Genomic DNA, 111,598 nt, shown 5'->3' on the forward strand with positions numbered 1-111,598 from the left:
ATAAAGCAGCTAGTTCTTAAAATACAAATTATTAACTATGTTTATTGAAGTAGTGCCTAAGGACCAACCAAGAATGAGGCTCCATTGCACTAGGCACTGTACAAACAGTAGTAGTAAACAATAGTTGCCCCAAAAGGGTTTATAAACTAGGTTAAAAATATACTTCCTCATTTGGTTAGTCACTTTTGAAAATGTAAAGTCTACTGTTTTTGAGTGCCCAACTTAACATCTTGAAAAGGTCTACATTATAAAGAGCGGGTGCTCAGTACTTTCTGAAATCAGGCGCCTTTGTATCTCAAATTGGGATCCCAAAATCAGTAAATTTTTTTTAAAAATGTAGTCCCTAATACCTGATTTAAAATTCTTTCCACTGCATTAAATAGGGGCTGTATTGGATACAAGATTGTATACTGCATTGGCACAAACTAGTTAAAGCACTGACTTGTTCAAAGTCATGACTGTCTTGAAAGTTTTTCTTATTCCCCAAATCTGCTATTGTCCAACATTAAGGATCTTGTCCTGTGTCAACTCCCACTGAAGTAAACGGGAATGAAATACTGAGCTCTTTATGAATTAAAAAGAGGATTAGTACTAACAATACTTTAAAAAAATCTTTAAAAATTAAATTTGCCTGAGGGTTTTTTCCCTCCCAGAGACTGCTCTGTCTGATTTTATGATATGTATTACTGGGTTTTAATTTTAAACAATGAGGGAGAGTGGCCTTTTATGCTGCTACAGAATATTATATTTTTAAAAAATAGTTAATACATATCCTGGTGCTTTTAAAATGAGCCTGAATTGGTGACAGAAAGCACTTATTTTGTATCATTAATGATTAATCCATGGAAACAATATACCTTCCTGGATCCATTTTAAAAAAAAATCAAAATATGTCCCTTTTGGAAAATATTAAAGTCTTGACCCTACATATGGCACACCAGAATATTTTTAGATTTTCCAGTTTGATTCAAAACACACAAAAAAAGAAGAGATCCACCAAATTACCATTTACCAATGAACTGTGGGAAAAATCCAGAAATCATTCTTACTGCAATGGTGCTAGCATGAACTGAAATTATTCATAAGTCTTGGGGAAAAAAGATGTTTTCAGGAAGAGATTTTATAAAGGGGATTATGAGTTACTGCTTCACAAATACAGAGGATTTGCATTGTGGCTCTGATGAGGAGCGCGCCTGGAAAGAACCAATAAAAATCCTTTTGCAATTTATTAGGCGGGAGAAATCATGGTGGGAAAAGAGTATGTGTAACAACTGACAATAGTTGTTTGTACAATTACAGCAAACTCGTGGCAAAGCAGAGTTTTAAAATGCTCGAATTTGCTGTAGTTTATCTAGGAAGCTTTTCTTCACTCCATTACGTTAGCATTAGTAGTAGAGAGTGAGCTGAAGATACAGACCAAAGACATGACATGACAGAGATGATGAAAAATTCAATCTTTTGTAAACGTGTGAACCAGACCTGCTGAAGTACAGTGGTGATAAACTTCAGAATCTCTTTCTTAGAATGGATTTTTTATTAATATGGGGGATTTGAGTGTTAAGCTAGCTGGGTTATTATGCCCCACAAGCAGAAAGAAGCAGGAGTGAAAAAAGAGCTAGTAATTAACTTGCACATCAGTAGTCTTAAGACATCCCAACTCTGAACTGGAAAGTTCAATTGCACATTTATGCAAAGGACCTTTCAGGCTCCTAAATGCCAATTCCAGGGCCCCCAAAACAGCATGTCCCTGTTTCTCTTAAATCCCTACTGCCAAGGATTTTTCCATGTACAGTTCACTTAACATCTTACACTTCTCTTGCCAGCTCCAGTCTACCTTTCTCAGGGCAGCCAAAATGCAGTTGCCAAGCTAGCTGGATTGACTGAACCAGTGGTGTCCAACATGCTAGCCACAAGTGGCTCTTTGGCCCATTAAGGCTATGTCTGCAATTACCGGGAACGTCGACTGCTGCGACGCAATTTTAGGTATGCCAACTGTGTACCTAAAATCGATTTTGCAGCAGTGAACTTTGCTCCCTGTGCTCACTGCAGAATGTCGATGGGAATGCTGCTTCTGTGGACCTTCCTTAATCCTTGTAGCTTGCAAGGAGTTCTGGGGTCAACACTTACCCTGGAACATGCCATCAATGGCGCCCCAGATTGATCTTCTGTGTCCAATCTTCGGTGGCCAGTATAGACCTGGCCTGAGTGTGGCTGTTTGGTGTGAACAATAGATACATTATTCAGAAGAATCTGTCTAGTTCGCTTCAGAGCTGGTTGGACGCCAGGGCTATGTGAGGCTACTCTGGTACCCTGCAATAGCGACTCCATGTCTGTGAAACATGCCTTGTTATTTTGAAATATTTTGGCACCCCTGCACTCCTTGTTGCAGTAGCAAGGGATGGTTTGAAATGATGCACTATTTCAACAGCTGGTGCTGTTTAGAGAGTGCCAAATGCTGAAATAGCCTATTTTGAATTACACTTGGGAAAAAACAAACCAGCAGTAATGTGGCACTTTCTTTAGTTTTGTTAGACTACAGACTAAGGCGACTACCTTTCTGCTACTATGTGCCAGATAACCTATGTCGTTTACATAGTGTATTTCGAGCTTTGGCTGCTGTGTGGACATAACCCAGGGGACTATGCCAAGTGAGGCGCAGGCTCCTAGTCTGGCATTTCTTGGCCCGTGATTGTAGATGAGCAGGAGGAATGGAGAGCTTGTCACGCTGCCTGTCAGCCACAGGCAGAGCACCGCCCGGGACCCAGCCATCCCGGCTGCCCCACGCGAATGGTCCAGCCCGCACCTCTCCCCCGAATGGTTTGTCCCTCGCCGGCCCAGGGAGACTCTAACAAGCGCGGCAGCAAGGGAGTCCCCCACCCTTCGCCTTTCCTTGCCTCACGCGAGACTAGCCCAGCTTCTCCCTTAGTGCAGCAAGCCGCTGCTGGAGATCTCGCGAGTTTTGGGCAGGTTCCCACGCCGGCCGCCGCTGTTGTGTCTGAAGGGAGAACCCGGGAATGAGGGGGCGGCGCACTCCCCCCACTCTCTCCCCTCCGCGACCGCGTGTATATTTCACGGGCCCGCGCACGCGCGCCCTCGGCCCGGGCCGGAGGAGGTAGTTCTCGCGAGAGTAGGAGTTTTGGCGAGAGTTTGTGGAAGATGGCGCCTGTTGTGACAGGGTAAGTGCGGGGGGTTCGCAGCACCGGGCCGGGAGCGCTTCCTTTTCCTGAGCATTGGGGCTCATCCTCTGTTATTCGCCGGTTCTGCTGCTTCCCAGCCCTCTCCTTTCTGGGGAAGCGGGAGCTGTTAGCCGGGCGGTCTGGGGAGGTCTCGCGATAGACCCCGGGGGGCTGGGACCCCCTAGGTGCCTGCAGTAGAGAAGGCTCCCGGGCTATAGGCCGGATCCCCAGCTGGATAGTCTGAGGGCGGGTCTCGAGAGGGCCGAAATTCCCAATCCCTTTGAGGGGGGAACAAGGGGGGAATCAGTGCCGGACACCCCCAGTTCTGAGGTGAGTGTGTCCGTGGGGCTTCCCCTCCCGGGCGGGGGCACCTCTAGCCTTTGGGGCGGGCGAGTGAGTACTAGACAAAGGCTCCTGTCACGTTGTGAGGAAGCTGAGTGGTGCTTCCCCTTCTTGTAGTTGAAGGGGCAGAGCACCATCTTCATCAGGCTAGGCTGAGTTCATCGGGCTCTAGGGAGGGATAGCTCAGTGGTTAGAGCATTGGCCTTGTAAACCTAGGGTGTGAGTTCCGTCCTTGCGGGGGCTTTCAGGTGTCTGGGGAAGGTCAGATTTAAAAAAAAAATCTGTCAGAGATGGACCCTGCTGTGAGTGTAGTGGACTGGACTCAATGACCTCTTGAGGCCCCTTCCAGTTCTGTGATATGATATATAGCTATGATATGATATCATATAAGGAGCAGCCTTTTCCCAAGCAGACTTCCTGCTCTCTTTCAGTCTTGGGTGGAAATTCCCCTTTCCCTCTGCCTGTTCATCATTCTTTGGGTTACAAGTGAATATCCTCCTAGCCGTCCTCTGCCTAGAGTAGAATGCTAGCCTTCCCCCTCCATCTGCTCTGCACTGAGTCACAGTGAAGACTAGCTGCATTCTTATCAGCACCACTGGACCATATTGAATAATGGCCTTCCACTTGTAAACTGTGTCATGGTAATCAGTGGCTTATTCCTAATCACTTTTGTTAAGTAATAATGGTAGAATAGCCATAGTCATAAAGAATTCTGATCAGCAGCCATTTTGCACACCTTTGCCACATCTTGAGTTACATGGTACACAGCAAGCATCATACCCCCAGTCTTGGGTCGCACGGAGTAATTGCATCCCCTCCTCTGAATACACAGTGGCTCTTGAGGGGTGTACGATAGCAGGTCTTGTCTGCTCACCACCTGATGGTTCAGAACGAAATGCTGGGCGCTAAGAATATTGCTGGGCACTTTTACATGGGGGACTTACAAGGCATTGTGGTTTGAAACACTAACAGCCTTTTTGGGGATGGAAGCAGTAGTTGTTGCTTTTGTTTTTTTGGCATAAGTGGCATAGTGTTTTTCTTGGCCTCAGTAATTTTTCCATTTTTGTCTCTTGATGGTTGAAAATGAGACCTAAACTGCTCTCTTGATGCTGCCTGGTTTCTTTTACATTCAAATGGAGCTTGCTGCTGCTGGCTTTTTTTTTTTTTTTTGGGTTACACATTCTTTAAGGCAGCAGGTGTTTGTACAGTTTCTGACTAGCACTATTTATAGTTAAAAGGTTGGAGGAACAAGAGAAAAATGTTTTAAAATGTCTGCTTTTAGTAAATTGGGATGGTGTTCTGGATTAATTTTATTTGTTTGTTTCATTTAGTTATCTGACAGTTATTTCTTTTTGTTGTTTGTTGTTGCTTGTTGATTACCAAAACACTGTCAATAATGTTCTTAGTATGTGTCATCCTGTCTCTTAATAGAAGATATGTGATACATTTAGGACTCATTCATTGTTCTAGAAAAATGCTTATGAATTATAAAATCATGGTAACAGAAGAAGTGAAGAAAATATGTTGTGCTGTACCATGGGAGGAGAAAAGACTGTATGCTTGAGGATTCTAAAATTGGTTGTATTCATCAAAAATCTGCATAAGTTTAGTACTTCCTATTAAAGGAGAGAATTCATTGTTACTCTCTGAGATCTTGAATCAGAGTATTTGCTAAAGGTGGGAGAGTTCACTTATTACTACCCAAAACCCAGTATCAATTACTATGGATACTCATTTCATTCTGTCACATAGGTAAACTTTAAGAGACACATTAAAATGTCTTAGCAGGTGTGGCTTTATTGTGTTGAGGACTGAGTGCTGGGTCTCAGGACCTGCCATTTGATAGGTAGAACCTTGTTAAATGTAGATGACTAAATTTTGCCAAGTGTAATTTGCCAGTATTATAAAGTGGAAAGAACCAGTTGTGATTTTATGGGAATTATCAGGTTTGTGGAGTTAGCAGTATTAAACTTCAGGTTTGGATTAATAATATTATACATTTCCACTGTAGATTTTATAAATCTGATGTGAGTAGTAATTTTTTCCACAAAATAGTGTAGAAATTAATAATTCTCCAGTCATCCTAGTCTGTCTCATCTGTCCGTCTCACCTGTTTGAGAGAGAGGTGAAGACAACATTTTGAAGTTCAAAATCTATAGAATTAATAATTTAAGAATAGAGTTTACTAGATTTTGCACCCGTTTTCTGTGGTGGTTTGAAAGTTGTATTCACACTGATATTGCTAGACAAAGCAAGTAAGTGATTGTTTTCTAGTCAACATAAGTTGAATGTCTTTATAAAAACAGTCCTCCTGTGAAAACTGTGACTGCTGAAAGTTAAATTACAGTAAATAGATCTGCCTGCTACACTTGTGCCACTAACCTGCTCATAAAATAGTAAGATTAGCACTACACCACAGAAGTTGTTTTTCCGGTATGACCAAAACAGAACTGGTTTCTTATCTGCATGAAGTTACATAGTATGCCCATTTTATTCCAAATAAGTTCTATGGGAATAGCGATGTAAGCCTGCATTACTATGATTGAACCTAAATTACTCAAATATGAATGATAGAGATAATGAAAATTTGTTAAATAGCAGCGAAGTATCTTTCAAAAATATTTTACTAATGGCACTGGATGATTTATAGACAGACTATTGTAAGCTTTTCTTCATGTGAATGATTGGGAAAGCTTTAATCACTTCAAGGTTGTGAAGTATTAGTGAAAATATCAGCTACTAGATATGCATAGAGCAGTAAGAAATCTTCATTCTAAATGCTTTTTTTAATGGAGGTACATAGAGGCGCCAGTTAGATAAGGGACCTATTGTAGAAACCTTTCTACAAATTTATTAGATAGTGAAAGACCGTTCCTGCACCAAAGATATTACAGTTTTGTTTAAAACAGGATGAAGGGATGATATACACTAACAGAGATGGGTGGGATAACGGTAATATTTGCTTGGGGTTTTTCATAGACTTAGCTGTGTAAATAATGTATGGTGGTGCAGTTTACTACTTGTAAAATTATCAGATATATTATTTATGTTACTGTAGTACTTAAGAGGCCTAATTACGTACGAAGACTCCATTGTATGGGCGCTGTACAAACACAGAACAAAGAGATGATCTCTGCTTCAAAGATCTTACAGTTTAAGACAAGATGGCTATAAACAGACAGGTGGGGGAATACAAGGAAATGAGACAACATTGGTAAGCATAATAGATAGTGGTATTAAACCAGCAGCATTTTTATTGTTGAGATTTTTGTAGCCATCACAAAAAGCGTGTGTGTGTTTGTATCACTATGGCTACGTCTGATCTGCTGATAGGAAAAAGGGGATTTCAAAGTTCCCATGGTCTGTTAGAAAAGGACCCCCGTCTGCACAAGCCGTGTGGCAGCGAAACGTGGCAATTTCGAAGAGCTGTGGCCAGTGGCTTGCTAATGAGGTGCTGAATATGCATTTCAGCGCCTCATTAGTAATCTTTGAAATGGTCATTTGCATGGGCATTTCAAAGATTTGTGCTAGTGTAGACATGGCCTATGTGGGCAGTTGGAAATCTAGTGGCTAGGAGCTTCAGCAGGGGAACCAATTGGTGCTTGGCAGCAGGTGGTGCTGTGGTTGGGTGCTGGGGGTCTGGCAGTGTTTTTTAGGTTGGGGGACTGGCAGTGGCTGGGGAGCCCTGGCTGGGAGATGAGCAGGCAGAAGCCCTGCTGGGCCAGAGCAAGCCCAGTGGCCAGGGCTGACAGCTGGGAGCAGGCTGATGGTCTGGAGGGGATCTTGGGAGTGGGGGTCAGCTGCCAGGAGAGGAACACTGACCTTTCCTCGTGTGACAAAATCTCTGGTTTGGGATTGCTCAGGCCCTGATGGTGCTGGACCAGGAAGTCCAACCTGTAGTTTGTTCAGCAGATAATTTCTGCTGTAGAGCCTTTGAACTACTTTGGTGAGATAACATTTGTATAGGTGTGTGTGATTTACAGTGGCTTCTTGATATACTAGTTTTAGGTTATGTGCCAGTCTGGGTCCTATTAAACACATATGATGCTCACGTTGGCTCTGAGCATGATGTAAGTGGAAGCATGCTGATATGATGTTCCATGTATGGTTTGTCTCCATTTCTTGCAGTAGCCACCTTTTGACAATCTCATCACTGTTCCAGTTCTGTTCAGTCTTTGTGAGCATGCCTTGAGTCCAAGCAGATATACAGAACTATGTGAATGTCCTAGAACTTGTGTTTAATAGATTGCTGGTGAATGCATTAAACAAAATTGGTTCCAGCATCAAGCCTTTCCAGAGTCTATTCTTCTGGAATCTTTAGGTGTTGGTTTTATGGTCCAGAGCCACTTGCATATATGTCTACCTTGGAGCAGCAACTCAGTTGCCCTGACAACTCATCTAGGAAGAGTTCTGGATATCTTGTATGACAAACTTGGGTGGCAGATGGGTGTCATAGTCTGCTGACCAAAAAGGAAAGTTAGGAATGATTGTTTTTTGCAGATTTTTATAGGGAGTTCCTCATAATCATAAGGAACAGCATATTAGAAAACATCGAAGTATTTTAGATTCATTGGCTTGTTGGAAATAGGAGCTGATGTCTCTGCAGCATATAAGAGGTAGTAGGCAAGCTTAAGACAGACTGTGAAGGGCCTTGAAAGTGAAGACAGGCAGCTAATGTTTGATTCAGTAGAGAAAGGGGAGCCTGTGTAGGAATGCAGAGAGAGGGGTGGCATGGCTGAAGTGCAGTGCTAGACAAATGTTTTTACAGCAACATTCTAGAAGAACATGAATGGGGCAAAATTGCGATTGTCAAGGCCAGAAAGTGGGAGTATGCAGTAAATGGGATGCTGTACAAAAGTTTTGGCTGTGCTGTGTGGATGGGTAGAAAAGGTTATATTTTTCGAGATTTTTTTGCAAATGCAATCAGCAAGAGAGAGGCGACCTGGAGGTCCAGTTTAAAGATAACACTGAAATTCTGGGCCTCAGAGGCAGGAAGGATGGTGGTGTTGTCCACAGCAGCCAAGAGAGAAGACAACAGGAAACATAGCCTGGGGAGACTAAAAACTTTGTTTTAGCTAGGTTGAGTATAAGAAAATATCAGCGAAAGAGGCTGAGATATTTTTGTGTGGGCAACACACATTTAGAGGAGAAAGAGAGGAGTAGAGAAGCTGCTATGTGAATGAATGGTCAGCAGAGAGACGGTAATAAATTTGTGTTTGTGAATGAGAGAGTCAAGAAATAAGGTGTGTGGGAAGAGGAGAAGAGGACCAAAGACAAGGATCTGGGGAACTGCCTTCAAAAACTGGAGGATTATTAAGGAGGCTCCTCCAAAGAAAATGCAAATGAGCAATTAGAGAAGTAGGAGGAGAGCCAGAAGGAGGATGGAGCCATGGAAACCAATGGAGCTGATAGAACAAGTACTCCTTGGCCTGAGCTTTAGCTAGAGAGAGGGCATTGGAGACTTTGTCAGGAAGAATTTCAGGGGTGTGCCAGACACAGAAGGTGAACTGATATCTAAGATTTGAGTAACAGTAAAACTATTAAAACTTAATATTGTATTGTATGTGCACACATAAAAAACCAAGCTTCTAGACTATTTATAACTTAATTTATGGTCAAATGAGTAAAAGTCACAGAAGCAGGAAGTATTAACATATAAGCAAGGAGTGTTAGGCTACATCTACACTAGCCCAAAACTTCGAAATGGCCACGCAAATGGCCATTTTGAAGTTTACTAATGAAGCGCTGAAATGCATATTCAGTAGCTCATTGGCATGCGGGCGGCTGCGGCGCTTCGAAATTGACGCTGCTCGCCGCTGCGTGGCTCATCCCGACGGGGCTCCTTTTCTAAAGGACCCTGGCTACTTCGAAGTCCCCTTATTCCTATGAGCAGATAGGAGTAAGGGGACTTCGAAGTAGGCGGGGTCCTTTCGAAAAGGAGCCCTGTCGGGACGAGCTGCGCGGCGGCCAGCTGTGTCAATTTTGAAGCGCTGCGGCCGCCCGCATGCCAATGAGGTGCTGAATGTGCATTTCAGTGCTTCATTAGTAAACTTCAAAATGGCCATTTGCTTGGCCATTTTGAAGTTTGGGGCTAGTGTAGACGTGGCCTTACTGTTTTAAATTTGGCTATTGGGACACTTTTTGTGAATCCTTGAAAATATCTGAAATACTTCTAAATACATATTTCCATGGTTTTATTCAAGATTGTATGAAAATATCATCTTTACTGCTTATTAATTATCCCAAGTCTTCGAGTAGGGTTTTCTCTTTACTGCACAAAGAACCACAGCAGCCAAAGCAGGCCTAGAGTGACTTAAAAACAAATGTTTTGCTTTTATTCAGGTTATGGTGGTATACAGGAGTTCATTAATCTGCACATCTTTTATATGCACTCTCTCCATTTCTTCGGTTAGAAAACCCACAATATTATAATGAAGTCTTAGTGATAAAACTTTATTTTTACGAATATGCTATAGATCATTATGAAGTATAATAAATTGTGTAATTTTCTTTTGTCAAAATAAAACAGGACACATTTTGAGTCAGCAATTAATTAATTCGCTGTAGTGTTTCTAGATATTAGCAAAAATTAACAAGGTTCTTTTGTACTAAAAGAAGAGAAATATAGAAGAAGCAGAATTGTCTGTATTTGGAGTGGCTTATAAAGATAATAGAATGTCTTCATGGTCAAATTATAGTTTTAAAAATGTCGTCAGTAATTGTCTTTTACTCTTTGGTGGAGGGCAGGGGTGAAGAGGGAAGAAAGAAAAGCTGTGCCTTTAGATGTGTTAAGATGAAAATTAATATAAACATCATCAATATTTTGGATTCTGAAACACAGTCTTTTGTCTCTTGGGATGATGTAATCTACGCAGTACGTAATTTGATTTCTTTTCTTGAAGAAATTTGTATAAAGCAGATCTTTATATAGGGTTTTATCAGTAAATGTTAGTAAACATCATTTTCGCTTTATGCACATGAACTGATGAGAGAATATTTCCATGAATGAGAATCAAAATTTACAGATAGGTAGAATAAGAAAAATGCTGCTTGAGAACTTATTAGAGTTTCATTTAATATTTATCGTGTATGTTTTGACATGTAGTGCTAATTTAAGTGTTTAAGACTGAGCTGTTAAATCAGTCTGTCAGTAAATTGTCTGCCCAAAATAATCTCCAACTACTTAGAACATTTAAATTGATTAAAATGTGCATAAAAATAACTATTGATAGTATCTGTATTAAAAAAATTATGCAAAGTCTAACATTCTTGCTCTGTTACAGTACTCTCCACTCCAACTCTGCTGAAATCAATTATAAGCACATTAATTGATCTACATGTAAGATACTACAGGGAAGGCATAGTTGAACATGCAAGTGGACTTTTAATTAAAAATTACTTTGATTAAATTACAACTGTTTCTTTTATTCAGCTACTGTTCATTAACTTAAATATAACAAGTTTTTATCTGTTCTCACTGATTAAGTTAATAGCAAAAAAGTTAACTATTTTAGGGTGAAAGCTTAAATCTGTCAGAGTTTTATGTAAGTTTAAAGAGTTCATATATTTTAGTAAAACTACATTTTTCAACATAAAATTGACCTATTTCTTGAATGTGCTGAGTGACTGATTTACCAATATTGAAGGTCATTATGTGATATTAAGAAATTTTCAGTAAACTTTACCAGTTGTGTACAAAGATGGGTAATATTGATTCCTAAACATAATTTCACAGGCTGCGAAGTAGGTAAGAAACAAAAGAGAGCACCTGTCTGACAGTTGATCCATTTCTTTGAGGAGGAAATTATTGAGAGTAGCAGTTCCAATATTATTATATTATTGAATCTAAGGCCATTACATTTCAAACACAGGTCTGTACATTTCAAAGTTCTGTCAAAAATAAGCAGAAAGGGATTGAAAATACAAACAAGATGGCACATTTCTTGGTTTAAGATAGTATCATACCACTGCATACAACTACACTTAAGAATGTTTCTTCTTTACATGTTACATCGGGCTATGTCTGCACTAGCCAAAAACTTCGAAATGGCCATGCAAATGGCCATTTCGAAGTTTACTAATGAAGCGCTGAAATACATATGCAGCGCCTCATTAGCATGCGAGCAGCCGCGGCACTTCGAAATCGGCGCCGCTCGTCCAGACGGGGCTCCTTTTCAAAAGGACCCTGGCTACTTCAAAGTCCCCTTATTCCTGTGAGCAGATGAGCTGAATATGTATTTCAGCACTTCATTAGTAAACCTCGAAGTGGCCATTTCGAAGTTTTTGGCTAGTGTAGACGCGGCTCTTTTCTGTTGAGCTTGGTAAAGCTATGTCCCATTTTATATTGGGGCTTTTCTTCACTACATAGCTTTATCTTATGAAATTGTCACTACAGAGTTTTTACTGGTGTAAATAATCAGATTAGCTGATGAGAAACTGACCATGACTGGGTCAGTGTAGCAAGAATAGGTTGCGTTCAGCACCTTGTCATCTAGTCATAATTTAGTCATGATTAACTTACATGAGGTTGGATATGATATGTCCTGAACCAACCTGTGCCCCTTTTAAAAAAAAAAAAAAAAAAAAAAAAAGTACCCTCAGTCTTATCTCTGAACTCCTAACCCACCGGTTGAGAAACATGGTCCTAAAGTAATCTGAGGTCTTGAAATAAGAGCCATTCAACCTTTCCAGATTACTGTACCCTTTTCAGGAGTCAGATTTGTTTTGTATACCGCCAAGTTACTCCTCACTTAAAAACTGCTTACTTACAAAAACATCACAGAAGACTTCTACTGTAAGCTTGCTAACTTTCTAGCATCTTATCATCAAATAAATGAATTGGAATAGAAATATTTTACTTATGTTTCAGTGTGAAGCACATGAAGCAGTAAAAACAAGTCATTGTCTGAGTGAACTTTTAGGTTGTACTGACTTTAGTAGTGTTTTTTTGTGTAGCCTCTTGTAAAACTAGGCAAATATCTAGATGAGTTTATGTACCCCCAAGGGTATGTGTACCCCTAATTGAGAAACACTGCTTTATCAAACACATTTTGGATTCCACTAGTACACTAGCGTTTAATATTCCTTCCTGTTTACTTAAACATTTGGCTTCTTCAGCAATATACAGGTACATCAAATAAAAATGATTCAGTCTTCCTTTGGCCTTTCATAAAGCGGAGTAAACACCTCTTTCCCGTGCTCACTCGCTCTCCTTTTTGTTTTCTTCACTCTTCACTGTAGTGGTGTGGCTGGTTTTTCTGAAACTACATTTAATCAATATCTTCAAACACCAGAACACTGATTAATCAAGATATCAAATACCCACCAAATTATTATAGCTTTGCAACGTTCAACATAATGTTAATCAACAATGCTGTTTTGAAAATTTGTGGCTGGTAGTTTTAAGTTAATCAAAACTAATGTCTAGATAGTAAGAGTTGCATGGATCATAGAGTAGCTTTAACAACAAACTCATACATTAATGTGTATTATTTATTGATTTTTATTACTATAGTATATAAGAGCTCCAGTTGTGGACTAGGAGCCCGTTGAGCCAAGTGCTGTACAAACAATACGAAGACAGTTCCTAACCCAGAGAGTTTGCAATTGAAGAACAAGACAAGATACAAAGATGAATATGGAGATAGATTAGGCCATGAAATTGGTACACTAGTTTCTTAATCGCCATCAAGTTTTGTGGAAGCTTCAGAGGAGAGAGTTTGGCAGACAGTTATATTTAAATACGTCAAATGAGATGACACATCAGTGCATTCATTTCATTTTTAATGTCTTACACAGGTGAATCAGAAGTCTGTGTGCAAGAGGCTTTGTACCAGAGTATGATCCAATTAATTAGGTATATTTTTGTAGCTTATTAATATTTATATTTTCAAATCTCCACTCAGTTGAAGCAGTTCATCCTTTTTCTATGTGCTACTTTTAGTTCAGTCCATTCTGAGTCCTTTGGCTAACCCTGTCTGTTGCATGAAAGATTTTGGTCTCCATTTCCTCCTCCCATGTGTATATCTACCCAGAGATTTAGTGCATGGCAAACCAAGCTGTACATGCCCAGTAAACTAACCTGTTGCATGCTGTCTCTCTTTGGGAACCTTGCTGCCATGCACAAAATGTTCCATGGTGTACTTTAAGAAAATAAAAATGGCCATACTAGGGCAGACCAAAGGTCCATTTAGCCCAGTATCCTGTCTTCCAACAGAGGTCAATGCCTGATGCCCCAGAGAGAGTGAGTGGAACAGATAATCACAAAAGCGATTATCCATTTCCAGCCTCCAACAAACAGAGGCTATGGACGCCATTCCTGTCCTGGCTAATATCCATTAATGGACGTAACCTCCATGAATTTTTATAGTTCTTTTTTGAATCTTGTTAAAGTCTTGGTCTTCATAACCTCCTCTGCCAAGTAGTTCCACAGGCCCAATATGTGCTGCATGAAGAAAAACTTTCTTTTGTTAGTTTTAAACTTGCTGCCTGTTAATTTCATTTGGTGACACCTAGTTCTTTAGATTTGGGAACAAATAAATAACCTTTTCTTTTTCCACCCCAGCCATCATTTTATATACTATCATATCCCCTCCCCCATCTCCTTTTTTGTAAGCTGAAAAGTCCGTCTTTTTAATCTTCATATGGCACTCATGCCAAACTCCTAATAATTTTTGTTGCCCTTTTTTGAACCTTTTCCAATGCCAATGTATCTTTTTGACACGAGGCAACCCCATTTGTATGCAATATTCAAGATGTGTACCATGGATTTATAGAGAGACAATAAGATATTCTCTTTTTCTCTATCCCTTTTTAAATGGTTCTTGGCATTCTGTTTGCTTTTTTGACTGCTCAGCACATTGAGTGGATGTTTTCAGAGAACTATTCACAATGACTCCAAGATCTCTCTGAGTGATTATAGCTAAATTAGTTCTCATGATTTTGTATGTATAGTTGGGATTATTTTCCCAATGTGTGTTACTTTACATTTGTCAACATTAAAATTAATTTGCCATTTTGTTGTCCAGTCATAGTTTTGAGAGATCTTTTTGAAGCTCTTCACAGTCCACTTTGTTCTTAACTATTTTTATCAGTTTAAAATCATAGCAAATTTTTTCACCTCACTGTTTACCCTTTCATTCAGATCATTTATAAAGAGGTTTAATAGGATTGGTTCCAGTACAGACCTTTGGGGGACACCACTCTCTCCATTCTGAAATCTTACTATCTATTCTTACCCTTAGTTTCCAGTCTTTTAACCTCTTATCCCATGACAACTTATTTTACTTCAGAGCCTTTGGTAAGGGACCTTATGAAAGGCTTTCTGGAAATCTAAGGGCACTGTATCCACCAGATTCCCCCTTGTCTACATGCTTAATTGACCACCTCAAAGAGCTCTAGTAGATTAGTAAGTCATGATTTCCCTTTGCAGAAACCATGTTGAGTTTCCCCAACAAGTTATGTTCGTCCACACGTCTGACAGTTTTATTCTCTACTATAGTTTCAATTAATTTGCCTGGTCTGTAATTTCCGGGATTGCCTCTAGAACCCTTTTTAAATATTAGAGTCACATTAGCTATCTTCCAGTCAGTAGGTACAGAAGCTGATTTTAAAGGATAAATTACAAACCACAATTAATAGTTCCACAACTTCATATTTGAGTTCTTTCAGAACTCTTGGGTGAATGGCATCTGGTCCCAATGACTTGTTACTATTAGGTTTATCAGTTTGCTCCAAAGCCTGCTCTGATACCTCAGTCTAGGAAAATTTTTCAGATGTCACCTGAAAAGAATGGCTTAGGTTTGGGAATCTTCCTAACCTGCTTAGTGGTGAAGATCAAAGCAACTAATTAATTTAGTTTCTCTGCAATGGCCTTGTCTTTGAGTACTCCCTTTGGATCTTGACAAGCCAGTGGCCCCACCGGTTGTTTAGCAGGCTTACTGCTTCTGATGTACTTAGAAAAACATTTTTCTGTTACTTTTTGAGTTTTTGGCTAGCTGTTCTTCAAATTCCTTTTTGGCTTTTCTTATTAGCCGTTTCTACACATGCCACTTTCTCTGAAAGTTGCATACTTATAAACGGCCTGAAATATACTGATGAGGCACGGATGCAAATTCCCCGTGCCTCATTAGCATAAGGTCACATGATTTAGAGTCCGAAAGACACTCTTCCAGACTCCAAAACAACGTGTAGAAGCGTGGCCCTTGCGGGGGGTCTTCCAGAGGGAAGTCCTTGTTCTGGAGGCCCCTTCTTTCCGAGGTGGAGTTGATGTCTGTGCTGTTGGAGAAGTGGAGCCAGGTGATGAGACAACAGCATATTTTCTAAAAGATTATGCCCATAGCAACCTGGCTCAATCTTTTTTGAAGAACAGAAATCCCTGTATGGCTGCCAAAGGAGTTTTGTGGATTTTGTGCCTTAGTCTACCTTAAAGTTGCTCATCATTGGCATTGAAAATAAAATTAGTGTTTTGCTCAGCAGGGCACTGTGCAAAACTTACTAAATATGTCATTTCGTCTCTGGTGAGCAGCTGCTTCTACTTTTGGGCAATTTTAATATGTGCTAATTGTGTTACCTGCAGAGAACTTTAAAGTGGAGTCTGAAGAATGAAGAGGATGTTTTCAAACTCACTGAATGAATGCCATTGTATGTACAGTCCAAGATATGCCCTAACAGAATATATAATATTGGAATTTACTCTGTAAGTCTCACCCATAGAGCTGAATGTGCTTTTGATACATGGGGAAACTGATGCACAGAGGGATTGAAAATTCCCCAAGGTCAGACTGTGTCACTGGGAGAGATTGGAGTGGAGGACAGGTCTCCTGAGTCTCTTGGCTGTGTTCCAGCTGCTGGGACATGCTTTTTTTTCAGAGGTATGGTGTTGTTGGTAAGTGGAAGCATTATTCTTACTTGCCAAAATTTGTAGAAGTAGAAGACTTCAGAATTACCTATCTTTTTTGTCTTGTACTATGAAGAGCAATATGGAAAGAAGAGTAATATTTGCATGATTAATCAGTTTTAATGGCTTTAATTGCTGCTAGCATGGAGCTACAGTGGCAACAGAAGGGATGCCCCTCCTCTTTTTGTAAGTTCTTAAGCGACAGACCAGTCAGATGGATATGGTGCAGTTATAAAGCAGCCATGAAACCTAAAGGGACCATCTCTGTATTTTTATATGCTACTTAATCTGCACAGATGATTTGCCTCTTCTTTTATGTAACCCTTCTGTCCAACCTCCCAACCAAAAGTAAGAGAACACTGTAGTGTGCTGGAGGAATGATGTATAAAGAATCGACAAGTGGAAAATATTTAGCTGTCATTTCTTCTAGTGATGAATTCTGATACTTCCTCCTCCTTTGACCGAACCTCCTGTGGCCAATTGGTTTCTGGACCAACATATTATTTTGTACTGTGATGCTGACTACTTCTGCTAACATTTAGTCTTTCTGCATTCAAGATTTTTTTGTAACATTCCATGGTTGGCGGAGGTGAACTGGGAATTCTCCAGCTAACGTTTTGAGCTGTGTACTAAAAATAAGTTTTCTAATCATAACTCTAGCTGTATTTTATATCAGGACTGTAGAAAGTCATTGGAGTAGTTAGCCAAAATAATTATCTATCTATTTCTTCTGAATGATTACTATATGAACTAGCTTATTCCATCCCACAGTCAGTACTGTGGTCTACCTAATTAGCAAGGCAGAGCTTCTTTTGAAAGGTCAGACAGGTACACATTCTTTAACATACACCTCTTTCTCAGCTTTTAAATTCTAAGCACAACTGATAAAATCTTTTTTAAACTGAGGTTTTTCCCAATTACAAACTTCGAATTGTAGCTGTTTTTATAGAATAGAAAGGACATATCTAGATTCTTGCCTTGTTTCAGCTTTTATCTTGAACTTGTCAATACTATACGTGTAGGGCTTTTGCTGATACACACCTTTTAAGCTGTAATAGGGTGTTTGCTGCACTCTTCTCAAGGTGGAGAATGAGCTTTGAATAACACTGACAATTATGAGTCTGAACAAGTGTAAGACTTGCTCTGTAATATATCTCCTATGATTTGCATCTTAAACTGTAATGATGAGTAGGTAATTTTCTTTCTGAATGTGAGCTGAATGTCCTTGCTTGCTCTATTATATTGAAAACTGCCTCTCTAAAATCCTAACTCATGCCAGCTAACCAGGATGAAAAATACCCGTGCTATTGTGCCACCTTCTTTCCCCTTTTCTTTTTAAAACGTGTCGACGTTACAGACCTTAGGGAAATAATACAGCAACTGTGCTACTGTAAGATTTCCCATGTAGCTGCAATTTCATTTAAAAATCAGATAATCTTTCTTTTGATTTTGCTTGTGCTTTCCTTTCCTTTCCTTTCCTTTCTGGCTTCATTATATACTGTTTCTGCTTTTCTGTTAGAGATCATGGCTAAGGATAATAGTTTTCCATCATGACAAAAAATTAAAAAAGGGTTCATCATAGAAAAATGCAGAAGTCATAAATTTATAGAGAAGTGCAAAAGTCACAGTCCACATTTTTTAGGAAATTAGCCCTTTTACAATAAGTTTTTAAAATAGTTTATTTAGCAAATAGCATTTAAACATCTCCATTCTGTAATACTGGACGTAGATCTGCATTTGAAAAAGCATCATAAGAGTTGTTGAGTAGTAGGTAGGCTGGAGTGACAAACACAGCTTTTAAGTTGCTGAAACTTCCTCCATATGAAATATAATAGACTACTGGAAATCAGAGGATCTTGACTGACAGCTACCTTACAGTTTAGTTTGACTTAAGTAGTATCACTTGGGTGTGAATTAGCCCAGTGTAATTATGGCAATGTCGGTGCTGATATGGACAGCACCATGTCAGAAGGAGAAACTTTCCCACTGATATTCCTACTATCATTCATAGGGGCTGGAGTAATTTTTGGAGATATACCTATCTCATAGAGCTGGAAGGGACCTTGATGAGGTCATCAGGTCCAGTCCCCTGCCCTCACAGCAGGACCTATCACTATCTTCCCCCACCCCCCGCGTGTGTGTAAAAAAATAAAATATCAACTCTATGTTGCCCCCCCGATCCCTAAATGTCCCCATCAAGGATTGAGCTGACACAACCTTGGGTTTAGCAGGCCAGTGCTCAAAGCACTGAGCTATCCCTCCCAGCAATGAAAGCAAAGGAAGACGTCCTGTGGGATTAGAACTGTTTACTGCACTGCTGTTAACTCTTGAGTGTTGCTATTGCCTTTGAGACTCTGGTTTTTTTTTTTCTTTGAAAATGTTCAAGAAGTGTGGTCATCCTCCCCTGACGAATAGATCTGCTGCCCATCTCCAATGCGTTGTGAAGCTTCTCACTAAGGCCCAATTTAGGGAAGCATCTGTGTTCAGGATACCACTTCAGCATGTGCTTAAGTGCTTCCAAGAATTGGAGCCTGAATTCTGACTAGCAGCAGTACAATATAGTAGTGTTTCATTGATTTCACCCTATTACAGCTTGAAAGGTGTGTATCAGCAAAGGCGCTACTATAACCAATCTGCAGGTGCCAGAAGATGTCTTTATTTTATCAGATTTGAAATCTTGTTTTTTCAGTTGTAATACTTATGTTTTTAAAAAAAATATAAAGCTTTCTGCAGAAATTAATAGTTGATAAGCATGAGGTACCGAAAAGAAAGTTTTCCAGTCACACAGGAAAGCTTCCAACTGCCCTCTGGTGTTGGAAATTTTCAAGCACCAAATTTTCATATTCTGAGACTTTTTTTACGCACAGATTACACCATTTAAATCATAATCCTGTCCCATCCTCTTTGCCTACATTCTTTTCCCTTTCACTCAGCCTCTCCTTTTTCTGAGGGTATGTCTACACCAGGAAATTAAATCACATTTAAGATCAATTTTGTAGCACCCAATTTTGTAAAGTCAAGGTGCGTGTCCACACAGGCTTACCTGTTAGGGCGAACGGCTTCAACTTTGTCAGCAATGACTGATGGGTACCTATCCCACAGTTCCTGCTGCTGCTTTGCATTGTGGGTTCAGCTCACAGTGTCTGATAGAACAAAAAAGTGTTGTAAATGGCTCTGGCTGTATGTCGTCAGTGCCCCATAGTGCACTTCTCTTCTCTCCTTCCCTTTGGAAAGCAACGGTAAAAGTATTTTTGTGCCCTGTTTTCAGTGGGTATCTGTGCAGATGCCATTGCAAGACTAACATGAAACCTGTCCTGCTTCATATTGTTATGGCAAGTATTTTGAGCACCTCATGCTTGTTCAGCATTATGTGCAGAGCATAAGCAGCCTTAAGAGTGAAGAAGACTGGGGAGGACATGGACATACAGAAATGTGAAACACTGGAGATGAGAAATACAGAGATGCTGGCTTCATTCGATGCTTTACACACGGTGCTGTGCCAGTTCTGGTTCTGTGAAACAAGCTCAGACTGGTGAGCCCGCATTGTTCTGCACGTATGGGACAATCAGCAGTGCCCACAAAACTTCTGCATGCATAAGACTATTTTCATGGAACTTTGCAGTGGTTCACGTAATTCACAATACCAAAATGAGACCTGCTCGGACAGTTCAGAAGCAAGTGGCTATGAAAGGCTTTGAAAGCCTTTCTACTACTAGTAACAGTGACTCTGGGAAATGTGCAGGACATAGTGGATGGTTTTGCTACCAGGAGGTTCCCTAACAGCAGTGAGTTGATAGATAGAATGCACATCCCTAACGTGGTGCCAGACCACCTTGCCACAGAGTACATAAACTGCAAGGGTTACTTCTGCATGGTGTTGCAGGTGTTGGTGGATCACAAGGGCTGTTTCACTGACATCAAAGTGGGATGGTTGAGAAAGGTGCATGACCTGTGCATCTTTAGAAACTCTGGTCTGTTTAAAAAGCTACAGAACGAAACTTTCTTCTGAGACTGGAAAATCACCATAGGAGGTGTTGAGAATGGCAGTAGTGATCCTGGGAGATCCAACTTTCCCCTTGTTCCCTTGGCTCATGAAGCCATACACAGACAGCCTGCACCACAGTAAGGAGCAGTTCAACTACAGGCTGAGCTAGTGAGGAAAGGTAGTAGAATGTGCATTTGACCATTTAGAAGCCAGGTTCCAGGGCCTCCTGAGTTGCTTAGACCTCAGTGAAAGCAACGTTCTTCTCATAGTAGCAGCCTGCTTATGTGAGAGTAAGGTGGAATATTTCAGGCCAGGCTGAAGGGCTAAGACAGATCACCTGGCCACTAATTATGAGCAGACAGACACGAGGGCAATAAGGAAACCACAACAAGGGACAATGCTAATCAGGGAGGCTTTGAAAAATAGCTTTATGAATGACCAGTGATATGACAGTCTTGTCTGTTGCTGTTAAGGTGGTACCCGTTGTACAACATGTGCTGGCCAGTAAATTCTGTAAGGCCTCCCCCTTCATGGAACACAAGCTTTAAAGACAGTGTTTCTGTAAGCTTAATTGTTTTTATTCAGGGGACAGTAAAGGAGTTCGTGGCAGGGGCTTTGGGGGTGGGTAAGCAAGGGCAAGAGGCATTTTGTGTCATCACAGGTGGGGGAATGTCAGCCTTCTGCTCAGAAAAAGGGTCCCTGGAAGTGGGATGCAAGGCTGTCCTTGATTCCCCTTTGCTCACTCCTGTGTTCTGGGGTGCTGATGAGGGGAGGTTAGGAAGCATGGTGAGGAAGTCATGTGGTTCATCATGGGCTGCAGTGAGTCTCTGTGCTCCTGTACAGGTATCTTACCATCTGTTTGCTGCACCAACTGGAATTGACATTGTGTAAAATTTACGCATTAAACAAAACAACTTTTAAATGTTTTGGGTTCACAAGGCTTGGGGTGCAGGGCCATGTAATTGTAGATATTTTGGCTCAGCCTGCCAGGGTCTTAGAGCCTGGGCACCATCTGGACCACTGAATCTGCATCGCATTTAAACAGCTCTGTCACCTGAGTCCTGTTGGTCAGCTGATGGAGTCCAGCTGCAGGGTTTTTAATTGTAATTTAGATCTACCTTAAGTTATTTAAGCTGTCCTTCAGACTTTTAAAACTAGTTGACCTCATCCCCTCCCTCCTTTTTCTTACTCTAGACTGGAAGAGAAAGACAAGTTTTTCTGCCTTTTCAAAACCTGGTTGATTTCTCAACTTGGAATGATTTAGTCCAAATGAAATATTGTTTTCAGTGCCTTCTGAAGAGTCTACTACTGTCTAAAGCTGATTGGTGCTTCAACAAATTCTGGTTGCAGGTGTTTAGCTAGTGACTTCTACTGATTCAGTGATGGGACTTTTTAAAAGTGTCTGCAAAGGTACTGCTTGAATGGGTTCACCTCCAGCTCTGAAATTCATTATCACTGGTATGATTTATTTGTTAATGACTATGTGATAGCAGCAGCATCTTAATCATTTAGACATCTAGCCTGGTAAAATGTGGTAGAGTCAGTGCTTGATCAATCTGCCTGTGATTTAGTTTTGTGTTTGGGTATTTCTTTCTCTTATGTCTCTTGATTTCCTTTCCCTATTTCAGGAGCATTTGCAATACAGCAGCAATAATCTGCAGTTTGTCCAAGACTGTGGAAATAGGCTTCGGGATATTCAGCTTATCTTCCCTATTTCTTCTCTTTTTAGTTTGATGTTGACTACTTTGTAAATGTTCCATTTCATTTGTCATGTGTCAGTTTTTTTTCTTCACACATTGTCACCAGAATAGGCCAACTCTTTAAAAAAAAAAAAAAAAAAAAAAAAAGTCAACCACTGAATTCCATTGTACGTTTCGGGGGAAGAACTAGTTTGGATCATCCTGCTCTCTTGAGGGAAGTGGAAGCAAAATGGTTGTTAGGGTAGTATTTTGAAGTTTCAGCAATGCTTCCCCTTTTTCTTGGAGCTGTTTTTATTTCCTTGGCTAAGAAATGCATTTAATTATTAATGCACCCCATGTGGCAAGTTAGAGGTTCATTCCACTGTCATCTTCTAGACTTTTTTCATTTTTGCTGCATTGTCTGTGACATTGCTAAGCACCTAATGCTTGATTTTTTTTAACTCCAGACTTTACTGCTCCTTCAAATTATTCTGCTGTATCATCATTTTCTGATGTCTGTTTTACAGAAACAATTGATACAATCTCATTTTTCTGTTGTCGCACAAGCTGATGTTATTGGATTATTATGTAGTTTGCTCCCTCAATTTCTTTCCAGTGCTTTTTGCACAATGTTCAGTTTTCTTCTCCTATACTCTGTCCAGAAATATCCTGGTGATGCCTGTGGTGTAGGATAAAGCATAGCCTTATCATGATGCTTCACCTTTGTCAATGAAATGCTTATTTTTCCCCTGAACAAGATGGAAGGGCGAATGTATTTAATAAATGAATTAAGCAACATTTTTATCTGGAATTTGCCGGTTCTGATTATGAACTCATACGTAGGTTTATTGAACAATGAAGAAAGTTCTTATTTGATACTTAAGACAGTAAATTACCTGTATGCTTGGTTGCACTAGTGTTGGTAGTATAGTAGATGACTGAAGATGTGGAGACTGCAGGTGATTGACATTGATAATCTCCTTTTTGTTTGTGTGTGTTGGTACTTGCCTATACTAAGTAACGGCAGCCCCAGGCATGGGAACCCCAGCTGGCTGTTGGAGGGACCCTGCCAGCCCAGCATCGGTGAGCTGGCTGGGGTGCAGAGCCCCACTGGCAGACCTAGCTGCGGGAACCCTGGCTGGGTCTGTGGTGGAGAAACTGGGGTGCGGAGCCCCACCAGGAGCCCTAACGACAGGGATTCCAGTGGGGTAGGGTGGGGCACCCTGCCAGCCCTACAGCTGAGAGTCAGATGGGACGTGGAGCCCTGCCACCAGCCTCAGCTGCAGGAACCCCAGCGGGTGGGGTAGAGGAGCAGGGAGTTGGCTGAGTACTGGCTCCTTTTTACAAAAAAAAAAAAAAAAAAAGCACTGCTTATGTCTAAAGTGGACCCTGGAACAATGTGATAGTCATGCTCATTCACTATTACTCAACGAATCTCTGCTTTTAAAAAGTGGATTGTAAAGTGAAAGTGCCTCCTGCTGTAGCTGTTTGTGCCCCTGTTTAAATGGTATATTTATTCTAAACCCAGTTTCAAAAGGAAATTAATTGATCTAAATCTGTTTAAATCATGAGCTCTAGCAATATGCTTGACAATGGGAAAAAATACTTTAAATGATAAATTGAATAATACCTAATAACACATTACACTTTTCAAACAGGAGATCTTTATCTACTCTCATTATATTGAGCAATAAAAATAATTTCAGAAATCAGTTGTAACAGTAAAAATGTAACTGATAAATATTCCAACACAGCAACATACCAGTTATATTTAGATCACAAACATTTTGAAATTCACAAAATATCAGCAAGATGAGTAGTTGGTAAGAATGCATCACACACAAAAAAGTTGATTAACCAGTTGTTCCAGGTTAGTCAGGCACGTTTCCACATCACCTTCAAAGTCATTTACTTCTAGGAGCATTTTTCATAATCTTTTTTTTTTTTTTTTTTTTTGAGAATCAGGTTTCCATCTCTTTGTTGCACTATTTACATTGGAACGTGTCCCCTTTTTAACCAAGGTACAGTTTTTTTAAATACTCTCTAGCTGTGTCCACATTTGCAGATTAGGGTAATCAAAAATGCAAATGGGATGCAGATTTACATATCTGATGCCTCATTTGCATATTATTTTAGAAAAATAGTGTAGATATGGCTCTTTTTGAAAATAAACCCCGTGTTCAGATGAACACTTCTTCCTGAAACAGAAAGAAGGGGTCTTTCAAAGATGGGGCTTATTTTCAAAAGAACACATCTACACTACCTTTTTCTTTCAAAAGAAGCTCTTTTGAAAGAATAAAATGAGGCACCAGATATGTAAATCTGCACCTCATTTGCATGCCTCTTTCAAAAGAGGAATGCAAGTGCAGACACAGCTTCAGAAATGATCTGTCTTATAACCTGAGCCAGGGTACTTTTCTTTTCCTCTAGTTCCCAAGTGTTAAAACCAACACTAGGGACTGCTCTTTGAAGAATGTTGTCCCCTACTTCCCAGTGTCCTGCTTTGACATCAGAAATGCTGTCTTCTGGTTGCACAATCTGCTCCTTCTCCTTTTTAACTTATCACCCTTACTGTTTCCTAACCCCATCCATACCACCAGAAAACGAAAAAAATTGCCAAGACTCCTACATGCGTAACTCACATGCCTTTTGCACTGCAATTTTTCTTTTCTTTTTCTTTTTGTCTTTGGGGGTTGGGGGGAGACAGATGGAAGAGGTTGAGAAATTGATTTGTATTTGTATCTTTGTGTACATATGCAGGGAAAATAGAGTAAGACTCTAGGTTGAACCATTGGGACTTGACAGGTGCTGGATGAGAGAAAGAAGACATAACTTCCCACACACTTCTAAAACTATGCAGGAACAACAAAATTTGAGGGGAGAGATACAGGCAAAAGTAACTGACAAAGAAAATCTCCCTTACAATGAAGCTCTTTATTCTGTTTGTCTCCTGTACTAGCTGCATGCTGAATTGGTAGCTGTCTTTCATTCCAGTCTCATTTTTCAAGGGGTATTCAAAAATCTCCAGCCTTTTCAATTTGACTTCTCCTAGAAATAATTTTTATAAGCATAACAGGAGCATTTCATAGGTGCAAATGAGACCATTTGGCACCGAACTCTTACTGACTTTTGGGCTGTGGCCACACTAGCCCCCTCCCCGCCCTTTCGGAGGGGCCATGGTAATGTGGCACTTTGGGATATGCTAATGAGGCGCTGCTATGAATATGCAGCACCCCATTATCAAAATGGTGGCCATGCAGATTTCGAAAGCCCCTTATTCCCATCTGGTTTGGGGAATAAGGGGCTTTCAAAATCAGGGGTCTGTTTTGAAAGCCCCCCCCTCCCCCCGACTACATGGATGGCTGCATTTCAAAACTGGCGGTTTCAAAGCTTGTGTGGCTGCCGTTATGCTAATGAGGCACTCCATATCTGTAGCAGCACCTCATTAGCATATGCTAAAGGGCGACATTACCATAGCCCCTCCTTTTGTGGCCACAGCCTAGATGAGTTAGTGTGTAACTGTTACCTGTAGTTTTGAAGTATTCCTCTCCACGCACCTTGTGTGTTTTTAATCCCTTAGTTTGGGAGCCAGCTATGAAGAGCTTAATTTTTAAAAAAAAAATTATGTAGTATAGAATTCTTTACAGTATATAAATAAGTCTGGTGTGACTGGTGCCATAAACTATATTTTACAGGTATTTTCACTGAGTTTTCTACTCTGCAGGGAACTAACTGCTTGGTTGGGACACAGTTTCGTAGCTGTTGTAGATCTTCTGTTGTGTAAGCATCCACAGCAAATCCTTGTGGTTTTTATAGAGACTCAATTAGAACAAAGACTGAAAAACAGCAGGACATTTTCATACACGTCTGTTTTAGTAGGGATATGTTTACAAGGCAATGAAACTTTTCTGGAGGAGAGAGGATTAAGATAGTGTTGTGACCTGCTGAAAATAAACAAAGCTTTATTTAATTTTTAAGTGCTAAAATTTGCAGCTAATTAGTGCGTAAAATAATATACCCTGCTTACAATTAAAAATAATTTAGTATCTGGAGGAATTTTTTGTAGTTGATCTGTGGTTAGGACAGCATTGAAAACCTACTGTGTAAAACTGTAATGGTTCTTTTGGGTCTAGTGGAAATACTTTACTCTAGTTGTGTTAACTTTAACATTTGCTAGTCTAACCACAGTTTTTCAAGGGTGTGAGCAGTCTTCCTTGCACCCACTACTGGAAGCTCAAACCCTGAACCCAGAAAAGAAAGCTAGCTCTTGGTTTGCAGTTGCAGTTCTTTTTGCTCCCTTTGCCCCATGGCCTTTCTTTACTCGGTTAGGCTCAACTTTGTTCCTGGGACTTGGCTGCTTTTTGCTGTTGAACTTAAAATCATTTTTGTCCTCCGCAGCTCTCCGATCTTTCTTCCTGGCCTATAACAGAGTCCAGAGAAGTTTCCTTTTGGTGTTCTTTCCTTTTGAATCTACCTGTATCGTAGGCTTGCTTCCCAGTCCTTTAATTTTCTTGGCCGTTCTATGTTTCTTTTACAGGAGAACCTCTTCCCTGGAGTGTCTCTGAAGAATATGCGGACAGCCATACTGGGTCAGACCAGTAGTCCATCTAGAGGAGTATCTTAGCATCTTATCTCTTACAGTGGCCAGTGCCGGAAGTTTCGGAGGGAATGACTGGAATAAGCCAATTTCAAGTGATCCATCCTCTGTCATCTGAGCCCAAGTCCTTTTTTTTTTTTTTTTTAAAAATCCAGTTATGGTTTTGACCTTGACACAATCCTCTAACAAGTTCCATGGGTTGACTATTCATTGTGTGAAGTACAGTAAACCCTCTAAAAGTGGGATTTCGAGTTGTGCTTAGCTTGAGTTGCAGCCCTGCTCACCACCCATGTACGCCTTCAGCTCACCCCTCACCTCCCTGCTTGGCCTTGGCTCCGGCTCACCACCCCTCACACACGGCTCTGGCTCAAACACCACCGCCACCCCCCCCCGCCCTGATCCCATTCAGACCCCCTGCTGGCTCACCAGAGCACGGCTCTGGCTGAACCCCTGTCCCCCATGCATGCCTCCAGCTCAGCCCCTGCACCCCCCCCCCCCAGGGCACGGCTCTGGTTCAAACCCCCTGACCCAAGTTCAACCACCCAAGCATGGCTCTGGCTCACCACCCTCCCGCGTGGCTCTAGCTCAACCCACGGCACCGGGCCCTGCCCCCCTGGTTCAACACCCCTCCTGCGCAACAGCCCCCTCCCCGTGTGTGGCTGTTTCTCAACTCCACCTCCCCAACCCTCCACCCCAGGCTTAACCACCCTGCCCCCCTCTCATGGTCCCAACCCACTGCCAGGCTTAACCTTCCCCAGCTGCCCGCACCCAACCCCAGGACTTACCTTTCACAAGGAGCGCCAGGTGTTCCTGCTGCTTCCACAGCTGCAGAATATGAGTTCCACCAGGGGAAAAAGCTGTTCCTGACTTACACAAAATTCATGTTACGTGAGGGTGCATGGGAATGCAACCCTTGCATAAATTGAAGCACTACTGTACTTCCGTTTGTGTGTTAAACCTGGTGCCTGTTAATTTCAGTCATGACCTCTAGTTCTTGTTTTATGTGAAGAAATAAAGTTTTCTTATTACTTTCGCCATACCATTCATAATTATATAGACATCTCTCATATTTTCTCACCCTTTAAACTGAACAGTTCCAGTCTCTTTAGTCTCTCCATGTGGAACGTTTCCTTTCCCCAGTCACTTTCATTGCCCTTCTCGGCAGCGTTTCTAATTCTAATATGTCTTTTTGAGATAAAATGATTAGAACTTTAGGCATTATTCAAGGTGTAGGTGTGCTATGGGTTTATACAGCGGCACTGTTATTTTTGGTGTTGTCTATCCCATTTCTAATGGTTCCTAATACTCTGTTAACTGTTGCAACTGTCATTCATTGCACATTGAGTTAGATCTTTTCGTAGAACTATCCATGATGATTCCAAAATCTTTCTTGACTAGTAATAGCTAAGTTAGATGCCATCATTTGTCATGCATAATTGGGATTATTCTTGCCAAAGTGCCTTACTTTGCACTTTACCAGCACTGGATTTCATCTGCCATTCTGACACCAACTTAACTGTCTAAAATAAGTAATTTTATATTGCCTGCAAAGTAGGCCTCTTTACACCTTTTTCCAGAGCATTAAAAAAAGGTGAACAGCTCTGCTTCTAGTGCAGCTTCTTTGTGAAATCTGACTCTCTATTTCTAATTCTTTTCCTTTTTTTAACCAATTACTAATTTATAAAAGGACTCTTAATGGTTTCTTCGTGCTTTCCCAGCATGCATTGCTGCCCAGTCAGCAATTCCTGGTATCTGACTGGAAACTCCCCATTTCTCAGGATGAAATTTGAAACAGGTAGAGCTGGTCCTGCAGCTTGCCTTGAAGGGCCAGCTCACATGTTTGCACAATTTTAAAGCAATTAACTGCCACTGTTAGCTGGTACTCTAATTTATATAGGTCCTGTTTGAAAAACAAAGCCACTGCTAGTGTAGCTTCTTTGTTTTTACTTTTTGGTTACTGGTGCAAGTAAGGCTGGTGCTTCGTCATCCTAGGCACTACAGGCATTCTCTTGGTGTCTTTGCAGAAGGACAGGTGTGGAAACCTGGAAAATGTACAGCATTTTTTCTTCATTTAAATTCTCATTCTTCTGTTTGCATTAGGGAAGTTGGTCTTCCCTCCCACAGAGGGAATTTCCTATATACATGAAAAAGCACAAAACAGAATTGAAAAGTACCTTAAACTTCCGAACCTGTCCCCCGCCCCTCACTTCCCTCATCGGAGACAGTCTTGCTGTTCTTTCTACACACCCACGCAGTGATGTCATCTATTTAAACAGTAGAATTCCATTTTAGTAACTATAAGTTCATGACAGCACCCTGAAAATCACTAAGGAAAGACAAAATTACTCGGTGAAATAGTGGAGTGTGTGTGTGTGTGTGTGATTAAATTGCCACAGTTTGCTATTAGACATCCTTCAGACAAGTGTGCAGTTGGTCTCTACACCAAGAAACTTGCTGTCTAAAATAACGTTAGTATTTACTCCATAATTTTTTCTTCACTTTGTGTAACTCCATTTAGGACAGATTCCGTACAATTGTGTGTAATTTTAGAAATAAGTTGTGATATGTACTTAATTTATTACAATTCTGGTAAGCAGAATATTTTATATTATGGGAATGATACAGTGCATATCATGACAATCTGGAAAGCTAGATGAAGTCTTGATGATGTATCCTTGTTTCCATATAAAAAAGGTTTAAAATTACAAAGCTTCACCTAAATAAAGTAAATCAGAGAGATAAATACCAGGGAAGGAGAGGAGTTACGTAAGTTAACTACCTGTGTGGGAAAGAAGAATAAGTGGCTATAACCTGGCCATCAACTTGTAGGCTCGAAATAATGTGGAGGTTTCTAACTATCAGAGGAGAGAAGTTCTGGAACAGCCTTCTAAGAGAAGCAGTGGGGGTAAAAAAAAAAAAAGAACTAACAGGCTTCAAGATAGAGCTTGATATGTTTATGGAAGGTAAGGTCTGGTGAGATTGCATATGCTGGCATGTTGGTCCATTGATGAGTGCCAGCAGCATAAATCCCCAGTATGTGTTATATGACACCGGATGGGAAGGGTTCTGAATTATTACAGAGAATCTTTCCTAGGTATCAGCCTGGTGGGTCTTGCCCACATTCTCAGGGTCTAGCTAATTGCCATATTTGGTGTTGGGAAGAAACTTTCCCCTGGGTCAGACTGGCAGAGATCTGGGGAAGAAATGGAGGGAGGCAGGAGTGGGAGTTTCATGCAGCATGAACCACTTGCAGGTTACACTACAGGTTTGACCCCTAGTCCAGAGTTTGGTAGTCAAACAACATCTGTGGTCTAGAGCTTTTGGAGTGGCGCACTGATGAGGGAAAGTCAGGTCCTGTTCTTAACTCCTCTCCTACCCTCCCAGAGCTTCTGGAGTGCCACAAATAGCTCATCTGTGGCACTCAAGCTCAGGGAGGGATGGAGAGGAGCAGGAAATGGGGGGGGACACTTAGGGGGAAGAGGTGGTTGTCTGGCTTCCTCCAAGCAACCTCCACCCTCTCAGTCTCTGCTCAGTCAATGCCAGTCTCTCTACTGAAGTGGAGACCTGCAGGTAGCAGCAGCAGTCTCGCATTGACATTCTGTTGTCGGGCAAATTCCCTGGTTTAGGACGGATCAGGTCAAGGGTTCCAGACCAAGGAGGCATAACCTATAGTATAAATGGTGAAATTTGTGTAGTGTGAAGCTCTTAAATCACAACTTGAGCCAGATGTTCAACTTCTATCAGATGTTTGGGCTCCATTTCAGCAGTGGGTGATCTGTGACCTGCAGTGTGCAATAGTTCAGACTAGAATAGATGATCATGTGATCCATTCTGACCTTAAAGTCTGAGTCTAATTTTAGAAGTTCAAAACTGACATTCTGAATTATTTTTCATCACTATTCTAGAAAGTAATTTGTCAGTGTTACTTGTTAACCGTATATAGGCTTTCACTTGTCCTGTAAATAAGAGTCTTTTATTGGTGTAACCTTGGTCCTTCATGCTGTTACCATAGCGCACACTGTGTTGTCTGTATTTCCAATGAAAGATTGATGTCCTAAAGGAAGACAGTGGGAATCTAATATCTGGATTTTAATTTCCCAGATAACCGGATTATGCCCTGATGTTTCAGTTGTGACTATTTGTGTTCATCTATCTTATCTTCTTATCTGTAGAAGAATCTTTTTAAATAGACAATTTAAGGTTTTCCATCTGATAATGCATGTTGTCTTCAGTTCAGGGCATCTGTTGAAGACATCTTGCTGCCTTCATTGATGCTTCTGGGAGAGACTATCTCTCTCTGTTATCATGTGGCAAGTGACAGTACCAGAATTCTTTCCTGATTAAATTCTTATATTAGCCATATAGCATAGTGTCTTCTGATCCTGTATGTTCAGCAATTTCCAAGTGTTTTGAAGATGGTGCCAGACTAGCTCTTCAGTGTGGTGTTTGTATTAGGGCAGCTGACAAAAGGCCTATTTAGTTCTTTGGCATTTTAAAATATTCCTAACAAAGTCACCTTGCTCTTTCAGTGAGAATATTTTTCAGAAGCTGAGAGAGTTTTAAAAAAAGGTTGCCTGCAGAGCCTGGGAATTGGCATACTTACAACACTGTTTATGTGCTCTTCAATTTTATGTTGCACTCCAATTATAATACTTAGTTTATAATATCACGATTGCCATTAGGGCAACACAGTATTGTAATAAACATAGGATTATGACCATTATGCTTAAGCAGAAGTAGTTAAGCTCTCCATGGTAAAGCTGTCATTTAAAACAGTAGGTTTGTAGTGATATCAAAGGGACCTCAAAAATTCTTTCCAATAAATTTTGCATTTATTCATCAGTGGGGTGTTAGTCTGTATCCTAAAAACCAACAAGAAGTCTTCGGCACTTCATAGACTAACAGATATATTGGAGCATAAGCTTTTGTGGGGAAAGACCCACTTTGTCAGAATGCATATGATGAAGGGGGACTTTGCGCACAAAATCTTAGCTCCAATATATCTGTTAGTCTGCTCGTTGTCATTTATTTGTAGGAGACCTTCATGTGAAGACTTCCCATGAAAAAAACATGTGCTGTGACATCAGAGGAATACACACAGACATTTCACTTCTGTGGATGAAATAATTTCTTTAATGTCTTTTTAGAAATATAGGATTTTTTCCTAATGCAGTGTTACATTTTGATGAATTATTAAAAATTACAATAAGATACATAGCTGGGATATTTATAAATATGCTGTTATACGCAACTTTGTTTGATACTGAAATGGTGTACTGTAAGGGATGTTGGAATTCAAATGGTGCAAAAAGAATGGACCATGAGGTAGTCACTGAAGTATGGTTGAGATGTTGGTGTGCTTGACTCACCTGACATAGAAATCCTATGGCATAAATAAAAAAGCTTTATTTCAGAAACTTGCAAGTGACCTTTTTATTCCTATGTCATTGACCCAGTTAACCATAATAATACAGTAGATGTACTTAGCGTCAACTAATGGACTGTTATTCGGGGGATTAGAGACATGATTATAATACGCCACAAGTGGTTTGTGTATTTAAAAATATCTTTAACTATGCAATCCTATATAGTAGGAGTTTTTAAGATGTGGTTAATAAAACATAACAATCTTTTTGCTGTTTAGAAAATGTAAACGTCTGATTTTTCTCCTTAGAAATAATTGATTACACAAGTTAGATATTATTTGTTGCCACTCCTTCTTTGCCAAGGGCAGATTTGATTCTAGAAGTAGTTTCACTTGGGAGGTGATGGCCTAGTTATGTCTGGAGATTAATTTGATAAAATAACAACCTTTTATTTGATGAATTTTCATAAAATTCTGATTTGTTAAAACAAAATTGCTTGGGTGCCACAAAGCAAAGGAAAAATTTGGTAAACCTCTTCTCAATTTTCAACGTTCTTTTTTCCAGTTGTGTATGCATTGCTGATATTTGTATGTTCATGAGATATGTGTTCTTGGGCGTATTGTCTGATGATTTAAGATTAATTCTAGACCACAATAGCTCAATTAGCCACTATAACCATGGACATCTTGGGCGAGGTATTCGATCACTTGAAATCTAGGAAATCCTTTAATTTTGTAAAATTTACTGTAGCTAAATATGATTTCATTAAAACATACAGAAAGCAGATTGGTCAAACTTGTGATTTCACACATTTCCTCTCATTATTTTTGTCTAGTGTTTGTAGAGAGGTTAAGAAATGGCACCAAAGCTACCAAAGAATTCATTAAGGCTGTATTTTTGTTCTCTACCTAAATACTGGTGGTGGTGATTTGTCATTTTCTATTTTCAGGGCTAACAGGCGTAGTAGCTTCACTCATGGAACATATTTTATTTCTATAGCAATTCTTTCTTTCTGAATTAATAGCTTTATGTAGTGGAAGGAGCAGCAACTGTTCCATGGTAGAAAGGAAGATTGTGATGCTCTGAAGTGGGAAGAGAATGTAAAATAGAGTCAGGGCTATAAGCATCCTACATGCCATGCCAAAGTTTCCCAAACACAAGATAAAGAGTTGGACTATCTTGTCAAAAATAAGTCTCAGTGTTAGTCTGTATCTGTGAAAACAATGAGGAGACTTGTAAGCACTTTGAAGATGAATGGAAAAGTCCTCATTGCTTTTGCTAAAAAGAGTGTGGTGAGACAGGGAGAAAAGGGATTACACAGAATAGAAAAAGAACCAATTCCTTTAGAAGTCCTTTTCCTCTGTAGTGTTGGCAATACACTAACCTCAAATAATACACAAAAGCTTTCTTTTGTAATAGAACTTTCCTCAGTGGCATCTGATTATGTTGCTGGCTCATTTCAGGGGCTTGCCTTTCAAACATCTGGACAACACGGGACAGGCTGATACCATAGTGTCAGGTTTTCTGTTAGTTTGTCAGGGAACTAGAAAAGATTAGGAGAAAGCTGAAGTCTTTCTTCCAGATCATTTTCTGAGTGACCCACTCCCCACATGTTGGTTATTGAAGACAGTAACAGTTTTATCTTTGCTGGGATGTGGTGATTCCATTTTATGTCCTTGCCTGTAACATGGTAGAGGAGGGTAAGAAGGTTCCGAAAGTTACAAAGTATAGTAAGTATAAAATGGTGATAATATCCCTTCCCAACGCAGTCTTCTAGGGCAAGGGTGAGCATACTTTTTATGTCAGGCCTCACTTTTCGTCCCTGCAGTTAGCAGCCCCTCTCCCCCATCTGTCTCACGTAAGCAAAATTTCTGTTGGTTTGGATTATAGCCATATGAATTAAAAAAGAAAGACAGAAAGAAACCGACCAACTGACCATTTGGCATGTGTAAGAAAATAAGTATGTACAATGTAAAAACTTTATTAATTGGTATATAAGTGTGACTACACATACTTATAAACAGTAGCATATTTCAACATTTTTAATGAGATGGATGAGCCTGAGACCCAGCAGCTGATCATGCTGTGCCCTCCCTAATAAATTCTCAGCCTTCCCCCCCGCCAACACTTTCTGCACCCCTGCTCTAGGGACTTCCTCTGAAACTTCAGAAAATTTGGTTTGGTTCTAGCTATTTGGATTTGGAAAAAGCCTGATTATTTATTAAGTTTTAAGTGAATTATTTATTAAATCATCCTTATTTTGAAGAATTCTAGGTAGAAAGAATGTCTTTTCCCCCTTTCTCTCACTTTTACAGAGGATTTGGTGGCTTTACCAATATGATTATAGTCAGAAGAATGACAGTGCATCAAAATGCACCTTCATACTCAACATTTCTATTTTCAGTGTTGTCAGTCTCACTATCCTACTGTGGTGACAGACATTTGAAACTATTTCCCACACTGTTAGCACCATAGAAACACATCTGTAGGACAATTATCTAGATTCTGCTTTGGCTTATACATCATAAATAGAATTGTTAGTTAAATTCCAGCTGCAAGATCTTCATTAGACTTATGATGGAGAAGCCAGAAGAAAATTTGTTTGAATTTGCAGTACTGGCTCTTGCAAGGGGCTGGGGAGTAACTCTCTCAGGAAGTTACTCTACCAAGTAGAGTTGGGTTTTTCCCATTTAGTTAGTTCAATTTTACAAGTGTCTCAGAGAATTTAAGACTTCACAATACTTGCAAGAGTAATCAGTTATGTAGACACATTTTCACATGTTCTTTAGCTCTCTAGATCATGTACCTGGGGAGTTGCTGTCCTTTTTAGGTTGTCTTTGGCAGACTAGTACTGCATTAGTTAAAATGCAGGACTTTTATTTTCTTTGGTGGGCTTTTTTGGGTTTAGTATTTCAATACAAATGCAAGGTGGACCAGTTGTACCTTGAAGCTAAAATATCTTTGAACAATATGAAGCTGTCACCCTACTTATTGTAAATATCATAAGTGTTAACAGGCTTGAGATGATGTTATAGGTTAATGGATGAGGCTTGACGGTTCTGGTTAACAGGTAGGGGCTGGAGCAGCCCACCCACCTGATGTGGGCAGGGGTTTGCTCCAGCCCCTGGACTGGGATTACTCTGGCCTAGCTGGAGCATCACTGCCTGTGGCACACTGGGGGCTGCTACCATCTGGCTGGAGTATCCCTGCCTGCAGGAGCCAATCAGATTGCTTTGGCCTGGCTGGAGCATCCCTGCTCGGGGAGCACTGGGGCTGCTTCAGCTGTGCTGGTGCCCCTCACCTGAGGCTGAAACAATACAGCTAAAGTACTCCTAACTTCTAGTAGAATGAGATTTCAATTATTATCCAGATTTTACTCCTCCAGATTACACCTCCCTCATCCACCACCCTTGGAACCTGACTGGTTCTGAATGAGGGAATTTGCTGGACAAAGGGAGGTCCCCTGCCTTGGTCCCCAACCTCTAAGCCCCATCATCCCCCTTATCTGTGACTGGCTCATGGCCCTGCTGGGTTGATGCCACCAGCCCTGACCCTGCACAGCTGTGGTACCAGCCATGAACCCCATCAAGGCCAGCTGTGGCATGGCCTGGCTGCTGGCTCCAGGGACACAAGCCCTTGGTCTCCCCTTCACAGGGCCATCAGCCCATCCTGCCCAGCAGGGCTCCCAGCCACCAGCCCTTTTCTTAGTAGCCTCCCAGCTGGGGCACTCTGATCCAGTAATATCTGAGGTCCTGCTGGACTGCTAATGTTGCTGTCCCAGAGAATTCTGATTTTGGGAGGTACAGCCTGTATATGAGAATTTCCTCCGAAGCTGCAGATTTATTGCCTTTGTTAATCTTAGGCCTGGTCTACACTTAAAGTTACAGTGACAATAGTTACAGCACTCAGGGTTTTGAAAAATTCACATTTAGTTGATGTAACACCCTCCACCCCACCACCAGCACGTTCTTCCATTGATCACTGTTGCACAGAGGCGTGGATTCCCCATATTTGTGGAAAACCCTCTTCTGTTGCTATAGGAAGTACATACACAATAATACTAGTTACATAATTGTAGTACTATAGCTGTACTGCTGGAACACCCACTGATATAGACTTAATTGATTTTTGGGTGATTTTTTTGCAATATCAGTGTAAGTTTTAGAGCATATTACAAGTCTTGCCATTTACAGACTTTTGGCTTCATTAGTTTTTTCTTGGAAAGCTCTCCATTAATATTAAATCAATCTCTCTCTCACTCAAGGTGCTGTTAAAAAGCTCTGTCTTCATTTTTTGAAATTATAGAAATATCTGAGTTTTATTCTGTTCACTGTAACCAATCCCTTTGTTAAGACGTAGTGATTGCAGTGTTGGTGATGAAATTCCGTGTTGAGGAGTGTAGGTAAGAATAAAAACATAAATACCCTTTCCTACTTAGTTGAGCAATAGGTAGATGTCTCCCAAAGGTAGTTTCTGATTGTTCTGATCCAGAGCCTAAAAGATTGTTTAAGGAGGTCAGAAATGATCAGGGAAAAAAATGTATTTCCTTTTAAGGTTAGCAAGATTGGTTAGTCTTATACGAACCTTCCTCCTTGGTAATGACACTATTGCAAGCTCAGTATAGTCCTTTACCACTTCCTTGTTGGGTCATTCATAGTTTCTCTTTATAGTGTGCAGTATTGGCATTGCATGGAATGATGGCAGTTAAGAGAAATTCATTATGGCTCAAGATTTTTTGTGATTCAGATGAGACACATCCCATGTGAGTATAAGATTAAAGTTTGTTACTGTCTTCCATTTCAGGGATGGAAGGTGTATTTAAGAATAAGAACTCCTGTTCTGTGGAAAGAGGAGTGGTTTGGACACAGAATACGGGATAGACAAAACCTCATATTACACTGTAGAAAACGAGCAATCCCACTCTGGCAGGAAAGTTGCCTAAATAGCTTAATAATAGTTCTCTTTCTTTTCTAACTTCTTTTAGATTGTGACTCTTAAATAGTTTAGCCACAAAAGTAAAAATTTAATATATTGAGAAGGTTTATTTAATTTAAATGAACTCCTACTGCAGTTTAGAAATTGCTGCTACACTCTGAACTCTACTATGCAGTTATGGTAAGAAAATGACTGTAAGAATGGTTGTTCTGACTCAGTCTCTCTGCTTTCTTATATTCAGTTTCATCAGCTGAAAAATAATTTTTTATTCCAGCTAGCACTGTACAGCCAGTAAAGCTGTGGGAGAGTGAGCAGGATTATTTCTGAGAAATAACTGAACTCAGTTGCAAAATCCCTCTTACCGATTGTGATATGTGGGTCAGTCAGGTCACATCTACCTTATGGATACTACAGCAACACTGGTGTGGAACTGTGGTTGTACACTTCAGGGCTGTAAAATAGACCTTCTTCCTAAAGTGATTGAATGCCTTTTTGACCTCCCCAAGTGATGGTAGCTAGATTGATGGAAGCTTTCTTCCTTGGATCAATATGCATCTACTCTGGGATTTAGTTTAGCTTAACTACAGTGGTCAACTCTGTATATTTAGTTATACTTCTAAGCACTGTAACATGTCAATATAACTTCTAAAGGTAGATCTGGCTTCAAGAGAGAAGAGAGCTTGACTTGGAGGTGCCAGATGTCTGAGATCCCAAGTTTATAGAGATGGATGTCAGAAAAAACATTAGCTTGTAAATCAAGTGATTAGATAGCCATCACTGAGATCTTTAAATACATAACACTGTATCATCACTCCATCATATGACCACATGTTAAGTTCATTGATCATTTCAGTGACTATTTTCATGACCTACTTTACCATCTCTGTTTCTTGCTTTTTTTGGTGGATAGAGAAATTTCAGACGAGAGCCTTACATTGCACATTCCAAATGAAATCACAATAGCTGAGCCAAATTGTATTGTGTTTTAGGGACTGAGGTTCTGTTGGCATGCTGATTTTTTTCAAGCAGATATCTCAATTGTTGAGGTAAGTGTCTAAAAGTCTGCAGTATGCAGTAAGCTTTTGAGTCAGCTGTCATAATTCGTGAAGGGTTAATGCAAAATGCAGTAGCATATCTGATTAAAGTTATTTTTAAAAATTACTCCTTTTGTAGTGTTTAAAATAGAATTTAACTATCTTTCACTAGAAGTGTCACTTTCTGTATTTGTTTATTTTTGCATCCTTTCATAGACTGAGATCACTGGAGTAATACAGCCTATAACAGCAGATAAATATTTTTCGTGTATTCAGATTTTACTGTCTTCACGTTTATGTTCAGGAACATTGTTGTCCTTACTCAAATTGTCATGGCTTTCTTGGATTATTAATTTATCTTCATGGCAGAATTGCATGCGTTTTACTTAGCTGGATTAAAATGCAAACTGCTTTAGGTTGGACTGTAGCTTGTGTTCCTTGGAATTAAGTAGTGAAGTTGTCATAACTTACTGTAATTTACTAGCAGAGGTTTTCTTCCAGATGCAAAATGACACTTTTGTACCACCAAGCTTCTTTACCCTTGTAGGCTGTTTCAAAGTTAGCCTACTTATTAACACAGAACAAAGATTCTGCAACTGTGACTGCCTCTGTTTTCTTTCTGTGGGGACTGGAAAAGATAGAAGACAGTGATGAAAGAACTATGGGAGGATGAAAAGAGAGGGCGTTTCTAATTGAACAAGAGACTTCCAGTGAGAGGGAGTGACTAAGTGAACCAGTGCTTTTCTCTTGTAATTATGTGAACTTCATTTGGGATAGTGCCAAAATGTGTACATTGCTGTACAATAGGAGACTTGTGTCAAACAAGTAGCATGTTCCCTGTTTTGGAGGACCTGCTGTCTGAATGTACAAGAACATGTCTTACAAAGATAAGATGGTGTACAGTCAGTGGAATTCATCATGGAACAGGTGGGTTATTAAGAAAGTTTTGAAGGACATTTAAGGAATTTTTTGTGTATTGACTGGCAATGCTGTTGTATTCTTCAATTTCTGACCAAACTGCACCCCCAAAGAACTGTGGTGGACTTAGGCCACCCATCACTTCCCACCCAAATGGGAAGAGTAACTGAAGCAACAGTGAAATGCAGGGGCAGGAAGAGTCGTGCCTTCGTGCACTTTGAGTTACTCAGATACCATTTGGCTGATGCAGTTTTTTTAAATTCCTGTATCTGTTTCTGTAGTTTGGATAGGAAAGAATACACATTGGGTCAACAGGGATGAAGCAAGCTAGTTGCAATATGAGTGTGGATGCATACAGGGCAGTTTATTTTAAAAATGGCTGAGGTTAATTGATGTTCTTTTGACATTGTCTATATTTGTGTATTATTTGTTTTGACTAATTAGAGTATGCAGGGCAGGGCCTGTTTCTACATGTGTTCATAGGACTACTAGCACAGCGGGGACCTGATCCAGATCATGACCTCTAAGTGATAGTAAAATGTACATAATGTGATGGCTGAAAGCAGTATTACCAGTGTATATATGTAACTTGCATGGGTTATGACAGGGATGAGCAAACTTTTTATGTTGGGCCACCCTTTTTGTCCCTGATATTAGCAGCGCGCCCCCCCCCCCACCCAACCTGTTTAATGTAATCCAAACTCACAAAAATTTGTTTATGTTCATATTTAAAAAAAAAAACTTTTGGCACATGTAAGAAAGTATGTGTATATATAATGTAAAAATCACTATATAAATGTGAATACACATATATAAAAACAGTAGCCTATTTCAACATTTTTAATGAGATGGATGAGCCTGAGAGCCAGCAGCTGATCTTGCACCTCCCCCCCCCATAAGATATTTCACCCTTCTGAGGGGCCTGCCCCCTCCACTTTGCTCACCCCTGGTTTAGAAGAGGAAGGGGTGACCTTGTGAACTCTTAGACACAGACCCTAAAAGTTGTGCGGAACTCCAGAGTTCGTTCCACAGGCTGTCAGCATAACCAAGAATTTTGTAAAAAGAAAGTTTTTCTATGTTGCAGAGACTCTGCAGAGTATTTCAATGAACCCTAATGAATGTCGAAACGAAACCTTTTAAAAATGTTCATTCCTGTGATACAGTGGATCTTTATAACTTCTAGTTATTTCTATACTGATCTGAGCTGCTGCTCTAGTAGAGGTTGTTGAAGAAATGACATGGAAACAACTTTCGTGACCATAATTTAGTAAGAGGAGGCAGCAAAAGGCATCTGAAGTATTTAGGATGTGAGCAAGCTGAAGGATTATAAGATTCCTTTCCCTCAGAGGTTAACTGGACTATCGGCAATTGGTGACAGCTTTCGTTGTAGTGTCAGATGCCCACACCAGTGTAGCATCCACTGTATCCCTGAGGGGGAGACATATAGTATAGTATAGTACAATAGTATTAACAATTTTCTGGTTATTAAACTAGCGCTTTCCTGAGTAGATAAGGGTTTCACCTGTTGCCAAGAATAGTTCCTCAGATTATGTCCATCTTGTCTCTCTCAACCCCAAAACTGTAAGCTATGCTCCAGCAGAAGTACAAGGGTTTAACTGAGTAAGTCAAACTCATGTTTTCCTTTTTAGAAACTAGGATTTTTGTATTTTTGTTCTCTGAATTTTAGAAAATTCCAGAAAATCGGAGTGCCAGTGAAGATTTTGATTGTCAAGCCATTTGATTGTCAGCATCCTTTTGCATCATGCCACCTATACTAGTTAGAAGAATAAAGTATGAAATGACTTAATATTATAACATAAAATTCAACATTTGCAAAATGTGCCATGACATTTTAATTGGTTTTACCTGTATAAGCAAATCTCAGATATCAGATGGTTCTCTAGCTTCTTCTAAAAATAACCTGCTTCCCTTTTTTTAAACTGTTGGTTTTGCTTTGTTGCATTGTTTGCCAAGACTGAAGAGCATGGCTTTTGGGTGTTACAGGTTTTTAGCTTTGTGAAACCACAGTCTGCTACCTGCTCAAATAAAGATGTAAAATCAGGGTCTCAACAGCACATTGCATGGTGTTTAACATTTCTTCACACCCATACCAGCTTTCAGAAAATCAAAACTCTTCATTAAGGTTATCTAGTACAAACAAAATACCCAATTCAATCAGTATCTTACAACAATCAAATACTAAAAACTATGTGAATCAACAACTAAGGTTTACATAATCTATTGTGACAATGTGTTTAAAAGATATTATTACTTTATCATTATACAAGAGATCAGACAACGTGATCACAGTGGTCCATCTGGCTTTAAATCTGTGGTAATCATTCTTGAATGTGCACCCACAGAATGGAAAAAAATCATATGAATGGGTAAAGTTGTTAAGTAGATTTTATTTTTGTTTCTTAGGACATCGCTAAATGGGAGGATTACAGTTGTTTTTGGTGATGTGTAGACAGCAGTGTTTACAGTCAGTTAGATCTTCACAGCCATAAGCAATGGAGGAAAATACACATTTTACAAATTATTAATTTAATTAACAGCATAAAGCAGTGGCGAGCAAGGTGTGATTTGTGGGCTGCCTGCAGGTTTTATTTATAGCCTGCAAGACATTTTGTTTACTGTTGCCCATGTGCAGGATTCAGAGAGGTAGCCGTGTTAGTCTGTATCTTCAAAAACAAGAAATTGTCCTGTGGCACCTTAATAAAGTTCCTGTAGGCATACTGTTAAGAATGAGACTTACAGGTATGCTTGCTGATTTGCTAGCCTTTAGCAGTTCATGCTGGTGGTGGCCAGCTGTGCTGGGCCAGAGCAGTCCCAGCTGTGGAGGGACTGGTGAGTTAGATAGCAGGAACCATGGCCCAAGAGGGCCAGCAGTGGGACTTTTTCGCTGCGGTAGGAACTAGATTAAACAGTTAACCAGATAAGTGCTGCTGTTTCTGTCTAATTTCTACGACTCTTAATATCCCTGCCATGTAGGTTTTTTCCTACTGGTTTTACCAAATTGACATGCACGTAAAGCAAGGGCATGTGAATTGAGATTTGCACACAGCATTGACTGAAAGAGCTGTGCACGCCCCCTGCAGCCAGTCAGAAAGCTTTTAAGGTTCATTTGGCACATCCTGCAAATTCTAGGTGGGCAAGTGCAGTTAGCAAGACTATCCTAAAAGACTGTCTTGATTACAGCAGTCTTGGAGACCACTGAGATGAAGGAGGACCACTCATGTAGCTGACTCACTAACATAGGTTATCACTGGCGTAGAAAACCCACTGATGTTTAAGATGGTATGTTTCTGTCTTTGGTTCCTGTCACTTAGATTCCTTAGCACTTAAGTAGCTAATGTGTTGTTAAGTATCTATAATATCTGTAAATAAGAATTAGTGGGTCTATCAATATTAAGCTTCTAAAGCCTGGATTGTACTCTGTTTATGGCTGCTACATGTTGCTTACAAATTGTTACAAAAAGTAAAATCAAGAGAACACGGATGGCAGTGTCTTTGGTCATTACATTGTACATTGATATTTACAGATTTAAGATGTTGACAGCAATATGTACAAACCTTTTAGAGACTTTGAAATCCTTGATCCAAAATGGCACAACAAAATATAGGAGACCTCATCTTTCATACCACAAACTATGCAGGCTTGTGTAGTATCAGACCCTAATTGTGATCTAAAGTTAAAAAGCAGGGGAGGCAGGGGTTTACAGCAGATATCTCTGTAAGGACAACGTTAGGGGTATCTTAGTTTTGCAGACAATTTTCACTCTGCATATATGTATAATTTGATTTAATTAAGTGAAGACTTGTTAAGTGATGCCAGAAATTTGGTTTTTAATGTGTGTTTCAGTCATATGTGTTGAGTGGTGTGTTTGGTTTGGGATTGTATGTACAAAAACTTCAAGTACATATTTTTCCTAGATGTAGCCATTTATATATTCTCACTGGTGTGGTAACATTGTTCGTATGTGGCAGCCCCAGGACCAGGAGGTTACCAGATATTCAAATATTGTGGATAAGAGAGAGAGAGAGACCTAGCCTTGCATTACACTAAAGACAAACAAGATTAAATATTAAGAAACAAGCAAAAGTGCAAGCAGAGTACTTTATACACCAGCAACAGTAGTATTGTACACTGGAAACTTATACTGTATTTGTATTTACTCTCGCTATACTGTACGTGTAGGAAATGAACTAAAATTTAGTTATGGTTAAAATGCCTGTTGTTAGAGAGTTCCAGATAATAGATTGCCAGATAGGAAAGTTTACTGTATTTGCAACAAAACAAAGCAGCAGAAACACAGCACTTTAAAGACTAACAAAATGATTTATTCGATGATGAGCTTTCCTGGGACAGACCCACTTGAGAGTACAGACTAACACGGCTACCTCTCTGTATTTGCAATTTATTATAATTTGTATCACCAGGGATTTGAGTATACTCCAATTTCCAAAAGTGTTTTAACACCTAGTTGAATTTTGATGGTTGTTCCATCCCCATGTTCAGTAATTCTGTAATTTTATATATATAATATCTATTTAAAAAAAAACAAACTGGCACTCCTCTTACCCTGTGATAATTACATTTTTACCTGAATTCAGACAAAAGAGAAAATATGCTAAGAAAAAGTAGAGTCTTTGTGTCCATTTGAAAAATAAAGGTTCCAGCAGATGCAACTTTTGTTCAAGCCAGTTAATGGCTGAAAAAGTGTTTCCATACACGTCTCATGAAAATTATACTGAATAGGCAACTGTGAATTGCATTCTCAACATTTTACTAGAACTATGTGCCAGTAGCAATACATTAAGAAAAATATATAAAAATGCTATTTGTAAAGTGAATTTTACTGTTGCTGATAGGAGTATGTAGTACATAGTGGTCATAAACTGACAAGAATAAGGTGCAGAACAACATAATACATATGTTTTAAAAATATGTTTATTTCTAGTAGTGTTGGTAAATCCAAGTCACAATCAAGGCTTCATTGTGCTAGATGGTGTACAAACATACAAGAAGACATTATGCCTGCTGAAAAATCTTGCAATCTAAAAAATACTCAGGTGACTTATAAAGAGTGGGGGGGTAGGAGAGAGAGAATGTGAAAGTACAGTGGTCCCCCTGATCTTGTTAGTTGCTTTAGAAAAATCAATAATGGAAACTTCCCTCCAACTGCTCCTCAAAGAAGCGGAAGTTATTTTTTTCTCTTTTTTAAAATTTAATTGTTACAATCATGTTCTATGGTTCTTTTATATGTATTTATAATAGAAAATCATCTCTGCAAGCTGAGTAACTTGTTTTTTAAAAGGATTAAAAGTCCTGTTGCATGCTACAACACTAACCAGAACCCAAAGTTCATTGGAATTCCAGTCCTCACAGTTTCACTTTTGAGACACTCAGAAATGAGAAAAAAAAAGCTTTTTGTCGGGCTCCCAGGTCTGTAAAGTTGTCTTCCTGCTTACCTTTGCTACTCTATCAGAAACCAGAAATTCTCTTCTTCTTGGATTCCCCCCATAATGTGAATTATAACTTCTCTACCAATTTTATGAAACTCTAGAATCCTGTTAAAGGCTCTTTGTCTTTCAAACATTACTCTCTTCTAGCATTTAAAACCAACCCCCCGCTTTTTTTTAATCTCTATTTCCCCCCATGTAGGGTCTGTTTTTTGTAATTGCCCTAGCAGTGAGCACACACGCCATAGTGCTCACCTTTTCTAACTCCTGAGAAGAATGGAATCCATCCCCCTGCTCCCTCGATTGACATCTGAAAGCAAGAAAATCCTCACTTCATAAACAAATTTAGAAAGAGGCTTACAATTTAGAATACAGTTTAGAAATTGTATGATCCAAGTCTAGTTTGTGACAGGCACACATACCAAATGCTTTAGAAGAAGGTGTAAGAAACCTTGACATAGGCAACAAAACAACCTTTACCAAGGCAAATTTTTCCTAACCCCAAATCTGGAGGTTAATACTGTTTACTAAGCATCTAGCTGAAATCCTGCAAAAATCTCTCTTCTAGCTCATGAAAAGCTGTTTGTACCCTCTAAAGAAATTCTCACTGCATTATTTTGATATTTCACTGGTTTGAGATTTTTACGTTCAGTTCAGTATTTCGTGGCTTTTACAGTACAGGAAGATGTGCTTTTGATTGACCTGATTTGTCCCTGATTTGACCTGATTTGTGCCTGAAATTGAATTGTTAGTGCAAAATGTTCTGCTGTTCAATGTTGTGGGTGTAAATTTTTGTGGGCAGAAATTGTACCAGCCACATTCTGTGCCTTTTTGAACCTCTGGTTCATGCTTTCTCTGTAGAGATGACTGTGGATTTTTCATCATCAGGCTTTTATGACCGAAAAATGCTGTTTGAAAATCTGAAATTTTTGCAAATTTTTTTTTTTTTTATTTTATTTTTTTGGTTTTTGTTCCTCCTCCACCACCATTTGGGAAAATCAAAATGACTTCCTTACTGCTTTGAAGTTTATTGTCAATTCCACTTGCATGATGTGAAATTGAATAAGCTGTTCTTTTGTCAGTCGCCCTACCTCTTGTGAATTAATGAGAGCTACACACCCTCTGGTAAGATTGCTGAATTTTCCTGGCATATTGGGTTTTTTTTTGTTGTTCTCCCAAAATGGATTTTTAAAAAATCCAGTATTTGATTACAATTTTTAATATTTTATGCTGTTAAGGGCATTTTTTTTTCTTTCAAAAAAGCCATCATTTTAATGGTATGGGATTTCCATATTTTGACCAGCTCTACTTCTGGGAAGAAAGCAGTGCTTTTTCCTTTTCAGTTTTATTAACAAGAATATTCAAAGACTTTTCAGCTAGAAGAATGCACATGTTGGCCCCAGCAGTTATCCGTTTTAAGCAGCATGTTGAGTGGGTGCTGGGTTGTGGAGGGAGGAGGGAAGCTGCCTGAGGGTCCTGCTGGGCAGCTGGCTGGGAGCCACACATGGTATGGCCCTCCTGGCCAGAGTCTGCACTTGGCACCCTGCCCTCTCTCTCCAACTCCCTGCCTCACGTCACAATTCAGACCCTCTACAGCTCAGCCCTTGGTCACAACTCTCTCCTTGATCCTGCACCTCTTCCAACATTCTTTCTTCACCCTCCTCTGAACACCCCCCCCCCCCCCCCCCCCGCCACACACACTTGCATCTGACGAAGTGGGTCTTTGCCCACGAAAGCTTATTCTCCAAAATATCTGTTAGTCTGTAAGGTGCCACAGGACTTCTTGTTGCTTTTCTTCACCCTGTTTTCTGCTGAGGAATGAAGTGCGAGTATCTGAACAGTTTAGGACCTGTTCTGTCTTTGATGCAAACATCATTACGCTCATTTATGTATGTTATCTTAGTGGAACTGAATCTTTCTTGTGGCCAAAAGATGGGGCCAGAGATACTCCACTAAGGTAGCCCAGCTTGAGACCCTTAGGATTTGAGTTTTAGGTGTAGTTGGCATTATATGTAGACTTGGAAATAGTGGACTTTTATCAGTAAAGGTTGATTTCTCCCTCACTCACAGATAGAGGAAGAAACATTTTCATCAGTAATAATCAAAATTTACAGCTAGACAAAGTAAGAAAAGTGCGGCTTGAGAACTTTAGGTTTTAGTCTACGCTATGAGATAAATTTGAATTAATATCTATTTGTGTCACTGGATTTGATAAATTCAAATTTGAGTATCCTCACGTCTCCATGTGCTCCTCACAAAATTGACTAATTGCTGCCCCACTCAATTGGCGAACATCGATTGTTGCAGCACTGCATTGTGGGAACCTATCCCACAATCCGTTCATCCACGTAGCATTCTGGCTATTTATGCTAGTATTTGACATCTTCCCACATTGCATTTCCCTCATTCCCCTCCTGTGGTAAGCAAACACCCACTTTTCCAGGCAGAAGGAAGGACAAGTAGAACATCAACACAGTTCACCATATTAACAAAAATCTTCTGCTGCTATAACTGAACTGCTTTTTAAAACTGTATCTGTAACTGAATCACCACGGATTTTGTAAAAATCAGCAGGTGTCTCTCTTCTCAACTGGCCCTCCACCAACTGTGCTCCGACCTTGATGACATCTGATCCCTGAAAATAATACAGGGACAATGGAAAGCATGAAGAAAGTGTTGATAGTAAAGTTTCTGAAAAAAGAGAGTGCCTGAGGGGAGGGCATTTGGCTTCCCAGTCCATTATACAACTTCTGTGCACTGTCTGTATTCTCAATTGGCCCTCCACCCACTGTTCCCTATGTGAAGGGGTCCAAAGTTAGAAGAAAGAGGATAGAAAAGGCTAGGAAAAAATATTTGTCTGTCCTCTTCAGTACACAAACATTGCCAACACGGGGGATGGGGCTCACCAAATTTCATTACTGTTGTGTGGAGGTTTGGTATTTGGGAGATTTGAATGCCCAGTTGACATGATCCCCAAAAATCTTTTTTGGCTATGGGGTGCAGGATCTGTAGTTTGGGCCACTTGAACTTTTCCCCGCTAGGCAGTAGCCAGGCCCTGTAACTGATAGCCCCCGGTGGAGACTTGCCTCCTACCCCCAGCCCCAGCTAGCCCCCAGGGTCTTTGTTGGGCTTGGAGGCGTGGGGGGTTTCGATGGGGGGGGGCAGTTAAAGTAGTCCCCCTGGGCGGCTGCAAGCCCCTGCAATTCATACTGTTGTGGGAGACTACCCCCCCCCACTGGTGGCAGAAGGGCCCCCGGCGTGCACAAATGTGAACCTCGGAGAAGAAGTTTCTTGGCTTCTTACGCAAGCATGACCACCACAACAGCCTTGCTACCCACATGGTGTGGCGAGGCAGCAGCTGGTGTCAGGCAACATAGAAAAAGTACCAAGTTTAGAGAGAGAGCCATGAAGTGCATGCTGGCACTATTTGAAATGGGTAGATGCGCTCACAGCACTAATAGCAAAGAAGTACGTTTTTCAGCCTCATACAAACAAGATCCCACAGGCTTCTTGGTTCCAATTTGAAATTCATGGTCTTCCTGTTACCTGATTCCTGTGCACCTGGAGAGCAGTGGCCAGAGCAGAACACTGTGAGGCATTGTGGTTTACATACAGGACATCTATGGAGCCTAATAAGTTCAGTTTTAAGATGTGGCACTTTCACACTGAAATTTATTTGAACTTTTAAATTTGAACTTGACGCTACACCCAGCAGTTTCCGATGATGATATGACACTGATATTATTTGCTCCCTAAATCGAGCTAATGGTATTTTTAGTGAAGACGGTCACGTGGTAATATTGAGCTATCCACCCTTAAATTTGTATTTATCTAATAGTGTAGATGCAGCCTTAGTCAAGATTGAGTGACACAGACTTCTGAATTAGGTTTGTTACAAATGAACAAGAAGTACAATAAAAGCATGTTATCTGGCACTTGGGTAACTGGCACTTGGCCTGCTGGGCTGGGTTCCCAGCTGGGGCCAGCTGTTGCCCTCCTCCAGTAGTTGTCCTCCAAGAGTGTGGGATGGTGAGAAAAAAAGCTTGAGTTCCATTCCAGGCTGTGGAGAGAAGTGTACTCTAATACAGGAGTTCTCAACTTTTTTTCTTTCAAAGTGCTTTGTGTCCCCCAGCCCCAGCATGTTATGAAAACTCCATGACCCATCTGTGCCAAAACAACTGTTTTTTGACGTGTAAAAGCCTGGACCAGAATGAGGGAGTAGCAAGCAGGGCAGCTGCTGGGGCCCCACTTCACAGGGGGCCTACGAAATGTAAGTTGGTAAGGTTTCAGCTTTACTTCCAGGTGTCAGTGTTTTTATGTCCCAGATTTTAGCTCCACATGACAGGTCTTCAGCTTTCTTCCCTGAGCCCTACTGCATCTAATAGCCTTGCTTGGCAGAACCCCTGAACCTGCTCATGGCTCCCCAGGGGACCCAGATCTCTGCTTGATAACCACTGCTCTAGTGTGCATGGTCCTTTCCGTCACTGGCATTACCCCATCTGTCATGTCCTCTTCAGTCTTACCATGTGCCAGTTCTATCTCCTCCCACCCTGGTTCCTAGTTCCATTCATGTTCTCCTCACGTCGCTACTCGATGTCATCACACCTCAGGCTTCCAACCCCAAATGTAGTGTCCTTGTTCAGCAAGTCCTAGCCTTACCCTTCCAGATTCACATTGCCCATTGGTTTTGCCCAGTAATGTCAGTTTAACCTCCCTCCCACCACACGCACTTCCTTGTTTCTCTCTCTCACAAGTTCCTTATCTCTGTTGGCTGCCAGTTCCTCTTGCCCAGGCCCAGTGTCTTGCCTCACCCAGCCTTTTTTTTCCCTAGTCTTTTTGCTCAGCTAACTCCAATTCTCATTCTGGCTCTGCATCAGTTCTGTCTCCCTGAGCCACTTGTTCTCAGTGTGTCACCTATCTCATTCCCCAGCTTTCAGTTCCAATCTCCTCCTCTTACCCTCTTGAAGATCAGGCTCTTGTCCTTTGTATATTCAAATTGGACTGCTTCCTCCATGCTGCTTGTGCTCAGGGGAGGGTTCGTTAAAAATACAAGAGACAAGTTCCATGCCCTCTCCATTCACATGCTCATGCCCAGCCCACGGCGGCTCAGACCTGCAACTACAGGGAATGTCCTTTTCAGATCTGTGCTGGAGCATGCTCCATAAAAATGGATTCTTCAGGGAAATGAGCTGCTAAACAATGACTTCTCAACTGAGCATATTTGAATTTATTTTTTTTTCCCCAAGGACTTATAATTTGGCCAAAATTGGGATGGTGCAAGGCACTTCTTAGACACACGTCAACCTCTGCCAAATTGCATGTGAGTGAAATTGGGGTTCTAGAGCTGATAAAAGATAGCGGGGTTAGAATTCACCAAACACCAGCAATCTGCTAAGCTGCATACATAGAAGGGACCTCTATCCCTGCATCCAGTTAGATGCAAACTATACCTACTCACAATGCTTTCCATGTATTAAGTATCTCAAAGAATTTTACAAATAGTAAATTATATATTTATATTAGAGTGATTGTGACAATGTGTTCATATAAATATTTGGACGGTAGAACCTGTTGGTAGTGAGAAGAGGAAAATTGGTCTGGATATAGAATAGCATCAGTGTTTCCTGTAAGCTGAGTGCTTAGGCGACCACCCAGCTGATTAGAAAAGTGCCGTTTGGAAAGTGCCATGATATGACATTCACCTATCCATGAACTTCAGCATAACAGGACTCAGCACAGTTGTAGAGAAGGCATCCTAGCTTACAGGCTGTCACAATGTGTGTTTACGGTAAACAAAGCATGGACCTACAACCCCCCAAAATAGCTTGTTCTCTCAGACTTAATTTCAGCTTTGCAGGGCTCTATTCATACGGAATTTCACAAAGTGAGGATGATTTTGGGACTGACTCAGGTTTAACTGTCTAAGCTGGTGTGTTTTTAAAATACAGACGTTTTGGGGGTATAGGTCCACCTTATATTGGCATCTCCATAGCAGTCCTACTGACTGAACTAAGTTCCTATTTAAATTGGTACCATTTTCTCATCTAGACAATAAAAAGCATTATAATCCATGTTTTAGAGACAGTAAATTACAACACATATTAAGTGAGTTTCCCAAGGTCTCACAAATTTATGGGAGAGACAGGATATTTGCCAAAATCTATTCAAAACATCTAGAGAGGGGTGAAAAAAATTCTTCCTGTCATTTGTCCAAATATTTCTTCCCTGATAGATACTTTAAAATGTTCCCTTTTAACATTCTGATTTATACGTTTGGGATCTAAACATAACCGTAAGAATCCATCTTTCTTTTCCTACTGTGCCAATGAAATTACCCACTCAACTGGCTCTTACACTCTTTTAATTGTACGTTTAAATTAACTAACCTTTCTAATGCCTGGTGTGCTCTGTTTCTTAACACATGTATGACAGGTTTCTTTGCTTGATTTAACTCTATTTATGCATTATAACCACATTACCTAGGCTAGTGAAGCATTGTGAATTGATATTCTGCAGTAAACCCTTGAGTTACACAGGGGTTGCATTCCAGCAATCCTGGTGTAACTCAAATTTTTGTGCAAGTTAAGGGAAGATGGGAACCAGGCTGCCCCCTGGTTCCCAGCTCCCCTGGGCTTGCAGGAGCCAGGAAACTGACCAGGGCTCATAAGTTTCTTGGCTCCCAGAGTGACAGGGAGCCCGGAACTAGGGGGAAACCTGGTTCCAGTCTCCTGTGGCTTGAGCTGGTCAGTTTCCCGGGTTCTGCAAGGAAGGGAACCAAGTGGCAGCCTTATCTGGGGCTATTACTGGGGGCTGGGCAGGGAGCCCAGCCATGGAGCTCTGGGTCTCCCTGCCCTGGCTGGGGACCCTGTAGCTGTGTCTGCCAACCTCCAGCCATGTGAGTGCAGGTCTCCCTGCCCTCCCAACCCCCCACGGCACTGACCACCCCCACCAACAACCCCTCTTGTGTAAATGTCAATTACATGAATTTCGAATGTGTGTATCACCAGGGATTACTGTATTCCCAGTGTTCCAGAAACCAGAGTACTATGAATTCTGACAATTAGGTTTAGTACTAGACATGTTTGTAAACCTAAAATAAGAGTGTCTCCCTTAACTGTTAGAAAATACTTGTTTTCTGTAACAATGATTTATAATTCACAAATTCCCATAACAGGAATTTTTTTACCGTTGTAAGTTGACAATTTCTTCTTAAGTTATATTAGCTGTACCTTGCTTTAGTTATTATATAGGAAATAAATGTTCCATTAGTAAATAATGTAATTGTGCAATGGTGGTTGTAGTTCATGGAATGACTGACTGTTTCAAAATATTCAGAAATAAATTGTTTTAATGGGTGCGTCTACACTAGCCAGCTACTTCAAAGTAGCTGGCACAACATCAAAATAGCATGCGTCGTGTCTACACACGCTGTGTGCTATTTTGATGTTGAAATCGACGTTAGGTGGTGAGACGTTGAAATTGCTATTCCTATCCAAAGATGGGAATAGCACCCTACTTCGACTGTCAGCATCGAAGTAGGGTGTGTGTAGACTGTGTCCCACTACATTGAAATAATGGGGTCCTCCATGGCAGCCATCAGCTAAGGGGTTGAGAGACGCTCTTTCCAGCCCCTGCAGGGCGCTATGGTCGCCGCATGCAGCAGCCCTTAGCCCAGTGCTTCTGGCTGCTGCTACAACAGCAGAAGCAGCAGCAGCTGGGGGTCCATACTGTGTGCACGGGGTCTGCAGCTGGTTGTCAGCTCTGTGGACCTCATGCTGTGCAGGCCGAGTGTTTCTGGGAGGGGCCCTTTAAGGGAGCAGCTTGCTTTTGCCCCAGAAGGGCTAGTCCAGCCTGTGACTCGGTCCGCAGTCTTTGCTGGCCCCTTATTTCGACGGAGAGTGCTTGTGTGTGGGGACACTCCACGTTTCCTTCCAGGGCAGCTCCTTTCAATGTTCCCATTGCTACTTCAATGTTGAACGTCGACGGCACCAGCCCTGGAGGACGTGTAGACGATACGCGTCGAAGTAGCCTGTTTCGATGCTCTTACTTCAAAATAGGCTACTTTGACGTAGTGTGCTAGTGTAGACGTAGCCATTGTGTAATATAAGCTCTGTATGTCTTACGGAGGTTTTTCCCTGAGACTTTTGAATTTGGAACTACAGTTATATTTCTAATATTTTTAGAGTTTTTTTTTATATGTACAAACTTTTGCACAGTAATCTTGTATCTTGCAAATATGACAGGTTTGACCATGTGCTGGACATTATTTGGACTGGTGTGTCCTTCCATATCTAGAACATTCTTTCATCTGCTTGTATTTTTCAACTTTAATACTTCCACTCTGTTTTCCTCTATAGACTTTTTGTTTTAATCAAGTGCATATTCACATTGGTTTGTTTTCTTTCTAAAATGTGCAGTTGTTGATTAAGTCCAGAAGTTTGGCAAATTCTCACTGCTTTTCCAGATTTAGCTCTGGCTCACCTAACAGTCTTTTTTTCCTCTTACGCTGATATCTTTTGTACCCATCACAATTTGATTTTTATTGACTCAGATTCCTGGAAATTACTTTTCTGACTTATCTTTAAATATGTTAAAAATATGCAGAAGTCTTGTCCTGCTTTTGCTTTCTGGAGTGAAAGTGAAATCTTTCAAATGTTTCTTTTTGGTAAACTGTATTACTAACATTTTTATGACACAAACTTTTAGATAATTCTCTAACATTAAAATCAATGAATTATATATATATATATATATATATATATATATATATATATATATATATATATATATATATATATATATATTGCTTCGGTATCGGCAATATTCAAAAAGATGTCAGTCTTTGTTCATCATCTTTATAAATAGATCCTGATATTTGTTGAAACTTGGTTTTCCACAACATTTCTGGACACTTTTAGAAATGTGGGAATTCAGCTCAGTCAAAATTAAGAGCGTAAACATAATATGAGAATGGCCATATTGGGTCAGACCTAAGGTCCCTCTAGCCAAGTATTCAGTCATCTGACAGTGGCCAATGCCAGATGCCTCAGAGTGCACAGAACAGATAATCACCAAATGATCCCTCCCTCTGTCACCCGTTTCCATCTTCTGTCAGAGGCTAGGGACACCATTCCTACACTTCCTGGCTAATAAGTATTGTTGGACCTATCCTCCATGAATTTATCTAGTTCTTTTTTTGAACTCTGTTAAAGCCTTAGTCCTCACAGGCTTGTTTTTCTCACTGGAGTAACTTTTCCTGAATTTTTTTATTAAACTTCTTTCATTGTTGTTAGCTAAACTGTACTCTTTATTAGCTGCAGAGTTGTTATAGACTGGGACCAACTGAGGTGTGTAAGGCCAGGTCTATGCTAGGAGGTAAAATTAATTTCAGGTATGCAAGTCCAGCTACTAGAGTTGCATAGTTGAAATCAACTTATCTAAAATCAATATTTGCTGTCATACACCCTGCAATTTTTTTTAATCATCAGTTTTTTATCTAACCTTCCCATTGGTGATGTAACATAAAACCAAATTCCTCCTCTCATTGTCAGTTCTTCCGGGCTGGAGATTCTGTGCATTAACTGAAAGCCACAATAGCATGATATATGGCTCTTAAATTGAAATAAGAATCTTTGGAAGGGAGTAACACTATTTTAACTCAGGAAAGAGAGAAAAGAGTGTGCGTGTGTGTGTTTTTGTTTTAGGAGCAGGAACTTTTTCCTTTCTTTGAGTAGCCTGTTGTATGATAAGCTTCTGAGCTGGAATGCAGCCTGTAGGTACTACTGTAATATAAATAAGTAAATGAAAGTTTAATAACTGATCTGATAAGAATATAAATATATGAAAAATCTAAATCCACTCTTTTCTTGCCCAACATTAGACCCTAGTTAGATGATGCATTTCTACACAAAGTCACACTATTTAATCAACTTTCAGGTTCTGCTTCTGTTGTTCAGGTGGCATCAGTTAGAGTTGTCTGCCTAGACAGTGAAAGTCACAGGCAGGTAAATCCTCAAGTTGTTTTTCTCTCCACTCTATTTATGCTTGTTGTCATAAGCCTGCAACAGAGAACAGTGACTCGGTGTTAACTAATATGCTTGTTAGAACTACACACATACCCCTGTAGTACAATACAAATATTTTTAGGGAATTTGTACATTGCAAACAGAAGCATATAAGTTGTTGTAACATTGTAAGAATGCTGTCTTCACTTTTTGATTGTAAAAATAAGTGAAATTGAGCAGAATGTAAAAAGAAAATATAATCAATTGCATATACTTTTAGGTTTTAAACCAACAGTCAGAAAGCTGACTAGTGATATTGGGTACTTCAGTTTTGGGGTGTTCCTGTTGGGACACTGTAGAGACCTGATTTTCAGATTTGATGACTGTCATCTACTGAGAGTGAAATGTAAAATCCTTCACTCAAGCTTTCTCTTAATAGTATCATCGTTAATTTAAAACAAGTGTGTCTTCCTAAACAGGTCTACACACAAAGCTGAACTGGTTTAACATTTCGGGTGTGTTCCTACATTGATTTAATCACCTTAAATTGATTTAATGCTGCTGTTTGGCCTCTATAAGGATTCCCCCTCCCCCATTTGGTCTCCTAAGATGAATGAAATTCCTTTGTTGCAATACAAATTAAATTATATGCATTAATTGTATATTTTCCCTTTGTGGTGCACTTCTGAAATCACTTAAATATTTAAATATACTGAATAACTGCATAATCAGTTAACGTTGCTGTGTTTTACTTGTTTTTTCTAAAAAGTTTAGAGCAGATCTGCTCGGTAAATTAGGGGGATCTCTTTTCATATAATTATAGGCCTTGTGCTCTTTATTGTGCACTCCTCAAATGTTGTAGAATGCTATTATAGATGGATTAATTTCATTGTTCATGCATCACAAGAGGGGGAAAGTTTTTTCTATTACATATTGCAAGGGTGAGCAAACCTTTTATATTGGGGCTCCACTTGCAATTAGCAGGGGCCAGCCAACTGAATAGAATCCAAACCAATGAAATTTTTGGTTATATTCATATGAAAAATAACTTTTGGCATGTGTAAGAAAATAAGTGTAGAATATAAAAAAATTTATGAATTGGTATATGAATGTGAATACACATACATAAAAACAGTAACATATTTCTACATTTTTAATGAGCTGCTTATATCCATCTTAAGTAGTTACAGAGAAAGAGCTGTGTAAGTCTGTATCTTCACAAAACAAAAAAGCAGTCGTAGCCCTTTAACAACTAACAAAGTAATTTATTATGTGATGAGCTTTCATGGGGCACATCCACTTCTTCTAAGTCAGTGGTTCCCAAACTTGTTGACATCATGACCCCCTTTTGATTTTTGAGAAACCCTCATGCCCCCCCACCCCTTGTTTACCATCATCCAACCCCCTTTTAACAAAAAATTCAATTTGTAATTTAAAATAAACACAAAACATGATATAAAAATATTTTAAATTTAAAAATAAGCACAAATAGTTTTTCTTGGCCCCTTGCTGGTGCCTGGTGCAGCCTCATCTGGCCAGCTGCCTGAGCCCTGTGCTGCTGGAGTTGCCTGCCTGAGCCCCATACTGCTGGAGCCAGCCATGCACCAGTTGCCAGGGCCAGTCGCAAACCCCCGCCCGCCAGCTGCCTGAGCTCCACACTGCCAGGGCCAGCTGCCTGAGCCACCCACCTGAGCCCTGCACTGCTGGGGCCAGACAGCTGCCCCAGCCACCCGAGCCCCACACTGCCAAGGCCAGCCAGCTATCTGCCAGCCTTGAGCCACCGGAGCCCCGCACTGCTGGGGTCAGCTGCCTGCCCACCAGCCACTGAGGCCAGCTGCCTGAGTCCCACACTGCCAGAGCCAGCCTGCCACTCGCCTGCCTGAGTCGCCTTAGCTCTATGATGTCAGGGCCAGCTGCCTAAGCCCCACGAGCTGCTCACCTGAGCCCCACCAGCCCAAGACCCTCCTCTCTCCCAAAGCCAGGCACCACCAGCCCCCTGCTCTTACGGCATTCCCCTCCCCCAAGCCAGGTACTCCCAGTCCCTCATCTAACCCCATCCTACTCCTCCTCCCTCAACACACACTCAGTCAGCTTTGCTGGAGGCAGCTAGCTCTAGGTGGGTCTTTGACAGCTGCCTGCTCCTTATAGCAGCTGTGCTGAGTTGCTCACATAAAATGGCAGGGGCTGAGAGCAGGAGGCAAAGATTGGCTCTTCATTGGGGTGGGGGAATGAAGGGGTGGGCTGGGTCACCTCATGCTCACCCTGCAAGTTTTGGGAAACCATGTACTAAGTATTTGATGCTTACCTGAAGAAGTGGGTCTGCTCCATGAAAACCCATCACCTAATAAATTATTTTGTGAAAGTGCTACATTACTGCTTTTTTGTTTTGTATCCATTTTGTTACATACCTCGATATTTTTGAGGATCTAGCCTGAGGTTTGTGATGAGGTAGTATTACTCCAAAAGCTAATGAATCATCCTCTCTTTAAGCTGAGACTCTCATTTTTTTTGAGTCTGTAAACCATTGCAACACTATAAAATTTGTCAACCATTCTTTAAGAAGTAACTGAGGGAGAATAAAACTCAATTTCTTAGAAAAAGGATCCTAATATTAAGTATTTATTGTGCAATGTATTTGCCAACTCAGAATCAGACTGCCAAAAGTCAAATAATTAGCAATGTTTTTGTCATTGTGTTGATAGTAACTCTTCTTACTGGCATTTATAGTAGGTGATGATAGCAGATAATTGCTGATTTTTAATGCAGTTAGGAAACTTTTGACTTTTAAAGCAAAGATCAGGAAAATGAGGTGACTTTTTGCAGAATCATAGTAAGGAACATAAATAGGAATTGCACTGTATTTTTTGTATAACAGGGCAATAATTATTTCATTTGTCAGGCCTTTTGTTGTATTAGAACAATTTCACAGTAAAGGGTTCTTTTTCATTTTAGATAAAATGTGAATGACATGTAATTTTTCTGATTTATTTACATGAGAAACATCCTTAGTGCCATAGGAAAAACTCTGCAAAGGAGCTGGGTTTGCTCAAAGAAATAAAATAGATATGGAACATGTTCATTTAAAACTTTCTGGATCGTAACAAATGAGTTACCAGTACTTGAAATACTATGATTTAAATGTATCAGTAGGTATACTTAATTATGTTAGCATAAAAATAAAGTGATCGAGGAAGGAAGAAGATACAACATTGAATAGTGTAAACGCTGTCTTAAATTCTAGTATTTCAGTGTAAAAATTTGTCACAGAATAGTTTTAAATTACTAACCTCTTGTTTGTTTACAGGAAGTTTGGTGAGCGACCTCAACCTAAACGTCTCACCAGGTAAGCACTGAATGAATAGTTGATCATTTTGTCTAAACATTTTTCTTTAATAATTTTAAAGATAAACAATAAATTGTATCTTGTCATCCTTTAATTTTCAGTGCTGAGGTATAATCATTCTGCAGAGAGTCAAAGTACACTTTGAAATATTGGTTTAAAATGTCTTCCCCAAAATAAACTTTAACAACCAAATTATCAACCACAAATAATACTCTGAATATTTTCTTCTTTTCATTTCTCTCTTTAATCTGAAATTCAAAATGCTTTGCAGAAATTACTTTTTTTTATGTAGTTAAAGGTTATGATGTATAGTTAGTCATTATGTATAGTTAGTGGATGTTAATTTGCTCAGTTCTAAATTTCCAAAGATGATTCCAAACCTCTCCCTCATTGAGGAACTCCTTGCCGGAGGAGGTTGTGAAGGCTAGCACTATAATGCTGTGTCTACGTTACCACCTTCCTTCGAAGGAAGGATGGTAATGAGGCTGTTTGGAGTTTACCAATGAAGTGCTGCCGTGCATAGGCAGCACTTCATTAAGCAAAGTCCCCCCCGTGGCAACTCCGAGGTACCGGTGGGTGCCCCGGCACTTCGAAGTATCAGTGGGTGCGCTGCGGCTAGACACGCGCCGGTACTTGGAAGTTTAAAACTTCAGAGTTGCTGCGGGGGGGAATTTGCTAAATGAAGTGCTGCCTATGCACAGCAGCACTTCACTGGTAAACTCTGAACAGCCTCATTACCATCCTTCCTTTGAAGGAAGGTGGTAATGTAGACACAGCCTAAGAGAGTTGAAAGAAGAGCTAGGTAAATTCATGGATGTTAGGTCCACAAAAGGCTATTAGCCGGGGTGAGGAGTGGTGTACCTGGCCTCTGTTTGTCAGAGGTTGGAGATGGATGACAGGAAACAAATGACTTGATCATTGTCTTCAGTCTACCTCCTCTGGGGTACTTGGCACTGGCCATTGTCAGCAGACGGGATGCTGGATTAGATGGACCTTTTGGTCTGACCCAGAAATGGCCATTCTTATGTTCTTATGATAAGTGTGTATGTATGTATGTATATTCTATCCTGTGTTGTAAAAGCATTGATATGTCTAGCATATGAAGTTATGTCAAATGCCAAAGCTCTTTTGCTGCCAGAATTTAAATATTGTGTTTGAGGGCTTTTACACTGCATCAAACATCAGTCATGGATAGTGTCAGGGAATGATCTTATCCCAGAAGTTTTGTGAAGTGTGACCAGAGGTGAATAGTACACATTCTCAGGGGAATCTGTGCATGAAATGGTTGTGAGAGCGCAGAAATTTGTGTGCATGTGTGATTTGATTCGTTTTGGACTAATTTGCAGTAGAAGCCATAAAATACCATTTGCCAATTGTTACCACACTGTTACTAACTATAAATACTGATTGTTCCTCAGACAGGAGAAAACCATAGTAATCTTGGATACTATTGTGTGGCAAATGTTTGCTTAATGATGTCCACTGTGTATGCTTGTGTAAAACGTGCAGTTTTAATAGCTCTGGGCATAAACAATGGTATTTGAGGGTATAAAATACCCATTATTACCCTGGTCTGTTTCCTTTTGTGTAAGGGAGCAGGATGCCTCATGTGAAACGTGAATAAACATGTTGTGTGTCATGTCAAGTTTGGGGTATATCTCATCAGGAATGTATTTCCAGAGCTACTCTAGCTTCATGCTCAACTTGCTTCGTATTTAGGCTATAAGTACTTACAACTCAAACCAGAGTTTAGCCCAAAATAGATTTAAATAAGCTCAACAGGTAATTTCCTCTTCTACCATATGACTTACACAATTGCTAAATATATATCTATTTTTAAACTTAAGAGATTAAATTTAAGATCATGACATATTCCCCACCAACCTCCTTGAAGGTCAATCACTTTTGGAATTGTCTGCTTCTGAAATTACTGATGGAATCCACCTTTCTGGGATTAATTTATGGAAAACTGAAGGAACACCTTTTGTATATCAGCACTTAAGCAGTGTTTTATGCTTATCTTTGATGAATCTAGGCTTCATGCTCATAGTTCAGCTCTTAGAGTAGTAATATATCTTTCTCCTGGTATGTTGACAGTAATCCTGGGAAGCACTTTGCATGTGTGAGAATGGTGCTTCTAAATCTTATGGGCCATGATTCCATGTTGTCAAGTATCAGGGGGTAGCTGAGTTAGTCTGTATCCTCAAAAACAACAAGAAGTCCTTTTGGCACTTTACAGACTAACGGATTTTTGGAGCATAAAGACCCACTTCATCAGATGCATGAGTGGGGGTTCCAGAGGAGGATCTAAATGTATAAGTTTATGAAAAGGAGGGAGTCCCAGTCAAGAAGAGGGCCAGAGTTGACAAAGTCAGTTCAGTCACAGAGGATGTGGCCCATTATCAGACACTCGTGGAGTTGTGACTCTCAATAGAGGAGGAACAAGGTCAGTTCATTCAGGGAGGATGTGGTCCAAGTGTTGAACATCTTAGTACCTATAAAAATATATTTGAGAGAGTGTTTTATTGTCTATACTTTATACCTATATGGCACTTAGTATCAGTGTTACAAATTGTTAGTCAAATTTAGCCATATCAGATAATTTCAAGTGTGCCAAAGAACTTGCTGGCCCCCTGGGGTAAGAGGGAGGGGGAAGCTTGGCTCTGCACTCACAGAAGACGTCAGGCTGTGAGGCAGCCAGTCCTCAGTGCCACCCACACTTCACTCTGCTGCCCCTAGCTCACCCCTGGGAGCCACCTGGAGTGCATTGCATGGGGATCCAGCTGTGATTAAAAGGGTCCATGGTGGTAGTGAACCAGGGAACCCAGGGGCTGTTGAATCACTGGGGCAACTGCCCCCTTTATCCACTCCCTCCATCCACTGACCTCTGTAATCCATATTTAAAATTGTAATTGGGCCTCTATTTCTGAATTGGTGAATCATCCACTTATGTTTTTATGTGTGTATATATATCTGGTACACCAGTTACCATGGTATTGATGTGTCAGGTACAAAAACATAAGATACATTTTCATCCCAGCTGGATTATGTTATGCCCTCCATTTTCTGAGATGAGTTTGCATTCTGTAGGCTCTCTTTTATCCAATGACACTTTCTACTGGAAACAGACTTTGTCAGCTAAATATATTACTTCCTTGGTTGAGTAAAGTTCTGGGTCAGCAAAGGTCTTAGCACCATTAAGAACTATACAAATATTGGCCAAGTTTTGTAACTTTCTTTAGGTTGATGCCTTTTTAGCAAAATGTCTTAAATCTCCTTCAGTGGAGTTTTAGCTCTACTCTTGTCTGTTTCATTAGGTTGCTTTCAGTATTTGCACTTACCTAGTTAAGGGCTGTGAAAATAGGGACCAGGAAACTTTGAATTGATTATAGTACTTTTAATAAAAGGGCTGGAGTAATATTCAGAAAAAGTCGATCAACTCAAGAGGTGGTTGGGTTTTTTTAAGCCTCACGCAACATGTTTATCAGCTTCTGTTATCTCTGTATGGACGAATGTTTTAAAAAAAAGCATACAATAAACCACTGAAATCCGTGGCTCCAGGTTGCATGTAACTCACTTCAACGCAAGTTAAGCACAACTTGAAGCTGTTCTGCAGCTGTCAGCCTGCTTAGCCCCTTCTCCCTGCCTTCCTGCAGCAGTGCCCCTGTCAGGTTGAAAGCCACATGCCCGGGGGAAGGCAGGGAGGAGCATACAGAAGACTGACCAGCCCTGTTCATTTTCCCGGGTCCCGCAAGCGGCAGGGAGCTGGGAACCAAACAGTAGCCTGGTTCCCAACTCCCCACCCTGATTTGTGCGAAAATTTGAGTTACACGGGGGTTTCAAGAATGCAAGCCCCACAAAACTCAGTGGTTTACTTTATATTATATGGCTTGACGTCAGTTTGCTTACTTGCGTGTTGGGAGTAGTGAGCTTTCACTAGCAGGTGAAGGACCAAACAACCCATTTCTGAAGAATCTATAGTTTAACTAATATGTAATAATGATAGTTGCCATCATCTCCCCTCTGTAATTGTCAAGATAGCCTTCATTATTTGAGTCATTGTAATGATTAAAATAGCATAAGAATGTTCCTGAATCGTGGTATGTCATGTAAGTACGTTAAAAAAAAAAACCAACCTTGGATCAGCTAAATATGTTTGAACAAATATGGCTCGTAAGGTGATGAAAATAATAACAATGAGACCTCAAACATCCCTCTTTTGTGAATGAATATATTGAAAATAAGCCATCTTTCTACAGCTCCACAAGGTTTTCCTGCAATGAAAAATATAGTAGTGATTTTGGATGACAAAAGGAGAGGTATTGGTTGGATATTACAAAAAACAGTTTCACCAAGAGGGTGGTGAAGCACTGGAATGTGTTACCGAGAAAGGTGGTGGAACCTCCATCCCTAGAGGTTTTTAAGTCCCACCTTGACGTAGTCATGGGTGGGATGATTTAGTTGGGGTTGATCCTGCTTTAGGCAGGGGGGGCTGGACTTGATGATCTCCTGACGGCCCTTCCAGCCCTAGGATTCTATGAAACCACTGAAAAAATAAGCGGTTTTGGGGTGCAAACTGAATATTTTTTTTCTTGCCCCAAACATTATCTTAAGACATCTGGTTCAAACTGAATTCCCTACTGTTAGGCTGCATCTACACTACAGCAATCTTTCAAAAGTTCTTCCGGAAGATCTTTTCTGAAAAGCCTTCTTTGGAAAGAGCACATTCACAGACAAAAAATCAGATCAAAAGATTGATTTGCCCTTTTGATTGAGAGTATCCACACAGCCCCTGCTTTTTTGAAATAACAAGCCAGGAATTGAAAATTCTGGCACCATGAGGACTGCTCTTTTGAAAAAGGGGAGCGTCTACATATGCTTTTTTTTTTTTTCCAAAAGAAGCTTTTGAAAGGCGGCACTCTTCCTGATCCGGGAGCCAAAGACAGCTTCCAGAAGAAGAGCTGCATTCTTTCAGTTTCATATCGAAACAGTGCATTTTGTGTGTAGACGTTCTGCATAGTCTTTCAAAAAAGGGCCCGATTTTTCCGAAAGAACTTGTTAGTGTAGATGTGGCCTTAGAGTGTAGCATATCCCTCTATTTGTGTCTTCTTTCCACCATTTTTCCTCAATGTACTATTTGAATTATTATAACTACAAAGCTAAAAAAAACCTTTCCAAACTTATTTTCTCTTTAATTTTTAGAGAAGCTATGCGGAATTATCTAAAGGAGCGGGGTGATCAAACAGTGCTAATCCTCCATGCAAAAGTTGCACAGAAGTCATATGGAAATGAAAAAAGGTAAGGATGAGCGTGTGTGTGTGTCTCTCTCTCTCTCTCTCATTCCATCCCCATGAAGGGGAAGAAAATTCATCATCTGGCATATTATTGTTTAGCATAGTACCTAACAAAAGTGCCTTAAATTAAAAACATCATAATCTGATTCTAAGGAAATGTATTATTGAAGTATATTACGTTTATTGATAACATTTGTATAGTGAATGTTGGAAAACTGCTGCTTTAGTACACAGACATCTGTCCCTCTTTTTATTGGCAGTGTCTCAGTCTCCAAGCTGGCTTCACCCTGGGATACCTTTTTCACGTGGTTCAGAGAGCAGTACAGTAGAATAGATTCTTATGTCCTCTGCGGAGGGTCTTCTGCAAAGTTTTTCTCTGGGGGGAGGAACATCCTTAGCCTGGGCCTCACTTCTCCACTTCACCCCAGTAACATGGTTGTATCTGCTGCAGCTGCTTCAGTATCTGTTTGTCAGTTAATTGGTTCTCCAGTTACTTGGGGAGCGTTCTGATCTAGACAATAATATCTCGGTATTGATTTAAAGTGAAAAAAAATGCATGGGAACCTTTACCAAAATAAGAAGTGGCACAAACCCACTTTTTTGATCACTTTTAAGTGGGATCAATGTACTGAGATTATAATTAAAATTAACCTTAGAATAATGGGAGAAAGTCTTAAAAAAAAAAAAAAAAAAAATCTTTCCTGTTAGCATAAACTATTTTCCTGGTAAAGTGTCAGTTTAAAGTATTTTGTTTTGAGGAGGTGGTAGTGGTGTGAAGGTTAGCTCTTTTTATTCAGAAATCTTAGATACAAGAAAATGGCCCAAGTTCAGGACAGTACTTAAACACATGGTACCCTGAATCAGGCCTCTGATTTCAATAAGATGCGTTCAGATGTATCATTAAAATGTATTCTTAAAACAACTGCTTGCCAAAGAGATGTCAGTATATAAGTAGTAAGATGCTGTATATCTGAACCTATTTTTATTGGTTTTTATACAGCAGCTATCAACAAAGTTTCTGATCACTGCATTTCCAAGCAATTGTAGTACACTTAAGGTAGCTTTATTTCTTTAAGGCAAGTGGCTGCAGAACAAGCATTTTGGGAAGGCTTGTTAGTGAATGCATGTGTTATGAATAAATTATGTGCAGGCTCTTAGGCACATAAACACACACAAATTCTGACTTGCAACACCAGTCAGGAAAAGCTCACTTAGTTTTATTTCTAATGGTCTCATAATGAGTGTTACTATAAAGTGATTTTCAAAGGCTAAATTTTTGAACTGAAAGTATTGGACTAAAGCCGATGAGGTTTCAGACCCCTTGTGTGTTACCCACATGCAAAAGCCACAAACAGCCTAGATGCTGCCTGTACTGTTATCTTTGGTGTGTAATCTTTCTTTCTCTATTTTGGGCCTCATCCTGTTATATCACGTTTCTTGTAAAATGTCCTGATATTTGAGATATTAAACATCTCAGTGCACAAAAACAATTGAAAATCAGCGTTCATCAGAAAATTTCCTGCAGACTTCTGAGAGGTAATGCCATTCTAATACACGGATTCATTTCCTACCGTTGGGCCTCTGTTGTTCATGCAGAGGCCACACTGCTGGCTATTCTTCACACTTCTGTGCTCAATTACCAGTACATCAGTACATTTCCACTGTCCTGATAAGACCTCCACAGCTTGCAGTCTTCGCTAAGCTTCGCTTCTGGGCAGTTTCCAAGTTCAGCAGCTCCTTTCAGTTGTTAAGGACTCTTTAGACCTCTTTAGAGCCTTGCATATCTTATTGAGAATCAAATGGGAAACTCAGTGGTGGGTAGGGGGAGGACACAAAAGTGCACAAGTATACTCTAGGTATATGATGCAGCTATGTAGCCCTCTTGCCTACTGCAGCATTTCTGGACACACACAGAAAGGGGGGGGTACAATTCAGGGCAGAATAGTAGTAAGCAGTACCTGCTGCTACACAAAAGAGGATTTTACAGTCGTCAAGATTTAACATGCCTGAACAGCAGAAACATATGATTATCTTAATGGATCGCATCATATTCAAATAGCCTGCTTGGAACACAGTGTACTGAATTCCTTTAACCTCTGAGAAAGCTTTGTATGCTTTCCTGAATAGGAAAAGGCTTTTCTAAACGGCTTTCCTGTGACAGACAGAAATCTGCTCCTTCTCTTGAGTCCAAATTATTTCAGGAGTAAGAGTTGTCCACCATCCAGCCCTTTTAGGGACAGATATACTCTTTGGATTGCAGTAAAGAAAGGGAAGACTCATTTTACTTAAAGACTAAGCTCACTATTTTGTTAGGAAAATTTACCCACCCAAAAATCATCATAAGACATATGAGGAGATACTTTCAAGGTCGATCTTTGTTTCTAACAATTTCCAAATATTCCTTTGTGCCTTTGACAGGATAATAGTGCCCTAAGTAATTCCTTGGATGAAATACAGAGTAGAGCTTAGGGCATTCTTGAGGTGCCTTGTTATCTTTATGAATATTTATTACTAATTTTTATTTATGTATGTATGTCGATATACATATATTTATTTATTACTAATATTACTAAAATTACTATGACTTGCATACAAGTATGCTTTCCCAGCTCCTGAGAATTGCTGTTCTCACGCCAAGTAGTAGTCGCAAGATGCAATAAGAATGAGATTACTCTTATGTAAATACAAAATGCCAAATGTTAAAACAACAAAGTTCTTTTAAGGGCAAACTGTTTTGTGGTGGGGAATCCGAATCTAGTATAAACATTTTTACATCACATTTCAGGGGTATCTTGGTTAGTAGCTCAGAAATGGCACTGTAATATTCTGTTTTTATGTAACATGTTCCTTTACCACTCTGTGTATATTGTGGAGCTAGGTCCATCCACTATTCAGTATATCTGGAGTTTTTCTTCATACCAGTTATTTTGAATTCTCATCTTAGTGGTAGGTTTATCAAATTACTACAGATGTCTTTTTAGATCCCCATGGTATGAGGAAGAGAGAGCTCTGTGTAAGAGTATAACATCATTTCCCAACTGATTTAATATGGCTTTAGTTATTAAAAGCAAAATTGGAGTATCTGTTTAAATGTTAAACATTCTAATTTTTGTTCTGATTTTTAAACCAGTGTTTAAACCACTGTGGAAAGTGCCTTACAGTATTACAGTAGGCTCCCAAACTTCTGGAGTAAAAAATTGTCTCATTATTAATTATATTGCCAATATCAACAGAAAGCTCAGCAGTGCCCCTTGCCGTTAAATCTTTGGGTTCATTTCTTCCCCCCCAGTACTTTGTGCAAATGAATGCAGAATTAGGTCCTTCATCATCACATTCATTTCACTTTACTCATACGGAGTCATGCCTTATTCCTTTCTTGTTCCAAGGCTGAGCAAAATTACTAACAAGTTTTAAAGCTATTTTGTTCTAACGATTTAACAAGTTCATGGGATGTTAGTTTTATCCATTTTGTTCTGCATTTTCAGAGAGAGAGGTTGTTAATTAAACAATTATTGATTGTTCCTAAGGTTACAGTGTACATTAAGCTCCATAGAAGGATTGCTCCATGCTTTTTGTCCTCGAGTGTAATGTGATAAGGCAGCATCTTGGCTCACTTTGGATGTGTAGAGGATAAGCCATCTTTACTACACCAGCTTCTAAGTTTTCAGACATTGGGGCTCCTTTTCTAATTCCAGTTTGCAGAATCAGGGTAATCTTGAGACTGTAAAAACTCCCCATTTCTGTTCTCAGCTCTGCATTTGTTTGCTATGAGGCCATGGAAAAATCTGTTAACCTTCATAGGAACAGTTTATCCTTCTTTCAGTGAGCTAGAGAACTACCTTGCAAGTGTTTTGATGAGGCTTAATTGATAATGTGACTTTCTTGGTGGAAAGGAACCATATAATTTGCAAATGTTGTGTAGTGTGATTTTTGTTTAAAAGTATTAGGAAAAGGCACTTCCAGACTTAGTCCCCCAATACCTGGCAACTTCTTTGTTAACTTGTCTGTACATAGCCTAGCCTGCTCATTAGGATTCATTGATGCTACTGTAATAGAAATAATAATAGATACATCCTTTGCTCTTCTCTGATGAGAGTATATTTGTCTTTAGTAATAGTATCATTTGGAATGGCAGTGGTGATAAAAATGTAACAGGTGAAATTTGTAGGTGAACAATTTGGCAGTGGCATGTGTACATTAATTATGTATATTTTCAGATGTCACATTCAGAATAGTCTTCTGGGTTCCTTCTGGGAACGTTTATTGTAGATTAGACTTAAGCTAGGTATGTGTCTATGAAGATACCATCTACCAAGATTTTCACTCTTGGTTCTCCAGTTTCCTGGCATGAGACACACAAAGCTGAATAAGCTATTGAGGTCCTTTTTGGTCTCAAAAGGTTGTCACTGTTGGGTGTATAAGCTAGTCCCACTACTCGTGGTCACATACTACTATTTGAGTTTGTTCAGTACCCTTGGAATATTCTAGTTAGCAATTTCTTGAGCTGTTAGTGAAGGAGCTCCTTACAAGAGCTGCACACCAGTTACTGCTCAGACTTTTCTCTGCAATGTATTGAGTGTGCTTTACTCTGTACCCACCTTCTAGTTAGGTCCTGGTTGTTATTGCTAAAACTGGTTTGTCATTCAGTGCTTTGCCTCATTCAAGGCTTGCCACATGGATCCAATGCCTATTTTAAGCACTCTGGTGCCTAATTATTTTTCATGTTTTGTTTTCTTGTTGCATTGTATTCTTCAGTGGATGTTGTCAGTTTCTTCAGCCCCTAAGAAGGAAAGAAGACTGCTGAGTGGTTTCATGCTCAGAACAATGTGGGTAATTGACAAACATATCTTCTGCATTGACTGTCTCCAAGTCGGCCACCAGGTACAAGGGGAAATATTTTCATGCAAATGTCACCTTAAGTGGTGGTTTATTTCTCCAAGCTCACATCAAGGGAACCTAGGAAGACTTCTGCAAGGCCAGCACAGGGCTAGGCCAGAGTGCTTCAAAGGGTAAATCCCTGAAGCAGAAGCCAGAGTTGAACAAGAACCGTGAGTGCCAAGAGTCAGTAGCATTGGCATAAGCCCATTTTTCCTTAGTATGCAGAGTTAGGATAGTTTGACCATTGAAGCACCATGTTTTCCCATACCTACAGGTGCTGAGAGTGTACATGAGAACAGCACTTTGGGAGAAGTCAAAAGAGCAGTATGTTCACTTTTCCATGTCATCACAAGGGTTTTGAAGTCAGTAGGATTCAAAATATCTGCTTTTCCCAAACAGACATTTGGAGTGGATGCAAGCTCTGTCAGGCATGGATCAGCTTGGTCTTTCTGCTGCAGGATTCAATACATGACCAACCACAATGGAGAGGATTTGTCAGATCACATAGTTGTGACAGCTTGGGTCATACTATAAATACATTTGAGTTATGATGGTCTCAACTGAATTAGGAGTTCCATGCCCCTGCTTTTTTTTTCCTCATGAGACCAGTTCAGTGGACCTTGAAAACACAATAGGACCAAGGGAAATGCAAATCTCTTCTGGATAGCAAATAACCTGGGGTTTTTTTGGCTTAGTGCCAGTCATTCAAATTATAGTGGCCACAGATGCAGTCAATGTGATATGAAGAATCTACAGAGAGCCCACTCCCAAGATTTTAGTCCTTCTCTAGGAGCAACATATGTACAGCAGAGGAGAGGTTCTGAATACATGAAATGCCTTTGGAGACCGTATGTGCGAAAAGGTGGTCTAGGTTTAGACACGTAATAGGGCCTTTGTGCTTTACATCAAGAAACTGGGAGGGACCGGAGTTTGCAACTTGTGTGGCAAAGCTTGGCAGATATGGAAATGGGCGTTTGCACAGAAGACACTTCTGTTCGCCATATGTGTGACAGGGAAGAAAAGTATGACAGAAGGAACTGATCCATGACAGATCTGCACAAGTGGCTTCTGGATCATGAAGTGGCAAATCTCTTTCAAGTAAGGGGTGGAGAAATTCACCCCCCACTGTTACTCTGTGAAGAAGCTGCTGCTAGTCTTCTGCTCATGGTGTGGGGGGGGACCTAACATGGGAATACCTTATCTTTCCAGTGGATCAGAACATAAGACTATGCTTGAGGGGACCAACGGTCTGTCTAGCCCAGTATCTGAAATCTGACAGAGGCCAAAGCCAGTTGCCCCTGAGGGAATGGGGCGTCAGGGGACTCCTGGATGCCTTCTAGTAGTACCTCTTGTAGTGAGGGTTCTAGCTAAGGTTGGGGAGAGGGGAAGGAGGAGGGGAGGAGTGAGGAGATCAGAAGCAATAATTGTTGGGAGCGTCATTCATTTTCCTTTTTGGCCAAATTACTTCTTTGGGAACTTTCACTGCAACTCAAGTTGAAGCTTATGGTCCTGTGGTTAACACAGAGGACTACACATTAGAGTGGAAATTAAAAACAGTTTTCTTTGTTCCATTGCACCTATTTCCATCCTGTGTCTAATTGTGAATTCTGAAAATTGTTTCAAACTAAAAATAGCTTAAGGCATGTTTTTCTCTTTCCTCTCTTCATATGTAGCTGAAATCAGCAACTCACCAAAACATAGAAATTCTCATTTTATCACCCAAACCCATTTCTTCCAATTGCTTTTTCTACAAATTTAAAGTAACCAAAAACTTTTTTTATCTGCTACTAAATAAGAAATAACTGCATCACTTTGTATACTAGAACCTCACAGTTACAAACACCAGAGTTATAATCTGAAGAAGTGGCTCTTACCCATGAAAGCTTATGACCTAAAAAACTCTTTAAGGTGTACAGGACAGCTTGTTATTTGTGAAGCTACAGATAAACAGCTACCCCTCTGAGACTATTTACTAGAGTTACAAGCTGACTAGTCAACCACACACCTCATTTGAAAGCAGAAGTATGCAATCGGGCTGCAGCAGAGACCAAAAAAAGAAGGGGGGAGAAAAAGTGCAGTGCTTTGTTAAACATAGGCTAATAAAACAGGTGAACACAACATTTTTTCCTACATAGTAAAGTTTCTAAATGGTATCAGTTGCAAGCCTTTGAAAGAGCAACTATAATGTTTTGTTCAGTTACAAGTATTTCAGTTATGAACAGTCTCCATGCTTGAGATCTTCTTAAATTTGTTGTTTTACTGAATTTTACACAATGTAATTAAACTCTTCTTTACAGGAGATCATGGAATGTCAGTAAAAAGAAATTGAAAAACCAATACTTGTCTCCATCTGGAGGTAGAGTAGGAGAGTCTAATCCTCAAGTCTAGACCAATAAGGGAACCAATCACTTGTTTTGAAGTGTTGTAGCTTTCTTGATTTCACAAAATGAGAAAGATAAGACGTGTGAGTGATAATGCCATTTATTGGACCAACTTCTTTTGATGGAAGAGAGACATTTTTCAGCTTCACAGAGCTCAAAAACTTGTTTCTTTAGTCAAAAGAAGCTACTCCAGTAAAAGATACTACTTCACCCACCTTTCTTCTCTTTGATTTGGCTTTTGGAAATCAGTTTTTTAAAACTCAGTAATCTAATAGTCTGTATATAATTTTGTTTTACAGTGCAATTCAATATTTTGATTCCCTGGTCACACATTTGTTTCAAGAAAAAGTTGAATTGTTGCAGCCAGTTTAATTTAAAATGGCTTATAAGTTGTTTCCTGGTGGTCTTTATCGCCTCCTAGTGACCATTGGCAAAACGCGTTTCTGTACAATATGTATTGGAAGTACTTATGTGTGGAAATACATAAGCACCAGTATTTGCTCAGTTGTAAAGACTGAAAATAACGTACGTACTTAAAGAATAGTGCTCTCTAAATTATATAGAGGAACAAGGGAAGCATCTTTAACTTTTGAGGTAAATTCAGGCTTTGAAAATATGTTACAGTGGAATATGTTTCATTAAGTCATTACAATTTGAGGGCTCTCTGGGGCAGCATATTTTGTTTGTTTAAATTATTTTAATAATACATAGTTTTGTCCTTACTATAGTATTCCTAATTTCAAAATGATTTATACACAGTTTATTTTAAAAAATAAAAAGTGTTTAATTTCGATTTTAAAATATTTTAAAGAAAATCCAGACTTTTATACAGTCAGAAAGGAAGTCTTGTCTTCATTGGCCTTTGAAGACAGGATATACACATAGAAATAAATATTAAATTAATATTTTAGATTGTTTTGAATGTTTCTGTTTTTCAACTGTCAAAGTTCCTAATATGTCTATACCAATTTTACAAGGCTTAGAGAGAAATGCTAATCTGGATTTGAGAAATTCATAAATATATCCTCCCTATCATGTTTTTTAAAAATATATTCATACACAAGAGTTGTGCGATCAAATAGTCAAGCTTACCACACACGTAACACCCTTGACATAAACCACAGAGCAAAGCAGTGAAAAGTTAAGCCACCAAACAGGACTCTTTTTGTTCCTCCGCCCACAGGCATGCGCTTTACCACTACCGCAGTAACCCTAGAGTAGTAACTGCACACCAACTATTTCTGCCTTTGTCAGAGATGCCTTGTTCAATGGGATGATTGGCTGCAAGGTGCAGACTTAGTGATGAGTAGCACAGCTCATGTTGTTAAGGTTTTTTTGCCACGATCATGAAAGCTAGAAACAGACTTCCCAGGATAAATTACTTAAAGAAACCATGTGTGTTTAGTTTTAATTTATGATTTAATTAACAGATTCATTTGAGAAAATCCTCAAAACTCAGTTTAGTCAAAGATTGCATGCTGTAAATTTGGAGGAAGACACAATGCTATCAGGAGAGAGTGAGTGTGTTAAGTGCATATATAAAACCTACACTCACTGTCCTTTTATGAACCGGTACTCACTAGGACTCTGTTGAAAAGTTGTGACTGTCTCCTTTCCAAGAGCAAAAAGCTCCTGATTTTGCTTTGTTGAGTCACAAGATGTCACATCTTGAACCAGTCTTCTCGTTTATTTGGAAGGGAAGGCTTTTGTTCAGGTACACTGCCTTCTCTTTATGACGATATATAAAATGTTAAACAACCTTCCTAGTTAAATTGCGTGGACAAGACTGTGTTGTCACTTGTACACAAAGATGTTCATAAAAGTGACATGTAATCTGTAAATTGTCTGTTTTTCAGGTTTTTTTGCCCCCCTCCGTGTGTGTATCTTATGGGCAGTGGATGGAAGAAAAAAAAAGAACAAATGGAACGGGATGGTTGCTCTGAACAAGAGTCACAACCGTGTGCTTTCATTGGAATAGGAAACAGCGACCAAGAAATGCAACAGCTGAACTTGGAAGGAAAGGTAGAACCCATATAATAATTACTCCTGCAAGTTGCAGCTGGGACATTCTGATTACCACTGTCTCTTTGAACCACTGTGTTCGTTGTGATTATTTTCTAACTTGTTATTGTGGGCTGTAAGACATTAGGATGAAGAGGGTTTGTTAGCTGGCAAAGAGAATGAAAATATCAACTCTCTAAGCAGCTTCAACAAATGTTTAAAAGGAGGGAATAAAATACTTTTAAAATAATTGATACAGTATTTTGCTAAATGTGGAGATATTTCCCAATAACGCAAATTATTGTGGGATGTTTTCTGGTGCCATCAATGAACTAAGATAGCTAAAATAAAACTGCATATAAGCTTTTGTTTTTAGGTGTTGCACTACTTCAGTGATCTTATATTTGCAGTGTAGTTCCTTCATTGATGCTGCAAATATCTATTTCAAAATGCTTTACATGATGAATAATTTAAAAAACTAGAGCAGAATGTTGTGATTTCAGGGAATTAGTAAAGGAAAACAGTTGGGTAGTCATTTTTAAAGATGAATTTCACACATTTTATTTTCTGTAGTGTTTTTATTTAATGTAGTGTAGTATTTCTTCTATCTTGAACTTAAAGTGTATCTGAAAAAGAAATACTAGTTTTTTTCTAATCCACAGAACTATTGCACAGCCAAAACATTATACATCTCTGACTCGGACAAGAGAAAGCACTTCATGTTATCAGTAAAAATGTTCTATGGCAATAGCGATGACATCGGTGTGTTCCTCAGTAAACGGATCAAAGTAATCTCCAAACCTTCTAAAAAGAAACAGTCACTAAAAAATGCAGACTGTAAGTGTTTAGTTTCCAGGGCTTTGTTTATGTAGTGATATGTTTGAGCTTTTATGTCTGTCTTGTATGTTCGAGGGTTATTTGCAACTAAAAAGAAATATATAATGCAATTTTCCAGATTAATTGTAATGTATTTGAAAAACCCATACGCTAATGTATTTCACAGTATTCCTCTTTATTTCCCTGAGTATGCTGTAAATGAATTGAATATGATTAGCATTCGTATTATAGGTTGGTAGGCTTACAAAATTCCTTGGGCACATTTCCAATCATGAGTCTGTATACCTATACATAGGCTTGTCAGGAACTTCCTTATTTGAGAATTCTAAGCTGTTGATTCAAGCAGGTGAGGACCCTTCCTGCTGAGGTACTTAAGCTACTTTCAGTAGTCAGTAGCAAAGACCGTGCTTTAGGAACATAATTGGTAAGCTCCATATCACTATCTACATTGTCTTCTCTGCATCATTTTCAGTCACTATCTTTTCTCTCATTGATGCCATTTTTTTAATAAATGTATTTTGTATAATTAGCTTCAAGATATTGACTTTCATTGGCGTTTGGGATTCCTCAGATTGTTGATTCATCCAGACTTTAAATCCAGTTTCCTTGCTTATTCTGGAACACAAGTTTCTGTGGGTTTTTATATAGAAGATGCTTAAGCACTGATGCATAACGGAAGTTCTTGGCACTTCAATCTCCTTTGCTTCTTTTCCCCTCAGAATTTTGCTTGTCCACAGTTGATGCACCTTTCCCTGTTGTGTGTTCCCTTTTCCTTGATCCATCAGATTCTTTTGTGCTAAATGTCAAATATTGTAGTCTGATCTTCTCCAGTCTGTGTCCTGCATTAGGATTTCCAAAGTAGCTCATCAGGACTCAAATGAGCGAATTAGAATAATAGGGGAAATCTTGAAAACTGAACCGCTACCATAACCAGTTAAAGTAGCAGATAACCTCTTGAAAACTCCCTGCCTTCTCTCTTGGCTGTTTCTGTGACTTAATGTAGCTGGAAGAGCAGCAGGTGAAGGCAGGTCTGCCAGTCCAGTTGTGTCTTCCTTGCTCATGTGGAATTCATCTTGGCCTTTGATGCACCAGTGGAAATCCCTTGGTACTAAAAGCATTAAGTTTTCTGATAAGTAGGGGAATGAAGAAGAGTAATTGAGCTGCCAGAAAGGAAAACAAAAGAGGGTGCTGGATGACAGGAGAAAAGTACAAAAACAAAAAATCCCCACAAAAAACATAAGAACAAAGAAATAAGGAAGGAAGGTAGAGGGAGAGAACAAAACCTAGAGAAAAGGGAAAGGAAGAGAAAAGGAGAAATTATAGAAACTGTGCTAGAGCATTGTGGAAAGGGACATGAAAATGGAGAGTAGCATGTGCTCTTAAGGGATTAATTCTATAACAAAATTGACCAACAATCACTACTATAATCATTTGTCAGCACTGAGGCTGCATTCTACTCTTTTCTTTTGCCATTCCCTTTTTTGCTCTGACATTCAGAGAAGCAACCTAATAGCTTTTCAAAAATGCTGTGAAATGCAGTTTGATTGCCCAACTAATGGGGAAGCACAACTGCTACTCTGTGCTTTAAAAGGGTTACTATTTATGCTTGCAGACTCTATCACATGCCAATAGGTACTGGAATATTTACCTTAAAGCCCTCTACTCCCTTCCAAACTGGGGGTGAGAGCCTCAAACGGTATGTCTACACTGCAGTTAAAAACCTGCAGCTGGCCCGCGTCTTTACTTGGGCTCATGGAGTTTGAGTTAAGGAGCTGTTTAATTGTGGTGTAGCTGTTTGTGCTTGGGCTAGAAACCCAGGCTTTAGGAACTTTGTAAAGCAGGACTACACCACTATTAAAAATCCCTGCAACCCAAGCTCCACAGACCTGAGTCAGCTGGTACAGGGCAACTGCAGGGCATGTAACTGCGGTGTAGACATACCCTTTGAGGCTTCAGCTCCAAAAGCCAGGGTTGACACCAGTCTGGGCTCAAAGACTCTGTGACAGCATAGGCTCTATAGTTCAACCTGCACTCTGACAGAACATTCATCTTGAGCAGTTATGTTCTGGTGCCCGTTGCGCTGTGGAGATGAGCCCCACGTGCAACTAGAAATGGCTATGTTGCTGTGTGATTCTTACCAGTGGATTAACAACGTGCATTGTTGGCTTACAGTCTTATAGCCAATCTTGCAATTCTGGCAGCTTGTTTTGAGCTTTCTTTGATGGCAAGTACAGAGTAAAAGAGAGCCTGAATTTAGGTAGACTTCCCCAAAGAATGCAGAAGAGTGCAATCAACAGGTTTGTGAGAAAATACACTGTCAGATTCTGTAAATCTGTTGTACTTAACGAGATCTGAGCAAATTAGAGTTGAAATTTTTGTGCTTTTGAGCGGTTTTCTTTTTCTTCCTTCTTCAGCTGCTCATCAGTATAGGGACATGTTTTTCTTGTTCTTGACAGGAACTGAGCACTGAGGATAACCCAAATATTTCAGTGGAGTTGGGCATCCTTTCTCTAAATCCAGTGGTTTAGAGCTATGAGCTAAGAGACTTTCTATTTGATGACAGATGCACTTGTCCGAGAGTTTCAAACTACCAAGAGTTATAGTATCTTCAAAGAATGGCAGTTATAGATGAGAAATTAACTCTTACATGTGTGACTGTTTTCCAGATTGAACACATTTGTGACAATCTACAAAGAATGCAATTACAGATGGGTGAGGGGAATACTGTTTGAACCAGTCTATTATGCATCTGTTGACCATTTTTAGTGCTGCATTTTAAAAAATATTTTTACAATGTTGAATAAGTCTTTATTTTTTTCTTGCAGTGTGTATTGCATCAGGAACAAAAGTGGCACTATTTAATAGACTTCGATCCCAAACAGTTAGCACCAGATACTTGCACGTAGAAGGAGGTAATTTCCACGCCAGTTCACAACAGTGGGGAGCATTTTACATTCATCTCTGTAAGTAAAACAGAAAAACAAACAAAACATTCCCCTCAAAATATAAACCTCAATTTTATTCCCTTTTTGTTCGTGTTCAAAGTAAAGATCCAGTGTTTGTATGTGTATATATTTATATTTAATATAGTGACATTTTATGCCCTTGCCATGAAAGAGAAATGAGTTAAACCATTTAACAAATAACTTTGTCTCCTTTGTGTAGTGGATGATGATGAATCAGAAGGAGAGGAATTCACAGTGCGAGATGGCTACATTCATTACGGACAGACTGTCAAACTTGTGTGTTCAGTTACTGGCATGGCACTTCCAAGACTGGTATAGTTTAACTTCTCCAATGCTATATAGCTAATCTGTAATGTACTAATTAGAGTACCTGGATCCTCATGTATGTTAAGTATATATTTGTTTTTAGAAGAATTGCCAAATAAGCATTGACTTTTAAAAACTTTTATTTTGCTATTGTGTTATGAAAATGTTATTAATTTTTGTATGGTATTATATCGTTTGTTTTCCTGTAGAATTAAGCTCTTTGCTAAGGATAAGGTATAAAAGAATAAACTAAACAGGGCAAGACACACAGATCAGTCAAAATGCTTGATGAGTGTGTCAGCTTCTTTAAAAAAAAAAATAGACCTACCTTAGCAATGGCAACAAAGCCATTAGTGTATCAAAGCGCTTTAAGCTTGTGATTAACTTTATGCATATGAGTAGTCTCATTCAAGCCAGTGGGACTTCTCATATGCTCAAGCCACTCGGTTTTATGTGGTTTGCTCAATTCAGATCTAAAATCACTCTGTATATTAATGTGCCTTGTTACAGGTAAGTAGACTATGAGTGTACTTTACAAAGTAATTTTGGGTGATTACTGGTATTGAACTTATTTAAGAATATATATTACACTAAAAATCCATATAGTAAATTGCATATCAACATTACTTTGTGCCAATGAACAAAAGAAGAATTAGTTTTGGTTTTGTAAGCTCACATGATAGCAATCAGTTCTTCCTCAGTGACTGAGATGGGTATTGTAACTGTTCAGAACATTGGTTCCCAAACTTTTTGACATCGCACCCCCCCGTTTCATTTCTGAGAAACCCTCATGCCCCCCCACCTCTTCTTTACAATTATCCAACCCCTTTTTAACAAAAAATTCAATTCATAATTTAAAATAAATATGAAAACTTGTTATAAAAATGCCATTTTAAATTAAAAACAAGCCCAAGTAGTTTTTCTTGGCCCCTTGCAGGTGCCTGGTTCATCCCCATCTGGCCAGCTGCCCGAGCCCCATCTCAGCCTCCAGAGCTTCCTGCAGCAGCTGCCCACCTGCCTGAGCCCTGTGCTGCCAGAGCTGCCCGTCCAAGCTGACCAAGCCCCACGATGCCAGGGCCAGCCACCTGTCCGCCAGCCTCAGCTGACCAAGCCCTGCAGTGCTGGGGCTGGCCAGCCACCCGAGCCCCATAAACCGTGCAAGCCGGCCGCCCAAGCCCTGCGAGCCCCCATGCCCAAGCCCCTCCTCTCCCTCAAGGCCAAGCACCCCCAGTCATCCACTCACTCCATCCCTCTCCCACAAGCCAGGGACCCCCCCAGCCCACATCTAACCCCATGCTTCTCCTTCCCTTCCCCTCCCCAACCCACACTCACTCCCCTTTGCAAGCGGCAGCTAGCTTCAAGTGGGTGTTCACTGCCTGCCTGCTTTTGATAGTGGCTGCGCCGGGTTGACCATATAAAATGGCAGAGGCTGAGAGCCGGAAGCAAAAGCTGGCTTTTTCTTTGGGTGGGGAGAATGACATGGGGGAGAGGTACTGGGTCACCTCACACTCCCTCTCCTCCCCCCAGTGTCTTTAGGTCCCCCCAATTTGGGAAACCATGTTTAGAGTTTAACAGGCTAATTACAGATATATGTGCACTGGACGTCCCAAATAGTCAACTTGGGTAACACTAATATGTATCTGGTTATAAGCCTTCCCTTTATTTAAGTTTCCTAGAACCATTAATCTCGTTAGCTCACTAGTGCCATCACTACCAGTCTCCTTTATGTAGAATCTGTTCAGCGGCAATGGTGACTGTCTAAAATTTGGCTAGATTTAATTCCTGCTCAACACATCCAAGCATGACTGTTCTGAGAATTTCTCTACAACCAAAGCTTTATAGAGGATAGAGAGAATCTACTGAGGGCAAGACTTTTTTGTTTATTTTATCTACTTGAAATGGTTTTTAAAACAAAACAAAACAGAAGTGGCCAAACATACTGACTCTTTGACCCGCATACAATAATCTTCAAAGTTCAAGAGTCATGAGACATACATAACCTGCCCCATGGGGTGGTGTTTGTTAGGGTGTGGGGCCCTTAAACACCATCCTGTCAAGGCAGAAGCCCCTAATCCCACCACCTTGCCAAAGGGCAAAATCCCCCATCTCTCCCCATCCAATCCTGTAGGCAAAAGAATGGAATTGAGGGCTGCATTCCAGGACCGTCACTTTACTTGTAAAAGAGCCACTGGCCACATCTGGTGTAAAATAATAAAAAGCCCCTTTGTTACGCTTTTGTAGCAATCAGTAGAACAATCCATCATATACACAGTTTTTAAGGACTTGACTCCTAGATACATGGAAGTCAGGGAAAGATCCACTTTAAGCTTAATGGGCTCCATACCAAGATATGACATTGTTAAAATGATTGCTTTACCAGGCACTATTTGGAACAGGGGCCATCATCAGTAGTGCCAGAGACCTCTAAGGGGAAAGTGGAACTAAATTTGCATTTAGCACACCATTTTACTATTTACCCTTTCAGCTGGGCACATTCAGCACACAACCTTAAAACTTTTTTGTATGATATGTTTTCTGGTCACCTTTAATTTTGTTATATTGGTTGTAGGGTTTAGGTGAGAGAACATTTTCTTCATAACATTTCTGGAGAAAACCTTGAAATGCAAATCTTGAAAATAATGTTGCTAATAATTCCATATATCATCATTAGACATTCCAGACGACATGACTGGCAGCTTAGAAATCTTGAAGTATTATGGCCATTCTTCTGCTGATGTTGCATAAAATCAAGTATTAAACTTCTTTTTTTCTAGAAGTTGAGTTAAAATTCCAAACTGTAGATTTGTATTGTCTGTAAGGGAGTAATTATATATATATAAAATTTTTTTACAGAAAAAAAATGAAAAATCAAATGCTGTAACTCTTTAAAATTGGGCAGATGGCATTTTTATGTTGTACTGACAACTGTAGGAAACAAGCATCCTTTACGTGTGTGCTGTAGAGCCTTGTCTTAATTCGTGGTGACTAGCTGTCAAAAGATGCATTATTGTCGTGTTGCATTTGCAAAACTATAGTTAAGGATATGGTAATATTTTTCACTATACATCTCTGTTTTTAAATATTTAAATTTAGTAAGTGGTCCATTATGCTGCAGTTGGCCACATGAGCTGTCAATCCTGGAGGCATTTGCTTCTGTAAAATTGTGTGTTCATACTTGACCAGCTGCTCTTTTGCATCAGGAGACCAAACAAAAGAAATTAGATTTTGCTGGTTTCTGGTTGTTTTTTCCCCCTCTCTTCTAGCAAAAAAGTTGAAACATATACATATATCACACACTCACTTTGGACCCTTCAAAGCAGAGCAGCCTTCATATCTACCCTTGTTTTAGAAATGGCAGGTAGTTTAAAACAAAAGTTCAAAATTAAATTTGCAATTGCATGTGTTAACATGTCTTTTGTTACCATGCCATTCATATAAATTTACAGAAATAAATGGATAATCTCTGATGTAAATGAAACATAGATTGCATTGTGCTGAGTTTATTTCTTTCTGCATTTTTTATCAACAGATAATTCGAAAAGTGGATAAACAAACAGCGTTACTGGATGCAGATGATCCAGTATCTCAGCTCCATAAATGTGCATTCTATCTTAAAGATACAGAAAGAATGTATCTGTGCCTTTCCCAGGAGAGAATAATCCAGTTTCAAGTAAGATATTTAAACAGATTATACTAAATGAGAAATGTAGTTATCTAATTTGTTTCAAAAATATCAGGGAACAATGGTCTTTGTCTCAACATTCTTTGTTTTTAAAAGAAACTACTATTTGAAATACCAAATTTTACTCTTCCCAATCTGTTAAATGTTCTTCTCTATCCATCAAGATACTTCAGTTATTGTTCCACCCAATCAACAAATGGAAACCACATTAAGACTATAGATTGTCTTATTCTCACATGTAAATGTCTACCTTCTCTGTCTTCAGTTATTCCTTTCTCCCATAGGTGGAGAAATTATTCCTAGCAAGCTGTCATACCATGAATGAAGAGCAGACCTTGGAGGCTTAAAGGAAGCCCTGTTACGTACAATGTGTGCAGCTGATCTGGCAGCACAAATGACACAATTACATGATCCCTGAATCTCATATGGTGGGACCACTCTTAGCAGATGTTTATTGTGGCTGTCCCCATCAAGGGGCCAGGTTTCAACTCAGCTGAGCATTTCTGGATTTGAGCTCAGACTCAGAGGAGATGAACAGAGAACAGTGTTCTTGTGTGAAGCTCACTTGAAGTAGGTGCTCCTATGCAAAAGAAAAAAAAACACCTTTTTTTCATGGCTGTGGCCCCGTTGGGGAAAGAGAATGACAGGAGCTTTTCCTCCAGGACAACAAGTCTAGTTCCCAGGAAAAGGAAGAGGGGAGTAGAGTATAAGCTCAGGTCCGCCTCTACCATCCCTCAGACAAACATCTCCTTTCAGTATAAGAAGGGAGCAAGAAGACTTCATCCTGGCTTTGCTTTAGTGAAGGCTTGATCCTTACCCTGAAGAGAGAGAGAGAGTGGTCCCAGGGAAGAATCTAAACTAGCTGAGAGAATTCCCCTCAAGTATCTTGAAGCACCCCTAGCATGAACTGAGGCTCAACCTTGAGGAGTGTTAATTTCTTTAAGTGATATGTGGGTTTTGTGCTATCTGATAGGGTCTATAACACCTATTTACTTTCTCCTCACTATTCATGATTGTACAGATCTTTATCAGATCATTCCTGCTTAGTTACCTCTTTTCTAATCTGAACAGTCCTGATCTTTCTAGTCTCTTCTCATATGGAAACCATTCTATATACTTGATCATCTTTGTTGCCTTTCTCTGAACTTTTTCCAGTTCCCCTATATCCCTTCTGAGATGTGACCAAAACTGAACTAAGTATTCAAAATGTGGTCACACCACGTATAGTGGTACTATGATAGTTTCTATTTTATTTTCTATCCTTTACCTAATAGTTCTTTACATACTGTTAACCCTTTGATTGCTGCTACACATTGAGTGTAAATTTTCAGAGACTTATCTACGGTGGCTCTCAGATAACTTTCCTAGATAACAGCTAATTTAGAATCTATCATTGTATATTGGTAGTTGGTCTTATTTTTTTGCACTTATTAATGCAGAACTTCAGCTGTCACTTTGTTGTTCAGTCACCCAGTTCAGCGATATCCCTTTGCTTCTCTTTGCAATCTACCTCACTACTGAGAGTTTTAATGACATTACTGAGAGGCAATCCCATATTAAGATTTCTTCTCCTACTTACTGAACTTATTTGTTAATGGTTATTGAATGGCAATCTTTTTTTTTTTGTACTGCTTTCAGTGAAATCAACAGTAGGTTGAGAAACTAACCAAACCATAGTATGTCAAGTGTGTTAACAAAAGTATTAATATTCTCTTCATCTATTTGTTAGAACCATAACACAAGGATCAAATAAAGTAAACTAACAAATAAGTAATATTTCTCTTTTTGTCACATATTTTGGATGTCTGACACTGAACTTCCATGCAGCAATGCAGCCACCTCCCACTACCTCCCTCAAAATTAGTTATCTCTAATTATATCTGAATTATCGCTGAACCTTTTCATCTCTGTATTTCACTCATTAATAGTATTTGCTATAGTGCAGTGTCCATAGCATGCATACCATACCATTACCCTGAATTGTAAAAGAAAATGAAGATTTCCTCTCCTGTTCAATCATAAAAAAGTAAAGGCTGTTCCTCCTGAACTTGTTCACATTTCCCAAGTTGAGAACCCATCTTTTTGTGTGAATGTTTTGTGTCTCGTGTGCTTTATAAAGTTCTTGATGCCTGTTTTAGCACAGGAGGATGTGTTGCAATCCAGGGCTCACTGTAAAAGGGATTGTTCCTTAACTGTACTGTTATAGGAAGAGTCACCAGGAAACTAAATTTTGTAATTTTCAACGACAGTGAGACCCACTTCCTCTTACCAATTCAGATTACTCATTGTTAGTTCTGACATGAATATCAAACCAATATACTGACTAAACTTCTAACCGTTCTTTCTTAAAGGCCACTCCATGCCCAAAAGAACCAAATAAAGAGATGATTAATGATGGAGCTTCTTGGACAATCATTAGTACAGATAAGGCAGAATATACATTTTATGAGGGGATGGGACCAGTCCATGCTCCAGTAACACCTGTGCCTGTTGTAGAAAGTCTTCAAGTAAGTCAAGTTTTTGATTTTTTTTTTTTTCTGGTTTTTAATATTTTTTGCATTTACTATAGGGCTTCTCATCTGAGCATCTTTAAGTAAGGCTCTGAAGTACTTAAACTTCATAGTACTCCTGTGAGGTGCTGTAGGTAAGTATCATGTCATTAGTTTTATAGATGGGTAAACTTAGTCAAAGAGAACTTTATAATAATTTGCCCAAGATCTCTCATGAATCTTTGGCAGAGTTGGGAGTAAAAGCAAAGAGTTCCGATTCCCGGTCTCTCCCTTTCTAAGCACTGCATCCTCCCAGCTGGAAAGCTTCTTAGAAACTCTCTTAAGCAGAACACCTCTGAACTAGGCCTACATTATGTATCTGCATCCACACAAAAGTGTTTTGCTAAGTTAAGTGAAAGTACTGTTTATATTTCCAGAGGATTTTAGCTATGTTTTTTCAACTCATGTTTTGCAAGACAAGAATGCACGTTGGATGGACTTCTTGTATTACTCAATGAACTTCTTAAAAATGAACTTCTTAAAACTGCCCTTTCTAATAGATCTTCTAAGATTTTTGGTTTTGTGTATTTAGAAATATGTATTGACTCCTTATCAATAACTAATTACCAATTAACACACTGATGAACCCTTCCTTGTTAACAACAGCTCCTGGTCCGCCTGAAAGAGGACTCAAAAGGCTGGCTACATAAGTTTTTCCTACTTGGATTTTGATTAGCTACCCAGTGGTTAAGACAGTGCAGGCTTTTTACTCAGAATTGCCTGTTTGCTGTATATTTATATTTTTGTGATCCTCCCCCCCGCCATGGTCTTCCTTCGAGCATTACCATTTACTTGAGGATATCAAACCATTTGAGGCTAGCGATCATGCAGGTTTTTTTAACTAAGCGGAATTTGTTTGCTACTTTTATCAGTTGTGCGAAAATAATGTATGTTTATGGTATAATTTGTATCTCCCCTCCCTCCCCCCCCACACACAGTTAAATGGTGGTGGAGATGTAGCAATGCTGGAACTTACAGGTCAGAATTTCACTCCTAATTTACGTGTCTGGTTTGGAGATGTGGAAGCTGAAACCATGTACAGGTGCAGTATTTATTTTCTTTGTACTGGAAGTTATGTTTGGCAATTGTATATTGTGTGTTGAAGTTTTGGCAAATGTATATTGATTTTTGTTGGTTGAGAGACATGCTTTTTTGTTTTGTTACTACCTATCTGCTTGGCAGCTAATAAGTTTTCCTTTGTCTTATCAGATGTGCAGAAAGTATGCTGTGCGTTGTTCCAGATATTTCTGCCTTCCGAGAAGGTTGGAGGTGGGTCCGTCAGCCAGTCCAGGTTCCAGTAACTTTGGTCCGTAATGATGGCATAATCTACTCCACTAGCCTTACTTTCACATATACACCAGAGCCAGGTCCACGACCACACTGCAGTGCTGCTGGAGCAATTCTCAGAGCCAACTCAAGCCTCATGGCATCCAGTGAAACAAATACAAACAGCGAGGGAAGTTACACAAATGTCAGCACAAATCCAACTAATGTCACATCTACAGCAACAGTAGTTTCCTAACTACAGTGTTTGCTTGGACTTTAACAGACTAGTGCTACAGAAGAGAAAACTGAACAATTTTGTGGTTTCATGGGAAAACCCCTTTCCATTCTAAGTAACATTATTTGAACTTTGTTACCTGCAAGTGCTGATCTTAAAAATAGAAGCCACAATAAAAAAAAAAATCTGAAAAGTAAAAACTTTATTAAAATCTATTTTTCAGCCTTTTTTTTTTTTTTTTTCAAACGGGCAAGAAATTGAAATGTGGCTGGGATACAAGTTAAGAAAACTAGAAAACATGAACATGACAGTTTTTACGGACCAAGGAACTTGTATAAGCTTTAGTATAAAAGGTACATTTTCACCATACCTTTTTTGTATCACAACATATAGTACACTTTTGTTACCAAATAGTTTATATTTTTTTTCCTCTGAGCTTTTGCTCTGAAGTATATTCAGGTTCCAAGCCTGACCATGCTTGTATAATCTAATTACCATAATCTTCCAGTTTTAAAAAATATATATATATTTTTGGTCTGTGGCTGGAACTGTTCCTTTTTTTAAACTGAAGTCTTGTGACTTTTTATGAACTGAAATTGTTTTATTTCAGCAAGTAGAACCTTGTAAAGGCCAGCATATTTTTTTTAAGATTATATGAAGTCTGTGCAAAAGCTTTAAAATGAAATGCCTCTGCCTTGCCTGCAATACATGCAATGTATGTTAACGTTAGTGCTCTATTTTCAGTCATTGTTAATAGTTATTTCTATGTTTTCCTTTTTAAAAATATGTATTTATAGTGATAATTCATGAGGGTCTAACATTACATGAGTTCAAAATATGTGACATCTCCAATGGTCGTGTTCATGATTGGTCATGTCACAGCAATACATTGGTGTTCTGAAAGGTGGATTTTGCCCTTTTGCCTCCTTTAAAGTCTGAAATGAATCACAAAGTGTTTGAGGATCCATTCAGGTGTTTTCTAATCTTGTATATAATTTGTATGATGTGTAAGTTAAAACATTTTATTTCAAAAGTGGGATGTTCACAGTAACTTCATTTGGCAGCAAGTCTTCTGTCTTGTTGACATGTGACAAAAGTATCATGAGAAGTATTTGCTACAAGTGGGATTGGTAGGTGATGCCCTTCATCATTATATGAAGGGACATCTCTGAAAGCATTGTTTCACTTCCAACTGTTCAGTACATTAGACAAATGTTGGTGAAATCCTTCTATTGAGATGTTCTTTCATTGTGAAGTGATCATTCCATAATAGTTAGAAATAAATATTAGTACTTAGAAATGGACAATTACAAGATTACAAAAGCACTGTAGTGAAGTCAACTCCCATCTCCATTTCCAGGGGCTTTTCCCCTTCCCTGAGAACAACTAGTGCAATGTTCAAGCCTTCTTTCCACCACGAATTTATTGCTCAGTTTGACTCAGATGATTTGTTAGTTTCATTTTGAATTTGCATTGTTTAGCTCTCTGTAATTGATCACTTCAGATATATTTGAAAATGTATCCTAGTGGCTCATTGCAATCCCAAAACCAGGCATAGGTTTATAGGATGTAATCTTGTAACCTTTCCCTTCAAGGACAAGAATATAAGCTCTGTAAATTGCTCAACTTTAACAGTCACATGAAACAACAGCCACAGCTACTGTGTGTATGTGAACCTGTGGTTTACTACAGAGCATGGCCTGCAGGCTTATCGGTTTTCTATTTTAATAGATTTCCATTGACCACTTAAGAGTTTCCAATTTCATCACCAGCACCATTTAAAAGCATTGCTTCTCTGTAATATGTTTATCTTCTCTGACGCTCTCGTCTGCGTTTGCCTCAGCTGTTTCTGCGTTCATTGAAGAGTGAATATAATGTGGTTAAAGGAAGAAATTTGTTGTAAAACACAGTTAAGTCAATGCCACTGTTCTTCTAAAATGTGCTTGTAGTTTACCACAGGCCTTCCTAATTGCCATTTTACACATGTAACCTTCCCTTCAGCATTGTTACAAATACTGCCTCATCTCTATTTCAGTGACCAAGGGCAGACTTCATTGTGGCCTTATCTCTGTTTGAAGCTGTTTACTGGCATTTATTTGCAAATCTGTTTACTTGTTTGTGTGCTATTTAATTTTCTCCTGGTTGTGTTGACAGAAATCATTTCACATTGTTTTTGCTAGAAGTATGTTTTATACAATACTGTTTAACTTATGGGCCTCAGGTTTTCTTCTTTTATTAACTTGAGGATTAAAGGAAGTGGTTAGCAATGGATTTAAAATAATATTAAAGAACAAACCATTACATACACTGCAGATAAAACCATAACAAGCTTTTTAACTTTCAAGGAATATTTTTAAATAGCTTTTCAAACCATAAGAGGCACCTGCTTTTATAAACATTATTTTAGAATGGTTTTTACATGTAAATGCAATAGACTTTTGTATTCAGTTTCTTTCCTTGCAATAAGTTTGCCCAGTGGAGTATACACAATATTCCTGGACTTTAAATAATCTAACAAATAAACGTGGTGCATTTGGCTTAATTTCTGCCACTCTACATACCACAGACTAGTGAATGAAAAAGTGTATTAAATTCCATTTCAGCAATATCTGCTCATGTACAATGTTTCATAGCTCTTACTGTTGGTGTTTTCCTGGACTTGTGGCTCCATTGTTTTTTAATACCTAATTAGTAACAAAGGAATTGTCTTCCAGAAACCATGCTGTCACTAAGAAAGATGCTCAGTTGTAACTGAAGTTCAAATAACTTATTTTCTTGAACTCTTTCCTGTGAGCGGCTTTGTTACTTGTTATGGCGTTGAGCTGTTTATCATTTTCATGATATTAACAATATCCCAAGAATGCCGAAAATTTCTATTAACCTACTTATAGAAAGTTTCAATATGAAACTATAGCTCTGTTCTGCTGTAGCTGTTAAGTATTGTCGTATCTTATTTCTAAAAGTATACATAGAAATTGAGTCTGTTCAGAATGTTTTTATAGCTCCAACTAATAGGATGAGAAAGCAAGTTAAATGCTCAAAGCTACCTATGTTGTTTTTGTTTAGAACTGCACTTCAGAATTCAACACTAGTGTAATGTAACCTGCTGCTGACATTTTTCTAATTATTTTATCTGAAGGCTCCCTGCATCTCTCTGTTAATTCTTATATACACTATTTCGTTTCTGTCTTCATTGCACAGACTCATAAGGTATCGTACTGGTTACCTGAAAAGTCATGAACCTAACTAAAACCATAAATACCCCAACCCATAAAATTTCTCATGCAAATCTGACACAAGTAAGATACCCACTTTACACCAAATAACTATAGAGGTGTAATTTTTGAAACAAAATACTCTTTAATTATTAACCATGTTATTTACTTTTACTTCAAAAAGCAGCTGTGTTTATGATGAGTACTGAAAAAAATGTGTGTACGTTCCTGTGCCAGACGTATGACTTTGTGTCAAGCACTGTACTGTGGGGTTGAGTGGCAGCTTTGTTCGAAACAGTAATATATTAGGGTTCCTTCTTAACCCTTGTAGGACTGAACTGTTTCCTCCTTCTGTAAAGTTACAAAATGAACAGTTTGTAAGCATTTACCTACAGTCAGTTCTGCATTTGTCCAGATATAGGTGTTACGCTTAGTTTTAGTTTGTTTCTTGAACCTTGCAGCAAGTATATGTATTCAGTCCTTTAAGGGTTATATTTTACAATTTCTTAGCAATAAGGTAGAAAGCAAGTTTTTACCATAATTTTGTAGAAAATTTGAATTGCTCAGTTCCATATTTCATCAAAAAAATCTGCAATACAGGCAGTTTCAAGGAATAAATAAAAGTGAAATGTAAACCACATACAAGTGTTTTGTCCAGTGTGTGTAAGTGCATATTATAATGTTTGAAATTTCTTCTATAAGGTTTCAGTCAAGATGAAATGTTCTGTTACTGCTCTTGTGAACAAACTTTAACAACTGTATGATGATGATATATAGGGAATAAGAATAATTTGATCACAGTTGTTGAAATTTGCCACGTTTTGCTGACTTATAACGTTAAACAAAAAATTAAGCTGGTTGGTTGGTTGGATTTGTTTTTGGCTTGTGAACAGTGAGATCATCTGTGGAACCACAGCAGCAGAAGACCAAGCCCAGGAAAGGAAAATTCATCAGTAGTTGTGAGGGCAACTACCCGGGCCTCCACTTAAACTGGATATGGAATGTCCACATGCAAAAGTGGTTTCACTTCTAAACCTGATTCTGTACTGCTTGTATAATTGCTGAAGTTAGACAAGTGACTTGTTTTTCCAGTAATGTAAAATAAGAACTGGTTTACTTTTTTATATTATTTATTAAATAAGAAAAAAGACCTGTTTAGTTGTTTAAATGTAGCAGACTTACTACTACAGTTGCTTGTCCTGTTTTAATTTTCATCCAATTCAGTGGTTGCATTCTGCATGAATGAACATTTTTCAGATGTTGGTTAAAAACTAAGCTTAGTTTTCACTCTAGAATTTATAATAGTCCAGTTTGCCTTGAACCAGCAAGTCCAAAAGCTACAGCTTTATAGTTATATCCTGGTTGGGCTCCACTCACGTGGGATAAGTTTTATTATATAAATAAAGACAGAAAACTCTTGAAAGGAAATGGGAATAGATGTGGCATATGTACAGGAAAACAGTTAGGAATGACAAAGGAGCAGCAGACATTGCGCTCATTAACGGTGGGATGTAAGAGGGACAAGAAAAGAGGGGACTATTGCTAGGCAAGCAACATGTTGTAGAAACAAAGACAAGCTGAAGTAAAAGGATTTTAACCCTAGGAATTATTTTAGACTTTGAAAGATGGGTACAGTTTAGTATTATCCATGGGACAGTGCTAATTCAAAGCATAGGATGAACAAAATAGAGAAAGGCGATAACTAAGACTTAAACTTTGCTGGTAGTTGTAGTTCACGGGCTCACCATTAGAAGGTGCTTGCTTTTTATTAAGTTACAAGACCTATAATGTAAAGGAATCATGTCTGCAAATATTGAGTTGTGTGGCACTTGCACAAGGATTCAGGAGAATGAAGTGTAGGAAAATGTGACTCCAAGAATAGTGAAAGTAAATCACCCTCTTAAGGCAGCACATCTCAGGAAGTGATGTTGGAACTATACTGAAATCACTGGCTGCTCACCAATGATTTGATTCTCCTTTATGATCGGGAAGTATAAATGGACTCAAGTGGATGTAAATGACACTTAAATCCATTTTAAGACCTTTTTATTTCAGTGCTGCATTACGGTTGATTATGGAACAATTTGGGCGATACAGAAATGAGAATCTTTTTGGAGACGGCAGTGATAGATTAGACTGGTGGTACAGTAGAAAAATAGTGGGAAGAAGTTGTCTAACCTTGTTTCACCTAGGTCCAGCATGATGCAAGAATACAGAGTAGAAGGTTGGGAATGAACTACACAGATAAGAGCTACAGAGAATGCCGTGCAATGGTTGGAGAAGCAGCACAGGGATAGAAATTGGACTCACTGTACTTGGTTAAACCAGGAGCATTTCAATAGTCCATTGAACTTTCACCGGCATGCCTAGCACAAGATACTTCAGAGAGATGTAAAATAAACCTAAAGTTGGTAGTTTTGGTGGTCAGTAATAAGCCATGCATAGGAGCACATTGCCCCAAAATTTCATGTTTGGGTAAGCCCTGAAGCATAAGGATTCCCTTCCAACGTTCTTTTTAATATTTACAATATTAAATCTGGTTATCCATGTTGTTTGTATCTGAGTTTACTACCTAATTAATTGTGCAAAGAACTTGGTCTCGATATCCTGTGGCAAAAAGTTTCACATGCTAATTGTATGCTGCCTAAAAAAAAAAGGAAACACTTGATCAGTTTTGAATTTACCTTTCAAATAATGTCCCTTTGCTCTAGTATGAGAAGGTGAATAGGTGTTCCTTGTCTCCCTTCTCTCTATTATTTTGTGTTCCCCTCCCCACCTTATTCATGTTCCTTCTAAGGTAAGCAATCCAAGTGGAATACAGGACTGTTTAGCAGGTGAAGAGTGACATGAATATAGAGCTAAGATAATTGGAGATACACATTTCCTAGAACTGGAAGGGACCTGGGAAGGTCATCTAGTCCCACCAAGCTTGACATTTATTTGCCCCGATCCCTAAATGGGCTCCTTAAGGATTGAATATATAACCCCAGGGTTAGCAGGCCAATGCTCAAACCACTGAGCTTTCCCTCCATATGCATATACCTCTGTTAAATGGAAGGAATGCTGATGGTGTTTACTCACAAAATTAGGTCTCAGCAAAAAAAAAAAGATACAATTGCTTGCTGTGTCCTGTTTAATATCAGTGAAGGAAAGAGAGGGAGTTGCTGCCAAGGCCCTGTGGAGCAGCTGTCTGCTAAATTTCAGCTCTTCTAATAGCCCTTGTGCTTGTCAGTTCAGTGTGGAGCTACGTGGCTCAGAGAAGCTTTTAAGAGTGAACAACAGTAATGAATTGTGGTCTACTGTGTTCTGCCTAAGAAGGTTAGCTGTGTTAGTCTGATTTCACAAATACCAAACAGTCCTCTGGCACCTTAGAGACCAACAAATTTACTAGGCCATGAGCTTTCATGGGTCCAACCCACTTCCTCAGATTTAAAAAGAAAAAAAATGGAGTGGAAAAACATAATCCCAGGTTCATGTAGTGGTGTTTGGGGTGGGGGGAGTGGAATGGGTAGACAGGTGAAAAAAGGGTTACCTATCACTAGTAGGACCAGTTAATGAAGCAAATTGAGTAGGATGTGTCCCATTCCTGTGAATATCAAAGGTGGGGAAATTGCCCTTGTTATGCATAATATCTCTGTGCAGGCTAAGGTTAAATGTGTGAAAATTGTCCATGAATTCCAATTCAGATGTCTCCCTCTAATTTTGTGATAAAATCTTTTTGTAGAAGAACAGCTATTTTAAAATCCATTATTGACTGTCCAGGGAAGTGAAAGTGTTCCTTTATACTTACTTACTTAAACCCTTGTACTCTGAGTGGTGCCTAGGTCTTCCACAAGTTTCCTCCACTTCACTCTGTCTTGAGAAAAAACTTCTAGCTGACTCCAGGAGTTACCCCAGTTGTTGTCCTTCAGTCTCAGTAGGTCTTCTCCATGTTGTCCAAGGTCTTCCTCTTTTGTGTTTTCCTTGCAGGTTCCATGTGAGAGCGAGAGACTATGCTGAATGATGGCTTTCTGAGAATGTGCCTAGCCATCCACACTTTCTTCTCTTGATTTGAACATCAAGTATTTCTTGTCCTGCCCTGTTCCAAAGCTCCTCATTTCTGACCAAGTCTTGCCATTTGATGCAAAGGACATACCTCAGGCATCTGTTTATGAATGTCTGTAGCTTGTGATTTGAAGACATTTTGCTATGCCAGGTCTTGCATCGATACAAGAGTGCACTCTTCACATTGCTGTTGGAAGAGCCACAGTTTCATCTTTGCAGATATTTGTGATCTCCATATGGAACAAGGAGTCTTGAATACAGCTGTTGCTTTTCCTGTCCTGGCATTGATATCCTTGTCTGTTTCTCCGTCTCTGTCAATAATACTCCCCAAGCAGGTGAACTGCTCCACATCTTCCAGATAATCCCCCTCCCAGTGTTGTGCATAATGGCATATATCACATTAGTGCAGTGGTTCCTAAACTTTTGGGGATCACACACCCCCCCCTTTTGATTTTTCAGAAACCTTCATGACCCCCACCTTTTCTTTACTGTCATCCAACCCCCTTTTAACAAAAAATTCAATTCATAATTTAAAATAAATAGAAACCTTGATATAAAAATGTTGTTTAAAATTAAAAATAAGCACAAATAGTTTTTCTTGTCCCCTTGGAAGTGCCTGGTTCAGCCCCAGAGCCTGAGCTAACCAAGTCCCATGTTGCTGGTGCCAGCCACCCACCTGTTCATCAACGGCCAGGGCCAACTACCTTTCCACCATCCACCCAAGCCCTGTGCTGCCAGGGCCAGTCACCTTCCCAGCAGCCGCCCAGCCGCACAAGCTGCAGGCCAGCTGCTCCGAGCCAGGCACCTGTGCTCCCACAGCCAGCTACCTGCCTGAGCCCTGTGCTGCTGGGGTCAGCTGCCTGCCCACTAGCCCGAGCCCTGCATTGCTGGGGCCAGCTGCCTGAGCCCTGTGAGTTGGCCACCTGAGTCCCCCTCTCTCCAAAGCCAGGCACCACTAGTCCCCTGCTAAAAACCCTTTCCCCTGAGCCAAGCACCCCCAGACCCCCTCTCGCCCCATTGTCCTCCACTCCCCCACAACCCACCTTCGTTCACCTTTTGTAGGAAGCAGAGAGCTCCACATGGGTCTTTGCTGGGTGTCTGCTTTTTATAACAGCTGCACCTGGTTGCCCACATAAAATGGCAGAGGCTGAGAGCTGGAAAGTTTCTTGGGGTGGGGGAAGGATTGGGGGGCTGGGTCACCTCATGCCCCCATTTTGGGAAAGTTTGCATGACCCCCTGGCGGGGTGTGAAGAAATTCTGGGGGGGCATGAGTCTGCAGCATTGTCAGCTTCAAATCATCAAAAATCATGAGCTGGTCCCTGAAATAGTCATGCAAATGGAAAATAAAAGGCAAATAAAAAGGATCCCACTTTAATCTGTAGAGTTCACTCAGGTCATATCTCCAAGCTTTTCCTAGCAACTTCTTAAAAAATAAAAGCTAAGATTCCGATAGAGTAGGAGCCTGGAGCGCTAAGTAGAATATCAACTATTGCAAGGCTCACGATAAAATTATGCGAGTTGGCAATGCTGAGTTAGACTCAGAATCCTATGGCTGGAAGGGACCTCAGGAGGTCATAGACTCCAGCCCCCTGCCTAAAGCAGGATCAACCCCAACTAAATCATCCCAGCCAGGACTTTGTCAAGCCAGGACTTAAGAATCTGTAGGGATGGAGATTCCACCAACTCTTTTGGTAATACATCTGAGTGCTTCACCAATCTCCCGGTGAAATAGTTTTTCTTAATATCCAGCCTACACTTTCCCCTCTGTAACTTGAGACCATTGTTCTTCATTCTGCCATCTGTCACTACTGAGAACAGCCTCTCTCCATCCGCTTTACAGCCCCCTTTCAGGAAGTTGATGGCTGCTATCAAATCGCCCCTCACTCTTCTGCAAACTAAATAAGTCCAAATCCCTCAGCTTCTCTTCATAGGTCTTGTGCTGCAACACCTCAATCATTTTCTTTGCTCGTTGCTGGACCACTTCCAATGCATCCACATCCTTGCTATACTGGGGGGTGGGGGAGGGGCTCAGAACTGGATGCAGTACTCCAAATGTGGCCTGACCAGTGCAAAATAGAGAGGAATAATAACTTTTCTAGAACCGCTGAAAATGTTCCTTCTAATGCACCCCAGTATGCCATTAACCTCCTTGGCTACAAGGGCACACAGACTCCTATCCAGCCTCTCATCCACTGTAATCCCTAGGTCCTTTTCTGCTGCACTGCTACTTAGCCAGTTGGTCCCCAGACTGTAACCATGCTTGGGATTCTTCCGTCCTAAGTGCAGGGCTCAGTGCTTGTCCCTGTTGAACCTCATCAGATTATTTTTGGCCCAATCCTCCAATTTATCTAGGTCACTCTGGACCTTATCCCTAGCTTCCAACGTATCTGCCTCTCCCCCTAGCTTAGTGTCATCCACAAATTTGCTAAGGGTGCAATCCTTCCCCTCATCCAAGTCATTGATAATGATGTTGAACAATACCAGCCCCAGAACTCATCCTTGAGGCACTCCACCTGAAACTGACCACCATTGAGCCACTGTTCACTACCCATTGGGTCAAACCATTTAGCCAGCTCTCTCTCCACCTTACCTTTATCCAGTCTGTATTTCCTTAAATAATGGAATATTGTGGGAGACTATATCAAAAGCTTTGGTAAAGTCAAGGTGTATCACATCCATGGACTTCTCCATGTCCACAAAGCTATTTACCTTATCATAGAAGCTAATCAGGTTGGTCAGGGATGACTTGCTCTTGGTGAATCAATGTTGACTACGCATGATCATTTTCCCTTCTTCCAAGTGCTTCAAAATGGATCTCTTGAGGATTCCCTCCATTATTTTTCTGGGGACTGACATAACGGCTGACCAATTTATAGTTCCCTGGATGATCCTTCTTTCCTTTTTTAAAGATGGGCACTATATTTTCCTTTTTCCAGTCAGCTGGGACCTCTCCCTATCTCCATGAGTTTTCAGAGAGAATGGCCAAAGGCTCTGCAATGACATTTGCCTCAGTACCCTTGGATGCATTAGATCCGGGCTCGTGGATTTGTGTATGTCTAGCTTTTCTAAGTAGCTCTTAACTTGTTCTTTTCCCGCCAACCCTCCTTCCCATAATGCATTGTTTAGTGCAGTAGTCTGGGAGCTGACTTTTCCCACATCATCTGTCTCCTGTTACCCAGCAATTGTCCTGATCTCACACAGTATGTACGTGTCTAACATCAAAGAAGTGGGTAATCCTATTGATTTCAGCAGTACTATTAAACTGAAGTGTGCATAGGCATTTACAAGACTGGACCTTACAAGAGAAAAACAGAGGAAGCCCCCAGGAGCTTCTACTTCAGTTGTTGAAATCTAATAAACTCCCTTGTGGGCACTGTAGAAGAAATGAATTTTAGAAGATATTTAACTGAGGAGAGAGAGACATGGTTTCTCTTGTCAGGCTCTTCTGACTGTACATATAGAACCTTTCCAGAATGATGGAGGTAGATTTACTGACTCTATTTACTACAGAGAATTACAGAGTTGGTGGAGCTCAGGGTTCCTGCTGCAAGCTACTGATTTTACAGTAGTTTTCTCTTGAAAACATTTTGGAACACCTTAGAAAAGAGTATCCAGTGTGCTAATAAACCACAGCTGCACTGGAAATCCAGACAGGGCAGTAAGGCAGGGTTAGATTCACCCATGTGACCGAAACATGCAGAAGAATTAAGTAAAATAGCAATTGTTTCAGTTAAGTAAACTTGCTGTAGCTGTAGTTCTGCCTGTGTAAAGCAAGGCCTGTAAGATGTGCGTGGTCATATTAAATATTCCACCCCCCATTCAACGTAGTGTGTATGGAAAAGGAGAGAAATCCAAATAAAAGATGCCTCGGTTTACTATAAACTAAATACAGTGAGTAACTTTAGAAGCAAGAGCCAGAGTAAAGAGACTTTAAGCCTTTTATGAAATAACTAATATATAAACTAAGTAGGTAAGAAGATACTTAGTGGTATTAAAAAGCAGGTGTTTCCAAGTGAGCTGGTGAAAAAAAATGTATCGTTTACAAACATGATACTTTCTTCAAAAGCCCACCTGACTTTTATCTAAGATAATGAGTCTCACAGGTGGTGAGAATCTCACAGATGCTGAAAGGTCTTGAAAAAGCACACCCACAAATATGCCTCTCCAACGAGGACAAGGACAAAGGTAAGCAAATAAGAACAATTATTGGCTCAGATTGAAGTAAAACAATCTCATTTTTTAAGCCAGTAAGCAGATGGAAGCAAACACTGGAGTTCTTCAATTTCTTTTCTGGGGTGAAAGAGGGAACAAAATTGTTCAAGATTAATTCAGCATAAAGTGCAGGTATATTACATTGGCACTCATCAAATGGCACACCATAGTTAAAGGAAGAGGACACAAGTGTATTAAAACCTTTAACCATTTGGGACCCTTCCTCTGTAAACTATGTAGCAGGGGTGTTCATGTGTGGAGTTCAACCAGGTATCAATGGTCAATGTCCTCTCTACACCCTCAGGCCTGCCCAGAGCCCCACCTCCTCTGCTCTTCAGTGCAGGAGGGAGGAAAGATGAAGGGAGTTCCATGTTCTGCAAGATATTAAGATATACCCCCTTGCCAGGCAATGTGGGGGGGTCACATGGTTGTCCAGTGGGTTCCTGCAACCTCAGACCTTTTTCAGTCTGCAACACTGGCAGGTTCCAGTGCAATTAGCAAGAGTGAAATGTAAGTCCCCCACACCGGCGCTCAGCAATGCTGGATGGAAAGATGAATAAATGCGCTTGGAAATTTTGTCACATAAGAATAATCTCTTCACAATCCAAATGATGTTTTTGCCAGGCTAGTCTGATGCCAAAGATTTTGCTCCCTCAATAAGGGGGTGGGGTGGGACAAGCTGGAACAGAGCCAACCTGGCAACTCACCAGCAGAAATGAAAGTGCTCAAAATGGCTAATTCCAGTAGTAAAAACAAGTATAAGTCACCCCCCTCCACCTGCCCTAGTAGTTGGAAACCATTCAGCCAGCCCTTCGTGGCTTCTCTATGCAATGGCTCCAATTCCCCATTACCAGATGAGAGAAGAAGGGAAAGAAGGCCAGCGCCCTCTCCCCCAGTATGCTCCTGCTGCAGGAATGGGGAACCAGGAAGAACATAGGTAGGCTGCCGCAGCACTGCTGCTTGGGATCCTCAGCTTCCTCCCAAAACCAGAAAGGTATAGAGAGAGAGAGAGAGAGAGTGTGTGTGTGTGTGTGTAAAAGGGAGGTACTTCCATTGCCTCCCAACATATCAAAGTTGCACCCTTACTAGCTAAGTAAATACTGCCCCCGAGGCAATTCTCAGCAGGTGTGCATCTTTGGGGACAGATTGAGACATTGTTCTGTTTGACTAGGAGGTTAGGCCTTGTCTACTCTGCCCTATCCCAGGTAGCTATACCAACAAATCTCAGTGTCGTGCAGAAAATTGGTGTATGTTCTGTTGGTAGTAGTGTTGCCTGTTTAAGTTGCATCTGCCTTCTAAATGCATCTATGTAGCTCTGTGCTTTTGGGCCATAACTGTACAGCGTCCTGGGCAGATATCTCAGGACCCACTATTGTGCCTTTAGGGGCTATGCACTGTGGGAGTTTTTTCATGGCACAAGGTGGGTTGCCTACCTGAACCAGCTAGAATCTGAGGTAAAACTAAACTTCTCCCATAATTCCTCGCCTGGCATCCCTTAGATCATCTGTGTTTTGCCATTTCCTAACTGCTGTCAGGCAGCTTGGAGAAAACACTCCTGAGTGCTGTGGTTCTGACCACCAGTGGGATGATGACCGGGCTGCTCCATATGTCTGAGCAGTCACTGAGACAGATGATGCCAGATTTGGATGAGTTGAGAGACCACCACTGCAATGCCACAGCAAGATGGATAGAGGAGAAAGGTGAAATCCAGAAGTTATTCCTCCAGGATGTTTTCCAAACTAGCTTCACTCAGTGGAGTTCAATTGTTGGGCCGCGCTGAGGTGACCCAGAGCACTCTTCTAGCGATCTGTACAGAGCTCATTGTGCAGCAGCAGAACACCTCCGCCAGCTCCCTCTTCCGAATTGCTACCAGTTAGTAGCTAACCAATGTGGCGTGGGTAGGGGTAGAGCAGCTCTTGGGACTGTCTTGATGGTCAAGTGCACTGTTGTTGACAGGGTGTTATGAGTCAAGGTTATAAAGCCAGGCAATGCACAGGTGGACATTGGTGGACTTGCATGGTTGGAATTTGCTAATCATACTGAGGCTATTGATGGGACTTATGCCTATTCTTTGCACCTCATCCCAGGCCTCAGAACACCTTAACAGAAAGGGATATTTTTCCATGGTGCTGCAAGGCTTGGTAGATCACCACAAAAGGTTTGTCTGCATGAATGTGGGGTGGTCTAGAAAGGTCTGGGAGGCCACGATCTTCATCTGTTTACTGAAAAGAGGGAAGGAATTTTTGCTCCTAAGACTACCACACATGTTAATGGTATTGCAACTCCTCCTGATGCCCTAGGGGAGACATAGTTCATCCCCTCTTTCCCTGGCTTAAGAAGCCTTTTAATAAACACATGACAGGAGAAAGGAGCTCTTTGTGCCCTCAGCAGCTGAGGGTGTCACTGGAATGTGTTAACAAGGTGTGCCTCACTGGGTATGAGCCATGAGAGTTCCTACCTCATGGATGGGAAAAAAGGTGAAGCAACTTGGTGGGTCTTATGAGCAGCAAGACAAGGTGCCTCTGCAAAGTGCCCCCTGTGTCGTGAGGGGAGCAGGGTCAGTGATGTGTGCTGCTACTTTGCCTCAGAGTGTAGAGGAAGGAAAATGAATAATAGGCTGTAACCAAGGAAATGTAATTGTGCAAACTATGTACAATTTATTGGTGTATCTGGGGTAGGGAGCTGAACCTCAACGGAATTTCTCATCCGAGGTTTTTGTGATTAAAAAACTTCTCTACTGAAATGCAGTCAGATAATCAGCAAGCTGCTCCACCTGTGTCTGCCTGCTTAACTCAGAGATTTTTCAGACGATCAGCAATTGATCAGGCCCTGGTCTGCCAGGGTCATGGCATTTCAGGTGCTGGGGAAGAGAACAATAATACAAGCAGCTATTGTCCCCGAAGTCATCTCCATGCCAACAATGATGAAAAGACACTCTCCCTCTCCCTTTGATTTTGGAATTCCATAATCACCAGTTCTTTTGGACTGCAGTGTGCTCAGAATATTAGTCTTTTCCCCGATATGTCCCCTTTCTTACTCTTACTGCACTGAGGGCATTGCCAGTACTTACAAATAATTATTATCAGTGGGCCAGGAAAATCAAAATATGTTTGACAGCTAGTGAAGCAGATGGGCACATCGTTATCAAAGCTGAATCTTTTGGCTGTCATCCACTTTGGAATTTTTTTTAACCACATGGAAGGAAGGAAGGAGAATTCAGGCAATTCATAGTGAAGAGTGACACTTTCTCCTAGATTGAGTTGTTTCATTTCAAGGCCTTTGACACTATTTGAACAAGTTTTCGTATTTAATAAATACAAGGGCACTGAGAAATGTTCCCTTGGAGCCTGTCTCTCTTACATGTCATCTCAATAAAACCAGGACTGTAAAATTGGCCACAGCTTTCTCTCTGCAAAACGAAAAGTTGTCTCCGGGTTGCAGATATGATGTCTACTTCCCACTCTGCTTTAGAAATGGGTTACTTTTGTGAATTTCAGCAGTTTGATTGCATCTTGATCTTGAAATAAAGTGTGCACACTCTGTGAGAGGCAGCACAGCTTCAGAAAGGAGTCTTGTACTGTGATCTTCTCTGATTGTGTTTGACAAACAGGGTTGGGCTGATCAGTCCTTTGAAGGGAGATTTTGACACCAGAAGTAAAGCTGGTTATCAAGAATGTTGGCTCTGAGCCTGTTCTGATCCAATTCTCCAGTACAGTACCAAGGGCACCATGCTGCTGAAGCAATCCTCTTTGGGTGAGATATGAATTGAACACTTGGGTTCATTACAGACCCAATGGCAGTTACAAACCTGTAATGTATCTGGTCTGGTGGCAAATGTCCACCTTGTTTACCCTATTTACCCTGCAATGCCAAATACGTACAATATCCTTCACTCCCCATCACTAACCAGCCCTGTGAGCAATTGTTAAATATGTCTTGCACTAAGGATCAAAGGGCCATCATCTTTTGGGGGGTGTTAGCTATGAGCAAAAGCTCATCAGTATGATCGGTACCCCCCTTCCTCTCCCAGGGCTTTAAATTCTGCTCTTTGATTTCCATGCTGGTTTTTGGATGGTAATATGACCCCCGTGTTCTCAGGAGCCAGACTGGAATGTTTGCATTGTTTTAAATCTAACCCCACGTAAATAACATTTCTCCATTCTGTTCAGGGTTTGGTTTTGATGTTAACTGCTGAATGAACAGGAAATCAATTAAGCAGTTATTTACTCAGAGATGTTTTTCACTCTGATGTTTGCTACCTGCTGGCTTTAATTAGTACGTCTTGCTGTTGTCTCATAGTGCAGAATGGACAGCTGATAACTCACTAGATCAAAATTTTGAGCATGACCAGAAGTTGAAAGTGAAGAGAATTGTTCATGCAGTAATTGGTCTCTGGAGACCACAATAAATCCCCCTAGCAGGGTTGCTTTGCCATTAAACCTAACTGCTACCTGAGACGAGGTAGCAGTTTAACAATTCAGGAATATCTCCCTTAAATTGTTTTCTTCCCAACGGAGCCCTTGTGTGTCTGATCCACATGGAACAAAACAAGCGTTAATTTAGTGAGGTGTCTTGTTTGCCAACAATTTACACCGAGACATTCTAACACATTCAAATCACACAATAAATGTGGGGGCTGCAAAGGGAAAAAACACATAGCGATTGGGCAGACAATATATAGAGAACTAAGTCTGTCCAACCAAAGTAAAACTTGCGAGGAGGGAAGTGACCAAGAAGAATATGAGAGGCTGCTGAACTTACAGGTATGTCTGCAGTAAAGTGAAGTGTGAGCAGGGTGGCTAGAGCCCTGGTTCAAATGGTAGCCCAAGATGCTTTGCACAGTTAATGTGTTTTGGTGGTGCTGTTTTTTATGGTGTCTACTATATTGTATTCAAGGAAGGAGCACAGTCTTTCCTCTGCCTTTAATATTGCACCCAGTCAGCTGTCACCTTCACCTTTCTTCATCTCCCTCCAGGCCAAAGTTCTGTTTTGTTCAAGAGTGTCAGAAATGTACATCTCCAGGGTTAGTCAGAACCCAGTTTGGTTGATATTAAAGAAAAATAAGTACTTCTCTCTATTCCTTGGAATTACAATAAAATAAAAAAAGTTCCTAAATATTAACCAGCTGAAGAACTCTGGTTGATTTTAGTTTGGATAGGAAAGGCTGATATAAGAAATGGATACCTCATTAAATCCTTTGCATAAAATCACCTTTTTATCTCTCTCCACACTTTTGAAAATGTTGCTACAAGGTCAACTGACAGCAGTGTGTCTCCAACCAGCGAGTGGAAACAGACTGGGCCATCCAACTTCATTGTGTTGGTGGGCAAATTCTGGTGTCTACCCTTTACAATATGAAAAAAATGGGGAGGACTCAGAGGAGCAGCATGACTCTTTAATTGTCTAGAAAACACGCCTTACAAGGAGTTTGTAACAGTTGTTCTCTAGTTCACTTGTAAGTTATTAGCCTGGCGGCAAATATCACTGAGTAAAATGTAAAATACAGAGCTTGTGCTTTATTCTACAGGAGCTTGTGCATAATCCTTTTCTGCTCCTTTAAAAACTGTGAATGAAGCCTTTCATTTCCTCCCTGATCCCAAAAACTTTAGCCAAGAATGAAGAGCAATGACTCGCTCTCCTGTGTAGCAAACGTTCTGAGAGGCGCATACGTAAGCGGGGGAGTGGAAGGCTAGATTGTTTTTGTAAATGTTTGTTATATGTATTTGCTTTTGTCCAGTGCCCATTGCTCCTGGATCTTGACATTGTAATGGTGTAAACCACCACAACATAGTCTCAGTGAAGTAATCATCTGGTGGATGATGGCACCCTGTGCTAACCACTGAGCCTGGCTTTAAGAATGTATTGGAAGCATTAAGAGCAGCTATATGAGGGCTCTTGGCTGAAAATAAGCGGCTGGTTTTCCCGGACAACGTTACAGACACTCTCACTGAGCTTGATCCAGCAGCTCTTGATCACTCTGAAGGGATCACTCTTGTAACAGGGGGCTAAACCATTCAGGGCTTTACAGATCTTAGGATAGCTGACACAGTGAACTGCACTCAAAACTGCGTGATGGTGTATGGTCTCCCCTGGCTAAATGGTGAAGTCAACTCTTAGCCAGCTACCCCACTTAGAAAGTGTGCTGCACTAACAGAGCTTCAGAATCTCTTTAAAGGTAGCTCCAAATACAGAAATAATCTGAACATAAAGCAGTGGGATATGTTTGTGCAAGGGGATTATGAGAAGAGTTTGTAGGGTTTTTGTGTATGTTGGGAATTATCATGATAAAGGATTTGGGGGATGTGCATGCAGGGAATTGTTTATAACAGGAAATAATGTAGGAGTTCGTGCCTGTGGGATTATGAGAAGTGATTGTGGAAGGTGCAGTTATGAGAAGATTCTGCATAGGTTATGGGATTAGGGGAGGATAATGTAGCTCAGGGGAGTATTGGAGCAGGAGGGAAGGCAGATCTGGGAGAGGGAGAAGAAGCCAGAGAAAGCGACAAGTGAAAGTGCAGTTTAGCAAAACAGCTGGCAGGGAGAGAGGGCCGGGATAGCAAAAGGGAGATGACAGACTCCTGCAGTCAATAGAAAAAAGATAAAGGAGCCCTCTAAATCCAGGGAAGGGGAACAGTAGTGTCAGACCTCAGTGCTTCAGCACCCAAATTATTGATCAACACCGCCCAAAAGAGCCACAGTAATATGATTCATTGTTTCATTTCGCATAGTGCTCAGTAGTCATGTTTAAACAGTACGTTAGGAAATATTTAGTGTCTGCATGTATATATATTCATAATATAATATGTATTTTAATATAAGGTAACCTATTTAATATAGGTATTGTATATACAGGTTGAAACTCTCTAGCCTGGCACCCGCGGGACATGACCCATGCCAGACAAGAGAATTTGCCCGCTGACAGGAGGTCAATACTGTCTAGCACATTACCAACACTTCCACTGCTTAGTGGGCTCTTAGAAGACATTTAGGGGTAAATGACAGCTAAAAACAAGCACAGACCACTGAGTGCCAGGACTGATTGGTTCTAAACAAATTTATTGTACCACAGGAAACTTGATCACACTCATAACTAAAAATCAGGCCAGATTATGGATGTTGCTGGATAAGAGTGTTCCAGTTTAAAGTGGTTCAACCTGTACTATTCTATCAGCAAAATGATGGACCAACTATATTACCAACTACTAGTGCTTAATAAGATAGTTAAACCATTCTGATGGTTTAATAACTAAATTGCACAGTGTTTTAATGTCATCTGCTGCAAAGAATCACAAGAAACATGTTAAAGAGCCACTTGTGTGCTCTTGAGCCTCAGCCTGAGTGACACCACTCTGGAGACAAAAAACGAGGTCCCTCAGGTGAGCAGAAGTTAAGAGAAGCGTAAAAAAGGGACAGAATGTAACAGGGAATAGGAAAAATAAATGAGAGAGAACAGTCAAGGAAGCAAGTGAGAGATGGGAGGAGAGAAACTTGAGGAAAATTCAGAGAGAGCACAGAAGAACTTCCACAAAAATCTACTATTCTGTATGTTTACTGCTCATCCGGTAAGAGCTTTATCTACAGGTGTTGTTGCTATTAACTGTAGGAGAAGATTTTTAGGGAATGTTTCCCCTGCAACTGGCCAAAAAGATGTCAGAAGACTCATTTTGTTCCTTTTTAAAAGTATTTTTTTATTCATCCCATATTTACTCTCTTACACATCACATTTCCATTAACAATAATGTCTGAATGGAAGGTGTTGGGGAAGGATTTCATTGGCTACGGTGAGGGATCTTAGTGTATCATCATACCTGGGATATCTTTTATCTTGTTTGTGATTTGTTTTGCCTTTTGGGCATACAAGATCATGCCCAGTAATGTGTGGCCTAATAGGAAAAGACTTAATGGTGGAGAAAGTCCTGAGGATTTATCAGCCAGGAGACTGGAAAGGAGAGGGCCATAAAACAGCAGGCAATACACCTACATTTCTAATATATCCACCCTCAGATATTAAGATATAGCTTGATTTATGGCAAACTAGATTCAGGCATGGGAACTTGTGAATATGATTTTTTTGGTTTCATGGCAGCCCCCCGCTGACCCCTGCCCAAAAGTCAAGTTAGGTGTTGATCTCAAAAGAGAATCTTTTCACTTTTTCTCCCTGGAAAAAAAAATGTTGGGGATTGAACAAAGCATTTCAAGCCAGGAGGATTTGTTCTTCATTTTTTCCTTTTGTTATGTTGTCATATGCAATAAATCTAAATTTAAAAAAAAAAAAAGTCAAAGTTTCTGTTTCAAAATATTGACCTTTTTTTTTAAATGGGATTTTTATTTGTCCTGAATCATTTGCTCAAGTAGCCTGTACTTGTGAACAGTTCTGTGTGTCCAAAAATGCATTTTTCAGTGAATATTTTTTCCTTACTCTAGCATATACCCTCCAAACAGAAATAGGAAAATTTCATTCCAATTGCTCCTTGTTCACTGACTGCAGCCATCTCACTAGTGCCATTGCTTATTATGTGCTATATTTACCCTATTTCTTTCTTTTTGTCCCCATCTCCCATTACGTCATTCCTGTCCCATCTCCTCTCTTGACTGATGTGCCATCACAACAATCAGAGTCTCCCTAGGTTCATGTTCTGACCACTAGTTCAGCAAGTCAGGTGGGAGCAAAATAAGCCATTACACTTTTCATCTGTCGACTTGGAACCAGCAAACCCCTGTCCCTCACCCACCCACCCACCCACGAAAGAAGCATTGTGCCAAGTAAATCAATGTGGGGAGATAGTGTGCATGCAGGTAAATATATTCTGACTGTACCAGAAAATTTACAATATAATAGGAATATTTTCCTATCTTTGGACATAGAATTCCAAACTACTTCTTGTCTCTAAACTGAATATAGGCAGCAGTAGTCACATATATTGTAAAAATTTGATTTTTTTACATAAATAACCATTTACAAACTACAATTTCTAATGTATTCAAACATTTGAAGGATACAGAGTCATATTTGCTTTGAGATATGAAAAGGACACTGTCAACTATGTTTTAAAATAGACTTTGGTTTTGGTTTGTTTGTTTATTTGTTTTGTATGGCCATAGAATGAAATCTATTTCCAGCTTGAAATTATTTTTTTTTCTTACTATGCTTTTCAATTTAATAATAAAAAAAAGTTTCTCTGGACTGAAGCTAAAATGAATATATCTAGTTTTGATATAAATTTCACCTTGCTGTATAGCTATAAATTATTCAGCACCCCGCATGCCAGGTTGGGATCTATCCTCCTCCCTTTCTTGGGAAAAACTTTCATAATTAGTTGTATAGCAGTTATCCTGGGTATGGAGAGAGGGTCAGATTGATGTAAAAAATGTTAGCACAAGTTCAGGAATATTGTTATTTCAATTTAAAATCTATCTGGAAGAGGTCAAATTTAAGATTAAAAGCCTTGACAGTGCTTGCCTTTAACATCCACATCTATTTTCCATTTTCTACCAAAGCCTGATACCTATCTCAAACCCATCTTCAGTAATTACATTGTCTAAATTAGAAGATAGAAGTATGTTCAACAAGAAGCATTCACAAAACAAAATAAAATGTAATATAAAACATATAAGATTGGCTGTCCTGCTTTGGAGAACTACTGTATGTGTATTGTCTGAACACCTAAGCTCACCCAAACACTGAACAATTAAGAGGACATTAGATTCCTTACTTAAAAGACACAGATAAAGAACACAATTCATGACTCTTTGTAGTCTGCGCTGAATTTATACACATATACTTATATCAGGAGAAAGAAGCCTTTCATGGTCTCCATATACATCTATTTCTGCCATCGCGCCCAATCCTTTAGTCCTTCCTTTTGATTGTTATCTTCTTTTCTCCATTTAATCATTTCTGCTTTCATGTCTGGGCAATACCATACTGTAATTGTGATGTGCTGTAAAATCTGTTATTACACCAATTTACATCTAATATGGCAGGCCTGATTTTTCAAATGGACCTCATCTTCTATTTTTTGCATATGTGCAAAGTTGTCTGTGTGCTAACAAATCCATGTGCACTTTTCATCACTAACACCTGTGTTTACTGATAATAGCATTTCTCACACTCAGCTGGGCTGGTGTTAGAACGTGTCACATGCATGCAGTGGTGCTGAAAAGGACATGCACAGAAGAAAGCCATGTTTTAAAGTCAGGCCCTTAGACATTCTGCTTGCTGTTTAAAGGTAAAATATATATAGTATTGGCACAATTCATACAACACTTCAAAAGCTGTTTTAGGCTGCTCTCTGGAAGAAGCATATGTCATCTCCCTTTAAAGTAGACAGTCTTTTTTTTCCATTGTTAACTTTAAAAAAAAAAGGAAATACATCTATTTAAAAAGTATCCTGGACCCTTCGGTTTGGACCAATAGCCCTTCTTTTTCTCTAGTAATATCCTCTTTTTAACTGACTGGTAAGTCAAGAATTGCAGAGTGTGGTTCCTCAACTAAAATAAGGATGACAGAATTCTATGCAAATAGCTGGTAGATTTTGATTTCATGGAATTGGAATTTAGCCATAAAATATAAAAACAGAAATTTGTAGTCAGGACATCAAGTTAAGGAATCTCATTGCCCTTTCTTGGAAATTTCAAGTGAAATTCTGAATGATATCTAAAAACTGCAATTTTGCATCAAAAGGATGAGCCCAACAGATGATGGAAAGGATGCCTGAAAGTTTCAGACCATCTTTTACAGGAGGCTTTAGTACAAATGCATCGTGCTCTTGGGCCACCTTAGAAGTCCCTTACTGCTACAGAGCCAAATAGTGCCAGTCTCTTGTTAAATATGTGGGTGACACAAAGCCTAGAGGCCCTCATAGTGTCCATGGCCCATACAATTCTCCAGGCATTTCCTACCAGCTGATTGCTTAACTGTGCTGTTTACATCTCTTCAGAATTAAGTCATACTATAGTAGTCATTCCAAGACCACTCAAGATGATAGGAGCATGAACTTCTCTTGGCCATGTATAGCCTCTCATTTTCTGTAGCTGTTCATGGGGGAGCAGATGCATTCATGTGAGCATAACAGTACCTGGAGAGAGATGCCCCTGTGGTCTTCCCCTCCTCCTCGTCTCCAAGCTCTCCTCTCACAGCTGGAGGCTTTTGCTTGGAACAGCAGGTGAAAGTGGCCAGAAAGCCCATGCGGAAGCGTTTGTTCATGAAGCAGTAGATGATGGGGTTTACGCAGGAGGAAGTGTAGGACAGTAAATGAATGAAGGAGATAGGAGCACCTGAGAGAAGCTGGTCTGCTGATGTGGTGTCAAATGCACGCCAGGCATTTACACTGAAGATGGGAGTCCAGCAAAGAAAAAACAAAAGCACGATCACCATCAGCATGCGGATGACAAGCTTCTTGGCCATCAAGTTGGCTGTTGAGCTGCTGCTTCTCACTCTGTCTATTTTGGCGCTGTTGGTGGCAGAAAGCTGTTGCAGTGACATTTTTCTCTTCTTTTTGGTTTTTTGCAGGTAACATCCATCTCCATCCTCATATTTGTTGCTACTTGTGCTGGCTTTCCTTTCTGTAGGTACAAATCAGCAACACCCACATAAATAAGCAGCACTGAACATTTCTGAATAGTGATTCAACATACAAACTGATTAGTGGAGTCTAAATTTTGAAGTAAACAGAACTCTTCATGGATGCCGAGTGAGTAGTGGTAAAACCTGTCGTTCCAATTCTAAAATGAGTTTTAATTCAGTCACTTTTGTGATCATCTGGGGTTCTTTTTCCATGAATGACTAAATGTCTCTACTACTCTGAAAACAGCTAGCAAAAAGGGAACACTATGATTTGAATGCTCAAATATCTAATGGAAGTTATTTTAACTGTATTTTTGTAGGTTAAATATACAATTCCTGTCATATTGCTTAATGGAAAAAATAATGTAATCTGTGACCAGAAATAATATACACTTGATTTATGTACATAAAAAATAGGGAATTACAAATATTCAGTCTGAACCCTTTCCAAACAATTTGCAGATGAAGGATTATTCACAGAAGAAATATGCCAATAATTTTGATTGCAAAACTATCACATGTATTTGTTAATCTCTTCATAGAGGCTTTTGAAAACAAAAAGGAGGTGGCATTAATAGAATTACAGAAGGGTCTCAACATTCACGAACCTAAGATTCGCAAATTCAATTATTTGCGAGCAGCTGCTTCCCCAGGGGGCTCCAGGCAGCAGCACTGGCAGCTGCTACTCCCCAGGGGCCCTGGGCAGGAGCGCCGGCAGCCGCCGCTTCCTCTGGGGTCCCAGGAAGGAGCGCCTGCTGTACAGTATTCACAAATTCAACATTTACATGGGTTCTCAACACAGAACCCTCACGAATGTTGATATCCTACTGTATTGACTCAGCTCTACTATTCACATCTTCAAAGACAAACTTAAACAAATACAAACATGTTGTTACCTCGTGAAGATTTTCTCTGACTGACATCAAACTTTATTCCTCTGTATAGTTCCAAAGAGATTAAGCCATATGCAATCATCATTATAATCCCAGGAATAAGAAAGAGTATGAGCAACAGGAAAATGTACCTGAGAAAGTCACAAAAGGGACTGAAATTAGGGAACATCAGAAATACAGAGCAGCAGCTGTATACTTTTGAAGTTGTTTAAAAATACAAATGAAATGTTCTAAGGCTCATGAATGGTAGTGCATTGCCAGCTCTAGAAACTGGAATCCTCTTTTTCTCCGCAAATGCAGTACAGTAGGAACAGCAGCAGAGCTGGTTCTCTATGAGGTCCACCCAGTGTGTCTTAGGTCTGGTCTACACAAGAAAAGAAATTCGACCTACAATACGCAACTCCTGCTAAAAGAACTGCATAGCTGGAGTTGACCTTCCTTAGGCTGAATTTCTGGAATGGCTCCACTACGGGAGGCCTACAAAGAGGGGTATGGTTGCCAATTAGGCATGCTAAATTGAGCCCCAGAAGATTGACCGCAGCACCATAGACATAGACTCTCATAACATCCATATAGACATACCCTCAGCTCCAAAGAGACTAAAGGCTGAAATGATGCTTCAGTCTCTTTGTCTATTCAAATCCTGCCCTTTTGCCAAGACCAGAATCAGAGTGGTGGTTTTTATGGTATAGAACCTTAACCATCAGGAATTCAAAAGTTACCTGTGCTGAAGTGAGATCTTCATATTAGCCATTACCTATCAAGAGAAATGTTTAGCCCTGGTTCATCGTGTTTACTGAATCCACAGTCTCTCTCATTTCACTTTATTACAGATGTTGCAGATTGAGGGGAAAATATGCTTGGGACTCTGGACCAATTTTTTTCTCCTTTCCTCCTCCTCATCGAGCAGGATAATTACATCTGAGTGGGATTGTAGCCTACACTCCTCATCCACCACAGTTTCAGAGAAGCGGGCCCCTGCCTCCACCTCCAGAGGCAAGCACTGGAAAGGAGGAACACTTCATTCCCCTCAGCCCCATGTGGATTCCGAAGGGATCAGTGGACAGTTATTTTTCATGTTGAACCATTCCATAGGAAGGACTCCACAGTAAGGGAAATCTTTTAAGTATTTGATTGCACAGTGCATATGTGTAAGTACACTACATAACAAAGCCCAGGAAATTCTTCTAATGGTACCCACACCCAGGGAAATTATTTTGCTTTGAAGTATTTTACTGACAAATCAATCATGTATTTTTGATCCTCAGCACTTTCTCCTTACAGGAACATCTCTGCAAGTTCATGGGCATTGCTCTGGATTTACACTGGGCACAGTGATGCCGACAGCCACTGCAGGCTCCAGAACAAGATGGGATGGGGACTGGATTCATGAAGGGTAGAAGGGGCGGAGCCTAGAGCATTCAGCCTTCAACACCAGATGGACTATGCTACTGCCCCCCGCATTCCCTCACAGCCACATGCAGTGGTGCAGCAGAACTGCTGCAGCAATTTAAAGGGGCCTGGAGCTCCAGCCTCCGCTGCTGCCAAAGTAGCAGTGGTGGCATCAGCCGGAGTGCCCAGCCCCTTTGAAATGCCTGGCCCAGGGGCAACTGCCCCTTTTGGCCCTCCACCCGTCAGTGGGTCTGTAGTGGTGTAACTGAGCTGAATTTGGCCTTTTAACTTTTTTCTTCCTACATTCCTCATTATGGCAAGTACCTTAGACTCCTGAAAGTAATAACATCAAATAGATGTTCATATGGATGCACCATATTTAGATGGTACAAACAACAGATCTTTGCTGCACCAACTAAAGTGCTTGGTTGTCGGCCAAAAAAAAAAAAAAAAGTGGGGGCAGGCTGAGGGGGAGCGTTAAGGAGTAAAAATGAGTTTGCTTTAATATCATGCTGCAGTTCCTTGATCATGTCTCTGTGCTGTGTATTCACTCTCGTTGGGTGTGGACATTGATGAACAGTGACTCTCCCCTAATAATCTGCTGCCTCTTCTACGCTAATCTCCCTAGATCACTAGATTGGTTCTGTTCTCAGGTACATTTGCTACCTCTCCAATTTTCATTACATCATATTTGTTCACAATTGAAATGGCATCAAAGACGTACAGAACAAAGAAATGATTCAATCTTGCATCGTGCAGCTTTTAGACAGATTAACCGATAAAAATAAACAAATCCTCTGGACAGACAAAAATAAAACAGATGGGAGCTATACTAACAAGAAGTATCTCTGCTGGAGGACTGAGATGCCTTCTTTTCAGTGACAATGGAAAGCCTCAGAAACTACTGTTGGAAAATCTCTGGCCTCTTACGTATTTCACCCCTATGTGAAGCAAAAGTAGCAAATAGTTTTAAAAACAAAAAAGCAGCAATTACAAATAGAAATGCTGGTGACTTTTTAAACAAGCACACCAGAATTATAAACAGTCACTAACGTTTAATAATTGATTTTCAACAGGCTTAATATTAGCATGTAATCCTATTTTTGCCAGATAATTATGTTGTTTAAACAGTTGATTATATCTTACCAGGACTGCTGAATGACATCACTTGGCCAAAGGAGGCGACACATATTAGCTGTGCTGTTGTTATATTTTGTAAAAGGCACCAGTTTGCTGTAAATTGGGTATGGTGACATGATGGTAAAGGAGAGACACCATGTAGCAGCAATCACCTTCAAAGCATGTGATTTCGTCTGCCAGACCCTGGACTGTAAGGGTTTGCAAATAGCACTGTATCTCTCCAAAGATATGGCAACCAGATTGAATGTTGATACACTTACTGAAACACCTAAACATATGAAATAAAGAAATGGGTTCTTGTGTTAAAAGGATGATGGCTCTTTGTACATAAACCTGTTAAGTATCCATGCACATATGCAAAATGATGAAAATATAGCATTATTCATAGTATTTGCTCCCTCCCCTCTTCTCCCCAGTAATTAAGTTAATAGTGGTGGACCAGATTTATGTTTAAGTACTGATGTGTATGAAAAAACAACTGACATCTTTTAACTCAGTCCATCAAAGCAAAAAGGTGTACTTTGATCCTGATTTACCTTCGTATTTCTTGAGTTTTTACACTGGTATAACTTCACAGAAACATAACTGGTGTCTTTGAAATGAGTGGAGTTACACTGGTGTGACTCGGGAGAAACTAAGCAATCAATCACGTAATTTTTTAGTTCTAAATTTTTAAAAAAAAGACAAATAGCTTGTCTAATAACCTAACTTTCTGTTTTGATAAGTTAACAATGCAATTACATTTTCATAGTCTTTAGTGTACCACCCTCACTTAAAACTGGAATAATTCGGTAGGAATTAAACCCATTTTCTACATAATGCTCGTTAATTTCTCCTCCTTGCTATATACAATACTTCAAACCTTCAGTGCAATGTGCTGTTTTGTTTTCATTATGCACCTCTGATGGGCATGCTGTATGATAAGAAATACATATTCCCGATCCTTAAATTTGTCACATAAGAATTTTATGTTATGAAATTGCCTTTCTTGTGTAAAT

General features: G+C 40.0%; 2 protein-coding genes across 4 annotated transcripts in view; one reads left to right on the forward strand and one right to left on the reverse strand.

Annotated features, from left to right (window-relative positions):
* Window positions 1–3,003: 3,003 nt before the first annotated feature.
* Window positions 3,004–88,503, forward strand: RBPJ (recombination signal binding protein for immunoglobulin kappa J region). Of its 3 annotated transcripts, none has more exons than XM_074992572.1 (11): window positions 3,004–3,176; window positions 57,705–57,743; window positions 62,946–63,041; window positions 72,153–72,318; window positions 72,960–73,134; window positions 75,960–76,097; window positions 76,300–76,412; window positions 79,936–80,076; window positions 82,440–82,595; window positions 83,576–83,679; window positions 83,847–88,503. In XM_074992572.1, the coding sequence occupies exons 1-11, from the start codon at window positions 3,157–3,159 to the stop codon at window positions 84,157–84,159; spliced, it is 1,461 nt and encodes a 486-aa protein (XP_074848673.1). In that variant the 5' UTR covers window positions 3,004–3,156; the 3' UTR covers window positions 84,160–88,503. The 3 variants fall into 3 exon arrangements, with proteins under 3 accessions (XP_074848673.1, XP_074848674.1, XP_074848675.1); XM_074992573.1 differs by lacking the exon at window positions 3,004–3,176 and adding an exon at window positions 37,988–38,024; XM_074992574.1 differs by lacking the exons at window positions 3,004–3,176; window positions 57,705–57,743; window positions 62,946–63,041 and adding an exon at window positions 67,804–67,918.
* Window positions 88,504–106,647: 18,144 nt separating this feature from the next.
* The window catches only part of CCKAR (cholecystokinin A receptor), a 7,636-nt gene continuing 2,685 nt past the window's right edge, over window positions 106,648–111,598 (reverse strand). The window contains exons 3-5 of the mRNA XM_074991771.1: window positions 110,607–110,868; window positions 108,072–108,199; window positions 106,648–107,174 (exon numbers count right to left, since the gene is read on the reverse strand). Of these exons, the coding sequence (XP_074847872.1) occupies window positions 106,648–107,174; window positions 108,072–108,199; window positions 110,607–110,868 (917 nt within the window). The remainder of the gene's footprint in view (window positions 107,175–108,071; window positions 108,200–110,606; window positions 110,869–111,598) is intronic.

This window comes from Carettochelys insculpta, chromosome 4 (genome assembly GCF_033958435.1).
Source record: "Carettochelys insculpta isolate YL-2023 chromosome 4, ASM3395843v1, whole genome shotgun sequence".
In the NCBI taxonomy this organism is placed as follows: Eukaryota; Metazoa; Chordata; order Testudines; family Carettochelyidae; genus Carettochelys; species Carettochelys insculpta.

Bases quoted from the DNA above. Each gene is read 5' to 3' on its own strand.
- RBPJ (XM_074992572.1), top strand. From the start codon at position 3,157: ATGGCGCCTGTTGTGACAGG. The intron at 57,744-62,945 runs GTAAGCACTGAA...TTTAATTTTTAG, and splicing joins CAACCTAAACGTCTCACCAG to AGAAGCTATGCGGAATTATC. The intron at 76,098-76,299 runs GTAAGTAAAACA...TCCTTTGTGTAG, and splicing joins AGCATTTTACATTCATCTCT to TGGATGATGATGAATCAGAA.